General features: G+C 35.4%; 8 protein-coding genes, 3 long non-coding RNA genes and 1 pseudogene across 14 annotated transcripts in view; 4 read left to right on the top strand and 8 right to left on the bottom strand.

Annotated features, from left to right (window-relative positions):
- Positions 1–1,142, top strand: part of LOC113718811 (uncharacterized) — a 3,219-nt gene extending 2,077 nt beyond the window's left edge. For both annotated transcript variants that reach the window (XR_003454636.2, XR_003454637.2), the window contains exon 3: positions 745–1,142. This is a non-coding gene — a long non-coding RNA (uncharacterized lncRNA). The remainder of the gene's footprint in view (positions 1–744) is intronic.
- Positions 1,143–1,325: 183 nt separating this feature from the next.
- LOC140021002 (uncharacterized) lies at positions 1,326–3,627 on the bottom strand. The gene is made up of 5 exons (XM_072071688.1): positions 3,489–3,627; positions 3,286–3,418; positions 3,024–3,181; positions 2,810–2,930; positions 1,326–2,159 (listed from the first exon to the last, which is right to left on the bottom strand). Exons 2-5 carry the CDS (start codon positions 3,301–3,303, stop codon positions 1,611–1,613), a joined length of 846 nt encoding a protein of 281 aa, XP_071927789.1. The 5' UTR covers positions 3,304–3,418; positions 3,489–3,627; the 3' UTR covers positions 1,326–1,610.
- Positions 3,628–3,875: 248 nt separating this feature from the next.
- Positions 3,876–6,943, bottom strand: LOC140021003 (replication protein A 70 kDa DNA-binding subunit B-like). Its single transcript, XM_072071689.1, has 4 exons — positions 6,453–6,943; positions 4,416–4,571; positions 4,053–4,323; positions 3,876–3,961 (listed from the first exon to the last, which is right to left on the bottom strand). Exons 2-3 carry the CDS (start codon positions 4,563–4,565, stop codon positions 4,084–4,086), a joined length of 390 nt encoding a protein of 129 aa, XP_071927790.1. The 5' UTR covers positions 4,566–4,571; positions 6,453–6,943; the 3' UTR covers positions 3,876–3,961; positions 4,053–4,083.
- Positions 6,944–7,200: 257 nt separating this feature from the next.
- On the bottom strand, positions 7,201–8,952 carry LOC140021755 (uncharacterized). Its single transcript, XR_011825727.1, has 2 exons — positions 8,674–8,952; positions 7,201–7,486 (listed from the first exon to the last, which is right to left on the bottom strand). It is a non-coding gene; the product is annotated as an uncharacterized lncRNA (long non-coding RNA).
- Positions 8,953–33,779: 24,827 nt separating this feature from the next.
- On the bottom strand, positions 33,780–63,134 carry LOC113718858 (L-arabinokinase-like). Of its 2 annotated transcripts, XM_027243780.2 has the most exons (29): positions 62,604–63,134; positions 61,010–61,117; positions 60,828–60,896; positions 60,627–60,710; positions 60,033–60,109; positions 59,864–59,930; positions 58,701–58,758; positions 58,511–58,578; positions 58,366–58,428; positions 56,713–56,766; positions 56,515–56,617; positions 56,317–56,426; positions 54,903–55,022; positions 53,211–53,267; positions 46,777–46,949; positions 46,513–46,681; positions 45,333–45,416; positions 44,574–44,699; positions 43,862–43,992; positions 43,701–43,782; positions 41,821–41,908; positions 40,425–40,468; positions 40,225–40,320; positions 40,057–40,133; positions 38,296–38,493; positions 36,754–36,919; positions 35,200–35,271; positions 34,556–34,759; positions 33,780–34,128 (listed from the first exon to the last, which is right to left on the bottom strand). In XM_027243780.2, the coding sequence occupies exons 1-29, from the start codon at positions 62,691–62,693 to the stop codon at positions 34,006–34,008; spliced, it is 2,961 nt and encodes a 986-aa protein (XP_027099581.2). In that variant the 5' UTR covers positions 62,694–63,134; the 3' UTR covers positions 33,780–34,005. The 2 variants fall into 2 exon arrangements, with proteins under 2 accessions (XP_027099581.2, XP_071928894.1); XM_072072793.1 differs by lacking the exons at positions 60,828–60,896; positions 61,010–61,117; positions 62,604–63,134 and having other exon boundaries at positions 60,614–60,647.
- A 7,887-nt stretch (positions 63,135–71,021) lies between these two features.
- On the bottom strand, positions 71,022–73,012 carry LOC113718351 (L-type lectin-domain containing receptor kinase IX.1-like; annotated as a pseudogene).
- A 2,103-nt stretch (positions 73,013–75,115) lies between these two features.
- On the top strand, positions 75,116–83,375 carry LOC113718988 (rab escort protein 1-like). The gene is made up of 11 exons (XM_027243943.2): positions 75,116–75,322; positions 75,516–75,666; positions 79,179–80,010; positions 80,389–80,514; positions 81,085–81,184; positions 81,547–81,585; positions 81,698–81,941; positions 82,018–82,093; positions 82,374–82,575; positions 82,779–82,859; positions 83,005–83,375. The coding sequence occupies exons 3-11, from the start codon at positions 79,199–79,201 to the stop codon at positions 83,101–83,103; spliced, it is 1,779 nt and encodes a 592-aa protein (XP_027099744.1). The 5' UTR covers positions 75,116–75,322; positions 75,516–75,666; positions 79,179–79,198; the 3' UTR covers positions 83,104–83,375.
- Positions 83,376–93,239: 9,864 nt separating this feature from the next.
- On the top strand, positions 93,240–94,481 carry LOC140021445 (ras-related protein Rab5-like). The gene is made up of 3 exons (XM_072072228.1): positions 93,240–93,460; positions 93,893–93,986; positions 94,218–94,481. Exons 1-3 carry the CDS (start codon positions 93,404–93,406, stop codon positions 94,370–94,372), a joined length of 306 nt encoding a protein of 101 aa, XP_071928329.1. The 5' UTR covers positions 93,240–93,403; the 3' UTR covers positions 94,373–94,481.
- A 13,774-nt stretch (positions 94,482–108,255) lies between these two features.
- LOC113718989 (uncharacterized) lies at positions 108,256–112,864 on the bottom strand. Its single transcript, XM_072072086.1, is given in 10 exon segments — positions 108,256–108,626; positions 108,747–108,881; positions 109,189–109,688; positions 109,810–110,050; positions 110,173–110,434; positions 110,537–110,861; positions 110,948–111,680; positions 111,683–111,924; positions 112,016–112,558; positions 112,682–112,864. Coding segments are annotated over 8 exon segments (2,667 nt in total). The 3' UTR covers positions 108,256–108,626; positions 108,747–108,881; positions 109,189–109,550.
- Positions 112,865–114,414: 1,550 nt separating this feature from the next.
- Positions 114,415–116,372, top strand: LOC113738869 (uncharacterized). The gene is made up of 2 exons (XR_011825181.1): positions 114,415–115,427; positions 115,857–116,372. It is a non-coding gene; the product is annotated as an uncharacterized lncRNA (long non-coding RNA).
- A 3,883-nt stretch (positions 116,373–120,255) lies between these two features.
- LOC140021322 (zinc finger BED domain-containing protein RICESLEEPER 2-like) lies at positions 120,256–122,852 on the bottom strand. Its single transcript, XM_072072085.1, has 3 exons — positions 120,779–122,852; positions 120,406–120,505; positions 120,256–120,316 (listed from the first exon to the last, which is right to left on the bottom strand). The coding sequence occupies exons 1-3, from the start codon at positions 122,850–122,852 to the stop codon at positions 120,256–120,258; spliced, it is 2,235 nt and encodes a 744-aa protein (XP_071928186.1).
- Positions 122,853–125,135: 2,283 nt separating this feature from the next.
- Positions 125,136–129,385, bottom strand: LOC113738890 (zinc finger CCCH domain-containing protein 17-like). Of its 2 annotated transcripts, XM_072072222.1 has the most exons (4): positions 129,205–129,385; positions 128,850–129,082; positions 127,552–127,662; positions 125,136–127,387 (listed from the first exon to the last, which is right to left on the bottom strand). In XM_072072222.1, the coding sequence occupies exons 2-4, from the start codon at positions 129,066–129,068 to the stop codon at positions 125,453–125,455; spliced, it is 2,265 nt and encodes a 754-aa protein (XP_071928323.1). In that variant the 5' UTR covers positions 129,069–129,082; positions 129,205–129,385; the 3' UTR covers positions 125,136–125,452. The 2 variants fall into 2 exon arrangements, with proteins under 2 accessions (XP_071928323.1, XP_071928322.1); XM_072072221.1 differs by having other exon boundaries at positions 128,850–129,385.
- Between the last annotated feature and the right edge of the window lie 14,794 nt (positions 129,386–144,179).

Genomic DNA, 144,179 nt, shown 5'->3' with positions numbered 1-144,179 from the left:
GAGTGTCAAGTGTATGCCTACTTGAACCCTAAAGTCTTGATTCATGCTTGATTCACCTGATTTCATGCTTAGCTTAACTGATTTTGACAAAATGGAGTCGAGTGTGTACTTGATCGCACTCGTTCTCATTTGAAACGAATGACTCATGCTTAACATGATTTGCTTGGTTTACATGACTTGAAGTGTCTGCTTAAACCTATCAAATGCTTGAATACATGAAATGGTATGCTATGATTGCATACGTCGATGGAGTGAATCTCCTCGACATTTACATGACAAATGGGGGACGCCCAAACTCATAGGCCGACCTTGGAACTCGAGCCGGCATGGGCTTGGTCGGGAACCTCGATGAGCCATGAGACTCAAATGATAAGCTTGATCTATTGAGAGATCTCGCTTGGCATACTCGTATAGTATCGCCTTATAAATGTAGTGCGGGCCCGAAGTGGTGTATGGTGGACGGATGGGAAGTAAGTGGTGAACTACGGATATGAAAATATCAATCCGGTTGACGGAGAGTCATCACGGAAAGATATATAAACGGTGTCGGCAAATGTGGAACTTAGCTCCTGAGAGCTTCTATATCCTTGAATTGTTTCTGGTTACAGTTTATTGGTGTTATTAATTACTTGCAAGATAATACCTGAATTGTTATTGGGCTTGTTATCTGAACTATGTGGTTGCATGTGTGTTCTTGGCCTCACGAGCGTTTTGCTCACCCTGTAGATTTGTTTTCCTTAACAGGTTTGAACTCGGAGGTAAAATGGAGAAGCCCTCTTGATGTACTTTTGTTTAGGGCTTGTTATTACTTTTGGTTATGCCTTTGGTTTTGGAATTGTACTTTTGGTATGGAAATGTGACCCTGAGAACTGTCACAGTTGGTATCAGAGCCATATGCCGACAGTTGGGATCTTAAGTCCTTCGTCTGGAAAAGCCCCGAGCCTCTCGTTCGTGAAGAGTCACGAAGCGAAACTCTCCGTAAGGGATGCCCGCGTGCGGGTGGCAAGCTGATAGGTACCCCGTGATGTGACCCTTTGGACAAAATGTAATCTGTATTCTGACGTGTGGTTTGGAGAATGGATGACTATTATTAAGTTTGAATACTTCCGCATTTAGTGTATCTAAATTATTGGCTTGTATTGTGTGGTCCGGCTATAAGTTGAATGGAATTGCTTGAGTCCTGGCGAGAGCTAGGCAGGCGTTCCGCGGATACCCTTTGGTTCGCCTTAGGGAGAAGTGGGGGCGTCACACAAGGCACAGCCTTAGCCCTCGTAAAAATACTGATCATTGGAAAAGAATATATAACAATTCTAGTTGCAAATAGGTACATAATATCATAATTACCATTCATAGATAGCTGTCAACAATTTCAGTAGCAGTTGCACACATTCCAGTACAATTAAGTCCCAAGTAGAGATACATAATGCATGCTCATAGTTACATAATATCATATATTATGATTCATTAACTTCTAGTCATAGCGAGAATGTTAATGGATTCTAATATGATGGCAAAAGATAGCATGCTAAAAGTTCAGTAGCATCCATGATGAACAAAAGGATGAACAACAAAAGGATGAACAAAAGAGGACATGAAGCTGTGTGACTGCTTCATTTTGCAGATTCACGTTGCTTCTTGAGAGGGCTCATATGAGCAGATTTTGAAGATGCAGGCTTCTTGTCTTCAGAACCATTTTTTCCAGCAATTGAGGGAACAGCTTCAATGGTTGTCTTCTCAGCAGAAGGTGGAGTTTCAAAAGTTAAGCTTCTTTTTGCAGCAATGTTTGAAGAGCCTGGCTTATCTGCATTATCAGACTTGCGCCCAATTGAATCTAGGATCATTTTTGTTGTTGGGCTGAAGAATTGCCCTTCAGTGGCGAGTTGGTCAGTGAAAGTGGAGCGAGCAGTTAAGTCAACATGTTCAATGGTGCTGGTCGGCTTCTCAGTTATGGTTGGAGCAGTTGGAATAGGCTCTTCCACAGGATTAGAGACAACTGTGCGCGTGATTGCCAGGTTAGCCAATTCTTCAGTAGTGTATATTTTGACAATGCTATACTTGTCATCTTTCTGCCTTTGATAATCCGAGTCAAAATGGCGGACAAAGCATAGGACTTCACGGTTATCAATTGCAGATGCAATTTCAGAAAAAACCTCAACACCCTATATTTTGCAAATAAACAAAAAAACAAGCTCAATACCCTGTATTTTCAGAAATTTTATAGACTGCCAGAAAATGTAAACATGATGCAATTTCAGAAGAAAGCTTAATAGTAACATAGATTGAAGGCGACATGAGCTGGGAACTTCCAGCGACTTTCCTTTAACATTCCAGCCCAAATTTCCAACTTTTCACAAGTTTTCAGCCAAACATCTTGTAACACTTGAGATAAACATATTGCATGCATTTGCTAACATTATTTTCCAAAGAAACATTGATAACAAGCTGCAGCTTCAGCTTTCTCTGTCGGTTCCTACTATTTTTTTTTCTTTCCAACAGCTAATGAGTTATTTAAACAGAATTTTCCTCAACTAAAACTCATTTTTCTTTGCTAAAATTCAACATGCTACTTAAGAATTCAGTTATACCAGATAATTAAAAGATTGTTGCAATCTTAATGCTGGCTAAAAGAAACTTTTAGCTAGTTCCAGTTAGGAATTTTGTTTGTTGACTGCGATTGAGTCCTTTCCTCGGAAAGAATAGCAAAATAACTAGAGGGACATTACAAGATTTGCAGGCCAATCAATGCAACCACAGACAAAAGAAAATAGAGATATTGCATGTCAATGGTATGAGTTTTTCAGCATCTTACATGTTCATCAGCTTCACTTAGTTGTACTGCTGTGAATGGTATGAGTTTTTCAGCATCTGTACCAAACACTACTGCATATATTGAACTTGTTCCATCATCAATGATAATTCCAATACGGCATCTGGTATATGATAGCAGTGAATAATGGTTAAACAATGAAATAAAATAGAATTATTGTTAAGAGCACAATTGTAAAATTGAATGCCTTGTTTACCTGGCTTCAACGACACTTTCTTCTCTGCAAGATGGACATCTGATGATCCATTCCAAATTAGCATCTACAGCCTTTTGACAGTTACTACATGCAGCATACCAGAAAGATCGCTGCTCAACTGCCAAAGAAGTATTTCCTCGTATCCAGGCAGTCTTGACCTATAGTTTATATTGTATTAGATGCAAAGTTAAGTAATTCATTTTTCACTAATGTAAAAGGTAAGAAAATAGTATAAGTCAGTTGGTGATATGACCGTATTTACATTTTTCAGCATGCTCATAGCGTTCTCAATACTAATGATATCATTATTTTTGGGCGGAGGCAGCAATTTGGTTGAGTCTTTGTAACTGCCCTCCCCAATTAGTTGTGCAATTTGCTGCCGATTCTGATCATACCTGTGAACATAAATATGACATGTTATATTTTCCAGTTCTTATGTATAATTATAAAACATGATATGCTTACCATTGCCTTAATACAGTAGCTTGAAAAGTTGGTGATTCACCAGCAGACAACTTGCAAGCCTTGTTGTTAGAGATAGATCTAACAAAATAGTATTTACTTAGCTCATTAAAGTTGAAATATGGTAGGCAAAGGAGTAATAATTTATTGAGCAATGGGAGCTGTAACTTACAGTTAAAAGTAATTACTTTGACTCTCATAGCTATGATGATGTTGTTGTTTGCGATAGTGTTTGCCAGCTGTGCTCCTTCATTTGCTTCAAATTCGTTCCACAGAGTAAGGAGCATTGGCCTTTTTCTAAAAAAGCAATAAATATGATAAAAATTAAAAAATGTAATAAATTTATTTAGTAAATTGAAAGTATATTCTTTTGTTCCAGTTGGCTTACTCTTGATTAATAACAACCAAGTCTCTAGTCGTTGAATCAAGACCCTGTTCCCTTGAAGGAAAAGCATGCACGACAATACCCTGGATATCTATTATTGAAAAGAATATTTCAATCTAAAGATAAGCTGAAGATAACATGAGGAATACATTGAGATTATCTAAGATAAAGCATGAACTTACTTTGCAAATTTTCTGTGTCAGCAAATTTGAATCAGTTTGCAAATGCTGTGAGCTCAAAGTGACATGGAATAACCGGCAGAACCTGCTCCACATACTCCTCAACCAACGTTCTGTTATGGATTACCCAAGAATATGGGTAGTCACTGACCTTATACCTCGATTCTGCTTTTCGAAGAGCTGCACTGGAGATATAGTATATGCTAAATGGCATCAGTATGCCAGCAAAAAAACGGATATCACTGCCATAGATGACTGCTGAAACCTTTGTTCCCTGTTGCATCATAAAGAAGAATAGATATAAATTTGCAAAATAGTCAAAGACATATACAAAAATTAAAGGAATATCTTTATTTTTTTGGTTACCTCAGAATCTGTAAGGAGGAAACGGCGGTAGTTCACAGGCCTTGCTCCTCGACTCAATTGTACATGTCCTCTCTCAACAACCTGAGCCAATACTGTCCATCCTTTTACTCCCTCAACAACCTCATTCACTGGAAGGTAGCGTCTTGCCATGCTTATCTATAAATGGTACAAACAGATGAGTTTTAATTTTAAATATAGACTACAATTATGATAGGATTAATTAAAAATTGAAGAAATAGCAGAAGAATGTTCATTTACTTGATAGCTAATTGAGAAGCTTCAAGAACTTCTCTACATACAATATTTTTTGTCTGATTTATTCTAGATTTATCAAAAAATGGAGGCTTAATGAGTAACTTGACTTGTGAAGCTGTTCTTGCAAGTGATAACGCCACATAAAGCTGGCCATGAGAGAACACAGGTTCTCTTAAATAAATACCTACAAAATCTAATGTTTGTCCTTGAGGTTTGTTAATTGTCATTGCAAAGCACAAACAGATTGGAAACTGAGTTCTCCTATATGGGACAGGGTATTGCTCATCAGTGGCAGGTTCTAATGGAATTCTATGGATGAAAACATCTTTCCAGCAAAATCACCTACAACTATTTGAGCATGAATAACATTTCGGCTCAAATTCCTGCATATTAATCTTGTCCCATTACAAAGGCCTTCAGTGGGATCTAAATTTCTAAGCAAGATTATTGGTGCATTAACCTTCAAGATCAGCCTATGAGGTGGAAGTCCACTTGGGAAAAGAGAATTCAAAAAATCCTCATACTGTCCCTGATGATTTGGATTTAAAGTTTCATCAAAACTAAGATATTCGACATTTTATAAGCATAGACAAAAAAAAAAAAAAGAAGCAAAATCAGTATAAGAAAAGGAAGAATAAAGATTCACAATGAAAAAAAAAATTGAAGAATTATAGTAGCAGTGCTAGACACCATTTTCATAACTCCATAAAAATTATTGTTTAGTTATGATCTAGAAGTATAAAAATATGTTTTCAAGTAAAGTAAGTACATTGTGAGAAGAAAATCAACCAAATTAATAAATAATGGTCTTATAACTCTCATTATTGATCCGTTTACTATTCTGTTAAGTTTTATTGCTAGTGAAAACATAGTCAAATGATCTGAGCCTAAAACATTGTCTAGATAAGCTATTTACTAATATTGTTATATAATGGTGAAAACTAGAAAAAAAAAAAAAACTTGATCCTATAAGGTTATGAAGACATGTCTATCTATGGTAGAAGTGATAGCTTGCAGATTTAGAGACTCTGAGGTCAGGGCATTTATGAACCATTAACATATTCTTAGTGACAATTTTAGTCTTTATTGTTGATAGGAAGTCTACATGGCCATGGTCTCCTATATCCCTGTATATGGCTGAAGTTGCAGCTGTTTCCTAGGTTGCTATAATACATGGCTTCTACATGGATGTTTATTTAATTAATAAGCAGACTGATAAATCTGTTTTTTAAGGAGAGGCCAAAGAAAAAGTGGAATGGAAAATAATTAAGTATACAGGTTCTTCATGGATCATAATCTTAAGTGACTGTAGTTTTTGCAGTAGTATTTTTTATTCATGATATATGTAATTTTTGCACCATAACCTACCAAAATTTGATTTACAAGAAATTTCTTGAAAGGGAACGTAAAATTTGCCAACAAAAATATTGAAAAAGCAACATCTTTTTTTTTCAGAAAAAAATAAAAGTATCAATTCCAATGTCTTAAATGAAGTCAAGAGGTTGATATCAATGGCAAGAAGTGAAGTTTATCTAAACGAAATCGATAATCAAGATATCTAAGCTTCTAAATTGGCCGAAAATGAAAACTCAAAAAGCTAATTGAACAGCTAACCCAAACACAACTGCAAAAGGAACAAAAAAGAATGCAAGCAATGCAAATTAAATAGGAAAAAGAAAAGAAGAAAAAACCTGATCAAGTGAAGTATTTGATTGAATTACTGATCGAATTACAGGAGCAAAAAAAACCGTTTGAAGTATTACAAATGAAAAGGACCCTTACCAAAGTTAGAGGCGGAAGAAGCTCCCTTCCAAACGCAAGGTCTTTAGAGAAAGAAATACACCCTTTATATGGGCACTTCCCTTTCTTTTCCTTTTCAAAACCTAAAAACCTAAATTACTACTCACTTAATGTCTATCACATCAAATCCCTGAAAATATGATTTAGAATTACGGAGTTCATGGGAAAATTGGATGGCTGCGAAACCAATTCTAGTACAAATGAAAGAAATCAAACGGCTGGGCACTTTTGTGGGGAAAAATCCCTGAATTTTGGGGAAAAAGAAGACACCTAATCTCTGAGGGATTTCAGGCCTTCCATGCTGCCAAGTACAATAAGCATGTGAAGGAGCCATCTCTGCTACACGAAGGGAAGAGTGCTTTGCTGGTACTCTCACCCGAAGAAGAAGAAAAGAAAAAATGCTGGTTTCTTGTCTGAAGTGTTCGTCTGAAGTGTTTGAAATGAAATGGGCCGGTTGTCTAAAGTGTTCGGCTGAAGTGTCTGAAATGAAATGGAAATGGGTCTCGTTGGTTCTATTCATAGTTATTAAAACCAACCCGGACATCAACCCGGCAAGAGGACCGGGTTGACGGGTCAGTGGTTCAACCGGTGGGTCACCGGTTGAACCGTTGGGTCACAATATATAATAAAAAATATATATAATTTAATTAAATAAACATGTAAATTATAATATAAGTACAGAAATTCTTAAATCTCAACAAGTTATAACCTGTTCATAGTTCATAATTCATTTCACACACATAAATATAAGTATCAAACCATGAAACATAAGTCATAAACGACAAATTCAATACAACCAAACATAAAGTCATGAACATAAACAACACCACAATTATCACTTGAGTAGTTCACTCCATCTATTATTCATGCCCATGGTTCCCAACTTCTGCCAAATTCAGTACCACTAAGTTCATTTACATCACAGCCCACATTAAGAACATTTCTTTCCACATTCTCTTCATTATTGGTCTCATCTTCATCTCCAGTGTCCAAATCATCCAAATTTAGAGTTTCATCTACATAAGTACAAAAATCAATGAATCATTCACTAAATTTGGATAATATTTAGCCAAAAACGAAATTTGGTCCAAATTTGGTCCAATATGATTTCTTGAAATTTTTAGCAATGATATCGTGCCTTCTACCAGCAAGTCATTATATGTATCAAAAAAGGAACTGGAGAAACCAAAGAATATATTGGTTCATTAAATCTTAATGCAATAAAATTCATCCCAAAATCACAAATTTATGTACACACGCATATAATGAAATGATAAGATTTCTTTAGCGGTAGGAAGAAACAATTGCTAATTAATTTTTTGACCATCAAGAACTGGAAAACCATCATAGTCCCAAACTCCTCAAAATCAAGCAATCCATTCGAGTTTGTATCTAACTGATTCAAACATGTTAGAAATGATTGTAATTGACACACATGGAAGCTTTGATGCGTTCCACCTTCAGTGGTGATTACACAGGGAAGCTGTGTAATATAATTTGAGAATAACTTGATAATTAGTTGATAATAACTTGATATCTCGAACATATAATTTGAGAATCTTAAAATCAAACCTAGTTCTTGCAAGTTTTAAACTTTTTTTAGACCAATTCTTAGTTCATTAACAATTTAAAGTTTCTCTTAAACTTAAGAAGAAAACAAAAGAAAGAAAACAAAAAATTTTCATGGTAGATTCATTTATGTACTAACATTTTGTCAACTTGGCATTGCCGCATGATGCTAATTGTTTGGTATAGGTTTGGTAAGGTCTCCACATATCTCACTGGTTATTGTAATATATCAACTCTTTTGGGTTTACCATTTAGTCCACAAAGACAAGCCTGACTCCCGTACGTGGCACTTTCACCTTTGTCAAATACACGAATGATTAAAACCAGCCAACTCCTCAATGAAAGAACTTCATCCTACTGCAATTTGTTTTCTTCCCGATTCAGCTCGAATGGATAGTCAAATTAATGCTATTAGGGGACCCAATGATAGATCTAGATAAGATTAACATATATACTTACTCATAATTCTGCAATTTCAAGTCAAAAAAATAGAGGGACAGTACTAGTATTCTGCATTTTTTTTTAAGACAGTGCTTGTCTTAACTAAAAAAGTATATAAAATTCTTCACAGTACTAGCAACAAAGCTTCAAGTTCAAGCATTTAGACTCTCAGAGCAAGGCTTCATTGGCTTACCTGGCTTCGGTGGCTTAACGGCAACAAAGCTTCAAGCCTTCAATGGCAGCGGCAGCTTCGTGGAAGAATTCTGGAGTTCCACTTCGAAGCTTGAACTTCGAACTTCTAATTGCTTGCTTCAGACTCTCAGAGCAACTAGCAAAGCAAAGGAAAGAAAAATTAAGCTGCCGACAAAACAATGGCCGAATCCCTAAATGTTGAAGAAGTTCTCAATTGGTTCTCACTTCTTAGAGAAACAAAGAAGAAAAAATCCCTAAACGCCTAAATCCCTAATGACGGCCGAATGCCCGAGCCCCTTTTCAATTTTTCTGATTTTCTCTTTCAATTGGCTAGAAATGTAGCGAAAAGACGATAATGCCCATGTAGTGTGATTGGTCAAAATAAAAAAAATTGGGTAAAATGGTAAATTCAAAAAATTTGCCAAAACCCACCGGGTTTATCAATAACCGCCGGTTCTAGCGGGTCCATGGTTAAACCGTCCGGGTCGAGCGGGTTCCAGCGGGTTCTTTGCAACTCCGATCTAATTAGTAACCCGGCCCGGTTTTATGACCGGGTCACCGGTTTGACCGGTTCGACCGCCGGGCCGGGCTGGGTTTAATAACTATGGTTCTATTACATCCGTTGCTTTCTTATATGCTTTGTTCCATTGTTGCCCTCAATAAAAAAAATCTATGTTCGGCTGAAATGTCTGAAATGAAATGGAAATGGGTCCCATTGGTTCTATTACATCCGTTGCTTTCTTATATGCTTTGTTTCATTGTTGCCCTCAATAAAAAAAAATCCAGCCAAGTGTCAAACAAGTAGCAAGCCACTTGTCAAAAAGAGAGATGCTATAGTGACCACCACTCTCTTTTTATTATACTTGAGGGATGATTAGTAGTTATAGTTGGTTATATAATTTGACTTCATTTAAGTTTTGTTATGAAACAATTTAAAGTATGGATGTCCCTTTGTATTCCCAAGAGAATTAATTCATGATTTATGGCTATATTATGTATAGAAGTTACAATCCATAAATCTACTCATGTAGTGGAGAAACCATTTCATAAGTTTCTTCATATTCTTGTAATAGTGGGTGTTTAATAGGATTGATGTTCCTTTAATCTTATAGTACCTATATATAGAGGTACATTAACATCCTTTAGGAGGACTTTTGGTATTGGTTGGAATATAAGAATATCATTTTCCCTTTCTCTATTTCTTTCTCTAATATCTCTATTCATACTATAGTAGTTTATTAGTTTTACAACACGTTATCAGCACGAGTCTCTACTTTTGAGTAAAAGGTGAAAACGGAGGCTCTACCTTGAACAAAAGTGAAACAGGAGATTTTACCAAAATTCTGCCTGCATTTCTTCAAGTAGCTTCTAAGGTAAATTTCTGACCCACAAATTTATTTCAATTTTTTATGGTTAATATTTGAATTATCGCAAAATACAAGTACCTACTATTGAGCAACCACTAAACACAAACATATATTGTTTGACATCTTTGAGGTAATATTTCTCCTTTTAATTCTACTTATTTATCTTTATAATTATTTGTAATAAATACTTATATTCTGATGCATTGAGTTTTAGAGATGCTATTATAGAAAATCAATTATGTTTGAGGATTCACTTGTCCTTTGAAATACTTAAAGAAAAAAATTCGACCACCTGAAGATAGTCGTTCTTTAACGAAAATATTTGGCCACTAGAAGATGGTCATTATTTCAAAAGTCGGGTATGATAAATTTACCTGTGGCTACAAGAACATAATTATGCAATTTTCAGAATTACTTCTCAGTTGAAATTGTGTCAAGAAAATTTTACTCATAAGATATATTGAAAATTTTACTCAGAATGATATTCTCTACAATTGATTTCTCGAATATGCTCATGTAGTAGCAATATTAAGAGAAATTTTGAGAAGTATTTTGTACTTATTGCATGCTAATTCTAGTCCATTCCCAGAAGTGAATGCGACTAAATTTCAATTTATTAGTTATGGTTATTGCCATGACTATGATTTTGGTAAATATATATTTTACCATGACAAGAAAAAAAAAGTTACTATTTAAAGTGGGATAATAATGATAAGGACAAGAAAATAAGAATCCTGCAGATAAATGTCCCGAAGTACATTTAACGAATCAAAATTATAATATCATCTTCACATGGCCAATTTCTTTAAACACCCTGAAGGTGTATGATGATTGATTTAATTAACTTTTCTTCCTGAAAAAGAAACGGATGTTAAACATTTGGGATCAAAGGATTATGGTGATGATATTTGTCCCATAAGAATTATTATGGTGACAATGATATGTGTCTCGCTAATAAATGCTATTATATACACTATTTTCCAACAAAAGAGACAAACACAATCAGTGGTAGTGCTTAAGTGATTGAAAACTCCAGAAGAGCCACTGTTATATTTCTCCCCGTAGGAGAAAAGTTTATGATAAATAAAAAACTACTTTTTATCATGTTTCGAAAAATTTAGTGAATTTGAATATCCATCGAAATGGATATCAAATTGAGACAATAATAGAGATCATGTTTAGAAATCAAGTGAGATAAAGGTTAATTATATCATAATAATCATTCGAGAGAGAAATGGTTATCGATATAGTTGTTTTCATTCTCATTTTGATTTATAATCATCAATTACAGTAAACCAGAAGTTTACTGATCCCAATAGATATATGATTTGGTAAAAGTGAAAATATATAAGAGTCGACAAGTATTTATACATATTCTCTTTATATTATATATGGCTCCGAAAGAAATTTAAAATTTATGTTGGGTATGAATCACCTTTCACGATTAACTATTGTAAAATATTGATGGGTGATCTATTGAATGATTTATTTATTCTGATGAGTTACAATTCCCGACATTAGGGGGAGGATATATTAAAGGAGATAGGACAAATCATATTTCACCAAAATTCTTTTTTACTCATGATTTGCAAAAGAATGGTGAAATTGATGTGCAACAAATCCGATCAGATAATAATTTGGTGGATTTATTTACCAAAGCATTGCTAACTGCAACATTTGAGAAATTGGTGAAGAGTATTGGAATGCGACGATTAAAAGATCTCAAATGATGCTTGCATCAGGGAAAAAATTAATACACAGGAATAGTGTACTCTTTTTCCTTCACTAGGATTTTTGTCCCGATGAATTTTTCTCTAGTAAGGTTTTAACGAGGCATATTCTTTGTGTAATGGACATCTAAGGGGGAGTGTTATGAAACAATATAAAGTGTGGATGTCCCTTTGTATTTCCAAGAGGATTAATTCATGATTTATGGTTATATTATGTATAGAAATTACAATCCATAAATCTACTCATGTAGTGGAGAAACCGTTTCATAAGTTTCTTCATATTCTTGTAATAGTGGGTGTTTAATAGGATTGATATTCCTTTAATCTTATAGTACCTATATATAGAGGTACATTGACATCCTTTAGGAGGACTTTTGGTATTGGTTGGAATATAAGAATATCATTTTCCCTTTCTCTACTTCTTTCTCTAATATCTCTATTCATACTATAGTAGTTTATTAGTTTTACAACAAGTTTGTATTTGTCAAGTTTTTGAAGACATCAATTTGAAAGATGTTTGTTTAAATCCTACTATTCTTGGATTTGTGAATCATTTGATTTTATAGTATATATACTCTATATAAAAGTACCATGAGTTTTGGTACTTTAGAGTGTAAATGTAAGAATTGTAGAAATCTTAGTTTTTGATACTTCAATTATGTCCTTCTTAATTTGTGGTTAAAGTTTCATATAATCTTATAGTGGGCTAAAGATTCATTATGAATTTTTTATGATCAAAATTCATTATATCATATATACTGGCTCAGAAGAAAATAATGGTTAATTATTATAATAAAATATCGTTAAAATAAGATTAGTTTTTTTAAAGTTATTTTAAAATTAGAAAGGGTTAATTGCACTTTGCACCTATAAACTATTTCCAAATTGAGCACTACACCCTAAACTTCTAATTTTTGCAATTCACTACCTTTAACTTTTAATTTTTTGTAATATAGTACAATCCACCTAATTTTGATAGATAAAAAGACTGTTTCACACCTTACTCTTGTTTTGTCCTACAAATACCCTTTCTTAACCTTGCAAAAAGTAATATGGTAACAAACGAAGGCTTTCAATCATAAGAAAAAGAAAGAAAAATAAAAGGGTTTTTTTCCTTAAAAAGTTTAGTCATTCAAAGAAGCTTCCAAAACTCCCATTGACTCTCAACCTATTGGATGAAAAAAAAAAAAACAACAACAGCAATGCCTACTGTCCCCATAACCCCATCCACCATCCCAGAGAAGAGCAGTAAGCCATCCTAGCATGCCCTAGCCCCTTCTCCCACTGAAGAAGTAGCAACAGCATCACCTATTTCCCTCTCTTGAATTCAACAACAAAGACCGTGATGATAGGGATAACCTGAACTCAAGATCCATTGGGATGAGCTTGAATCGAAATTTGTTGTGGAAGAGAGTTCAAATTAAGATATGGTGTTGACTAAAAAAGGTACTTTCTTCTTCTATATAGGAGACGTCGATACCCATGGATTTAAGAACTTTTGGTGGTTGTGATGGGGCTCTTGATGGTAGTGAGATTTTGGCTTGGGATATTTCTCTATCCCTCTTTCTCTCTCTCTCTATTTTTTTTTGTTTGATGAGAGTGTGGCTGTTTGACGATAGGCTTCTCATGAGATGAATTGTCTCATATTTGATGAATTTTTAGGTAAGAGTGGTAGAGGTTTAAAAAGTTGTGGTGGCGGTGGTGTGACTGGGTCATGAGACTTAGACATGGGATATTTATGGACTTATTGTCTTTCTTGTCTAATGAGTTTTCAGGGATTGATTCAATGGATATTTGTGGACTTATTTTCTTTCTTGTCCAATGAGTTTTGAGGAACTGATTCGGTGGTTTGTTTGATGAGTTCTTGAGGTTCTAATTTATTGATGAGTTTCAAGAGACTATGGTGCTGGTATGGCTTTTAGGGATGGAAAAAATTGGATATAGGCTTTTTTAATTATTTTTTATTTGATTGATTTTAGGAATTTAGGTTCTAGGAATTTGAGAATTTTTTGTCTCCAAAAAACTTGTCATAGGTAGGGTATTTTTGGAAGCTCAACGAGAAATTAAGGGTAAACTAGTCGCATCACTCTTTTTGTGATTATCTTTAGTTTGATTTTTAAATTTTGCCAAAAGTTAGAAGTTTGAGGTAGTTCAAAGTTTATGATGTAAAGTCTGATTCTTGAATAGTTGGTGGGTGCAAACTGCAATTAACCCAAATAGAAATAATTTTTAAACACATAATATAATCCAAATAGGATTCAGTATGGATAAAACCCAAGTGACTCATAATCCGTTAATTCTGTTCAATTAGGTATGCCATATAGGAGTGAGAAATATTGTGATTAAAATAGTTACTTTCATATATATATATATATATATATACATACACGAGTAGGAGTGGATTGTGCTATGCACAACCAATGCCCATTGAGATGTACTCATTGCTGCCAAGAAGTCTAGAAATTTTAGTTGTAGGATAAAGCAGTAAACGTTTATATAAAGAAGTATAATGCAAACAAGAGTTCATCAAATAGCATGAAAAGGAGAAGGTCAACTTTTTTTTGCTTTAATGTTATAAAATAATTCATTTTAAAAGCAATAAATGGTAAGGAAACCATTATATTGAATTATGGTTGAAAGTTAAGCAAAGATATCAATTTTTTTTTAAAAGTGAAAAATCTTAAATAAACAAAAATCATAAAAAGTTGTTTGTTTCCTTTTTAAATATTTATTTGAGATATGATTTATACCTTTTGATTTTTTTTCCTACATTATAAAAATATAAATTTAAAAGTTTTATCATAATTGAGCCCTTTGAAATTTAGAAAATATTTTTTTCTTTTATATTGCCCTTTGTAATTAAGATGATTTTATCAAAGATAATCATCATATGCAGATGTAGACGGTAGAAGAAATATACTAACAAAAATTTGATTAAATAAGAATGTAATTGATATACTAACACTTTGTCAACAAATTAACACGCCACCACCCACACACTAACGTAATTAATTTCCTGCATTTATTGAGTTGTAGGCTGAAATTTGCGTCTCTAAAGAAAAGAGTAACAAATATACATTGAGAAATGAAGAAAAACTTGTCATCCCCTTTTTGTTGCAATGTTAGAACTAAGCAATTTACTTGGGAAAGAGCATATAAGTACGTAGGTTTTCCTTTAATCCTCCTCTTCAAAAAGTTTCAGTTATGCTTATGAGGCTGATAAAAGAGAAATTCGTGATGTAAATTTGATTAAGTAAAAAAAAGTTTTTTTGACCGTAATTAATCTAAGTGCAATATACTATTTATTCTAGCATAGAACATATGAATTAATCAACTAATACTCTTGCAGGAGTTATCATTCAACTAAATAAAAGGGCAAAATTTTGGGTGGAAGCTTGGAGTAATGCATTCGCATAATACAAGCAACACAAAAGTGTAAATAGGAACAATAAGTCCTGCCAAGTCTGGACACCAAAAATACAGTAGAGCAACATAGCTAGTGCAGTCAACATGTAAGTAGATAGAAACTATAGTACTTATGTAGGCATCAGGACTCAAGAATCAGCTATCTTGAACTATGAAACAAAACATCATTGTACTTAATACAGGCTTCTTATGAGTAGCAAAAGTTAGGTAGTTATAGACAAAACAAAATTTGTCTACAAGCTTCATGGTAGGCAGTATTTTTGGTTTCTGTCAAGTGCGCTGAAGAGGTGTGACTTCTTCTTCATTGAAGCTTGTAATTATAACGTGATCGGTGCCCTTGATTGTTTTTTCGTAAGGACTTGATGTTTTGATGTAACAAAGTAGTTTTCTACCTTGGATAGCTTGAGTAATCTGATGTAGTAGATTCATGTTCTATTCATGGAAAATAGTAAGTATTTTGTAGCTAAAAATTTTAGTAATGAATGTGGCTTTAGATAAATATTGTGCCTTATTGTCAATTTGTTGCAAGTGACTAGCATTGATGTACATCAGTGTTTTAGCTGCTTCTCCCAATGAAACAGTGTGTATCTTAGTAGTTGAATCAGTTATGATGAGGGAGATACAGGTTCTATATGATCAAGTTGCTTTGTTAGTTATGAAAGTGATAAATATTTTGTGTTTATAAGATGTATGCAAGTATCAAGTGTATCAATGTGGTAACAACATTTGTTACTTGCCTAGGAATAGGGTTAATTTCCACGTCACATGATTGGCATTTCATTCCCCATGTGTCTATGAAATCATTAGGTTGAAGACATAGAGGGCAGGCTGAATACCAAAATGGTCCTTCTATGCAGTTAATTTCAGCTCTACCTTTAATCCAGGCTATTGGTTTCTGCTGCTATTAATACAAGAAATGTTTAGGTGATTGTGGTGTAGAAATTGTAAGTGTCAAATGGACACTTTGGGCTATTAAAGGTTTAACATTCTTGTTAGATGAAGGACTGTCTGGACTTGTGTGATCTCACTGTCCTGCACTGGAGGAGAATAGCTTTTGGAGTTGCAAAGGTTCTTTCATGAATGAGCTAGGCTAAATATGACAGATTGTTGTGGAACCTGTGACAGTGTGGGTATAAGTAGCAGAAGCTATAGTGTGAAATTGTTAATGAAATATAATAGTAAGGCTTTATAGTTACCAATGATTGAGTTCCATTGATTCTCGAACATCAGGTGCTACCATTATGATAGATGTTGGTTGCATCGCCAATGGCAGATCTGGATATAGTATAGGAGGAAGAGGAGAATTTCATTGTCAAGTTAAACAATGCATGCAAAAGTTTGGAAATTAATAGAACTTACAGTTTTATGTAATCACTTTAAGCCTCAATGCAAGGACAACAGGTGGCTCTTCTCTTGCTGTGATAGAAGCACCTTCATGAGTTTGGAAATTGTTGTAAAGTGTTATGAGTAGTGGTCTTCTTCTGAAAAGGAGAAAATTTTGTGGTTAGGAGATGATTATTATAGTTCAAGTAAACTATAAATGTTTTTATATTGCTGATAATATAATCCCTGGCTAGAATTGTCTGTCTCTGAACTCAAACCTCTCTTGCTGGTAAAGCATGGATCATTGTGCCAAATAAATCTAAAGTAATTTTTTGTTAAATGTGTAATGTTAATATAAAAAATAGTACTAAATAAAAAAGATGCATGAAAGATTAGAATACTTATTTATCTATCAGTGTGTGCATGGACATACAGGTTGGAGATGTTGTCCAAAGGCAAATATGGTGAAATAGTTGGAGTTTCCAGTTCATTGATTGGTTGTATAAGAGTTGTAGATGTCAAGATCCATTAGAATGGATATTGTTCTGTTGAGCATGGTCGCTGATTGAACCGAACTGTTGCATTGGATATATAGTATTTTCTGAATGGAACCAATAAGCCATTAACAAGTGGAATGTCATTGTCAAATATGATCGCTTGAACTGCGATTCCCTGAAGAATTTGAAGTTTATTAGCATATTTCTAACAAAACTGAATCTCTATGTAAATGATGTAAAGTTTAAACACATGCCATGTAATATGATATGTCTACTTATGAATTTGAGAGCAAGAATTGACGGTATCCTCTGACTCTTGGAAATTTGTTGGTGATGCGAACAAGAGTTGCTTCAATTACTTGTATAATTGTAGTCCAATTGGCAGAATAAGGTTTGATTTCAATTAAGTTGCAAGTTTCCATTGCCATTGTTTCCTGCTAAGATATTAGCATGAATGCAGAAGAAGAATAGAAAAACTGGTTGTGTTTAAAACTGTGGAAGAAGAATAGAAGAATTTGTTGTTTTTATAAGTTGCAAGTTATAAAATTGCAAAAGAATGGAAGGAAAAAGACATGTATAGCTTGAGAGTGAATGTAGACCTGGCTGTTCTTTTCACGGATTGAGTGTGAATATTTGTGACTAATAAGTGCTCATTTGTAGATAGGAAAGTCTTGGGTATATGTAAGGACAAATATAGATGGCACAAGGTTAGTGTATTAGGCAAAAACTGAATGAGTGATATGCAATACTAACCTTTCAAGTCACGTAAAAAGATATAGGAGCTAGCTTGTTAGTCATATGATTATGTGACAAAATTCACTGTGGTATAAGTTATGTCATCTGTTGTATCTCAGAGTCAGTGAATGGTATTCCATTTGTAATGATTCTTTAGAAGTATAATTGTCCTTCGAAGATCTTTAGTTCAAATTTTTTGCGTAAGTTGACATGTATGCAGTAAGATTAAGTAGACTTGAATAATGACTTGTTTTATTTTTTCGATTTGATCAGACAAATGAGTTTGCTTTCTGCATAAGTTTGCAGAATCTACAGATTTGTCAGAAAATATTTATCTATCACGTTTATCTATGTAGTTTAAATGTTCAGTTTATGTAATTTATGCAGTTTATAGTGAAGACTATGCTTAATGCGTTAGCATTTGGATAATTGATGAAATATAAAATTCTGAAGTAGGCTTCAATTTTTATAGGTTCTAATAGATTCACATTGCCACTCTATAATGTCCTTTTCCCAAATGATACAAAAGATATATTATGAGCCGTTAAGTTTGTCAAGTAAAGATAATGGATCATAATATGTGAACAAAAGAAAGAGTTTAGACAATGTGACAAAGGGAGAGCCTAACAAAAGATTGTTTCTGGTTTAGACATGGTGACTACTCAGATTCAATGATGTTCTTTAGCTTCTTTGATGGACTTGGTTCTGCATTTTTCTCTGAAGAGTTGCTTTCTGGTAACAAAATAGAAGAATGCACATCAGGATAGGTTTGTGGAAGTTCTGCTGATATTTCATGTGCAGAGAGAGTTAAAGTGGCTGTGGTTTCTTCCTCAAAGGACAGGCTTCTTTTTGTTGAAGTCTTCAGGCTTGACTTGTCATGTACAGCAGAAGCGAGTGCAATAATTTCTTCAAGTACTTGACAAGTCATTTGTTCAAGAGAAAACCAAATTAGCACTAATATTTGTTCAAGCAAAATGAAAATGACGTTATAAATATTAAACTTCAAAGTGGAGAATAGACATGAAGAAGTATATGCAGTTAAGAGCGAGAAAAGGATTAAACCAATAGGCAATGAATAAAACTTAAAACATAGTAGTTAGAATAAACAGAACTAATAGGTATAGAATAAGTGATCTTTGAAGAGAATCATATGAACAATGTATGCTATAGAAAGAAATGAATGATTGACTATAATATTTCAAATTTTGTTTTTGGAATTTATGGAAAAGGAATTATGAAAATTGAACCAGTAAATGCATTCATCATAACGATAAAGATGGAGTTCAAATTTTTTATTCTGTTTGCTTGGTTTGACTTAAAGCAAAAACAGATATTGCAGAGACAAAATTGGTCATGTAGTCTATGTAGTTTTACAATTTAGGTCTTTCTAAACTTACACTTTGGTGTGCATCTTGACGTTAAACAGTAGTATAAGGAATCAGCTTTTCAGCATCAGGAGTATTGATAGTGCAGTTCATGCTTCCAATCTGGTAAGTCAGCTTAATTCCAATACGGCACTTGAAGTATTCTGCAGTTAGTTTAATAGCAAAGTTTGAAAATGAAAACATAAAATAATCTACTATATTGTAATTTTTATTGATATTGTGTCACCTTAGTTCAACATGAGTGGATTCATTGCATGATGGACAGGTTATAATCTATTCTGTTAGAGCATTGACATTCTTATGACAATTCATGTAAGTTATGAGCCAACACTTTGCCTGTCCAAGAATGTAACTTGTAACAGTTCGCATCCAAGCAATTTTTTGCTATGGAAAAATATTCAGTGTTATAAATTTTGAAGGATTTTAACAAAATTAACAACATCAGTTTAACAAACGTCAATATGCTCATCGTTGTAACTGATAAATGTGTGTCTGTATGTGTATGAATGGAACTTACGGTATCAAATGAAGCTAGTACATTACGTATCTCTTTAATGTCTTCCTCTTTTAAAGAAGAAAGTGAGGTGGAAGGATCTTTGTATGTTTTTGCCTCGAGTAGTTGTTTCAATTCTTGTTTATGATCAAGAAACCTAAACAAAAGAAAGTCAAATGTAGAGAGCTATATGACAGTAGTTAAGGCTTAAATTTTTTTTTCTATGAAACAAAAAGAACTAAGTTAATGAGGTATGATGCTATGTAAATTTGAAATAATTGTTTTATATAAAAAATTTTGTTCACCATTGATTAAGCTGCATTTCTGGAGGCAAAGGAGGATTGTAAAGGGAACAAGACGATAACTAAGAGGTTAAGGAAAGAGCTGAAGAAAAAAGCACAGAGTTAAAAGGTAATATATGTATGACAATAATTGCTAAACTGTAATTATGTATGAAAAATGAATGTTTACAATTAAAGGTTGTCATTTTAACCCTCATTGCTATGATCAGTCGTGCTGAACCAATGTTGTTCACAATCTTTGTGCCATCATCTTTTTCAAATTCATTCCAAAGAGTAAGTAGCATCAACTTTTTCCTTCAAAAAAAAGCAAATTAAGTTATAGTAAAGTATTTATGAATTTTCTGAAGTTATATTTAAGCTAGCAATAACAGTAATTTACTCTTCATTGACAATCACAAAATCTCTTGTTGTGTTGTTGCTCTGTTGTTTCTGAGGAAAAGCATGTATAACAACTGCCTTCACATCTGAATTAACCAACAAAAATAATAAGTTGACAATACTTTTGTTGAACATAGAAACAGTGTTATTATAACTGATAAGGTAAGAATTTTGAATTTGTATTGATCACTTACTTTGTAGATTTTCTGTGTCTACATATTTATGCAGATCATCAAACTGAGTGAGTTCAAATAAACATGGCAATGTTGGTGGAATTGGTTCTTCATAAGGTTCAATCAAAGTGTCATTGTTAATAGACATGAAAATAGATAATCATCAATTCTGAAGTTGACAGAAGTGTCCATCAGTGAAGCTTTTGAAACATAATATCTCCTGAATGGTCAAAACATATGGTAGAATTGTCTGATGCAAGCATTGTAAAGGACAACAGATACTTAAGTCCCCTATTTCATGATATATAGCATGCATTGTTATCTAATAATTAAACTAACCAAAAACAGGTAGATATTATATATTATGTTATATCTGAGAGTCGGTCAACAAGAATCAACGAAACTTCTTGTAGGGTGCAATGCGTGCCACATGTACATTTCCTCTTTCAACAACCTGAACAAGAATAGTCCATGGTCAGTTTGTTTATTGACATTGAGTATCTCAAACAAACGTCTGCTCATCTTGTCATGAAGTAATAACAACAGAACAAAGTCAGGGCATATATGAATCTTCATTTGAGATTTATAGATTTTATAAAAGAAAAAATGCAGCAAGTAAAGATGGATATTTACTTTGAGATAAATAACAAGATTGGTCCAATATTTCTCTATAAATTATTTTTTTTTTTTTGCAATCAATATCATGCAAGCTAAAATATTCTGGTTTAATCAAAACTCGCATAGCATTGGATGTTTTTGCATGGGACAAAGCAATATATAATTGTCCATCCGAGAATACAAGTTTCTTCAAATACACACCAACAAAATCAAGTGTTTACCTTTGAGATTTGTTGATAGTCATAGCAAAATAAATGGAATAGGAAACTAAATCCTCTTATAGGGAATAGGGTATTACTCATCATTTGAAGGTTGCAAAGGAATCCTATATATGAAGACTTCTTTGCCAGCAAGTGACCAACTACTATTTATGCATGAATCACATTTTTAGTCAAAGATTTGCAGATTAGTCTTATTCCATTGCATAGCCTTTCGGTTGGATCAAGATTTCGTAACAAACTTATCGGTGCATTTGGCTTAAGCACAAGCCTGTAAGGAGGTAAACCACTTGGAGTTAATGTGTTAAGGAAATCAACATATTCAACCTGATGATTTGGGTCAACTATTTGATCAAAACTGATGTATTCAATGCTTTCTCTTGGAAACTTTTCAATCATCAGATCATTGATTTCATCAACAAAGTGATTTTTTGTTGTGAGTATTACTCTGTTCAAAAATAAAGCTACATTTTCTAATATACTGTTAATTTTAGAATAGACAGCATCTATTAGTCTTTGAAGTGCATCAGCTTCATTGGTGTACTTAATCAAAATTGAAGATGGTATAACAACTGAATCACCACTATGTGTTTGTTTCAAACCATCTCCTATTTTCAATAGAAATTGCGTAAATAATGGATCTAGTTTTGCTCTCATATTTTCATTTAACTATAACTTTTGCAACTGTGGCCACAAGAGAGAATTAATCAAGCAAGCATTAACTATTTCAGCCTTAGTTCTAGTACGAAGAATCGGTAACATTTGCTTGAAATCTCCTCCAAAAATCACTATCTTTCCTCCAAGAATTTTGCTTGAATTGATGATGTCTTTAAGTGAATCATCCAATGCTTCAATAGCTGCTCGTTTATATAGTGGAGTTTCATCCCAAATGATCAACTTTGATTCTCTTATCAAAGTTACTAGAGAGCTTTGCTTACTGACACGACAAGTTGCTTTATCAGAAATATCTATTGGGATTTTGAATCATGAGTAAGCTGTTCGTCCTCCAGGAAGAATCAAAGCAGCTATGACAAATGTTGCAGTGGTGAGTGCAATATGACCATTTTCACCTTATATTTGCCAATAATACACGATATAAAAAAGTTTTTTCGATATCTCCTGGACCATCGATGAAGAAAGCACCACATTTGTTGCTGTAAACTCTTTCGAAGATGACATTAAATGCATCTTTTTGCTTCTGATTCAACAAAATACAAGCATCCACATCAGCTGCTGCAACAACTATGTTTCTTTCTACATTTAACTCTTTTGTTTGACTTTCCATATCATCCATTGAAAAATCATGGGGGCATAAGTTGAATGAAGAGATGTTTTTCCCCATAGATTGTAAGAAGCCATTTATTTGATCAAGTACCTTTGTCCTAACTTGGCTTGCTATTGAGGTTTTACATCTAAGAAAATCTTCAGATATAAGGTCTTCAAATTTAGTCCATAATGTTGGTGGATCATTGGGGCATAAATAAACCAGCAGGGTTGCAAACAATCTCCTCATTTCATAGGGCATATGAAAGTGAGAAGCTTCTTGCAAACAAAGTTCCTAGCTATTATCATGTTCCAATAATCCCCTCAATAGTGCTGCTTCACGGAAAGTCTACACTTGAACTCCATCAAAAGTTCTGAGATCTGCAAATGAGGTTGGATATCTGACTTTTGTCAACAACAGTCTCAGATAGTATCTTTCACCTTCACCGGGATGTGCAGCAACTAGTCTACCTATAGAATCTCTCTGTTCATGAATTTTTCACATTCTTTTGCTTGGTTTCCAAACAAAATATTCTGGAAATTACACGTAGGTGCAATTTGGATCCTGAGCTTCCTTGTTTATTCTATTCATGCAAAAGAATTAAGTTAACATTGTTCTTCTCAATCAAGTATTATTGAGAATATTATGCAAGTCAATATTCTTCTTGAAACTCATTGGTTGCTGGTTTTCCAGATGCAACTGGAAGTGGATAACGGCTAGCTTTATTTCGTTAGTTAGAAATCTATAGATTCTCCAAGTAGCCTTTAGAGGAGATATCCATCTTGCTGGTTCTGTCATGTCCCTTACAAATGTACTTGTATATATATTTGACTGCCTTTACTGTTGAGCATATCTCAACATTGATACGGGAGTCAATTTTTGCAAGTAGATATGGTTTATGAGGGACAACCCAGCGATTATCAAGCCATACATTCCTCACTTTAACCTTAATGCCATTATCTCTTCGTCCATACTTAGGATATGCATCAGCTGTTTGAATAGTTGTGTCGCAAAACTCTTTTGGGTAAGAGTTTTTACAGATTCCATTTTTTTCATGCAAGCATTTTGTGGATTTGTTGAACCATAAGGACGATGAAGCATATGTCTAACTACCATTTTATAGAGATATGGAAATTTTTGCTTGTCAGGTATCTCAGCACAAACTATCTTGTCATATTCATCTGCAGTATATAGCTTGTACTTAGATTTGAGAATCAAAAGGAAATGCGCATGAGGCATACCTTACTTTCGATACTCAATTACATATGTATAAGCAGCAATCTCACCAAAAATGTGTTTTTTAAAAAGTTCATCTTTCAACTTTTCTAGCTTAGCATGAAAAACTTTCGAAATTAAATCTGGCCAATTCTGTGTTTCATCTGTGGGAATCAAATGCTCCATTATTTCTGGCCAATTAGGATTACAGATCATTGTCAAAAATAGATCCGACTTTCCAAATTTTTCCACCAAAGTCATCGCGTCCATGTATCTGTGACGCATATTTCTAGGACCTCCTATGAAACTTGCAGACGGGATCCTCTGTCCAATTTTCTATGTCCAATTTCCTGTCTAACACAAAACTACGTAGTTCCACTTATTCTTGTGGCTGACGTGGCACATAAAAATAAATGCCTGTTTGGCTCCATTATACTTTTGGATCTCTCTTCTTTTTTGGATTTTCTTTATTTACATATCTTTATTACAATTCCCAAAACCCTATTACTACCATAACAATTCCCAACACTGATCCATAACAATACCCTATTACTACCTATTGAGCAACGCTATTAGGTGAGCATGAGGATGTTATGACATCAATCAAATGACCCAAGTGCTTCTCATAGAAGATGTCGATGATAGACTCTCTCCGCAACATCATAAAAAATGCTCAAACAAGATAAACAATTCAAAGACAACGCAATCAAATCACAGCACCTTCTACTTCCCCCGGTTTAGTAGTGATCACAAAAATCACTGTATGTGAAAAGGAAATATATAATTCCATAAAACCAAAAATAAAAAAATAAAAAAATAAAAAAACTGGCTAAGCATATAATCTTCTAGGCATTGACATCGGAAACAACAATCATCGTGAACCAAATTGCAGCACATATATTTGTTTACCACCGCAATCCGTATGCCTTACAAAATGTGTGTATGTGGATGGGGTGGTGTTTTTTTTCTCTGGGAAAGGGGGGGTAAGAAAAGAAAACAGCTATTACATCTTAAAATAGCAGAGGTCTCCATGATGTTTAAAGGTATTCAATTTTTATCCATCACAAGGTTTTTCATTCAATTAGCAACTTTGTCAACCAAGCCAATGAAATATGTCAGTTTTTAACCATATTTCCCCAAGAGATGGATTATAAATTAAATGAACACTGTATCAATGAAGACATAATTCTACTTAAAAAACAAAAAGAGGAATCAATTTACCAGAATAAAAAATAGATTGCAAAAGGTACAAGAAACACTTTTTCTATCTGAAAATGTTAAAACACAATTTGTTTTCCTTCAAAGAAAGCGAGAAGGACAATTTGTTTTCCTTCACCAATTTTTTAGATTATTCTTTCCGTTAGGCCCAGCTGCAAATTTTGCTTTGTACTTCCAAGGATTTGATTGTCTCTCTGTATGTCCCAAATTTTGCTATGTCTTTCCGTTAGGCTAGTGGTTTGCTTTGGAGGAATTCACGGTGAATGGTTACAATTTGACAGGGCTGTTGCTTGGTGCTTGAGCCAAACAGACATTTATTTTTATGTGCCACGTCAGTCACAAGAATAAGTGAAACTACGTAGTTTTGTGTTGGATAGGAAATTGGACACAGAAAATTGGACAGAGGATCCTGTCTGTGAAACTTGGCGGCAATACAACTCGCTGGCCAATATTTGACTCTTGAGTTTCTCCAGTAGCCATTGCATCCATTATGTCATTCAAAAATTCTTTCTTGATTTCTTCCTAATGTGACCTGAAAATGTCATGTCTTTGTTTCTCAATCTTCACATAGCCATCAACGACATATTGCTGGAATAATCTACAAAAATGCAGAATCAGAGATTTAGATGAATCTCTGATCTAAAGTTTATACGCGTAATATTCCCTTAATGAAACAAATACTGGATCCTCTTCCAATCTATGCATTGCTGTAAGGTGACTCCATGTAACCCTTTAAAATGACTAAAAATTCTATACTTCTAATACTACATAAACTAAATTTTAGTTTTGACTGATCAATTTCTTCATTGTAAAGTAGTTCATCAGCACTTAATGCACTTGCTAGTGCAATAATTTTAGCTGACTCTTTTTTCCTTCTTTCTTTTGTGTTTCTTCCTTTTAGTCCTTTCTTTGGAATTCCTTGATGCCAACCAAGTTCTCCAAATGGAAACATTAAAAGGTACTGTAATAGATCATTGCAGCCGTAATAATATTCAATATTAGGTGGAGAGCCACTACAAGTATACACTTGTATGTTACGACGGCTATTCTCACCATTTTCTTCTCCTTCTACCCATAATGCTGCAACTTGTGATTCTATTGGTTTGTTGTATACCTTTTGATCTAGACCAGGAAGTGTACGTAGCATTATTTTGTAGCCGTCTAAGTTAGGAATGTGACATAGACTCCTAAAGAATCGAGCATATGGATTATGCTGGAGAATAGTGATTAATTTCTTTATCACACTTTCAGACAATCAAGGCTAGGCAGAAGACGATTAGATACCTCATTCTCAATATTATGAAAGTATAGCTACATGTTTGTGCCTGAACCATTACTTGGTATCAAATCATTTAAAATATGATACACTTGTCCTTGAATCCTAAACGTATAGACTCCATTGTTTCGTCTACACATATCCTTATCACACTTAATACCAAAAGTTGTAAATCCAAATTGATTGTTGTAAGTCCTAATGAGCTCCCTAAATGCTTTTGCTTCTTGTGAAGATGAAGTCAGTAACTCTCTTAGAATATTAGGAAGTCTGTTTTGTGCCAATATAATATCACCATTAGGACAGCAAAAGTTTGTTGTTTCTGAGAAAAACTTTTAGCATCACAATGTGGACAATCTTTCTGCTTTGGCAAAATGTCAGGAGTATCAGCTATTAAATCCAACAATTCTCTTCTTTTCCTAGCAGTCCTTCCTAACAGAAACAGAAAATAATAGCTGAAACAACCAATAATTTAAATGCCTATTAATAGTATCGAATTTAAACCAATAAGAAAGGTCAAAGCTAACCTGGATGTTTTCTTTTATTTTGGCCAGGAATTCTTTGATTAGCCGATTCTTCAACAAGTTCACTATTGACTACTAAAAGTCAAATGTAGAAGTTCAGATTTTGCTATCATGAGAATCTATGGAAACGGAAGGACAATTTTCTTGAGAGTAGAAAGTACTACCTAGATGTCTATCTAGAAGGATAGAAGTACTGCTACTTAAAGCAGCTGGTTGGATTATAAGTGTATCTCTACTGAAATTTGTAGTAGAGCCAGAATGAATAGATTGTGTATGTACAAGACTATACTCTCTAGTAATTGTACCAGCTAGCAGAGCAGATTGTCTATATTTTTGTGATGAACAACAACTTAAGCTTAGCTATTTTTTTTGTTTCCTGAACTGCATATTATTTTAGTGACTTTTTCTTGATTTCCACCTCAAATAAGGTTTCTGCCTATAGGTTTTTTTCTCTAGATAAGAAAACACATATTCAATAGGCAATGAACTCGATTGTTCTGGTCTGCAAACAGAACTACTGTTCATCATGTCCTTAGCAGCATGCTGATGATTGCTAAGATAGCTAACATCAGTTGTTCTTACACAATAACCACATGAATGTGGTTCAATAACCTTACAGGTTTGATCCATCAATTGTGGAATCAAAGAATCAAAAGCAGAAGATATTGCTTGATGATAAATTAACTTATCAGATATATTAGCTTTATAGATAGACTTTCTGTTTCTTTATATGTTGAAAGTTCAGGCAACAAAAGCTTATGCGAAGATGATCAATGAAAGTATATAACAGACAAAACATACAAGAATGACTGAATATCTTTAATAAAGAAACAAAAATGCAAGCAAAAAGAGAAAAAGATAAACTAACAATAAAGGAAACTAATAGAAATATAGCTTCGATACTGCAACAAAGTGGCTAGCAACTTTACTGTAGTTTTAACGATTTGCAATGTCAGATTAAGTTTCACTAATATCATATGTTGGTGAAATAAGTAGTGATAGAGACAATGAGTAAAATACTAAAGAGACAAAATGAAAGCTGCATGACAAATATAATAGATAGCAGGAAGAAGAAACTAAGCTACACGATAATATGGTAAAAGTTACAAAAGGCAAGCGTTAAACATTCATGCAAAAAGAAACATATTACATGTTAGGAAATTTAATGCAGATAAAAACTCACCAAAATCAGGATTGTGACTACCCTTCGCCGAATCAAGTACAAATTTGGAGTCCACTTGGAAAACAATAGGCCCTACAATCTACAAAATGAACATAATTACCAGTTCAATTTATGTCCTATAGTTCAGGAATTACAAATGAGAAGATCAAACCAAAAGGAAAAAGATTAACCTTTGTCCCTTACTATTTAAAACTTGCACCATCTAGATAGTCGCTGGCAAGTCCCTTACAATTCAAAACTTGCACCATCTAGATAGTGGCGACTGATCTCAAGTACTTAATAGCGATGCGAAGTTGAGAGAAATTTAATTCTGTTGTGATACTTAAACTTGATACACTAAGGAATACAAATTTGAAAACAACATGGTATCAGAGTCATTTAGTTTCTCTGTTTATTATTACTTTCTTTTTTAGCAAGGTTCTCAATTTTTTCCTACAAGCAGATGTTGTTAAATGTTTCTTCACTTTTTTTTTGTGTAGCTTATCCAACTTCTCTAGTTGATGCCTAAAAATGGTTCCCAAGAATTAAATTCTTCATGAAGTATTTGCACTTGATCCTCCATGGACAAAACCATCCAATGTCTGCGACAGTTTAGTGGCTCCCAAGGATTACCAAGAAACTATAATAACTGTGGAGTAATTTGTCAATGTCAATGACTCAAAAACTAAGTAAAGCCCACTTTCCACCTTCTTATTCTAACCTTGTTTAGCATCATTCATTATATGATTATATCAAATAATCAAATAAAAAAACCACCCAAAGTTGAACTAACCTGTCTTTCACTGCATTATATCAAGCAAAAAGACCGCCAAAAGATGAAAGGAAAATGAATATAACATTAGATAATCATCTAATAACTATTTTAGTTGAGATCAAGACTAAATTTTATGACTATGAAATCTTCCTTCGGACTTAACAAATAGAACAAACCGGTTGTATAGGTTTATAGCCGCATAGAACATATTTTGCTCAAGTGATTTTTATGTGGTCTCATATATTGTAAAATTTTAAAGACATTGCTAATGTCATCTTCTCCAAACAATCCTTTTCCCCAAACCTATTAACCAACAAAAAGAAAGGGGGAAAAAAGGAAGAGCAGGAGTCACCTAGACAAATTCCTATAGATTATATTCATATTGAGCCACATTGCATGATAGAGGCATCACTTTAGTACCAAGTTACCTTGTAAGTATGCATTAGATATTCTAGTGTATCAGCTATACAAAAATTTTCTTCTGGAAACCTCATTTGTTTCCCCTTGATTTTGAAACCTTAGTACAAACTATAGTTAGTAAACTGAAATAGGTTAGTCATTAATTTCACAGCATCGAAGAATCTTATTTGTGTAGTCGATTAGTACAAATCAAATGATCAAGACTACGATAATAGCATCAAGTAATCAAGACTACTATAATAGCATCAAGTGATCAAGACTACTATAATAGCATCAAGTGATCAAGACTACTATAATAGCTGGATTAATTTTCAATGAAGTGATATTCTGAAACCAGCCTAGCTGGTCCAATGAGTTGTCTGTGTAGTCGATTAGTACAATTCAAGTGATCAAGACTACTATAATTGCTGGATTATTTTTTAATGAAGTCATATTCTGAAATTCGTCCAACTAACTTGTCTGTGTCATGGTAGAGGAGATTTGGGTATGAAACTTAAAATTAGTGTTGATTTAGTTAAAATTTTAAAAAGCAATTCATCTAAATATATATTAAGAAAACATTAATATAAAGACATGGCCAAGAAGGCCATTAGGACATCTCGACAAGAACTTTTAAATAAAGAAGGCCACTTTGTTTATTTTGAAACCGTTGCCACCATTTATGAATAAGAAAATAACATCACGAGCATACCATATTTTAAGGTTTGGACTCAAAAGTAGGGGTGAGCATCGAATTCGAAATCGGTAATTCGGTAGCTTGAAATTGGTAATTTTCAGTAAATGGTTCTGGGAAAATTCGACCTAATTCGCATTCGAAATAGAAATTACCGAATTCGAATTCAATCCGATTTCAATTCGAAAAATGGACATTTACCGATTTAAACGAATTTCAGAAAACAATTTTTTGGACCATTTTTTATCAGCAAATAGCAATACTATTACACTAACTGAGCCACAAACAATGAAACAAACATGAACTAATGATGAGTACTGATATTTCACAATTTATAACACACATAATAGTTGGATCACTGATCCACAAATTACAAACTGATGAAACTAAAATTCACACTCCATAGTCCATAAAAGTATTAACTCGTCGAAATTAACTTGTCCACAAATAAAATTCATGAAACAACACTCCAAAATCATAAATCAATCTAGAAATCATAACTCAACAGAGATAAAAGTCTAAATAAACTTGTCCAGAAATGATAAATTGCAATCCACAATCCAGAAAGCCAATTGTCCAAAAATTGCAACTTGCAAGAAGAGTTGGTTCAACTCTCAAAATACAAACTTCAGCATTTGTGACCTCTCAAAGGTCAATTATAGTTGGCTCAACTCCAGTCTTCAGCAACTCTGCAAGAACAAACAAAATTTATCAAGTATCGTAAAGGCAATTATTAGAAACAAATAAATACTTCAAAATCTGCAATAAAAATTTTGATAGCTTGCCAGATTCGAAGGCTTCAAGCTCTTCCAGATTTTCTTCTACATTTAATTCTGTCTTGGAGGACCGAAACCAATCTTGAGCACATATTAAACCTTGGACAATTCTAGGAGTCAAAGAACTCCTAAATGTATCAAGAACACGACCCCCGGTACTAAAAGTAGATTCAGAGGCCACGGTAGAAATTGGGACTGCTAACACATCACAAGCAACTTTGGAAAGGATTGGGAATCTATGGCTATTGGCCTTCCACCATAACAAGATATCAAATCTCTCATCATCTTGCTCACACTCCTCATTTAAATATTTCTCTAATTCAGATTTTGCATCCCTACCCCCAAGTTCCATTTTTCTCTTCTTAAATGCCAATTTGTACCTATCAATGATTGTTTTAGAGGCATAACCATGAAATGTAGTTCTACTCCTTTCAGAATCACTTGAAAGTGAAGAAGCATGAGACACAAAATGTGAAGCAGGTGTGTTGAGCATATTATATTCATTAAACAGCTCAAACATTGCATCTTTTGCAAGACCAGCTAGTATTGTACCATCGGACTTACCATACATTTGGCAAACCACAAATTCAAGGTATTCAAGTTTAGTTCGAGGATCAAGAATGGAGGAAATAAAAATCAGCATATTTATCTTTTCGATCTTTCCCCAATACTTATCATAGTTTTCCTTCATTGATCTTGCCATTGAACTCAATTCATCATTATCACTTGCTATCATTTCAATTAAAATGCCATGGATGTGACTAATATCAGTGAAAAAATTATTTGAAGTCATATATTTGGAACCGGAAACCTTCACAGTTAGCTGATAAAAGTTTTCCAAAAAAATTACCAAGAATCTAGCTTTTGTCCAATCAAATTTTGTTGGCAGATTTTCTAACTCTTGAAGCATATAAGGATCCTGCTCCTCAAACCTCTCAAAAGCTCACTCAAACCTTTGACCTGTATCTAGCATTAGATATGTAGAATTCCACCTAGTAGAGACGTCTAAACTGAGCAATCTTTTGCATTCAATTTTTTCAATTTCAACACACTCCTTGAATATTTTCAATCTAGAAGGTGACTGTCTAACATATCTAACTGCTACCCTGATACAATCAACTGAATCCCCAAGTTTTTTGATGCCATCATTAACAATTAGATTCACTATGTCAGCTACACACCTCACATGAGTCCATTTCCCCCCTAACAATCATTGGAACTTGCATTGTCAACTGTAACAGTTAGGATATCATCAACTCCCCATTCTAGTAGACACTTTTCGATGGCATTACCAATTTCATTTCCCTTGTGACTAGCAATAGGACAGAAATTTAGTATCTTTTTATTCAGTTTCCAATCATTATCTATGAAATGGGCAATGAGACACATATAGTTTATCCTTTGAATGGATGTCCAGGAATCTGTGGTTAGACAAATTCTGCAACTGTTATTCTTCAAGAGATGTTTCAACTTAATTTTTTCATCTAAATACAGCTGATAGCAATCTCTAGAAATAGTCCATCTCGAAGGAATTCTAAATGATGGACAAGCAGTCCGCATCATATATTGAAAACCTCTTCCATCTAAATGTTTAAATGGAAACTCATCAACAATTACCATATAAGCTATGCTTTTTCTAATGGCTTCCGCATCAAATTTCCAACTTATAAGTGCTCCTTTAACCTGTCCCTCTAAGGTTTCAGTTTCACCCAAACACAAAGTAGCCTGTCCAATTTGCTTATTTTTAGGATTTAGAGGACATTTAGCTACATGAGTATTAAGAAGAGTCGTACCACTACTTCTGGAATCCGCAGTTATGTTCTTCTCACAGTACTTGCAAATTGCATGACGAACTCCATTCACATGCTTTACATGAAAGTGATCCCAAGCTTTGGACCTCTTCTTGTACTCTCTTCTTTCTTGACAAAACCAGATTCTTCACTACTTTGTGTAGTAGGACTAGGAGGAAGAGTTCCAGATGATCCTTCTTGTTCCAGCTCTTCACGACTTGGATTACTCTTACCATTAGTAGACATAGTTTTTTTTTTGTAAATCTTAGCAAGTAAATTGTACAATTTAGTGCAACAATAAATTATCAATAAATATGAATTCACTTAGAAAATGAAATACGAGTTTAGCACTAATCAAGTAATCAACTTAGTCAAAAGCATAATAATGACAAGCAATTATTTCCAGCCCTGCCACTTGGACACAATCATGACAAACAATCATTTTGCTTGTTTGTATAGAAGTAAAAACCACTTCTTTAAGCATCCGAAGTTCTGAATATATTTATTTTATATTAAACTTTATTTGAAATTTCGAATTTGAAAACAATATTATTTTACCATTTTACCGAAGTAAATTCGAATTCGGTAAATTCAAAAACCCCAAAACCGTTTTCGACCCTAATTCGATTCTTACTAATTCGATATCATCGATTTATCAATCGAATTCCCGAATTACCGATTTCAAATTACCAAATTCAAATCGATTTCGGTCGGTATTTCGGTAATTACCGTAATTGCTCACCCCTACTCAAAAGCATATAACAATATACAAATGTTTACTATATTGACATATAGGCAATTTGTCCACTTTGAAATATAAAGTGTTGTGAGAATTGTTTTATACAATAGGTAATGCATGTATACGTACCACCTTATAGATTTTACAAACCAACAGGTAATGGGACCTGCAATACAAAAGGATTGCATATTTTACAAATAATTTAGGATACTCTAGAGACCAACAAAAAGTGTATAAATTCAAGATATAGTTTTAGGTAAGCTCCACATAACTCATGAAAAGTCCCTAGTGAATCATCAGGGTGATTATTTCACTCCTTGCCTTTAGAGTTTGTAATATTGTCATTCTTGATGTAATGATATGGATTTCCTTTATACGTAGTGCAAGATCCAAGCATACTGCTGTCATTCTTCAATGCCTGTCAAGTGCAATTTAGACTCTGACTGGTGCTGCCCTTGACCATTGGCAGGAAAATGCAGAAGAACACTCTCTTGATAGGCAAGCAAATATATATATAGTCCTCCATGAGCCCTGCTTGGATTTACTCGATTTCACTGATAATCACTAGCTTACTTGCAGAGTTGTAACTGTTCAAAACAACACATGTCAGGGCAAGGCTTTGATGCTTCAAACTGCAGTACAAGGACATCATGATTTAAATAAAATAAATGTTACATCAACTGGACATAGTAAAGGTACACCACATTTTTGTCTAATTAAGAAATGTCATAATTATATTTCCCAGCAATGGCACATTGGCCACTTTAGCTAGTTGCACCCTAATGTCATCCAACATATAATATTTTCTGTCCTGTTGGGTATTTGCCTCATCAGTCTTTATATTTTCCCTCAGTATACATCAATTTTTGTTGGAAGTATTGCGGCGACGAATTCTCAAGTGTCCAAATTTCCCTGCCCCTGGTGATGAGCCTTCAAAAATTATTGGCAGATATCCCGTGGCACTCTTGTATTTCTGCTGAATCTGCAAACAAATCACAAGCAGAAAATCCTATTAATATCATGTGGCATACAAGCATCTTCAGCATAACAGTTCATACACGAGAAAGAAAGGGCATATTCATAGAGTTACCATTCCTGTCAAGCAGTACTCCATCCCAAGAAAGTAGACTTAGCATATAAGACCTCACCATTCTTAGAAGGATGCATAAGAAAAGGGAGAACTGGGGGAAAAAAGGAACATATTGCTATATTAAACAGCCATGAAATTACCCAGTCCCTCGCCACTATGTAATGCTGAATATGATTTGAAGAACATATCGCTGTTTACTTTAGTGGACATGAAACCAAACCTTTTCCATTCTTTGGAATTGGGAAGCAAAATGTAGTTGGAAATTCAAGGATGCATTCAATCTTTATTCAGTTAAAAAATAAACTGGTAGTGAGGGTACCTCAAAAATCTGTTCACTACTTCGTATGCAATTCCTCCCAACGACGCAAACTGTTCCACCAGATCCACCTCCAGTAATTTTTGCACCATATAGAGTTCCTTCAACAGATTTTGACATTTTACTGTGCTGCATTTCTTGCACTAACTGAACAAGCCTATCTGTCCCATCTGAGCCAAGTTCACAGGCGCTGTAACTGAAGTGGCACTGCAAAACAAATTAATACACAATTAAGAACATATTCCTAATTTTGTACTTGAAATGATTCGCCAAATAAGAAGGGTTCCTTTCAACTTGAAATTCCAAAGAAACATTTGACTACAAGTTGCTGGAATATTGATGACACATACCAAGGTAACTGAATTGCCACTAAGAGGTGAATCAAAATAAATTTTTGTTAAAATCGCTCCCCGGTGAGAACAATTTGTGGTAAGATTTTGGCTACAATTGAAAAGCTTACAAATCTTCCTCAGGTTGGTTAAAGTTATGGATGATGAGTTACTTTTTTGTCAGTGTGAAGGCTGAGTCACTACACTGTAATTCAGAAGAATCTGTCATATTATAGCCTCTAACCAAAGCAAATTGCAATGGGGAAAAAAGTCACTTCATTTGACAAGTAGAATTTGCATATATGTGAAACAAAATACCTGATACATGAGTTCGCCAAGAGCTGTGAGTTGATCATCTGAAGTTGCAGATGTTAATAGAGCTTTAAAAGCCTGCATATCAAGTTACCTAAGTAATTGATGCATTCAAAATATTGTAACTTATGTATTGGTATACTTGCATACAAAGTGCTAATCTCAACCAAGGTGATAGCAGTTACAATTATATTCGATTGTTTCAGCCAAAATCAATTGTATCGTACTAGCAAGGATAAACTAACTAGCCCATCTCTAGTCAAAAGTCATTTTGGACTGAAAAAATTCTTTACACCTTGTATGGTTCACAAAAATGCCTGTTATGAAACACATTCTATAGTTACTAAAATTGCACAAAAGATGCTGCAAACACTGCTGGAGCAAAATAGTTCCTTGCTTTTGTCATCAGTCAAGTTTTATAGCAATCACTCTTGAATGTATAATACTCAAGTTTGATGCACGATATAGTAAGCCCATAAACTTATAGAAATCAAATCTACATTGAATTTATTATTATTATTTTTTTGTAAGTGGGAGGTCTCAAACCTAGGACCTCTCACTTACACTCCCTTCCCCCGTACCACCCAAGTGCCCAACCCATCCATCCCCCCCCCCAAATATTAAAATATAATTATAAACTGAAATCGTGTAGCTTAAAGACAATTATTAGCATGATTCAGAACATATAGGGATAAAGCATTGGTAATAATCAACATATTGAAATATAGACTGTATGCGTACAGACTAAAGCACTCTCGGACGGTCAGACCAAGTACAGTAAGTAACATTCTATTGATTCCTTCCAATAAGGGCTAAATGACATCGAATTGGTTTGGAAGAAAACAAACAAAGGCAGGAAACACTTCAGAAAATCCAAATACTTTGTTATAAAGATTGCCCAACAGTTTAACTCTCATAAAACATCTTCATTGGTTTGCTTGAACAGTCAAGGACGAAATACATACATTCACAAATGAAATGCAGTCAAATCCCTTTTGACTTTCTAAGCTAATATTCTTGCTTTTCTGATACCAAATAAAATTACTGGGTGCCAGTTCCAACCAATTTGTTTCAAATCTATATTGCTTAATGAGGATAAGCATGTTTTAGTAAATGCCGGTAATCTTTTTTTGGTTATTTCATATAATATACATGGATGGAGCTGCCATGGACCTAACTGAGGTCCACAATTTATGCTGCAGCATTCTTAGACTTAGTGTCTTTATCCTGCTTTTCTTCTGACTACAACATAGTCTCAAAGCATTTAGAAATCCTTAGATCCCAGACAGGAAAGTGCTTTGTCATCCTCTTTTCCTATATGCTCTTATTTTGCTGTTGATTTCTCACTGAGATTCTCCTTACAGGAAAAAAAATATCTAGCATAGAAAACTTTTTGTACATATTTTGTTTAGTGCTTTTCTTGTAGCCTCACGCTGTTGCTCTTATATTGGTATGTTCTGGTATAAAGGTTTTGAAGCAATCTGAAAGCCAAATTCAATGTATATATAGTTTCTAAGTCCATGGAGCAGAACAAGAGTATTTCTAAACTAGAACACTAACCTTCACACGGAAGTTTTCATAAATAGGATGTCTTGCTGCTGCTCTAAGTCCATAATTGCGTTTCATATCTATTACTGTGACCGGATCATTATGGTCGGCATATTTCTCCACAAATGTCTCACCAAGCAAGGTTTCCGGCAGTACCTTTGAGTAAAGAGCTTCATATCTGAAGAAGCAGAAAGAACAGTAAAGATCACAAAAAACTAATAGAAGCAAACGATAAAAAACCGGAAGCAAAATTAGGCAGAGATAAAAATCATTACTTCCACAACTGGCCCATTTTTTGTAGGTATGGCAAACCCAAAAACAGGAATAAACCATTCCTGAATTCATTTGGCCTTTCACATTATTCAGGTGTTCGCTTGACAAAAATATTGTTTGTTTTAGCCCAAAGAAATATATGAAAAAAAAAAGTTAAAGACTGGAAGGCCACCTATCAAGACGGAATAAAAAGAACCTCCAAATCTCCTCCTTTCATAAATTGATCACCCCACTCAACCATCCTTCACCTAATTCCAGTGCTTGTCTGGTGAATGGAGGTGGCCCTGGAGTTTTAGAATGCCTTCAGTCAATGATTTACACAGAAGGAGATGCTGAGGAATTGTTTGATTTATGTTTCTCTTAGAAGAAAAGTCCAAAAATTGAGGGTGCGACCTTTTGTACTTTTTCTCGGTTCAAGTTGGTTTGAAGTTTGAGTCAACTTTTTAAGTTTGTCAAGATTATAAATATTAATGGTCAACAATTTTCAAGTTAGTCGAAAATTTGGTGGAGGTGGAGGCAATTTCCTTGATCATCAGAATCGACAATTTTGACATTCAAAATGGAATCCATTGGAAACAGACACCAGGGACACATGACTTGACCAGTGAGGTTACTAAGGTCGCTAGACAGCTGGAGTTTGTATATCAGGAAGACACACTAGGATGTAAGGACAACTAGCAGGGCCCGTTTGGGTGTTTTGGGGGGGGGGGGGGGTTGTGGGAGAGAGAGAGAGAGAGGGTTAATGCCTCTGGCTATACATTCCAAAATAAAGCCATACAATATGAAAATTAGCCCATAATTATGGACAACTAAGGGGAGTTTCATACGCATCCTGATTTTACTTTCAACGTGAACATGACAAGGGCCCTTAGGTGACGGAAGTGAGTTCATTTTCCTCTACTCAGGCACCATTACAACGACCTTTACATGTGGGTTTTACGTTCCTTCTGATGGCAAAGATCACTGTCGTCTTAAGTCCAGTTTTAAGCCTGCTTCGGTACCACATTAAACTCTGCAGTCCTAGAGCAGGCCAATTTATGTTTTATACAATACCTAGTTGCGTTGCTCAAATACAAGGCCTTCTCCCCACATTCAAAAACCTCTCCTTTCATCAAAGGAAAAGAAAGCAATGTAAAGGGGGGGGGGGGGACGGTTGGGGGCGAGAGAGAGAGAGTTTTAAATTGGATAAAGCATTAAATTTGAAACAAGGGTGTAAAGATGCAGCAATGATACTCATATTCTTGAATCATCTGTAGATGTGGAAACAGGTCGATATTTCACCTGTGTGGTGAGAGGTTGCACAGATAATCTAGCAAAGCCTCAGATTCAAGTAGCTCGACACCATCTTCTTCGACATCCTCAGGGGTCATCCCATTAGCAGACAGTGACTGTGACAGCAATGTTGATGCAATATACTTAATGATCCTCCGCCCCATGAAGGCCCCAACTCTAACAGATCCATAGTCTGTGCCTCCAACACTGCAAAAACAGCCAGCTTACTCTTTATTTTGCTTTCCAGTTTTTGTTTCCAGTCTTCTTATTTATACTTGAAATGCAGATACGCACATGGGGGGAGAGAGAGAGAGAGTTTAAAATTCAAATTATTCACACTACAAAAAACTTTCAGTTAGACAAAAAATCTACTGATATTATAAGGAATAGACAAAATGACCTCAATGATGCACAACATACCTGACATGAACCACCTGAGTACCATAGCCCATAAAATTACAGAAATAGTTTAAGGTACCACAATCCTGGTGAATGCTTCAAGTTAACCAAGGACTTCATACAACAATTACAAGATTATAATTTACCATTATCAATTCATCAGATATACCCATATTTGTGCATGAGAGAATAAGTTCGACTAGTAAAGAACCTTGTACTGCATTGGTTCAGGTTACAACTGCAAGCATTTTGGAACATATGCTAAAACTTGGGAGTAAGCATTTGTACAAGCAGTTGAGGCTCCACGAAGTTACAACTAATTGCAATTCCAGGTCATTACATTTTAGGTAAGAACTGGCCAACAACTGCAACCATAGGGCATAAGTGCTGCCATGTGGAACATGATTCAGTTGTAGAACCTTATATGAAAACACCTTTAAAATCCTACACAACCCAGTGGTGGTCCCTCTTTGACTGATTATTTGGATAATTAAGAGGAAACTAGAGGTATGACAGGGGGACATGATAATTCCCACTTTCTCCAAAATCAGCCTCACAAGTCTTGTTTGAATGGTTTATACAACTCGTATACTATAAGTGACTTGGACACCGAGCATTAAGAATTCAACCAGTATTCATTTAGGCCATTATAGTTTCAAGTAATTTAGTTGTTATCCTTTCACACTTCTTTTGAAATTAGTTACTTCAGTCAGTTCAGGGAAAGTCATAACCAAGAAATTAATATTGCAAAATGGATTACATTTGCTTCCGAATTTGCAAAGTGGTCTAATCTCTGCTTAAAGTTCAAGTCTGACCAAGTTAAATGTCTCATAATTGCAGTATATGCAATCAAAGAAATGGAGTTTGAACTTATGCAGCCTGCAAAATGTTTCGAACTTCAGATATTTCAATTCAAATCCTATGGTTCTCAAAAATTGAGCATCTTTCATGTCAAAACAGCTGCTGTAACAAACCAAATTTCCCTTTCGACAGATACCCTGCTTCATGTGTTCCATAGTGTGAACGGTTGAGAAGCAGCTAAAGAATTCAGAAATCTCTTAAATAAGAGCCATGCAACATGCAGAAATGAAAAGAGGGGCTATACTTGCTGGGCTAAAGAGCACTAGCTTTTTCATATAATTATCATCAAGGATCCTTTTTCGTATAAATGACAATGCATGGCAGTACAGGCAAAGGAGCTGTCTGCACCTGCTCATAGCTCAAACATGGAAATGTAATATAAATTTTGAGAGGGAAATTTTCCAAAACTTGGTCTTTAAATAATTCCCAAAAACCCAATCATTCAAGAGAGTGTATAACTATTCACAACTGCAAAGAAATCAAGTAAATATACCATGAAGATTGTATTACCTGTGCCGTATTCCTGAATCAATTCCCCAGAATCTTATATGACTAGGTATATCCACAAGACCCAATACCTCGGCAGGCTGCATGAATTAACAACCATAAACTTGAGAAAAGTTTTGCTTTAACAATTATTCAGAGTACTTGTGTTGCCCAAACAACAATGAAAAATACCTGGCAAACCATTGCAAGAAGTTTGGTAGATTCACCACATGCAGAAGTCATCTGGTCCATCACACCACATGGAGCTCCAACCACATGATTCTCTACCTGTGAGAATATGTAAAAGAAAAATGTAAGAAAGTACAACCAATTGATAAAACACTTAAAGTAAGAAGAATTATATCCATGAAAAGGTCACGCCACCATCCAACCTTTTGGCAGAGTAAAGCAAGCTCTCTTGGGGGTATTTTCAGTCCTGCAAAACATAGATCACAATAACTAAAGCAAAGCATGTATGCACAAGGAACAACGCTTTCCAGGTGACTGACTAGAGGGAAACTGATTAGAATTTACTTTTCCAGTTCAATTAAATTCGAGATCATCATCCAGATATGATCTATTCAGCTTAGACAATACACTAAACGCTTAGGTTTTAGCTTTTACTCAAGTAAACAAATAATCTCGTAAAAGCAAAACACTTACGGCTGTAAACTCCAGTATGAATCAGAGAATTTAGAGCTCTCTGTAACATAAATCCCATCATGCAATAATAGCTTCAGAGAAATAATTTAAAATAAATTCCATCATGCAATAATGCTTAATTATCCACCATAGCCAAGCAACCACAGTTTTTAAGGACATTTTGATAACAATTTTTTTAGTTTTTTTCTCTCATAAAATGGTAGCAACGAAAAAGATGATCCTGTTCCTTTTTCCCTCTCTCCCACTTATCGCTTTTCTTCCACTCAATCCCCTATGAAAACTTCTCAGTTTCACCCACGAGCTCCCTCCTTCCCCTTTATTCCATTTCCCATCCCCACAGAACTCACCTGCCATCCTCCTTCCAGTTCCCTCATCCCCAAATTGCACCTCCAGACCCCTCCTCTGCGACTGGTTCCCCTTTGTCCCCCAGAAATCAGGGGCTACACCTTAATTCTTCACCATTCACACCACCCCCTAACTGGTGCAATCGCTGTAATGTGCTTCCTGCACTAGTTTGATAGTAAATTATCATGCAAAAACTTGCAAATCCAGTTGCAGGAAAAAAAATCCAGAGAATGATGCTGGTAAAAATATCTTCGCCTAAAAGGATGTTTACACTACAAAAACCTTGCCGGTTTCACACATGATTTTGTATTTTAGCTTCTGAAATCAGAATCTGGATCAAATATCTAGCATTCTATTTTTTTCTTCTTTTTGATAAGAAAGGATCAAGATTCCAGCCTGTTTTTACAAAAGGGAAAAAGATTAAAAAAGTACAAATGGAAATAAAAACCCAGTAGGGCATCTTCAAACCTGACATCTCTTATTAATTTTAAAGCCACAATAAATACATAGAATTTAAGAAGGTAATTGCAGCATGAATTCTCTTAGTACAATGTTAGCTTCATCCTATCTGAAGAAATCAAGGATCATTATCCAGGTTAAAATTACAATATTAAGAATAGGTGTAATACACATACATTTTTCTTAAAGCATTAACAAACTATGAAACACCACTAAATATGCTACATCTGAATATGTTCCATTTTAGAAAATGACAAACTAGTATCAGAGCACCATAATACAGCAAAGGGTAGAATATGAGAAGTAAAAGAACATAGTTACCATGAACAGCAGCTATTGCAGACATGCTGGCAACTTCAATAGCTGCAGAAGAAGAGACACCTTTGCCTTCTGGGACAGCAGAAGAAACCTACAAGTGACCAAGAGAGAAGAATTGCATCACATATTTAAAGAAGCCAGAGTCTCAATAAAATGGACATTGTTTTTTCAGTCTCTCTTTGTCAGAGGAAAAGGAGGTGCACAGGAAAATTGCTTGAAGTTGTGCCTGGCTAAATTAATAGTTTACATGTCAACTACATCAAGGAATGTTAAAGCATTATGTATTTGGCCAAGGAGCATGACAGAAATATGGATGCAAAATGTAGATTAAACTTAGTCGAAGTTCAAAAAGTAGATTAAACTTAGTAGAAGTTCATTTGTAGGTTTTCTATCTATGAGTACTTGTGCATGTGCCATTTTGAAGTTTCACCACCTGATGCCGAAACATGTAATAGTGAGGCGAGCAACAAGTTAAGAAATAGTATCCAACATAAACGTTAACAAAGAAAGAAAATTCAACTGACCAACAGTTAAATGAGTCAGCAAGTTGAAGGACCTGTTTACCTAAGGGGTTTCGACACTCCACAATCGATATCAAAAGTGTTATACCACGTTATTCAGAAACTAGGAGAGGAAATGAATCAGTAGATATATTTCATACCATCCGTGGGTTTTTCAACACTGTGCCATCATTTGGTTATCAAATTTATTTCAAATCTGAAATCTTAAGTTCACAGAAAAAATTATCATACTAATACTAGTAATAATAGACTTCTAAAAACTAAAAACACAACAAATCCTAACCAGTATCCTCCTACTGCCTCTCTTCAACCTTCTCGACTCTAATCCTCTCTTTCTCTCTCCCTCTCCCCCCACCGCACCTCCCTGCCCCCTCAAGCCCACCCTCTGCACCACCTATTGATCACCTCAATCTAAACTGCCTCATTAGATTTTGCTTTCAATCAATGAGAAAACAAGAATGCAGTTGAATCTACATCATACGCCATGCTCTGGTCAACATATCATTCCTTTTATCAGATACTTTTGGACTGAATAAAACCAGGAAATAGGTAGAAAACATTTAGAAGAATGTGTTACTATAGATGGCTCACGGCAAAGGAGTTAGTTTTTGGAAATTTTGACAGCATAAATGGGTTCTGAGGTCAAAAAGGAATCCATTTCTATATTGTCATGCAAAATTTTGACAGCATAAATGGGCTCTGAGGTCAAAAAGGAAAACTGTTTGTGTGTATGTTGTCATTCGGAATTGCCACAAAATTTCGCAGTCTAGTGAGTCAATGGAATTTGATGGCAGCTATGGTTCCTAATGAAGGCTTTAACTACTGAAGGAATGAGGTAAAGGAAACAGGAAAAAGAACCACAAAGTTAATTAGTTTAAAATCCACCCCTCAGAAGACTAAGCCAAAAAAATGCAAATGCTAGCCATCCTAAATTTTAACCAAACACCATATGATTCAATTTATGATTGCCCTTCCAAATCTGCAGCAGATGGCCTAAAAGCATCAAAATTGGCAGAAATTTAGCTTCAGTTAGATGATTCTACAAGACGAATCACACCAGGAGCCAACAAAACAGGTTAGCAACCAGATTTCACAAAGAACTAAGAGTTTCTCAAGCAATAGAGAATTGAGCTTCGCATCCCAAAGTAACTAGGCAGTGTTCTAGTTAAGTTTTACTCCACAGATAAGGCCAAACACATAGCTAATCATTTCTATTAATGCATAAAAAGCCAAACCTAATTGTGTCTGAACTATTAGTCCAAAAAAATATTTGATAAGGTGAAGTGATAATGCAGTATGCAGTATGCAGTGTGTTGTACAGTTACATCATAATACACTTTCAATTAAATAAATAGGAGGTACCAGCATGCTAATACTGTTCTCAAAGCGTATGCCTAATTCTTTCATCAAAACCAGAATTGTCCCTGCAACAAATGCAGCCCATCTACGAGAGGAATCATGTTAGCTAGCGTCATACAAGTTACGCACAAAACAAATGAATGGAGCACAAAGGAACTCTGAACCTCTGGGACGGATCTTGAGCAAAGTAGTTTCTCGCCTTCTCATATGACATTGGTTGTTCTCCATCCCAAAAATCTGACAAATCCATGTCAAAGGTAGGGCCACGATTACTTAACTCCGACCCAAAGGACACCTGTTAAGCCCAATGTATGCAGAAAATAGAGATTGTAAATGGAAGTAGCTAGATGAACACAAATCCAGCAAAATAATTTCACCACAGGGTTTTTCCTATTGAATTCTTTTGACTTTGTACAAGCATTTTCAATCCATCTTGAGTCAGAACATTGAACTTGACATAAATAAAACACAAAGAAAATTGAATCCCCAATATAAGTCTATAGTAGAAAATGCTGGACTTGTAATGAAATGCCTAAAACTTCCTCAATCAAAGAGAGGTCACAGAACTTGAGTATTAAAGCATATACATTTACCATATTGCCTGCATAGTAGGTTTTAGGATCATCAATTAGAGAAGATTTACCCAATGCAAGTATGAAGACCATGGATAATGTTGCAATATAATGTTTTTATCTGTTTTTTTTTTTTTTTGGGTAACAAAATCCTTAAGAAAATAGAACAGCAATAGACAACAAAATCTTAAGAGTCTATTTCCTCTAGACCATCTTACTTGATCCCTAATGACAAGCAGTAGCATTCAGACATATATAGTAATTTACAATCCTATGGATTTCCAAATGAATGCAGGTTACATACAATTTGTAGCACAGGGGTTGGTCCATCTCCTTTTGCAAGTTTTCGAGCCTGAGCATGCTTCCACAGCCTTTCTTTACCAGGATGAATCTTTTGGATGGCAACATGGCAAGCTTCTCTAATTGGCATCTGGGAGATATTCTCAAGATGATTAGACTTGCAATGAACCCAAAAAAAAAGGCAGGACAGAGAAATACCACAAGAATATGCACAGATAAATTAAGTACTAGAATCTCATAAATAAAAAGAAAAAAAGAGTTCAGAATTCTAAACACAAAATGTGAATTCCCCTACAGAAAAAAATTCCAGTGATAATAAGAGTATTTATGTAAGATGAAGATAAAACAGAGAGTTATACTAAACAAAAAATTCAAAAAAAGTGTGGTGATAGGCTTCCACCTTGAAACTTCATAAGACACATACAGCTAACTAAGAGCTCTGCCAAGAGACTGACTAGCAGGAGTAAATAAACAACGCCTTTTTAAGTTGAAAGGCTTTTAATCTGCTTCCTTAGAAGAAGCTGTACTTAGTAACTAATCTAAAAGGGACCTCTCTAATAAAAAATCCAAATACAGTTCTGTAGTGAAGGGATCATATGCAGAACTCAAATCAGCCAATGCTCAACTCATTAATTTAGGCGTATTAGCAGTAGGTTTAAATCTGATACTGAGATGAAGCACCTTATAGAAGCAAAGAATCTAAGGATGCAGAAAGAAATTGCATTTATAAATAAAAATGAGGGAGTAGGGGCATTTCACTTACTTGCAATACAAGGCTTCCTGAGTAGTCAGCAATTCCACCCATGACATCCAATCTTCCTGGTGCTCTCGTCACGAAAATGTCTTCCTATATAAATAACAAGAGCTTATAAAGAACCGAGCAGTTTCAACAAGGACTTTCATCCAAGGTGATAGAGGCAAATCCAAGGAGGATAACACGCAAACAACATTGAGAAAGTTACTAAGTTTATTTAAATGTAAATTTTGTACATTCTTACTCAAAAAAGGACAAGAGTTTAAAAATCCATACGGAGAAAACTATACAACAAGTCAACAACATGGTTCCGTTCAGTATATTGAATACTACAAAAGGTTTCTGCTAAAGAATTCTCTATGTATGACTAAAAGATCAAAATTCCGACGAATTCACTGTAACAGCTGATCATTCATTGTAGAAACAACATAATATGCAATTTGAGCAACAATGTAACTGAATGGCTAATTTCATTTTTTTCACCCAACAAGTATCAAGACACATTAAAAATCAACCAATTAAAAACAAAGCATTCAACTTTAAAAAGAGATAAACAAAGATAACATTTGACCATAATGTGACAATTTTTGTGAATCATTTAATCATGCTTAATTGCACTGTCCAAAAAATTTTTAAATTAACACAGAGACCTGCATCCTGGTTTCTGAAATTATATTGACCTTCTTTCAGGAGTATATCCTGTTAGCAAGATCGCCACTAAATTTGTACGAGTGTGATTTTCAATTCACCTTCAAGAGAAATGTGGAGACAGATAACTAAATGAAACATAGAAGCACAAAAGTATCAACTTGAAAAAACTAATAGGCAGGTAAAAGTGATATAGGACATAAGAGAGGAGGGCATGTGCAACTACACCAAACCCAGGATACCTTTATGTGCTTATAACTCAAACTGCATAAAACCCAGTGTTGCAGTTTCAAAGATAATGAGGTTTCTAGTGTAGTTGATATTAGGTTGGATAGGAATACACCCCGTCAGGATTATGAAGCTATTCAAAAGAAACAATCAATGCTCCAAATTGGCCTTAGTCACAGTAAAGTTTGCAAAGGATTTGCTGTCAGTAATATTCGAAAAATAGTAACTTTTCATTGCTGACATTTAATCCACTTAGTTGTGGCAATTCTGCTCATTTGTTATTAGACGGTAGGATGCTGAAAGTGCAGATTACCTCCCAATCAAAGAGGGCAGTAGCAGCTATGCGTTCCCTTATCTCGCGTTTCCCCGTATTCTTTACAGTATCATACGCAGCATCTAGCTTAGCTAAACTCTTGAGGAAACTCACAGTATCTGGCAGACCCAGAAGGTCCCCATGAAGAACTTCAAAGTCTTCCTGGTATCTAAGGTAATGACAAACAAATTTTCATACAAGCAGCAATCAGAGGCTGTAAATGGCAAAGACCAAAAAGGAGAAGAAAGAGTGCACAAAACTTACGAGTCCATGAGGAAGCTATCATCACGCATTTCAGCAGTTGGTGATCCTGTACGCAGACCAAGTTCAGTTTCTGCATTTGCATACCAGTCTGGAATCCAAAGATCTCTTCCAGGCATTCTTTGTAATTGATACCCAAGAACAATGGCATCTCGCAATCTCCTAGAGCCACTAAGCTAAATAAAAGAAAAGAAAAAATTCACCAACAGATCAGTAGCAGGATATGCCTATGCAAGTGGATGGTAATACATCATATCAAATTTCTCTCAGAAATATATAAGTTTGTCTATTTCTATTCAAGAATTTATTGTCTAGTATTCATTTTGTGATTATCTTACTGCAGTCCATCACAGCTTTTCCAGCATAACCCATAAATTATCCTTCAAACTCATTGGAAATAAATCAAGCAGCAGTTGAAAACCAATTTTATTCAAATAATTATTACATTTCAAAACAAATAACTGTAGTAGTTTGTAAGTCTTAAAAATGATATCACCATCTAAAGAAGATGGGGCTAAGAAATTATATATACATATATATATATATATATAGCAAATGTTGCCAATTCTGAGAAAATATTATGTGCATGGAAAAAAAAATAAAAAAGCTGCTCACCCAATGCAGCTTCTAAAAATAACTAGGTGTGAAATAGTCAGAATTTTTATAGAGGAAGAAAGTGCAAAAAATTGACCGACTTGAACGTTTCTGAAATTAGATGGAGTTTAAACAAAAAATGAGCATTTCTAAAAGGACTAGGAAACTAAACCAGTTAAAACACTCCAGGAATAAGGTGGAATGATGGAATTTGAACGGAATTTTGTTGAACTCTTAATTGTCCTTATGAAGTAAAAGACTGTTAAAAACTTTCTACCATGCAAAGCTAGCATAATTAGAAGCTCTTACCAATCTCATTCTTAGTAAACCTAGTACCGCACCTTCCTTCTTCAATCCTCCCTTCTAAGAAAGTCAAGTTCTCATATGTCCTTTGGAGAGAATTAGATGAATCGACATTCATGAGAACAGTTATAAGGTTTTCTCACTTTCTAATTTGGTGTTTTTATTCCTGATGAAGAGAATGTTATTCAGCATTCTTAATATACCTTCATATCACCATCTTCTGTTAGAAATTCATGGGAAAAGAGTAAGGACCTGCATTGAGATCCAATACCTTGCATTTTTGGTCTCTTCCATTTTAATGTCCTGTTCCCTGTATGAAATCCTTATGCTAAAAAACTCTTCCAGTCAAATATTTTATACACTGACAAAGATAGTTGATTCCACACTTCAACCCTATATATAACATGGTGGATCCACATTCCACTTTTCAAACTGTTATGTGTACTCATTATTCGAGCCTAGTCAAGTAAAAGATCCAATTTGGGCTGCAGGGCACTGTCTTATGGTAATGAATAGCTCCAATATAAGCTGACCATATGGTTATTCCAATCCTATATTTAGTGAATATAATCTACTTAATTGAAAGCCATGAGCCGCCAACCCTCCCCACAGGCAACCCCCAACAACACAGAATGGAAAGAAGCAAGGAGAAAAGAAGCACCCAATAAGGTATTACAATTCCTCAACAACTACAAAAGAAGAAAACTTCCCAAATTTCTTAAAAGTCAAGCTAAAAGAGGCATATCTGTACATAGTTGACATCAATTACTGTTATTCTCAAAGTTAAGCTGTTAGATAAACAAGGTGGTAAGTAGACCACTCATCAATGTAAGAAAAGGACCACCATGAGAGGAACATGGCACATACACAGGGCCATAAAAATAAAAAAAAACCACTGTAATAGTTTAAGCCTTTAAACTTGACATTTTCATTTACAGGAGTGTTGCAACTATATATTGAAGTGTAAACATTTCCATGAGAGAATCTCTGATCTGTTCATTCGTTGGCATTAGAGGGACCACAAAAATATAACACATGGAAACTCCAGATTTCACCGTATATGTCCATTAAGCTACTCTGAAATGCTTAGTAACATTTAAATAGAAGTCTGTAAACATGGCACATACACAGGGAGGCCCAAAAAAAAACCACTGCAATAGTTTAAGCCATTAAACTTGACATTTTGATTTCCAGGAATGTTGCAACTATATATTTAAGGGTAAACATTTCCATGAGAGAATCTCTGATCTGTTCATTCTTTGGCATTAAAGGGACCACAAAATTATAACACATGGAAACTCCAGATTTCACCATATTTTTCCGTTAAGCTACTCTGAAATGCTTAGTAACGTTTAAATAGAAGTGTCTATATACCATGAAAAAACCAACGTGAATGAAATTTCACTTCCAAAAACAAATACAAAGTTGACTGAGTTATCATCCAAATAACAAACTCAAATGTCACTGGAAAAGGAAAGCAAGCCATAATGCAGGAGTGAACAGTGTTAGGAGAATATAAGTATTCTTGCATATAATAAATTAGTAAGGATTTTCTTGTAAATAGTTTGTTGGATTTTTACTCCTATAAATACTAGTTGGTCACTCATAATACGGTGACTAGATGTTTTTCTCCCAAAATACCTGTTCTCATGGTATCAGAGCTAAAGCCCTAGGGTTAGGGTTAAACATCTAGCAAGAGTCTTGTTCACGCGATATTGTTCATCGCATACTGTTCACACGACTGTTCAAAAAGACTGCTCACGGATACTGTTCATCGAGTACTGTTAAAATACTGTTCACACATTACTGTTCACGAGACACTGTTCATAGTGGCTGTTCACGCGCGCTGTTTATCTCGAGTTTTGACCTTTTTTTGGTTTGAAGTGTTATTTGCTATGGCTGAAAGTTTTGCTCATGCAGTTACCATTGACCAAGTTGAATCAAGTTCTTCAGCACATGGGTCCCAGAAGACTTTTACTATATCCGAGGAAGATTATGTTAAATTCCTACAGTACCAAGCTACAAATCATGCATCTCTTCCCTTTGCTTCTTTAGCACAAAAAAGTAATGACTCATGGATTATTGACTCCGAGCCTACTGATCATATGTCAGGTACCTCTAAAAATTTTGATAATTTTCAAGAGTCTACTTCCTTTCCTCATGTTACTTTAGTTGATGGATCTACCACTAAAGTTAAAGGACTAGGCACTGTAGAAGTTAACCCACCTCTTCCGCTGTCTTCTGTTCTTTACGTACCCAATTTGCCATTTAATCTAATGTCTGTTAGTAAGCTCACTAAATCTCTACAGTGTTCAGTTACTTTTTCTCTTGATTTTGTTGTCATTCAGAGAGGACGATTAGTGGAGGGCATGAGCATAATGGTCTTTATTTTCTCAACTTCAATGGTCCGATTGCATGACCTACTACTGTTTCTCCTCTTGAAATTCACTGTCGTTTGGGTCATCCGTCTTTACAAAATTTGAAAATGTTGGTTCCTACTTTGAGTCAGTTGTCTTCGTTAGAATGTGAGTCTTGTCAGTTAGGAAAGCATCATCGTGTTTCTTTTGCTCCTAGAGTCAATAAACGGATTTCTGAACCCTTTATGCTAGTTCATTCTGATGTTTGGGATCCTAGTTGAGTCGCTTGAAAGTTAGGTTTTAAATATTTTATAATCTTTGTTGATGATTTTTCAAGAGTTACATGACTTTATTTAATGAAAGATCGTTCAGAACTATATTCCATTTTTTGTGCATTTGTTACAGAAATAAAGAATCAATTTGGTGTGCCTGTACGTATACTTCGCAGTGATAATGTGAAAGAATATTTTTCCACTCCTTTTAATACCTTTATGACTAAGTCCAGTATTATTCATCAGTCCTCTTGTCCTCACACTCCACAATAGAATGGAGTTGCTGAAAAAAAAATTAGACATTTAATCGAGCTTGCTCGGACACTTTTGTTGCACATAAATGTGCCCAAACAATTTTGGAGTGATGCAGTTCTAACTGCATGTTATTTAATTAATCGCATGCCATCTAATATTCTTGGAGGCCAATTACCTCACTCCGTTCTTTTTCCTCATGAATCTGTGTTCAAATTACCTCCTCGTATTTTGGATGTGTGTGTTTTGTTCATCAACTTGCTCCCAAGGTGGATAAATTAGATCCTCGTGCTATTAAGTGTGTTTTCTTAGGATATGCACGAGCGCAAAAAGGGTATAGATGTTACAGTCCAGTTTTAAATCGATTTTTTACTTGTGCTGATGTTACTTTCTTTGAATCCGCTCCATATTTTATGAAACACGGTATGCCTTGTGAGTTAGACCAATGTCCCTCTTTTTCCTCTCCTGTTTTACCAGTCCCTTCCTCTTTATTACCTGAGTTATCTAGTCCAGGAGATTCTATAGCTCGATTATCTCGTCCTAATCTTCAAGTTTATTCTCGGCGTTCCATGGTTGAGCAAGTTCCTGATATGCCACGCACTTCACCAATTAACTCTTAATCTTCAAATCCAGGTATGACGCCCTCCTCTGAATTAGATCTTCCTATTACTTTACGCAAAGGTAAGAGGCATTATACTTCTCATCCTATTTTAAATTTTGTTTCTTATTCTCGTCTCTCTATGTTATATTTTTCTTTTGTTGCTTCCCTTGATTCTGTCTTCATTCCTAAGTCTATTACTCATGCTCTTAATCATCCTGGTTGGAGATTAACTATGCAAGAAGAGATGTCTGCTTTGGAATAAAATGGTACTTGGGATCTTGTCCCTCTTCCTTCTGGTAAGCCTGTTGTTGGTTGTAAATGGGTGTACACTATAAAAGTGCAGCCTAATGATTCTATTGATAGATTGAAGGCTCGTCTGGTAGCTAGGGGGTTTACTCAGGTATATGAAATAGACTACTTAGAAACATTTTCTTCTGTTGCAAAGATTACCTCGGTTCGTCTTCTAATCTCTTTGGCAGCAACTTATAATTAGCCATTGTATCAGTTGGATGTGAAAAATGCATTTCTACTTGGAGATTTGGAAAAAGAGGTATATATGGAACAACCTCCTGGCTTTGTTGTTCAGGGAGAGAATTCGCGGTTGGTTTGTCGTTTGAAAAAATCCTTATATGGATTAAAACAGTCTCTGAGGGCTTGGTTCAGCCAGTTTAGTAGTGCTGTCATGCAATTCGATCTGACAAGATGTGGAGTAGATCACTCTGTATTTTATCGGCATTCTAATGCTGGTAAAATCTTATTAGTTGTTTATGTGGATGATATTGTGATTACAGGTGATGATATTGTGATTACAGGTGATGATGTTGTGAGGATCCAGAAAGTTAAATCCAATCCGCAGGCAAACTTTCAGACAAAAGATTTGGGTCATCTACAGTATTTTCTAAGTATTGAAGTAGTTCGGTCTAAATATGGGATTTATTTATGTCAAAGGAAATATGTACTCGATATGCTGAGTGAAGTTGGGATGTTAGATTGCCGACCTGTGGATACTCCTATTGATCTTAATGTGAAATTAGTAGGAGATCAAGGTATATTACTAGATGATCCTAAGCAATATCGAAGACTTGTGAGTAAATTCAATTATCTCACTGTAACGAGACCTGATATTTCATTTGCAGCGTGTTGTAAGTCAATTTCTTGATACCCCTCGTACTAGTTATTGGCATGCTGTTATACGGATTCTCAGGTATCTTAAGAGTGCTCTTGGAAAAGGATTGCTGTATCAAAATCATGGACACACTGATGTTGAAGAATATAGTGATGCAGATTGGGCTGGTTCTGCTTCAGATCGAAAATCGACCATAGGATATTGTGTGTTTGTTGGTGGTAATTTAGTGTCGTGGAAGAGTAAGAAGCAAACAGTTGTCTCCAGATCAAGTACAGAATCTGAATACCGTGCTATGGCTCACACTGTGTGTGAGTTGGTTTGGTTAAAGAGCATGTTACTTGAAATTGGGTTTGAGCATAAACAACCTATGAATTTAGTGTGTGATAATCAGACAGCTGTTCATATTGCGTCTAATCCAGTATTTCATCAAAGGACAAAACATATTGAAGTTGATTGTCATTTCATTCGAGAGAAATTGCTTGACGGAATTATCAAGACATCTCATGTACCGTCTGTAGATCAATTGGTTGATTTGTTTATCAAGAATTTAGGGGGTTCTAGCGTGAAATACATTTGTAACAAGTTGGGTGCTTATGATATATATGCTCCAACTTGAGGAGGAGTGTTAGGAGAATATAAGTATTCTTGTAGATAATAAATTAGTAAGAGTATTCTTGTAAATAGTTTATTAGATTTTACTCCTATAACTACTAGTTGGTTACTCATAATACGGTGACTAATGTTTTCCCTCCAAGATACCTGTTCTCAAACAACACAAGAGGCACCTCAACAGAAAAGAATTTTCGAGGCAAAACAATAGACAAGGGTCATGGTTGGACCAAGTTCTCTAATGTACAGTCATAACTACCCCGAATACATACAAAACCATGAATTAAAAAGTTAGAAAACAGAAGAAACATATCTTAGTTTACCTTATTTGATATATAGCTTTTCCCAGAAGCTGTATCCTGCAAAATACGTGCTGCAACCTGAAATCATGCATTAGAAGTATTGTAAGGTTTGACATTATTACACAGAAAAGGGGTAAATCATGATAGTAGCCTAAATAGTTTTTAAGAGCAGCAGGGTTATTATGCCTTTCCATAGAAACCCAGATGCAGCTTAAATTGTTAATAATGTACATAAACATCTCATCAAAGTGGACAAATGGTTCAAAGTCAAAATTGTAGAAGGGCAGTAGCATGTTATGATGTGGTCATTATCTAATTTTTTCTGTATGGTTTTCTTGCAGTTCTACCAATGAACAGATTATATTACCAATTTCTAATAGCTGCCAGGTAAAGTGCATTGCATCCAGCTAAGTGAGTAATACCCAATCAAGGAAAAGTATTTGGGGAACACAAAGTAAAAAAAATTGCAAAGACTTTCAAGAGAACCTCTCTTTACAGGTTTAAAATGTAAGCATCATGTTTTATATGTAGACGGTAAGACTTTGTACCATTTCATCGTGTTTCAAGGGGAATATACTTGCAATATTTTGACAATTCCAGTAAATCAGGCAAATAACTTTACTTGATAACTTGCATAGAATAATCTTAAAAGCTTAGTCAACCATATTTACATTTTGCTCTCTTAATTCTTAATAAACAGCCACTTCTAAAAAATTCTTCATAAGGAGCCTCTGTTGCAGTACTTATTCTAGCTCAAACATGAATGAGGCCCCTTGTTTATTCCTAATGGCAAACAGCAATCCAACATCAGACAGCATCACCACCACAAAAAAAGTGTGTCAGTCTTGTATGAGGTCACGATGCAGTAGCTTGGCTTTCGTAATCATGGAGGTTCTGATGAATGTGGAGTAAGGCCTCACCACCTTTGTTCAGATATGACCAAGATTCTATTGTTGAAATTTTCTAGACTCAGAATAGTCAGTTAACTACTTTTTGAGCAGAAAGATTGTCAGTGCCAGATGTATTTCTGGTGTCTAACTGCGATGAAAAGTACATTTTAGAAGTTTTGATGTTTTTTCCTAAGTTTTCTGTCATATTGTTCAGATAAATGCTGCTAGCTAATGTCTCTAAAGCACAGTTCAGTTTGATAGCAAGAACAATAAAGATATAAGTCCTACTCAAAGCAGAAGCAATAAGACCCCAAGCTAATATTGTTTGTATAAGTATGCATCTCCGTGTGTGACAGCACAATTTGCAATTAGCCCCTTAATTCTCAATTTCTTGATGGCACCAGTGGCACCAAAGAGCTTATATTCAAAGCATGATCCCTGATTAGTAAATTTAAGCTCATTCCCACCAACTTAACATGTACTTTGATGTTATGCAGCAAATAAGGAACACGAGCACATAGACTTGTTCTTTGATGACAAAGGGATGAAATATGACAAAACCAAGATACTCTTATTTGTTATGTCAACTTAACATCTTTTCTCATAATTGTAACATCTTCTGAAATATAAAGCCAGACATCTATCTCACAATCTCATCGGGAACTACTTTTGCCAAACTTAATTTAAACTCAATGTCAAAGTTCTACCATAACTTCACAATGCAGTAAACACAATAACCTTTTCAAAGAATCAATAGTTTCAGGTTCTGCTTTCTGCTATTTCTATCATCAAGTTCACCATCAAAGAAAGAAGAGGGTGATACCTCACCACCATTGCTGCCTCCCTCATAGCATGGGCGCAAGGTCAGTGCACGTTCAAGATATGGTCTCCAATGACCAGTCAGTAAATCCCTTCTTATCATCTCAACACCACCTTGATATTGCTTAAAACAGGAAAATTACCCTATCACTCATAAGGAATAAAACCAGAGAAAGAAGTTTCTTAATGTAGTTCAGTTAAAGCGAGTTCTGCAATTTTTAACATGTTATGAAGCATCCAGCAGTTCTTACAGTTCTTAGTAGCAAATATGATCATATATTTATGCTAAATTTTATAATGCCAAGTAGAACAATTAATCTTTTGGAAAAACATGATTCAGGAGTTGAACTTAACAATTCTCCAAAGTCCTGAGCAAGGAGAGCATTGCAAAGAGATTCTGATGTTGAGCAGATTAGAGGTGTGAGAGACGAGATTCAATAGCCATGGCTTGAAATTACAGGTAACAATGGGGATTGATGTCACGAGGGTTAGGAGGTTAAGGGATTCACATCTGTCTGCCATCTGGCTTTGCTTCATATAAGAGTACCAAGTTTGGGTAGATGTTTGGTGCAAAAATGAATCTTAGCTTCAAATATGAATTTCCATGCCTTTCCTTCACTCTTGTTAACGGACAGTGATGTAGCTGTTTAGCTGAAGAAGCCATTTATAGGACTACATGGAATTAATGTTTCATGGAGAATATGCAGGGCTGGAAATGAAGCCTAAATTGTGACATTTTCAGAGTGCACACATAGTAATTGCAACCTGTTCCCCAGTTTACTCATAAAAGGTGCATTCATTAGGCAATGTTCTGTAGTAATTGAAACAAAGGTAGTGTCCATATATGAATTTAGTAAGTTAATAACTTCTAGACATCCCAAAGTAGAAAGAATGACAATATCAATCGGAACAGAGAGTACCATGAAGAAGTTTTGCAGGATAAAGGCACAATTAGACAGCAAACAAAGAGCAATGGGAACTCAACGTCAAATCATAATATAACTTATAATAAGTGGAGAAGAATTTTCTTGAGAAGACTTCTCTCATGAGGTGGGTTTTTTGGTTTGTTCTGCAGCCTGGGTAGCTAGTCTCCACCTCATACAGAGACGTGAACTTTTCCTATTCAAAACAATCATAAGTGATGTTCCTTTTTTTTTTTTTGGACAGAGAGCTACAAGATTAATCCTATTAAAAACATCAAGACCAAAACTTTTTTGCACTCTTTTTTTCTTTTTTTGAGCATGTAGTGCTCCACCTCAAACAAAAACAAGGGTTCAGTATCAGGAAATAACACTTTCTGGACTTCTTCTGGGGGAAGTGATACAACACCTCTCCTCCAAACCTATACCTCTTAATTCTACTTTAACAAAAAAATTTAAAAAAAAAAAAAAACATAACTGGAGTTACAGTAATGATACCTCGAGCATGTTTCTCAAGAAGGGTTCTTCATTGAAGTAGTCCCTACGTACAAAGACAAAGGGCAACTTGTATGCCAATGCCTCACTGACTGTCCCATATCCAATTTTGCCTAAAAGAATAGAGTAGGTAAGGCTACTATAACTTTTTTTTTATTTCTCAAATATAAACTTCAACACAACTATCCTTTACCAACTGACCAAGCATGCAATCAGATGCTGCAATGAGATCAGGGGTATAGACATCTTTTGCGAGCTTTATGAAGTTGGGAGGAAGATCCTGACTATTGGAAGCACCACAAACCTGGATGCAATGAAGTGGATTTTTACCCTATCAATTGTACAACATTGGCACTTTCTGTTGGTGAACAAAATTCAGTCGCTATTTAAACCAGATACCAGACAGAGCCAACCAGAAGGCAAGTACTCCTCCTTTAGCTTCCAACCTGCTGGCTGAAAGAAATTAGGACATGTAAAGTGACATGTTCAACTAGACCTCATATATTCACAAGACGTAAAATATGCACAAGACCAAGGTTAAACTTATTACCAGAGAAAAAGTTCCATGCGTAATGTATAAACTAACAGAAGGAAAAAAGTTTCAAATATTTACTGAATTCCAATGTATGAAGATATCGAAAGCAAAATTAGAGTTATAATGCCTTGGAGATATTTCCACCTATTTCAGGAGGACAGGTATTGTCTCTGTAATCCTAACAAAAGTAACTCAGAATGGGTTGGTTTGAGCAAAATTATCTGGCTACAACCTAAAGTAGTGCAACCTGCCTATTATTTTCTCTTGCTTGTCACCAAAAGATAATATTATTTGATGCTTGCCAAAATAAGCGGTCTGAAAGCTACCCATGCCAAGTGTTTCACGTCTATCCATTCAGTACTTCAAAAATGAAACCAAAAGCTGAAATTCCTCCAACTAAGGAAGTTTTACTAGAATCTACAGGAAGAATGCTTCATCTCTATCACCACCAAAACATTAATTTTACACCCATTTATGGACACATCAATTAATATAAATCGGTTTTATTTCATCATATCTGCTTAGTATGTTACTCAAAAATGAGCATACAGATCACACCTTGACACTAGCATCCATAGCCTTTGGCCATGTCACAGTACTCTATTATTAGAAAATTAAAGAATTTGACACCTGGAAACACACCCATAACTGACATCCATCCCCAACCCATGTAACAAAGGCTGCCATCATTATAAACTGTATCCAAGCTTCATGAATGACTGTTAGGTTAAAAAACAAACAAAATAAAAAAAGCCCATTTGTATTGTTAGCTTTCACAGAAAAAATGTTTGAAATATTCGCTTGACACATTTCCCAATCATGTTTTTAACTCACATACATCACATCGCTACAGTATACTTTATTAGAAAAACTCTAAAAAAATTACAATCCAAACAGGACCTAAAATGACCGCGGTAATGGGAACACCATAGCCCTCTTTGCAAAATGAGATCCAAATGCCACCAAACTCACCCACTCCTCGATATGCATCAGTGTAAATTGAAGTGTCAAGAAACTTATATATCTAAAGAAGAAACCAAATCATCAAACAGAGCAAGATAAGCATCTTGGACAAATAATTGAAATAAGTTCCCTTTTGAAACATCAAAACTAGATCAAAATGCAGAAAATTATTTAGAACCAGGTCAAGCCCTTCTTTGAATACTTGTATGAGTCACTTGACTTATACTAATAAAGCTACTGCTTTAAGTACTGTTAAGAAGTACAACTGACACTCCTGTTACGTGACTAATTGACACTCAACTCTACTGAATTGAGGACCTCTCACTAAAGAGGTTTGAAACATCAAAGATAGAGTCCTTAAACAGGCTCTTAAACCTTAAAAATAACAGCCACACGCTACATGGATTACAAATCTAATCTCAACAAATTTGACTAAGCAAAGAATAACCAAAATCTAAGAAGATACTGGAGCCTAAGAACAAAATAAAAATGTGAACTTTCTAATAGACTAATCAAAGACAATTTTCCATAAGCATGAATTAGTCAACATATACCTGCCCACCAAAGTTGAGGATAACAACCTTCACATCTTCACCAATTCCAAGTTCTTCCCTGACCTGGATTATTAAAACTGTGGAACAATTCATACAAGCATGCTGAGGATAATAACGATCACCGCACATGAAACCCTACACAAACCTGCTTGCGAGACTTGTGTAACCTTCTCACCACCAAAGGTACATCAATCACATCACGGTATGCTGGCACTGCAATGTTGCATGTCCATTTTCAGAGTTAAGGAAAACGAAGCTATCAGATTTTCCATCCTTTTTATATACTTGAAGAAGAGAATGAAAAAAAAAATAAGAATATAAAAAAATTAACATACTTGGGCAGTACCCTGGGAGGCGAATAAGGAACTCACAATGAGAGTAATCTTCTGCAATCTGTGTGAAGTCAAAGAGAAAATGAAGTTAGATTTGAAAAATGTGACAAAGAAAAATACTTAGAAGAGGGGGATCTGGCCACAGTACTAAAGAAGCACCAAGGGAAAAATGAACAAATATTACAACAAGCACAAGGATAGATTCTTTAGATGAGTAATAGACATCATGATGTAAAGAGTATTGTAGACGTTCACATTATCCAGCATCATGCAAATAACTTGTGGCAAACTTCAAATATTTGTCCTCTTATACATCCAGAAATGAAGCACATTCAAATTCAATGTCACTGATAAATGCACTACATGATCCACCTCCTGAGTCTAGAGTTTCAACACTTCATTATCTATTCAACGAAGAATGGTTGATATCACTATAATAGTTAAAAACTGAAGAAATAAAACTTTTATGGCATTTACACCTTTGTATTTATTGATGTGTGTTTCTGATAAGTTCATCTATCTTCAAAACTCAGATGGTGCTGCATGACATCCTGATAAATTTACTTGCACTTTGTTTTCTATAATTCCAGTTACCATCTCAATAACCATGTAACACATATGCAAACTTTCAGAATTAACATTTCAGTCAAAAAGGCTTAGTTAAATACATCATGTTTACATGTAGGCAAAGGCTACAAATCATATGGAAAAATAACCGAATACAGAATCACAAGAGGTAAACAGTATAGCACTATCATTGAACATGAGCAACATTACAAGTGGAGAATCAAAAGAATTGCATAGTGCCACTTTTTCTTGCCTGATTGTCATAGAAAAGTTGCCAAATATTTGAAATCTGAGATCATCAATTACCATATTCTCTAACATAGACTTTTTCCATGATCTTACATAGATTTAATATGCAAGACCTCAATTATTTTGTAATCCCTGACTCTTTTTTTTTTAAGTAGGAGGTCTTGAACCCATGAGCTCCTAGTTACAATTCCTCCCCCCCTTACCACTCAACCCAACCCTCCCCCAATAATCCCTGACTAAAGCAAACAGTAACCAGTGTACCATTCTAGTACATTCTTTTTTCCTTTTTTTGGCGCCCGGCGCCGGGGTGGGGGGGGGGGGGGGAGTACTAATTAGTTTAAGATCAGCACCTGCCAAACGATTGACCTATGATGAATCCCGGCAGCCATGACATACTCAGCATAGATGAAGTCCCAGCTGCAGAAAGAAATTAAGCGTGTTAGCATAGCCTAGCTAAAATGAAATAAGATCCAAAAGTAAATGAGTAGAGATTAAAATACACTTTTAATGACACATTACCTGAAGTTTGTAACGCAAACAGAACGGATGCCTGCATTAGCTGCTGCTCGACAAGCAACTGGTACGACATCTGAGACCTATTTCAACATGCACATACCATTTAGCTTAACCAGCTTCTACCGCATCAAAGGACATGTGTGCACTTAAAATTCCAGTTAGAAAGAGATCAAAGAACTTAATTTATCTTGTTCGTGAATTGCAGAGGAATGAAAAACAAATTCAGGGAAAAAAGAAAACCATTTTTCAATTCATCTTTCCATCAGCACTAAGTACACACCTTCTGGACTAAACAAGTTTGCAAATCATTATCATAAAAACAAGTACAATAGTGAAAATGATTTGCAAGTTTGCCCTTTTCTATATTGAACTTCAAATTTTAAGCAGAACTAGTAAACCAAATTCTTCTACCTATTTTGAAACATATGTACATTTCTTGTCTAATAACCTTTCACTATTAATTCTCTCTCTTCTGAAGTCTCAAAAACTGATCAAAAAATTATGTAAGAGAGATATAAAGATAAAATCAGTAGAGTTTCACATTGCCAATAAACATCTACTTGTAATTTATGAAGAAGAATTACTTGAAGTGTTTACCACTAAGTCTGCCTTTATCGAGTTCAGCCACTCCACCTCCGTTTCCAAGATAGAATCACGAGGCACAACAGCAGTCTCTGAGTACTATACCAATCAACAAATACACATAATTAGGCTCACAAGATACTCTGCCTAGCTAAAACATGAAACAAATAACTGTACAAATCTGACATTATCCTTGCATGTCATAATCTGCCATACCTTTTCCAGTGAAGCTAGCCGATCCACTGTCAAAGCATCTGCCTGAACTGCTCCACAATCTAACAAAACCTGGTAATTGCGGACATTGAATAACATTCAAAGCCATAACACGACCTAACAAGCGAAGTAACAGTTGAACTCCAGCTCAAAAAAGTAACACTTATTTTCTAATTAAGAAGGACCTTGCGGAGAAACAGTCGAGGGGACTGTATTTCAGTGGTAAAAACAAAATCAGGTGCACCAGTGACCACATGAACATCATGCCCTGCATTAATCAGATGCCGCACAACCTATACCAATGTATATAGTGCAAATTAACAAACCATATGTGAATCACAATAAATGAAGTATTTCTCTACAGTTTTATCCCAAAGAAAAGGGGGAAGCAGGGATTTCTATGACAGCGTATCCAGCAAAGTACCATATATTCCGTCGCTTCATGATTGTTCGTCCAGTTGTTACCACCAATTAGACAGGGTCATTCAATTATTTCTTTGTAGCAAGCAGGTATATGTGTATGCGTAGACAATTAACAGATCAACGACCATAAGCAAGTTCTAGTCCATTGAGGATAATAACTCAGTACAGCTATTGACATTAGATTATCAGACAATGTCAACGTGTATGCCCACTCTTTTACCATTCTTTGATTTTTGGCAGGAGGTAAATTTCTGACTTCTGACACTAGGGAGCAGGCATCCAACAACTGAGCTACTAGCCCAATGGCATGTAACTATATTTTCCCCTTCCTCCAAACATTCACAACTGGAAGTGCTCATTGTTCACAATTTGAATTCTCAACTAAAACAGTCAGGAGACATGCATATGTTTGACTGCATTTCACAAAAATTTCTAAGAATCTCCCCCAACCACCAAAATAATTACTCATAGGAAAATTTTCTAAAAATGGCACACTTCAGAATACTATGGTGCAATTTTTGTTTATTTATCCCTCAGAGCATAAGTTCCATGTGTAAATACATTTCATACAAAACATCGTATATTTGATATATGCACAGTACATTTTGACGGTTGATGCCCTTAAAAACAAATAGGTCTCCTCACACAAAAAATAATAAATAAATCAATAAATGTAAACAAATTTTGCCCTCTTTATAGCTAATGCTTTGAAGCACTCCCAAACTTCCATTTCTGAAAGTTGCAATCAGAACCATTTTCACTTTCCAAAAAGTGCTCCAAATACTCTTAAAAAATGCTATCCAAATCTATCCCTCTGTTTTTTCATTTCACTTTGACAACTCTCCCGATATTAGTAACAATTTCACAGTGTTAAACAATCTATTCCGAATTTTTCTTTTTAGGCTTATTATTCAGACTTTCCAGCTTATGAATGTCTCACCATTAAGTGTAAATCCAATTCCAAACCACAGGGCTACCAGCCCCAATGAAACAGAGCTTAAATTTCCCCTTCTTCCCAAAATTCTCAACTAGAAGTTGGTCCAAGAAATCAAAAAAATTCAGACTTTGCAGATTAAATCCTCAGATATATGTCACCAAAAAAAACTTCAAAAACATATCAATAAAATTTTCATTCCCCTACACATTTATCCGAAAGATGCCACAGCACAAGTCATACACAATCAACTCCAAAAACAAAAATCCAAAGGGAGCACCATCAGAAATTTATCTAAATTCAATCCCACACAGTACCAATTTCTTCAAAATCAATACTTCACCACAAAAAAAAATAAAGCAAAAAAAAAAAAAAAACCAATCTTCCACGAGAGTTGGAGGAATTCATACGAGTAGGCTTACCTCAACAACACGAGTGGCATGTCCGAACCCATGACCAGTGACATAGTAAGCAAAAACCAGAGGATGCTTCCTTCCATCTTCAACCCCCATTTTTGCTATAAAAAAAAAATTCCAAATTTTTGCTCAGATTACCAAAAAATGAGTGAACAAATTCGGGAGGGGGTTTAAATAGCAAGAAATTTCAATGGCCTTTGCCACTGCTATAGTGGGCCCCACTCTGTCTCTCTCTTTTCAATCTTGACAGCTTAGAAATGGGATACGAAAGGAAGAAAACATTAAATTGATGAACAAAAATGGTGGGATTTATATGAAAACGTGCCCTTTTTCTGGCAAAATTTGAATTTTGAAGTAGCAAGTAAGCTCAGGAGAGAGTTAATAATTAACGTCGTCATGATTCGTCCGTTACAAAATAAATAAATATAGCACTCTATGTTGACGTCGTCTACGGAAGGTCGTCAAATCGGCCTTATCCAAATTTGGGAAAATGGCTTTCCCAATGATTTTCTCCAGTGGTCCACAGCTGAGTTCCATGTCATATCATATGACCTGGCGATATCAAAAAGGAGGAGCAATTTTTTAATAGAAAGACAAATCCGCCCCTCCTTATTCAAGGAAAAGTATAAGAGTTTTTGGGCCCCACACAACTCCGACCGGATATACCTATGATAAATCCAAATGCCAAAGCAGCCAAACTGCCATCTCTATCATTAATTAATATAAATAAATATAAATGAGGATGCGCTCGGGTTAGGGCGGCGCCCTAGGCTGACCTGTGTATCTACCTTTTATCAGGCTTGTTCTTTGATTAGTCCTATAGAGTTGATCAAGAGGATAAATAGTAGTTGTTGCTGCAAGAACCAAAAATACCTTCACCAATCCATAGTTTCATGATTTTATGTTGTCATAGTTGGGGGTTGTCGGGAGAATGGTTTTGAAATTTTCAGAGCAATTGTTTTGTTTCTTTTCTTTTGAATGGAAGATTCTCAGTGGCGGTGGAATGGATCTCTGGTATTTTTTCACTTTTTTTTCTGGAAAATTTTCAAGATACAATAGTGTGGGAATCAAGAAGACGATAGCGAGAGAGGGGAATGGTGGGTTTGACTTTTAAAATCCAGAAGCCGATAATGAGAGAGGGAAATGGAAACAGTGAGAATGATGGGTCTCACAATTTATGTTTCATACAAATTCGTACAAGTCAAGTTGACTTGTAGTATAAATCAATAGAATTTCAATATAAATGAGGTTTAATTCAATGTAAATCAGGTACAAATTTGGTGTATCTTGATTTGTAGGTCAGGTACAATTAGGTATAAATTGATTATTATTATTATTATTATTTAGCGTGATTTGAGAGCAATTTGGCGTAAGTTGAAAATAGATTGTTAATTTACACCAACTTGTGTGAAATAAAACTTGTGAGGCTATCCTCGAAGGAAAAAAATAAGAAATTGTGAGGCCCCATTTTTAAAATGAATACATTGGTGAAGGCAGTGGTGACTCCGGTGAGGAAACTTTAGTGAAACCCTAGGTTCCTTAAAAAAATAATATAAAAAAAAAGAAGAAACCTAGGTTTATAAGACAGTATCGCCAACCTTAAGGTAATAGGTCCCAGGCATTACATGACACAAGTGATCAGCATAGCCGATGTGCGTACAATTTGGAACAATTACTTTTTACATGAAAGAATTTAGTATAAAATTTTCATAAACAAAAAAATAAACGTTCATCTTGTAAAATTTTTGTGAATGGAATTTTAATTAACTTGGTGCTTATAATGTTTGGATGTGATTATGGGTGAAAATTAGTTACAATTACATTAATTGGAAATATGGTTAACATGAAATCGATTGGTAAGGGTATAATTAAGTGATTGTGAGGGTAAAGTTAGAAATTTAATAAAGACAAAAAAAAGTTTACACCAAACCCAGTGTTGTTTATTTTATACTAGTGTTCAGAACACACACTACAATTAATAAAGAAATTTGTGCCAAAATTTTTTAGAATATTTAAAATTATTTTCGAGAGAATTAGTTTTACATTGTAATAATAAATATGTAGAAAATTCACTAAAATAAAATGTATAAACAAATAATTGTTTAGTAGTAATTCATAATCATAATTGATAGTTGCTAATAAAATTTAAGATTTATTAAATAAATTAAAAAATTAATAAGAAATACATATTAGTTGGAAGAATGATATGTTGGAAGTTAGAAGTGGGTAGCGTTCAATGCTCGTTTAAGAAGAATATAAAGTGATACAAAAAATTTTACACCAAACCCTCCTTCTTCTTTTGTATATAGTATAGATAGTATAGATATTATATATAGGCATGTCAATAGGTTGGCTTTTGTCCAAATCCAACTCAAACCCAATATAATTCGATAGGGTTTGGGTTTAATTTTTCAAATCCATACCCTATTTAAACCCAAATCCTATAAAACAGTCATGGTTTAGGTAGGATCTGATTTTGTATGATCTATATCCAAATTCAAACTCTAAAAACTCTATGTGTATGTACACATCAGTAAATTTATAAAATATTCTAATATTCTATGACCATTAGATCAAATATAGTAAGACTTTTAGATTAAAGGATATGTTCTTAATTTAAGAAAATACCATCTATTCCCACCTGTCATTGTAATTTGTATAAACTTTTTTAGGAAGAAGAGAAAAAGTAAAAACAAACAAATGAAAATGAAGTTTTGAAAATAAATTGAAGTAGTTGATAATAGTTCTTTCTTTGAGTTCATAATATTGTGTTCAACTTCTTGAATATTAACTTTATTATTTCAAAATAAAAATTGGATGATATTTATGTTATTTGTTAACTCTATATATTTTTAAAATATTTTTATTTTAATATGTTCAGAAAAATACCCACAAATGTCCATTGAATATCCAAACCTATGAGAGGCCCAAGTTTGAATATACCTTTTTAGACCCATAAGAGTTTTTGAATGTACATTTTTAGACCCATAAAAGTTTCTGAATGTACTTTTTAAGACCCATAAAAATTCGGGTCAGAGTTTGAATCTAACTATGGGTTTGGATCTAGATCAAAGAGATTTAATCCAAACTCGACTCATTGATGTGCTTACTTGCTACCATAACTCTAAAAGCTCAATGAAAATGGTAGTGATATTTCACTCCTCTAGGTTAAAGTTAGTTACTTTTGAAAGAAAGTTCAAAAAAACAAAACTAGAATTCTAGGTACACATGCCCAACTTTAAAGAGAGAGGTTTTTGAGCGACTTGCATTTACAACTTGCATCAAGTAAATTATTTTTGTTTACCATAGAGTAGCACAACTCTTTCCAAACCAATTTTGAGTTGCTCTAGTATAATATGTTTGCTAATATCCTCATCTATCATTTTGAACATTTGTTTGAACATAATAATTTCCTCTTTAGAGTTTAGGTAGGCTTTCAATAATAGCATACTATCAATAGGTAAGATTGGCAAGCTAGATTATCTAATTAAGATGATAACTTGAAAGCATTGTACATGTCTACCAAGGTATTAGTTGTTCCTAGATTATCCAATTAGGATGATTACTTCAAAGCATTGTACATATCCACCAAAGTATTAGCTCTTCCTAGTTTTGATTAGTTAAAAATATTTGGAGTGACTAGCCAAAATGTGACGGGCCAAAATAGCATAATTATAATCTTAACTAATTTGCAAATAGTAACTCAAGATTAATAAATAAAAGAGACAAATCAAAGTATTGTACATGTCCACCAAAGTGTTATTTGTTTTTACGAACACAGGTATACATATAACAATTAGTTCATCCACAGTCAAATTTTATATTTATAAATTCATAAATACCCCACACATGATTTTTCGCAAATATACGAGTCGAAAGCGAATATAGAGTATTAAGGGTCGATCCCATAAAGAAAATTATCAATTATCGGTGTTTTTCGAACTCCTTTATTATTTAGACTATTACAAGTATAAGAAATTAAATCTACACTATAAAAGTAATAAAAATACAATAGAAAACTCTTAGAAATATGGAATTCCTTACTATTCTTACAAATGACATTACCGGTTAAGAAAATGCTATTATCTTGGCTAGTTATGGCGCAATTTTCTAATGTATGTGAAACTTACTCTCGTAGTGATACTTGTAACTAAATCATACCTACTCTCTCTAAAATTACATGAAACAAGTCACCAAAGCCACATAGGTACACCTCTACTCTCGTGAATGTACTCCCTAGATTTATCACTTCCTTGAACTAGTATTAAATATCAATTCTCATTGTAAACTTAACACCTTAAGATTATAACAATTAATGGCCAGTTAATCATGATTAGAAAAGTAAAAGTGATAAATAACTTGTTCAAAATAATATCACCAAATAACTAAGTAAATATCACAAACAAGATATAGAAAGTTCATCCATAACTCTAGGCATAAACTTTAACTAAACATGAAAATAAGATCCAAACTTGTATTATAGTCAAACATAAACTTAAATATAAAAGAGAAAGTGATAGGAGAGAAATCAACCTTGTCACATAAGCTCTAACTCTCTATCTTTGTTCCTCAATTTTTCATCCAAATCTAACTACAAATACAAGAAGAATAAACTACACTACCTATACTATGCTACCCTAACTCATGAACCAAGAAAATTCTAGTGAAGACTACATTTTTTGTGAGTTCCTCTAACCTTCCAAAGTTGTGAAAGTATCCTCCAAGGGCTGCTATTTATAGAGGAATTCCATGCAAAAGACAAAGTGTCAAATCATGTTAAGATTCCTCTTGAAACCATAAACAAGCTAGATTTGAGTTGTAAAGCTTCTTTGGCAGCTGTCTTGGTTTCTTTCCACCAAAATTCTTGCAACAAATGGGTCAAAAAACTTGTGTGAATATAACACAAGTTGTAGAGCAAGTTGCAGCTGAAATTGGAGAATACGCGACCTCAAAAATGTGACCTTAGGTCGCGTATTGTCTACCCATGTATTGCTTCTGTAGATTTGCACTTTCTGGGTAGAATTCATACTAGCTCTGTTTTTTGTCTAATTTCAATTGATATTTTCTTACTGATGGATGCTGAACTAGCTCTTGTACAAAACATGAAAGTTTTAGCCCTTTAAGATAGTTTTCCAATCCTCAAGAATCTTCCCATTTAGAGCTCTGTGATTCGATAAATGACCAAAATATTCTTGACTAGTCAAAACTCTGTTTCAGCTTTTGACAGCGGAGTTGTACTTTTTTATTTCAAATTTTTTACTAGGAAAATGAGTAAACTGGATCGATATCTTCATACAAAATGTACATCTATCTCTTAGTTTCAAAATGATACAAGAATCACCTCAATCCAATGCTTATAATCAATATATAGCCAAAATACCATAAAGTGTCAAAACTATGAAACTTGCTTCCTTTTATTCTTAATTGCATTTCCTCTTTTGCACTTCATATTTTCTTTTTATTATTTCAAACCATCATCAATCATCCAATTATCTTATCAATTCCCTCTACTTGATATTTGAATCATTAAACCTACAAAAACATGAAATTTTTACCATTAAAATCCATAGAAATGCAATTTTTACCACTTAAACTATAAAATGCATATTTTCACTAGAATCCTAGTTAAGTAGCTACAAAAGTAGTTTAAACATATCAAAACTAACTAATAAAATACACTAAAAATACGTAAAATATACATTTTTCAGTTTTTCATTTTGGTTAGTTAAAATTATTTGGAATGACTGACCAAAATGCATAACTAGAATTGTAATTAATATGCCAATAGTAAGTCAATATTAATAAGTAAAAAAAGACTAATTATTAAGAGATATCCATCAATCTCTTGTTAACAACTTAATGGTGTACTTATCCACTAATTGAATAAGTGTTTTTGAGGGTGTCTTTAAAATATTATACTATAGTATTGTATATGAAAAACTTATCACTGTTAGTGCTGTTAAATAGAATGAACAGCTCGAAAACTCAATTCAGTTCGACTCAATAAGGCTCAATAAGCCACTAGTTGTATCTGGTGTCTTTAATCTCATGCTTTCCCGATGATTTATTGTTGTAATGTAGGCATCATCAGATGAGAGCGAGAATCGAACTATTATTGAAGCAGAATAAGCTCTCTAGGTAGGATGTCAAGGACGTACTTCAGGTATTCACTTTTGAGCTACTTTTGTAGCCAGTTTACTCATTATTTTACCTATTCCAAGATTTACTGCATGGATTTGATATGGTTGATCTGCAAGTTAGAGGGTGTGTTTCTGCATGTGAAGACTTGTACAAACTTGGATGGAACATGACAAGAGCATTGAGACTTGTCAGCTTTTGAAGTACTAGACACTGAGGAAAAAAATTCATAGAGTCCCATGTATAAGCATGAAGTTCATAGACTTGTATGCTGACGAAAAGTTTGGCAGTTATCTTATATTTGGTGCAAGTGTCTGTTATCAATAGAATTAACATCCAGATGGCGTTTGCACCCACTTGCACAATGTGGTATCTTATGTTTGTTGAAATTTTACGTTTGTTGAATAACTTTTCTTCAACAGATGATGTAAATTGTATTTTCTTTGTTCATTTGCTAAAACATTTGTTTGATATGAAATATTATCACGAAATTCTGTTTTTTCTAGTAAATTGTTGAAAATAGACTGTATTGAATACCATAAAGGGGAGGTAACGATGCGGGAAATGCCAAGGAGTGGATGTGTGTAACAGAAGGTTTAAACTTTTAGGCACTATCAGGTGTTAAGGTTCTTGGTTAGTGGCTGGTTTCAGAAACTTTGTTTTTGCATAAAAAGAAATATATTAATATCTTGTTTATGTTTCTCTAGAGTACAAAGCCCAATAATATTGGCAGGCTGCCATAGATTTGCATTAACTGTGTTTGGAAACAGGAATATCACGACAATGTTGGTGACCTGGAAGGTCCTGAAGAGAAAGAAAGGGCACAGTCAAAGATCCAGAAATTCATCTCAGCATTTTGACCATGTCCCAGGTAAATCCTGCTGAAGTATCTGAAGATGTTTCAATTGAAGAATTCTGTCAAGGCTTAGTGGTGGTGATTTTGTATTAGCACTTTGTTCTCCCATCTCGGGTCCTTGGGTGTTCTATGCAGAGTTGTCCTTTGATGTTGTAACTTGGTTGAAGCAAATAGTATTCTACTTGGAGTTATGAAAGTAAAGAAGATAAAAGATGTGATTTTCTTCTCAAATTGATCGGGAGTTTATGAAAGAAAAAAAAATGATTTTGAACACATTGTAATATGAGTTTATTGTTTAACATTTTATGGGTAAAGTTGGCATTTTGAAAAAATCTATGAAGGTTAAGTGGAACTTTACTTCCCTTTTTTTTCCCCCAATTTTTGGAAGAAAAGTTTCTTAGCCAGTCTACCCCTCCATTTTCTTCCACTTTCCATTCTTTCCTTTGCACTTAAAACTCCCAAACAAGTAAATTTTCCCTTCTTTTTTTTTGGGGGTACATTGGAGGGCTTAAAATCCCATTAGCTATTTACCAGCCTGGAGTCACAAATCCCAATCATATCCGCATACAGAAAGCTCATAATCTCTCCAAGGGGTTCTGCAAAATCTTCAGTCCTGGCCACTCCCTTAGACTTCTTTTTTAGCTAATCCATCGGCTGCCCTGTTACCTTTTCTCCATGAATGAACGAGCCTACAGAAAATATCTCCAGGAATCAGGTTTGCATACGGGCTATCTGTATTGTTTTTTCGTCTTTGCTCTTTGAATCTCAATTCCCAAACTATCAAGTATTGAAGTTACAAACAAAGAGAAACATTTTTCAAGCACAGACAAGTTTCCCTTCACTCGGTGGATGGGGCTTCACAAGTTCCATTTCCCACAAGTTTGTCCTTGGATCATCTTTTGAAATGGAATTTATGAGGCCCCCATCCGCATACGGCAGCAAGGAGCGAGGAAGTTTTTGTATACTTTGCAGGAAGGAGAAGCATCCACACATGACAGGAGCCATGTCATAGATAGCTTCACGTCAAGCCATGGTTTAACAAGTCTCAAAGCTTTGATTTCAGACCACACGCCAGCTGATTTTAAGCATCCCTCTTATTTTTGCCCTACGGAAAGAATTAGCCACTCACCACTCGATCAATACTTTTTTTGCAGATCCCACCGATCTATTTGCAATAATTCCTCCTCGACTCCAAAAAATCCACTGTTTAGTGTTGTTTTTGAATATGTGTATAATGTACAATTTAAATGCTCCACCCTTCAATTTGATGAAACTCTTAACTCTGTCGCATACCCAAATCTATGTTAACGTGGTGATACTTAAAAAAAAAAATTTTTTTTCAAAAACTTTGTAAAGTAATAAGGACCAGTTTTCGAATATTCCCGTCAACAAAGTCTGTCCATGTAAATATATTCGAGGACAATGATATGTCAAATTGTAGTAACTACAGTGTCTGATTGTGAATCTAACAATAGCTTAGGAAGTGTTAACAATAGCATTTTGGTTGGAAGCTTAAGAAGTGTTGCCTCAAAATTGAGGACTTGAATTGTTTGTTTTATGGATGGCGCCTAAGACTGCTGTTCGGATGAGCACACCACAGGCCTGATATCAACAAACACTCGACTTGTTTGAGATCAAAATCATTGTTTAACCTCCCATCCACAGCTGATGAAACTTTCCCCGATCCATACAAGTCCCAAACCCATTCCAGGAGTCCTGTTTCAGATTTTTCGTGAGTCGACATTGGATCGGTTGAAGACTTCCTTCCACTACCAATTTCTAAAGCGACCACCCCAAAGCTATATACATCGGACTCCTTGCTAGGCCTGCCAGTGCTTACAAGCTCAGGGGCTAAGTAGCCAAATGTTCCGGCCAAACCTGTCGATCGTGGTCCTAGTTCATGGTCCATAAGTCTAGCCAAGCCAAAATCTCCAAGTTTGGCACTACAACTTGAATCTAGCATTACATTGCTTGATTTGATGTCCCTGTGTATCACATATTGTCCCCACTCTTCATGAAGATACAACAAAGCAGATGCCAACCCGAGTGCTATTTTGTATCTCTGACTCCAACCAAGAACATTGTTCCTGCCAAATAGATGAGTATCTAGGCTTCCATTTGACAAGAATTCATAGACAAGCAAGAACTCACCTTCATCATGGCACCAGCCGATAAGCTGGACAAGATTTCGATGCCTCAAACTACTTATGATCTTCACTATCATGGCACCAGCCGATAAGCTGGATAAGATTTCGATGCCTCAAACTACTTATGATCTTCACTTCAGTTACGTATTGCTTTTTCCCCTGCTTAGAACTCCTTGAGAACTTCTTCACAGCCACTGCAATATTCAAATCAACTAGTTGACCTTTGTAAACCTTTCCAAATCCTCCCTCACCCAACTTTCTCTCGTTGGAGAAATTATTAGTAGCTGAAGCAAGATCTTCGTAAGAAAACTTTTTTGCTCCTGGCCCCCCTTTCTAAATCATCATTGGTAGAAGTTGTCGAGTTGGCAGCCATTTCCAAATTGGCCATAGCAGATTGTTTGTTTCTCCTTAAAGCTTCAATTACTATTAATCCACCCACAATCAAGATTGCTCCAGCTGCTGTTAAGTCTGCAACTAATCCAATTTTCTTTGCTTTACTCCCACATGTCTTTGCTATATCGAGGTTCGAGCTAAACTCCCATGATTCAAGTATATGTCTTTCAACATACGGACCTGTGGCAGCTAAAAATCCAACTGCAGCCCATTGAGGAAGAATCTCCTTCAAATTTATCTGATAAGAAATACTAGAGTCAGGACTTGATCCATAACTCCAGAAAACACTCAGATTTTCCGTAGAAAAATTGTAGATAATCCAAGCATTAGCAGGGTCTCCCCTGCGCAAGCTGGCATTCTAGGACGTGGTTATAGAGGAAGTAATTGAATTATTGTTGATACTAACATGTTCAAAAGGAGGATCCCATTCTGGATTTGCAAACGAATCAAATTCAACCGAAACTATCTGGTTGTCGGAGGAATCACTTGTGCTGGTATTAAACAATCCTAGAAATCCACAGCCCGAGTTTGGTGGGATTTGAAAATCAACAGGAGCAAGAAAGAAAGCAAGCCCCTGGCCATAAGGGGTACGATTTTGAGTGTCAATGATGGAAGGAGAAATGAGTAGTGAAGTCAGCTACTTTCCCTCAGTGTGAATCCCAGATAGGAACAGGCTCTAAATAGATAGATTGACCAACCTGATAAAGATAATCAACATTGTTGAATTCAATTTCTCCAACTGAAGCTATTGCATCTCCTCCATAGAGTATGACGCTTAAATCAGGAGTAAACCGAGTTATCTGAAAAGAAACTGCATTGGCCAAGCAAAGAACCTGGAAGTAGGGAATCAAGAAAGCAAATCTATTGAATTCAGTGGCCATCATGGACTCTACTGGTATGAGCAAAGTGCTAGACTGCTAGCTATATAGTATATACTTCCATGAATGTAATGATGATATTTTGTAAAGTGTATTATTTAGTCAAAGTCTTGGGATTCAAGTTTCAACTATCCAACATTCTGTATCTTCTCAAATGATCTTTTACCTCTGTAAGAACCGGCCAAGAAAGGGAAGCAAACTATAAAGATTGACTCGAATTTCTGATGAATGATGAGTGTTGGCTCATCATTCATCGAAAGTGATGATGTTCTCAAATGTACAATTAGAATAACTATTTCGGCTTTTGTAGTTACTTTTATCTTATCTTTTTAAGATGTCAGCAGAAAACAAAATCGGATCCCATCCCATCAGCACTCTCGCGAGTCAACGCTGTATGTATTCTGATTATGTATTGCCAATCACACACAAAATTACTTGTTCTTCCTCAAAATTCACTCCTTCGGGTGACTCCTCCAGAAGATTATAGTCACCAAATGTATAAAGCTCTGATTTTTGACATAAAGTCCATCGTGTAACAAACTAAAGATAATTAATGTGAATCTTCTAGCATAGCTGTTAGCATCCTAATCAAACAAGCATGATCGAATGTTTCGTAAGAGAGTAGAATAACATATTTAACTAATGTTTTAATATATATATATATATATGACTAATACCAGTAATGTGGAGCATTTTTATTGATCAAACACTAACTGCTCCACTTGCTGTATGGTTGATTTGAGCCTAGATAAAATTTGTTGGTATTAATATAAGAGCATAATATGGTATAGAGATGCAACCTAACAGCATTATTAGTTCCAAGCTCTAATTAATTCTTACCCAAAAAAGAAAAAAATAAAAAATAAAAGTTCCTAAAGGCTAATAGAGTGTCAATCCCATTTTTAATCATTACACTTTGGACTGGACTATGTTGCCTTCCCTAGATGCGTCATAGATGTATCCAAAAATTAGCCGGTTGAAAATTAGATGAGAATAACAAGTTTTTGAGAACGAATTATCTACATGTGATCATACCAGCACTAATATACCAGGATTTTATTAAAATATTTGAATTGAAGTTAATTTTTTTATTTTTTTGAATTGGTGATTCTTTGAAAAATTCTCGAGTTACACCCCATTCTTTGAAGGGATCAAAGAAAGAGTTATCTAAATGAGTTGTTAATTTTAGTGGGAAATATAATCATAGTTGGAATAAAACTGTGATGAGAAAATAGTGTCGACTCTTTTAAGGTCACGACCAAAAGAAAAGAGAAAAAATTTTAAAAATTATTACATGTTTATGAGCACACTTTTCAACAGCACATCTTTCTACAAAAACTCCTTTTAAAAAAAAAAACAATCCAAACAGATTTTAAGAATTCAAGAACCAGACAAAGGGCCTATTTGGCAAATAAGTTTTTGATTGAGTTTGTCTGCTATAAATTTTTTAACAACTTTAATTACAATAATCTCAAAAAACTTCTCAAAATTTTTAAACTATACATTTCAAAACATCTAAATATTTACATATTTTAAAAAATTTATCTACAATTTCTATAATAAGTTACAGTAAAATTTTATATAAACATCTAAAAAATTTATTTGACAAACGGAGCATGAGCATTTTAAGTTTCTTCACTCGGTAGAGAAATACACGTTTACTCGCTTTGATGCACGAGAAAACAATTTCTACTGTAGCTGCAGTACTCAATTAATCGATTAACATTACCCGCCAGAAATTATCAAACTCACCAACCCTGTAGCAATGTTTTGAAATCCGAACCGAACCGGCCAGTTCAACCGATCGAACCGCGAACCGGCCATGTGTCCGATCCGGTTCATAACTTGTGTTGACTTGGTCCAAAAATCGGTCAAACCCGTAAAAACTGTACAAACTGTTAAATCCAAATCGAACCGTGAACCGCAATTTTTCAATTTTTTGATAAAATTGAAGGGGTCTGTTTGGTTGGGTATAAAATATTTTCCCTTGGAAAATGTTTTCAGGGTCTGTTTGTTTGGAAGAAAAATCTTTTCCAAGAAAATATTTTCCATATTTTTGGTTGTTGGGTTGCCAATTAATTTGAAAAAATAATTTCTGACAGAAAATAAGTTACAACCACGGAAGGAAAATAACTTCACTTATTTTCCATTCTAAAAAAGCCGTCTTCTTCTTCGCAGCGACATCTCCTCAGCTCCGGCAAATAAAAGCCTCCAGTGATACCGTCGATAAAAGCCTCCGGCGACATCTCATCAGCGAACAAATCCCTTCTTCGCAGCGGCATCTCCAACTCCGGCAAAGACCCAATTTCGGAGGTAACAGATCATCTCTCTCTCTCTCTCTTTCTCTCTCTCATTTTTTTCCTTTAAAAGCTGCCAATATCAACGGCTCAAGTCATGTGTGGATGCGTTTGTGTGAGTGTGAGTTTCTGTGGTCCATTTCTCTGGTCATCGGAACTAGACTTAGCCATTGCGGCCGTTAACCATCTCCCCCTCTCTCTCTCTTCAGTCTGCTTTTTGTTTGTGAGCTGTGCCCGCCATTGTGGATGCGTTTGCTTATGCAGCCTCAGTAGCTTGTTTGACGGCCTAAGCACAATCTCATTCTCGTTCCTACAATAGCATTTCCAACAAGGGTGAAGACTCCATAAGTATTTCCAGAGGTATGATGGTCTCTTATTAGTTTTTTTCCCCTCCCTTTTCCTTTGAAAAATTGTCTAGAATTACTGGTGTAGATTCTTGAAGTTGCATTTGAATGAATTTTTGTGGGTTGCTTTTGTTTTAGTTTGTTCTTACCTGATTAGGGTTAAATCTGATTTGATTGATGCTAATGAATTAATTTGGCTGCTGAGTTTTGGGGGTTTTATGATTCTTGGAATCAGAATCCGGATAGGGTAGGGTAGGGTAGTGCTTTTCTTACAATCTGGTGAGACCGTTTGTAAAAGTTTTAGTGAATTCATTGAGTTTGTGAAGCCACGGGCTGATTCTTGCCGTAGCTGCTTGATTGAAAAGGGAATATAACCGTGGAAACACTTTTGTCTTAATATACTGAAATCTTTCCTCAAACGAAATGAAACACAAGCAGGGCAGCTTCCCAAGTCATGAGATTCCAAGACACTTCTGTCTGCTGTGTTTCTAATTTACCAACTACAGTCTCCAGTCCATCCATCCACCTCTAACCCCAGCCACAATCCACCAACCAACTTCTCTGTCCCTGTGTTACCTGTTTTATTTTTATGTATGTACGTTGCTAGCAGTTCATAGGCATGATCCCATAAATCAGATTTTGAAAGAAAATGGATTTTGCTATTTCAACAGGCATGATCCTATGGTGTTTTTAGCTCTGCATTGCTTGGATGCAGAGAATTTTTGCAATTCCGTTGAGCATTTCAATAATATAATTGTCTGCCCTTTTGATTTGGTTGACTGATTGCATCATAGCTGCTTGTCATAGGTTTCTAAGGAAGTTTTAACCTTCTTAAGACAAAACTTTGAAAGTTTATGAGAATTCGCCAAAGTCATTTTCAGCACAATATTAATTAGCAGTATTCTGTGTCACAAGCAAACAAGGATTATGTGCCCCTACAGTGTTAAACTTTCACTCATTTCCACTTTATAGCTAAGTTTATCAGAATCTGTCCAACTAAGTAACAAAACCTGGTTAATGGATGGATAAGTATCGAACTAAGTCTAGCTTAGCCTTAAGTTCCAACTAAGTAACAAAACCTGGTTAATGGATGGATGGATGTATATTACAATAAGTTCCAGGTCTGTTTCCTCTTTTATACTCTTATTTTTCTTGGGCTCGCCCACATTTAAGAAGAACATTAACTGCTATTGGTATAACCTGCATCACTCTGCAATTGAGACCCCTGCATCACTCTAGCTTTTTCTGGTACAGTACTAATAGTCTACTACTAATAGTCTAGTGCTACGTGAATTAAATGTTTATTACCCAAACAAGTAATCTTATTGGCGTCATGGTTTTGGGCGGCAGTTGGATTTCTGTTGCGAATTTCTGTTCAAGTAATCGTACTCCTTCTTTAATTCCATGATGATTTGAAGTCAACATCCGTGAACTTTTTCCACTTGTGACCATGAAACTTTCTATCTAAAATGGTACAAATCCTTACTCGATCCATCACTGTAATAAAGAAACAAGTATGCAAAATTTATGAAGACTTGCAGCTTTATCATTGTGGAATTTACCGAAATTATCTAAACCTAGCCTTCAATCTTCACTCTTCGGTCTTCCTGCTTCCTAAAATTGCCGTCTCTAATTCCTTCTCCCCTTAATGGCTTAATCCTAATCCTTCTCCAAAGTCCAAAGTCCAAAGTCCAATCTTGATCCATAGCAATCAGCAAAAAGGAAGCATGAAGTTTTTCTACTCACCGCATCGATTCTAAGCCAAAAAACTCTGGAATTCAAGCTATTACCGGGTTCGTTTATCTTTTTCCCTTTTTTTTAATCTTTCTTTGTTGATTGCTGGGTTTTAGGAACCGTCCCCTCGGCCCTTTGTGGTTGCTGTTTTTGGGAAAAAGATTGAATTTTGATGCTTGCAGTTTCATGTTTTGCCTTGCTATAGGAAGATCAGAGGCAATATGTGAATTTCTGGATTGATATTCTGTGAATTTTTGTGGGTTTTGATTATTAGTTATAATTCTTGCACTGCAGTTATGAGTTTTGTAGTTGTAGATTGGTCCAGTTGCAGTTGGTAGATCTGATTCTGTAATAGCTGATTGAACTGTACTGTTATCTTCTTTTGGTTACTAGTTCAGTTGGAACTTTTGTTGGAAGGGAATTGTAGTAGTGTCATAATTGAAGAAGAATGATGATGCCGTAAAATCCTATTTCATTTTAAGTTGTTGCTTGAAAGATAAGATAGTGTGAATAAATTTTTGTATATGTTTGTAATTTTCCTGCTCCAGAGTTGCACAGCTGATTGGTAAATTTTTTGTTGCTTCATTTTGGTTCGAAATTAGCAGGACTATGAAGAAACTGAAAGAATCTATCTTCTTTTTTCACTATGAATTGGTTTACGATACTTCCTGATATTCGGTAATGAAATTTGCATGCGTACGTTCAATGTCTTGGGGGAGCCTCTAATTATACAATTTGTTTGTTGGGCATATGATCTTTATTGACTTGTCATTGCAGCAGCAGCCTAAATGATTAGATTATATTTTTGCTATTCCTCCATTTCATAGACTAACTTGGTAAAGTAAAAAAAAGTTGAAAAACAAAAGATCTGGTTTGTCCTCAAATTAGATAAGGTATTTTTTTTGGTTTGTCCTCAAATTAGATAAGCTCATCAGTCTGTTTGTCCTGTAATTTTTGTTTTGTTTTGTTTTTTTACTCGTTAGTTGCCTTTGTTGCCTGGCTCGAAGATTGTAGCAAAGGTGAATCAATAGGTTAATCTATTATCTTACTATGGAGACTGCTAGCCAAGAGAAAGTGCGAGTTTCTGCACAAAATGTTTTTGAATAGGCTTTTGTGAATGAAAGTAAAAAAAAAAACCTCATATGCACATGAACTCCAGTAGACGTATGTTTCCTGAAATTCCACAATGATAAAGCTGCAAGTCTTCATAAATTTTGCATACTTGTTTCTTTATTACAGTGATGGATCGAGTAAGGATTTGTACCATTTTAGATAGAAAGTTTCATGGTCACAAGTGGAAAAAGTTCACGGATGTTGACTTCAAATCATCATGGAATTAAAGAAGGACGAATAGTCTTAAGCATCATTGATTCTACTAAAATTATTGCAATGCATCAAATCATTTTAAATTTACAATTGATCCACTATAATGTGTCCCGAATCACTAGTAGCACTAATGTTTCATAGCCGTGCATCACTAGGTGTATATTTTAGTTTTGGCAATTATTACAAAACTAGGATTATCTTTTGTTAAGGTGCCATTGGATGTCTTCTTGTTATTTGAGAAATTTGATACAAAATTTCCCATCCTCCTTGGCTATGTATTAATTTATTTGTTGAATATTCATAATTAGCTATGTATTAATTATGTGCATAGGTGTGTGTGTATATGTGTGTGTATATATATATATTTATTTATTGAACCGGGATTGAATCGGTCCGACCGATTGAACATCGACCCTTTCACTTCACCGGTTCAATTGACGGTCCGAGTTTTAAAACATTGCCCCGTAGGCGAAAGAGCGGGTGAGTTGATGACATACATGGCGGCTGAGGAGGATGAAGGGCCGCCCCGAATCGAACCCACCAGTTTTGATCTAATTGTGGTGGGCACCGGACTTCCGGAGTCCATCATCGCCGCCGCTGCAGCTTCAGCCGGAAAGACCGTACTTCAAATCAATCCTGACCCTTACTACCATAGCCCCTTTGCTTCCCTTTCACCCAAAGACCTCATCTCTTTCCTCCATCTCCATTCTGCTACCACTTCTGATCATGATTATACTGATTTTCGTACAGTCGATTCACCAACCGACCAAACAACCGACTCCTCATTCAACATTCTGCCCCTCAGCACTCGCCCTCTCTACTCTTCCGTGGAGGTCCACGTGTACTCCCCTGAAAAAGTTTTGGATGATTCACTGCAAAAAGAATTTAACCTTGATTTAGCGGGGCCTAGGGTTCTATTCTGCGCGGATCCCATGGTGGATTTGATTGTGGATGTGGATGTTCAGAACTGCATGAGTTTCATGAGCGTGGACACCAGCTATTGTATTTATGATGAATGCCAAAAAGGCAAAGGTGGGGGGCTTTTGTGGAATAGTGTGCCGGGTTCACGTAACGCCATATTCAGAGATAGAAGCTTGAGCTTGAAGGAGAAGAATCAGTTAATGAGGTTCTTCAAGCTGCTTCAGGCCCATTATCATTCCAATTCTAAATCTAGTACCACGACTAGTAACGAGGAGGACGACGAAAATAATAGTAGCATGAAAATCACCCCAGAGGATTTAGAGACTCCATTTGTGGAGTTTTTGACTTGCAAAATTCGCTTGTCTCCCAAGCTAACATCGTAAGTAGATAACCATTATTTCTTCCATTTACCCATGATTTCTCTGTTTCTGAACTTATATGAATTTTTACTGTGTTGGGTTTATTTTTTAACTTCTCTTTTGTGGTTTGATATAGAATGGGACGGTTTTACCTTCTCTTCTTTCCGATTGGCTTCTTATTGACTTAAATTTTAGCCTAATACTATGAGTGAATACTGCCTGAATTATGACTCTGTTTACTATACCCGAAGTGAAAGTAAATTCTCAAATTCTGACATGTTTTGATCAACTAGTGTAATACTTGTAACTTCTCTTTTCTTAAGGATGCATTTACTTGGAGTTTAGTTGCATTTCAGCATATTTTTGACTTTTGATATATTTTTTGCCTGTCTGTCTAGGATCATTTTATATGCGATTACGATGGCAGATTATGAACAGGACAATGTGGAAGCTTGCAAAAAGGACATTGTCAAGACAAAAGTGGGGATTGATCGTTTAATGCTTTATCATAAATCCGTCGGCAGGTTTTCGTCTTCTATCATGTTTGTTTCATTTGAGAACCACATCCAATGGTGTTATGTACAGATTCATCGATTCTTAAGTTTGTGTGAGGTAGAGAGATTGGGAATTATCAGCATTAATTTGATTCTCAACAGCGAGTAAAACACGCAGACAACATTTTGCAGTTAAGGGGAGTAAATGTTCTTACGCTCAGGATTATTTTAATTATGTCCTGTGCTACTCTGTATGTTGTCCAGTCCAAAATGATCACAACTCCCCAGGTTTAATATTTTTTTTATGATCTCTTAAAACTCTTGCTTGTCTTATTAGAGCCCATCTGGGATTCATTAGTTGTATGATTTGTGTCATTGATTTTATAACCTGCATCATAGTCAATTTGGCTATAATGCCACCATTGTTGTGTTTATAGATTACTGGGTTGAAGCAAAGGTGTTTCTCCTTGTACTTCGTTGTACTTCGTTGTAGTTCTTTGTTCATTTTTCTTGTAAAGAAGTAAAGATATGAATACATTCAGTTCTTTTTCCAGTTTTGAAATTTCATGCTCAAGGGCATTACTCTATCAACTTTTATAGGTTCCGTGGTGCAACTGGTGCTATGCTATATCCTATTTATGGACAAGGAGAACTGGCACATTTCTTTTGCCGTCGTGCTGCTATCATGGGTGGCATTTCGGTGAGTATTTAATCATAAAGCATATGGTCTAACATTTGGACAACTCAAACGTTTATTTATTCTGGGCTGCTCATTTTATTCATCATGGGGCATTGACAATTACTAGTTACATTAAGCTTTTGGACTTGGGTTTTAATTAGCTGCCATTGTCAAGGTAGAAAAGGGGTGGAAGAAACATTAAAAGGAGCAACATCTCTCTCTAAAATAAGCTGTGGGTGTCACTGCTGCTTTATTCCTACTCTCTTTTTCCTTGACCTGACTGCTGATGAGTGATGGGTTGATGTATGAGTCATGCCACTGATTCTCTTGTTCTTTTTGTTGAGTCATAAGCATTCCTTAATTTTACTAATTTCTTCATGCAGATTACTCAAATGCCTGTGGTTGGTCTGCTTGTTGACAAGGTTTGGTTGAATTTTTTTTGCTTTCTTTTTTATGCCATTCCTCTTCTACACCCAGCATAGCTGCTGATGAGAAATCTATGAGTTTGTATGTATCACTTTGCACATTTTGCAGGATGTTGGGAATTATAAGGGCGTTAAGCTGGTTACGGGACAAGAATTATTCAGCCATCATCTTATCCTTGCCCCCACATTTGTGATCCCACCAGGGTTGACTACTCCCTCAGTTTCTCCACAAGATGTTTATTATGATTTTGTCCAACAAGATGCCAGAGAGAAGGTGGTCAGGGGAATTTGCATCACAGATAATTCCTTTAAACCGGATGTAGCAAATTGTCTGGTGTTCTATACCCCTAAATGTAAGTTCCGAATACAACATAATTCTTTTCTTGTATTTGATTTAGACTACTTTATTAGCTGACTTTCACTCTCTAGCTTTATGCCCTGACCAGATGACATCAGTCCGCATCTTCCAATTGAGCAGTAATGTGCGGGCTTGTCCCTCTGGCATGTAAGTTACCTGTCAAAAGATAACGTGGAATGCCAGTACATTTTGGTAGATTCTATGTGCTAGGAAAGAATTTGTGCCAGACATGCTTATTTTTGTGATTCAAAGATAAGAGACGATGAAATACTTTTCAATTAACTCTTTCTTAGTTGCTAAAGATGTGAGCCATTCTGAACAATATTTTAGTGCAATTTATAAATCACAGTAATCATGCTTTTTGAACTTGAAATTCCTTATGTGGAGATGAACGTGCCATCCTCTGATGTTTTCCCTTCTTGTGCAGGTTCGTCGTCTATCTATCAACTATATGTGGTGATGTTGTTCAAGGGAAGAGATCAATAAATGCAGCAAAAGAAGCTTTGTTTTCAACTTCTGTTTCTGGTAACTCGGAGGATAATTCTAGGGATCCTCTGAGGGAGAATACAGTTGTGAAAGTGAAACCGACTTTACTTTGGAGCACTCTGTACATACAAGAGCTAATTATGGTTTGTTTTTGTGCTTTCTGTTTTTCTTTTGCTATCTTACCCCTTTTCTTATAAACTAGATTCTCACCATGTTTACAATTAGTTTGCATGTATTTTCTGCATTTCATCCTCCCATTTTTACCCTTCGGATAAGCTAGTATTGGTTTGAAATGTGCATTCGTTTTTTTTTTTGGCTAATGGCTCCGAAATCTTGGTACTTGTAGGGTGGATTTGATTGTGTTAGTTCAACCCCTATGCCTGATGGGAATCTGCAATATAGCCATGTTGTAGATGCAGCATTAAAGGTAAATGATGCTGCAATTAGTTTCAGAACGAGATCTGTTTAATCTTTTTTTTATTCTTCTGTCCTGGAACTTGGAGATTTGATTTGGATCTGTAGCATAGTAACATATGTATACTGAGGGAAGGCCCTTCTGCTATTTGTGGCAGCTGTTTCAGAAGATGTATCCAGATGATGAATTCTTCCCGAAGAAAATGCCATGGTGGAATGAGGTCGTAGAGAATGGTGCATGCTTGTCTGAGGGTTAAAACTCCTGACATCTTTAAGCTGAAAGTGCTGGGATTTTGAATAATTCTCTGTTTCTGTCATATAGGATATAGATGCTAGTATGCTGCTACTAAGTTAAGGGGCGGTTTTGATAAATTTTGTGCTTCATGCATATTTTGCTAGAAACCAATTGAGACACATCGTTGAAACTGCGAAGAAATCTTGTGATAGTATGAATATGAGTGGCAGGTATACTTGGGGAGAAATCCTTCTGTATCAACTTTTATTCATCACAAGCTTTTTTTTTTTTAAATGGGGTCCGTAAACAAACGGAATCAAATGTGTTAATCAGTCCGGACTGAGATTAGATCAGCCAGCAATACATCCTTTACAAAAAAGGAAAAAAAAAGGGGAAAAAAGGGTGGAGTATCAGTCCGCTCGTCCAAATTTGCTACTTCTATAGCCTTTTTGAGCAAGTATGTGAGGCTAGGAATAATCAATGTCTTTAAATTCGGGCCTAAGAGTGAACCAAAAAAATTTTCAGTTTGCCTGGTTCAATTTCGATTCAAATGTATAATAATTTTTTATTTATTTTAGCATTAAAAATTTTGAATAAAATTAAAATATTTATTTTAGATAATAAAAATTGGTTGAACCTCAAAATTTTTATTGGTTCAACCGTTTTTTGGCCAAATTTGACGAATTCAATTGATTTTTTGGATTATTCATTGAATTGGATTGGAGGCATGATCCGATTTTCAAAACACTGGAATAATAGGAGATTATCAATATGTATTGCATCATTGGAAATAGAGAAAAATAAAAAAAAATCTTTATTTTTTTATATTTTATTTGACTTATATGCGTAAGATAAAAATAATAAATTCGTCTTTTTTGCCTAATTTGAAAAATTCAATCTGCTTTCTGATAGAGACTTCTTAATTAAAAATAGATTTTGCGAAGTGCTAGGTTGGTTATTAGAGGCCGATTTTTTGAATTCTAACCCTAAAAAATCAACGAGTCACACACTAAGCATAGCAATTTTATCAAATAATCAATCGAATTTTTATTTGACTAGTTTTGAGAAAAGGAATGAAGAGGTTTAAATTTAGCTTTCTAAATTAGATAAAAGGAAAAGAAAAGTCAAAGTTTATTTATTATTCCTCGTCTATAAATATTTAAATTTTTATGCCTAATACATCATAAATAGTTCGAACTGTATAGGAACAATAATCAATTTTAGCTCGGATGTTTTGTAAAGGAACCTTACCCCTTCTAATCCATTCGACGAGTGCAATTTCTAATCTCCGATTTTCTTTACTTTTCTTTCCTCTGGGCAATCTCGTGTGGAATTTTTCATTGCAATTAATTTGAATAGGATGATAACGTGCCTACAAAGAAGAAGAACATATAAACTTACTCCCGCATGGGACGCGCAATTTCACGGCAAACTTCAAACAAGGTTTCGCATCTGAGAAAGATGAAGAAAATTTTTTGTTAGGACCGGGCCAGGAATAGACAAACTCAAGTTAGCACAAAGTAGGCGGTATAACCGACCATATAATAGATAGGCGGTAGATACCAGCCATATAATAATTAGGCGGTAAAACCGACCATATAAAGACGGATAACAAAGCAAATAAAAGACACAAAAGATTTACGTGGTTCGGTCAAATTGACCTACGTCCACGGGCGAGGGAGGAGCAATATTTCTACTATGAAGAAGAAATACAAAAGACCGTAGGAAAGTGGTTCCTAGGCCAATAGGCACTTACAAAAGAGTTTAGAAAATATTCCTAAACTCAAAATAAGAGAGCCTAAAATATTTGACTAAATGGGCTAAATGACTCAAGAAGCTAATAGCCCATATAACTCTCTTAAGTGGTGCACCTTAAACCTTCATACGCTTCCCTATTTATAGGAAAACAACGGAAGGCTTTCCTTGGCTGCCATCGATGTGGGATGGAAATGTTTGCCACACAAGTCAAGCCGCAATGCTTGACAATTCAACAAATCTCCACCTTGGCAAAATTTGGAATCCCACCATCGACAATAGTAAAACTGCTCCACCTTTTCCACATAAGCCCCAATGGGCTTAAATCACCAACAATGAACACCAACCAAATTCAAGCACTGCTTGAACTTGTAAACTGGAAGAGGTTTCGTAAACATGTCAGCTGGATTGTCCTTGGTATTGATTTTCTGAATAAGGACTTTTCCCTCAGCAATGATATCCCGAATGAAGTGATACTTCACATCAATGTGTTTCGTCCTCTCATGATACATCTGATCTTTAGTCAAGTGTATGGCACTTTGACTATCACAGTGAATATCAATAACACCTTGATATAGACTTAGCTCGCTAAATAAACTCTTCAACCACAAGGTTTCTTTGATTGCCTCGGTCACAGCCATATATTCTGCTTCAGTAGTAGACAAAGCTACGACAGGTTGTAGAGTAGCTTTCCAACTAACAGCACAACCGCCAATGCAAAATACATAGCCTGAAAGTGATCTTCTCCTGTCAAGATCCCCAGCGTAGTCTGAGTCTACAAAACCAACCAAAGTGTTATTATTTCTTCCAAACTCCAAACATGCATTTGAAGTACCTCGCAAGTATCTGAGAATCCACTTCACAGCTTGCCAATGTGCTTTACCAGGACAAGACATATATCTGCTAACAACACTGACTGCTTGTGCAATATCTGGACGAGTACAAACCATTGCATACATAATACTGCCGACTGCACTGGAATAAGGAACCTGTGCCATATAATCTTCATCTTCATCTGATTTTGGTGATTGAGCAGCAGATAGCCGAAAATGGCTAGCAAGAGGAGTAGATACTGGTTTAGCATCTTTCATGCCAAAACGCTCCAAAACTTTCTCAAGGTAATTTTTCTGGGTCAAGAACAACTTCCCTACTCCTCGATCTCGCTTGATATCCATGCCAAGAATTTTCTTAGCTGCTCCCAAATCTTTCATTTCAAATTCACTATTTAACTGCAGTTTCAAAGTGTGAATTTCTGACAAATTCTTGGCAGCAATGAGCATATCATCAACATAAAGCAGCAAATAAATGAAAGAACCATCATTTAACTTCCGGAAGTAAACACAACTATCATACATGCTCCTCAAATAACCATGACCCAACATAAAGGAATCAAACCTTTTATACCATTGTCTTGGAGACTGCTTCAATCCATATAAGGATTTCTTCAATAAGCAAATATGGTCTTCCTTACCTTCAATTTCAAAACCCTGGGGTTGTTTCATATAAATTTGTTCTTCAAGTTCGCCATGTAAGAAAGCTGTCTTAACATCAAGCTGCTCTAACTCCAAATCATACATGGCAACTAAAGCAAGTAAAACACGAATAGAGCTATGTTTAACAACAGGTGAAAACACATCATTAAAATCAACACCTTGTACCTGACTATAGCCCTTTGCAACTAATCGTGCTTTATATCTTGCATCTTCAACCCCTGGAATACCTTCCTTCTTCTTGAAGACCCACTTGCAACCGACAATTTTCTTAGCTGACGGCGGCTTTACAAGAACCCAAGTTTCATTACGATGAAGAGATTCAATTTCTTCATTCATCGCAATCAACCACTTTGCAGAATCATCACAAGAAACTGCTTCTGAATAGGTGGAAGGCTCACCAACTGCATCAGTTTCTTCTGCAATAGACAAAGCATATGCAACTAAATTTGCATATCTTTGTGGTGGTCGAATGTCTCTCCTTTGTCTATCTCTGGCTATGGAATATTCCTCTTCTTCTGAACTATCTTCCACAGTAGACTCAGGTGCATCTACTGGCATTTGTTGAATAGAAGATTTGGTCTGAGAAGGACCAGAACTGCCAATATCAAGCTCCACCTGCTTCTGTGTACTATCAGTAGTACAAGGACTGGAAGACTCCTTCTTGGAAGATAACATAGACAATTCATCAAAAGTAACATCTCTACTGATCACAAATTTTGGAGATTTGGGATCAGGACACCATAATCTGTATCCTTTCACCCCAGAAGCATACCCAAGAAAAATGCACTTTTTAGCCCTAGGCTCCAATTTTCCATCATTCACGTGCATGTATGCTGGACACCCAAAAACTTTTAAATTGGAGTAATCAGCAGGAGTACCTGACCAAACTTCCTCAGGAGTTTTGAAATCAAGAGATGCAGAAGGAGAACGGTTGACAATATAACAGGCCATATTGATCGCCTCTGCCCAAAAGTCGTTTGTCAACCCTGCATTGGAGATCATACATCTTGCTCTCTCCAAAAGCGTTCTGTTCATACGTTCAGCCACACCATTTTGTTGAGGCGTCATCCTGACGGTGTGATGCCGAACAATTCCTTCATTCTTGCAGAATTCATTAAATTCACCTCCACAAAATTCCATGCCATTATCTGTTCTCAACCGCTTAATGTGTTTTCCTGTTTGCTTCTCAATCAAAACTTTCCATTGCTTGAAAGTTAGGAAAACATCATTTTTATGCTTAAGAAAATATACCCAAACTTTCCTTGAATAATCATCAATGAAAGTCAACATGTACTTGGCACCTCCTTTAGAAGAAGCACGAGAAGGCCCCCAGAGGTCTGAATGAATGTAGTCCAAAGTTCCTTTTGTCCTGTGAACTGCCGACAACTGGAAGCTAACTTTCTTCTGCTTTCCAAAAATGCAATGTTCACAGAGTCCCATCTTTCCAATACTTTGACTACCAAGAAGACCTCGTTTGCATAAAATAGATAAGCCCTTCTCGCTCATGTGCCCCAATCTCATGTGCCATAATTTGGTAAAATCAGAATCAGACAAAGTTGATGTAGAAACAGCAGCAGCACCTGTAACAGTAGATCCCTGCAAAATATACAAAGTACCAGATCTGTGTGCCTTCATAACAACAAGAGCTCCTCGAGTGATTTTGAGAACTCCGTCTCCACCTGAATACCTGCACCCGATAGACTCAAGAGTGCCCAAAGAGATGAGATTTTTCTTCAAATCTGGAACATGTCTAACATCTGTGAGCGTCCTCACAATACCATCGTACATTTTAATCCGGATTGTGCCTTTGCCAACAACTTTACAAACAGCGTTGTTGCCCATTAAGACAACTCCACCTTCAGTTGATTCATATGTTGAAAACCAGTCCCTATTGGGACACATATGATATGAACAACCCGAATCTAAAATCCACTCATTGTTAGACCTAAAATTATTTTCCGTTGCACAGAAAATAGTTCCATCATTCTCATCAGCTGCTATACTAGCCTCAGCGGATTCAGTATTTTTCTCAACAAATTTCCCTTTTTGCTTTTCTTTATTTTTCAATTTAAAGCAATCAGAGATAACATGGCCCTTCTTTTTACAATAATTGCACACCACATTTTTATGTCTGGATTTGGATCTACTTCTATTTTCTGTGTTTCTCTTTTCAGATCTACCCCGAACAAACAAGCCATCGGCTTGACTCCCACTAGTTTCCCCAGTAATGTCCCTATCTATCTGCTCTTTAGATTTTAATGCAGATTTAATTTCCCGATACGAAATTGTCTCCTTTCCATAAATCATAGTATCGCGAAAATGCTTAAAAGACTGGGGAAGGGAACACAAAAGTAATAGGGCTTGATCTTCATCATCAATTTTCGAATCTATATTCCCCAAATCCATAATAATGGAATCAAATTTATCAAGATGGGAGAGTATAGATGTACCTTCAGACATCCAAAGCATGTACAAACTCTGCTTCAAATATAGCCGATTTTCGACTGTCTTCTTCATATACAAGGCTTTCAATTTATCCCACATAGCCTTGGCCGAAGTCTCCGTTGCTACCTCACGCAATACCTCATCGGAGAGGTTTAAGATTATGCTGGATCTGGCCTTCTTATCCATATCGGCGAAATCCGCATCCTTGACATCTTCTGGTTTGTTCTCGATTCCGTGAATCGCTAGATCAACTCCGTTTTGAACAAGAATGGCCTCCATCTTGAGCTGCCACATTCCGAAGTTGACATTCCTGTCGAATTTCTCGACAACCGTCTTTGTTATCGTCATTGTTGCCACAAATTCTGTAACTTGAAGTTTGTCTCAAAAAACTGGCCAAACAAATATGCAAGTCTCGTGAGCGGGCCCCACAGGGTGAGCGGGCCCCACGAGATAGGCGGGCCCCACGGGATGAAAGGACCCCACAAGGTGAGCGGGCCCCACGGATAAACGGACCCCACAGGATGAGTGGGCCCCACAGGATGGACGGACCCCACCAGATGAACGGGCCCCACCAGATGAACCTGTCTTGCAAAATATAACAACCAGCTCTGATACCAGTTTGTTAGGACCGGGCCAGGAATAGACAAACTCAAGTTAGCACAAAGTAGGCGGTATAACCGACCATATAATAGATAGGCGGTAGATACCAGCCATATAATAATTAGGCGGTAAAACCGACCATATAAAGACGGATAACAAAGCAAATAAAAGACACAAAAGATTTACGTGGTTCGGTCAAATTGACCTACGTCCACGGGCGAGGGAGGAGCAATATTTCTACTATGAAGAAGAAATACAAAAGACCGTAGGAAAGTGGTTCCTAGGCCAATAGGCACTTACAAAAGAGTTTAGAAAATATTCCTAAACTCAAAATAAGAGAGCCTAAAATATTTGACTAAATGGGCTAAATGACTCAAGAAGCTAATAGCCCATATAACTCTCTTAAGTGGTGCACCTTAAACCTTCATACGCTTCCCTATTTATAGGAAAACAACGGAAGGCTTTCCTTGGCTGCCATCGATGTGGGATGGAAATGTTTGCCACACAAGTCAAGCCGCAATGCTTGACAATTCAACATTTTTTGGGTTTTGTATCACTCTTGATGAACAAAATAAAGTCTTAAGAGTACTAATCATTCAAGTATTGCCAGTTTATCCAGCCAAAAATAAAAATAAAAAAAAGATGGAAACAAAAGGTCTGGGTTTCTTTTTATGCAATTCTGCCTAAGGCATATTGTTTCTTTTATTTTCTTTGAGAAAGAGCATCCATCCGAAGTCTATGGCCTTGTTCTCAATTACTTTAGATTTTACAAGATCTAATTATAGAAACTGATTATAGACAATAATTAGAATTAGCAAAAGCTGCTCTTTGGGTGATTATAAAATTTAGCTTTTTTAGTGATTAAATAATCTATAATTATAATACAGAAGCAATCGAGAATATCACAAAAACTAATTATTCAAAATCAGAATCTATAATTAGTTAAAATAATCAATTAATAACAAGCCCTATGTTATCTAAAATATATTACCAATTGTTACTATTTAATGTTCTTTTTTTTTTCTTTTTGTGTGTATGGGTTAGGGGTGCTATCGAGTTGAGTCGAGCTCGAGTAGCACTACTCGAGCTCGACTCGAGGCAAAATAACTAAGCTCGAGCTCGAGCTCGTCAAGCTTTTAAAATTCGAGCTCGAGCTCGAGCTCGACATCAATTTATGGAACTCGAGCTCGAGTTTAATTAAATGTAATTAATTCAAATCAAGCTCAATCGAGCTCAATCAAGCTTATTCGAGCTCAATCAAGTCTAATCAAGCTCAAGTAATAAAAATTAATATTTTATATATAATTTTAAATAAAGGATATTATTGACATTTCACAATAATAAAAATTAAAATATATATTATAAAAAGCTCGATAGAACTCGTCGAACTCTCGAGTATCATATTTCCAAGATCGAGCTCGACTCGATAGCTCTAACGAGCAGCTTGAGCTCCTACTCGAGCTTGGTCAACCGAGCTTGAGCTCGAGCTGCTGACCAAGTAGCTCGCGAGCTCGAGCCGAGCTACTTGGTTCAGCTCCAGCCCTAGTATGGGTCACCATGTAAATACGCCGTTTGGATTAGCTGTTTTTGGTGTGTTTTTGAAAAATTTTACTGTAACAGAGTTTTTAGAGTATATTTTGAGATATTTTTAGAATATATTTTGGGATATTTAAAAGTAGCAGACTTTTTATAATATATTTTGGGATATTTTTTAAATATTAAAAAAATTTAGACTACTTTTTAGAGTATTTTTTAAAATTTTTTATAGTATTTGAAAATTTAGTTTTTGAAAAACTGATGAATCCAAACAGCTGTTTTACTCAACCAGAAATAATCCGTTCTATTTAAATTTTTTTTTTTGGGTCCCATAATTGGCCGTAATGAATTCTTTTCTATTCCTTCATTCTGGCATATAATTTACTTTTTCATAAATTTGATTTCTTGTAGTTTGTTTCCTCACAGCCTTATATATACTAATAATTTACTTATATATTTGTGTCTTTTAGCCAATCAAATAAATCCTGACGTATCATTTGACGATTATTATAGAATGGTGACGCTTAAATATAAGAGTTGACAATCGAACACACCCCCCATTTTCTCCTAATAGGTGGCTTTTTGCTGGAGAAATGACTGTAAACTTATATTTGTAGACTCTTATTTTTTTTAATTATTTATAGACTCTATTTATAAACATCTTAAGGGAAAAAAAAAGAAGAATTCTTTCCTTCCAAAAAATGTGTTTTATAAACATCTTAATGGGACTAACAGATTTGCCTCAGTTAGCTTGGCCTTCAAGCATATCTGTTTTCTGACACGCACACACACACACACACAATATTTCAACAACCCAACACACAGTCACATACTCCCTCGGCCTCACCCATTTTCTACGGTTTTACCTCTCACTTCCCAGTCCCAACTCCCTCAGGCCTTCTCAGTTCTCTGCTATCTCGTTTCTTCTTACTATTGCCTGAAAAATTTCAGGTACTAAATGATATCCTAAATGATATCATTTTTTTTATCCTAAATGATATCCTCCTCTCTCTTCGCTCAAACTTTGATACTAATGATATCCTACATTCATCTTTTCATCTTTTTTTTTTCGGAACGATTTTTATGTTAATGATGCTTGGAATTCTGGAAACCTCTTGTTCTCCAGCCATTTAGGTTTTTTTCCCCTTCCGGTTGAAATATGAAGCACACCAGTAAAATGATTCTATTTGATTTCAGAGACAAGAAGTTTGCTCTTATTAAGCTCCACTTCCTCTGATTTTTTTTTTTCTCCTTTGGTTTGCATTTGCAAGCAAACATATGGATGCCTGGAATTGTGATTTGCTTTGTGCCCAATTTCTTTGAAGTTGCTCTGTTCATGGTATGGAAACGCATCGGAGCTTCACACTTATAGAGATGACTGCTGGACGTGAATAATTTGATGGTTTCTGATGTTTTCGAACTGCACAAGTTTATCTCATTAAAATTTTCTGATTTGCCTATTCTTAGAAAATGGACTCTGCTGATTTTTTTTTTTTTTTAGGTTTAAATCTTGCTGTTAGAATGTCAAAGAAGAATAGTATACCCACATTAATTCTGTACGAATGCTGTTATCACCTTGTTCTAGTTTATATTATTTTTCAAGCTATAACTCTATTAATTCTGTTTTTCTTTTCAAAATCAAGCTCTCGACCAGTATAGCTCTCCATGGACACTATTGGTGCCAAGAATACCGAGTTAAAATTCGCAAGTCTATTAATGAAAAAATATCCATGATATCATTTTATTTTGGTCATGTTAATTTTTAATTTCTTTTTTGGATCCGGCAGGTTACTTTAGGGGATTTTGGAGTTGGTAAATCCAGCATTATATCACGTTTTGTGAACCAATTTGTGGACGAAGAATTCCCTGATGTTGATGTGAGCAATTTTAGGCAGTTAGTAGTTTTTTCCCGTATTTAAAAAAATAAAAAACCATTTGAAATTGGTTGATCATGTTGTACTTGTTCATTGTAATATCAGAGGGTTATGCTGGGAGATGACTCCATCCTGCGAACCCTGGAGGTGGGCGGTCAGGGCAACTATTCAGCAGTCAAAGTGAGAATATTTGACACTAATGCCCAAGAGCGTTATGGGGCCTTGCCCGACTCCTGTTGTAGAGGGGCTGCTGGATGTATCATTGTCTATGATATAACTAGCAAGGTAGGTTTGCATTTGGCTATACACACACATATATATATATATCATTGTCTATGATATACATATATATATATGTATATGTATGTGTGTATGTATGTATGTATAGTGAGTAGCTAGTAGTTAAGAAAACTTTCCTTGAATTGGTTTATCAGGTTTCATACGAAGGGGCCAAGACGTGGGTAGAGTACATGAAGCGTGCGGGTGTAACTGTAGCAAATATCCTTCGATTCAAATTTCATCTGTTTGACTCCTTTTGCTTTTTAACCCATTTTAATGCTACTACATTCTATGCTTGTAAATTTCAATAGCATCCAGATGGGATTTTGCTCTCCCTGTCATGGCACTCGCTGGTAATAAAGCGGATTTGGAGGATAAGAGACAAGTTACTACAGAGGTAAGTAAAATATTGTAGTTGCATGTTTGTATGAACTCTGTAATCTTCAATTTGATAATCACATGGTAAGAAGGCCTGAATGCGTACGGAAGATAGATACTAAAGCTGATGTTGGCTTATACAAAATGTTGCTTGGAGGATTTCTTTCTTTGTGAATGATACAATTCTTCGTTTTAAGTTTAAATCATTCAGGTAGAAGTAATTACTAAGATTCCTAAAGTCAAGAAGATATTTAAAACTCAATTGCATGTATTACCTGGATGTTTCTTGCTGTGCTTTCTGAGATCAAAACAGCGACAAAAACCTTCATTGAATTATGTCAACAAACTCAGCTCGCTCTGTTGAAATTGTTGGAAAATGTGAAAATCACAGACCATATGCAACATCTCAGAAGGGCAATTCTTCAGGTGTTCGTTATTAATGCTTTTGCAGGATGCAAAGCTTTTTGCTGATCAAAATGGTCTGATTTTCATGGAGACTTCTGCCAAGGTTGAGACCAACATCAAGGAACTTTTCTTTAAAATAGGTATACCACTTTGCTTGTTCTTCCTTCTTTTTGACATGTTTTAGTTTAGTCCACTCCAGAAGTTTTGAGTCCCTTTTATTTAATATTCAGCATCACGACTCTCTGTATGTAACGGAATTGTAGTTTCTGAAAGTAGAGAAGATCCGAATCTAATTTCTTGACATATTCTTTCTTTAACTATCCAAATAATGAAATTTGCCCGTAATTTGATTGTTAATATGTCGTGCGCAGCAACGACGCTCGCAGCTCAACCTGTTCATGCCGAGTGTGTTATAAACCTTGGAGACCCCTGTCCAGCAGCAGAACCATCAAAGTCATTGAGTAATGATCATCATCACAGCAAGCAAGCCATAAACAGGCGAACAACTGATTCCACAATTCATTAGCCATGAATTACTCTTGCTTTACTAAATACTTCTTTCAGAGCTTGAATTTACACACCTGACCTGCATTATGGTTTTACCAAAACCCCGCGCGCCCAGGAGCACCGCTTCTCCTTCACCATGGAATTAATTGATGTCTCTCTGTTTTGTTTATTTTTGGTGCATTGCCTTTATGTGAACAGAAGCATAACAATAAGAACGGCAGTTGCCGGGGACTTACGACGTAGGCAATTGCAGCATTTTTGTTGGGGTATAATCCGGGAGCTCCTTCAGTTCTTCTTCCATAGAAACAAATAGAACAGCTAGTCTCCAATCCAATACACTAAACACTAGATCAAAACTTTGGTTTTTTCATTCAAGCCCATTGGAATTAGTTATGCACCTTTAAGTCAGACAACTAGTTAATTTTACAGCTTAATCTATTCTTTTTCTTTTCAAAAAAAAAAAAAAAAGCTTCACAAATACGGAAAAGGAAAGGAAAACAAATACAGAAAAAGGGAAATACTAAACTCCTAGAACTAATTAAGTGATGAAGTTGGGTCAATTTGCCGCACGCTCTTCTTCATTCTCTTCACGTTTGGTTCTGCTTTCCATTTTTGGTCAAATTTGTTTCTAAGTTTGTAAGACAAACTTCAAAAAGTCCGCCCCTTTTTGCACCCTTGTCATTTTCTTCTTTCTTAAACTGAACTCACGCCCACACGCACACGCACACGCACACGCACTCTCCTTCTTTTGGTACGGCTTAAACTTTGTTTTCATGATAGAGGACGAAAAATGTTTCATCCTTCAGCCCTTGAATAGAAGGATTTTTTTTTTTTGTGTTCTTTTAGGAAATCGTCAATGCAGTTTGGTCTTGCATATGTAAATGCAATTATCTCCAGGTTCATGTTCATAAACTCCGTCGTTATTTTCATTCTCTCCCATTTTTTCAATAAAATATAATAATAACGAGAAATCTTTTGAGGGCACATGATGTTTGGACATTTTACATCAGATGTTTCATTTCATAGATAGGTATCGAGACAAGTCAGACAATAATGTCAAAGCTTGGAAAAGAATAGTATGCGTTTCTTTAAAGAAGTGCGTGGACGTAATTGTGTAAAATCTGTAGACATGAAAATGTTTGAGGAATCTGTTCCTCAAAAGCTTATAGAAAAGCAACCGAAGGCAATATTTTGGCATTTTAACTTTTAAAGAGTGCTGCACCCTTTTAAAGGTCTTTGTTCATTACATCAGCTACTCGACAAAGAGAAAACCAAATCCACCGGAGCCTTGACCTTTCATTCTCTCCTACTTCCGTGTGGCTTCTGTCATCATCATCATCTCTCGCTTCTTCATGATTTATGCTTAAATGAAGGAAATTAAATCAAGCAATTTTATTATTTAGTTTCCTAATCCTTTTTGTGAGAACCCGAAAATTTTTCTTAATTTTAGGCATTATTTTATTTCTTTGCACACATTTTCGGTATTTTCTTTATTATATTAATTTTCTAGATATTTTTATGAGTGAATTTAGTTTTTAAATCATTTTTCTAGTATAAGTTAGTTTCTGAGACAATAGTAGTGTATATTACACGTGGGACTCGCTAACGCATTTTGTGCAATAAATTTGGACAATTAGGGTAAGTTTGTATTAAGGGACATTATTTTACCGGGTGTTAGGAAATAATTAGAGGTTAGTTAGATTAATTAGTATTGGAAGATAAGAGGATGAGATAAACATTAGAGGTGCCACGTGTCGCGTTACTATTCGAAGGTGGACTTTGACCAAATCTTTCTTACTTTTCCAAAACTAATTTTGACCCAAAATCATCTCCATTTTCTTCCTTCTTGGCCGAGCTTCTTAAGAGGAGAGAAGAGAGAAACCTTCAACTTTTGTTTTCCATTTCTTGCTCACATCTTGAAATCCAATCACTAAAATCTCAAATTTATCTATAAAAGTGACTTGCTAAGGAAGATTAAAGGCATTGGTGGAGTGATTAGTGAAGAAAAAGCACTAAACTACCTTATCTCTTGTGGTTCTAAGGTACTTTGTCAATAAATTCCCTCTTTGTTCTTAATAATGGTAAATTAGTGGTTTTTAGTGGCTAAATATGCTATTTTGTGGAAGATTTCATGGTTTGAGGTAGAGCTAGATAAATTTCAGATTTTATTGGTGATTTTTCTGTCCTTATATGATAATTGTTGGTTGGCCATGGAATGATAGCTTGATATGGTATAAAATGGAGCTTTTATATGTTAGTTGTGGTTGTTTGCGGAAAATTTCAGTTTGTAGAGCAAAATTTTAGTTTTAGGGTTTCTATTTAGGGCTTTACTATGGTTGGTTGTTGAACTTTTGATTGGCTAAGATTGAAGGGTATTGTAACCCTAATGAGGTGTGTTGAATAGCCTATGATTTGTATATGTACTTGTGATTGTTTTAGATGAATGTAATAATGGTTGTTTGTAGGATGGAAAATGTGAAATTTAAGGGGAAATGTTGTCCAAAGTTTGAGGATATTGGGTTCCTTTGAGTTTAGATTGAGATTGGATAGAAATGAAAGGTTTTGGACTTGTTTATGTTTCTAGCACTAAATGTTATTTATTTTCCCTTCCAAGCTAGATTTGGTCTTGCATTAGTAGTTCATTGAATAGGTATATGACTCGTGTTCGAGTCTCAATTGTTGTTTCTTGCTTGTTTATAGGACGTGCCGGTGATCCGAGGCATACATCGGAAGGAAACTTGTGAACTTGTTTACTTAAACTGGTGAGTGTACCATTGCATGATTTAATGTTTAAATGGTTATTTGACCTTGAATCTTTGGACTGAATGACTGTGAACTCTGTGCATGAGACGAGAGTATACTTTATCACTCTCGTTCTCTTATCTGTGTGACTGTATATTGTATAACTGTGAATTCATTACCTATGCATGGTTTGATATCGTTTGGGACTGTGTCCGACAACTTTACTATGATATCTGAGCTCAAACCTCATTGGTTGTTAATCGGGTCGAGCCGGCAAGGGCCTGATCGATTAGATAACGAACCATGAATTTACTGTTAATCGAGTGGAGTGTTATCTCCTCGACCTTGTGGTATACTCGAGTATTGCCCTCTCTATTTCTGTGAAGTGTTCGGGGCCGGTAAGAGAAATGTTTGGTAGAAGGTATTTGGTGTAAAGTGGGATCTACGGTCTTGTTCGTTTCTTCGAACGTTAACGGAGTGTCAACGAGTTGAGATCAAGTACTGCAAATGGGGAATTGGCTCTTGAGAGCTGACTCTATCCTTTTACTTCTGGTTTCATTATGGTGTACTTTTTTGTGTTTGATGGCCATGTATAACCGAGTATGTATGTACTTGTGAATCTTGGTTGTGTGAATTGTTGGTACCTCATTGGGCGTAAGCTCACCCTCGTTATCTTTGTTTTCCTTACAGGAACTACTTTTGAAAATCATGATTTTGAGACACGAGTTGAGCTAGTTAGATATTCTTTTGTTCTTTCGTATAGCTCCTCGATAGTTGAAAATCCTAAATGTATCTCAATCCAATGATTCCTTTTGATTTGTAATCTTACCAACGTGTGTATATAAAAGTGTTTACTCATGACATATGCTGTATTTTCTTGGAAATGTACATTCTCTAGTATTAGATAAAGTTTACTTGCACTTGGTTGGATTTCGGACGAGTGCGGGAGTTGAACGAGAAAGAAGAAAAATTTGGCGGGTAACTGTTTACTGAATCTGGCCGAGTATCTGGTCAGTTCTTGGTCTGATATCTGGCCAGTTCTTGGCCTGATATCTGGCCGGATTCACAGGGAATTTTGAAAAAAAATTGAGTTGAGCTATTGTCTCCAATCCGGCCGGGTATCCGGCCAGATATCAGCCGGATTGTGACGTGTCAGTCACTGTTCCATTTCATTTTCGTTTTCGTTCTTCGTTATTCGCGGTCGTCGAAATGTTTAAGCGTCGTACTATCATTCGGAACGTTTTAGCTTGTGTGTGATTGACTTAGTAGTTCTAACGAGAGATGGGCAGGCAGTTCGCTATCCCTTAGGGTACGCCCTAGGAGAAGATGGGGCTGTCACATTTTTAGTTTCTTTTTTCAGTGCCTAGTTTTGATAAGGTATAGTTTCCGTAATTGAGTCCAAGTCCGAATAGTAATGAGTCAAGTATTAGTCTAACTCCTAGTCGGTTTTGGTTGATTACTCCCTTGGTTGGTCTATATATATAGCACTACTGCTAGCATGTTAACACTGGAGGAGGGACGGCTCCAAGAAATTGGTAAGAGCCTGATGAGAATTGTGAGAGCCGTGAGCACATGAGTGAAAGGGTCTCCGACTTGTCTTTTGTTGCTTTTGAGATTTGGTTTAATATAATTATTGAGGTTTGATTGTGAGTTTATTTCTTCTCCTCTTCCTACGTATTTTTATGTGTGCTAAAATTGCTTCCATTTTGTGTGCGCGCATATTTTTCGTGCCAATATTAAATGATCCTTTTGACCAATCATCCACTTCACCTTCACCTGTCTATTTCCTTGTGGTTTGCAAGCCTTCTCATGAAAGAGATTTTTTTCGATTAAATGGGATTGAATATGAGAAAACAAATAAGTAGTGTTTTCCTTAATTAATGGCCGTTAAGCAGTTTTCTAGCTAATGACGGGAAGAGCTGGAATCTCTTTGTGTCTTGGTAAACTAGCATGGACTGGCTATACGTATTGGCCCACCGAAGGATGATGCATTTGCAGTTTTGGAATTGGTTATGCAATGAGCTGTGTTCTTAAACTTTTAGTTATATTTCTAATAGACGAGGAATAAATCACGGTTCAATGATGAGTAACAAACCGAGTAAAGTAAAGAACATAACGAGAAAAAACATATATACCAATTGCATATCCCTTATATAAAAATTGTTATTTTAGAGTTATAATTAACATCATCCTTATGCTTAAACTAATAAAGATGATTTTTTTTATTTTATAAAGTGAAGTATGTAGTATTTCACATTGGGATAGCATTTTAGAAATTTGAAGGATATATATATATATATATATATATATATATATATATATATATATATATGTGTGTGAATTTTGTAAATGCTAGGGGTCTAATGTAATAGAACTTTACAAAATTATCAATATGAAGGGAGCAAATAAGTGTTTTTAAGAAATTGAGGAGGACCAACAACGTGTAAAAGTGAAAATTGTGAGGACCCGAAAATTTTCTTATTTTATCGAATATTACTGGTTTATTTAAATATTTATTCACCTATTTTCTCCGAATAATTTATTTCAACCATTTTAAATCCATTTGTATGGAACGATGTCTCCCCTATGTTTTAAAACATTCCGTTAGCAAATTTAATTTTTTGGAGGTTCGTTTAAGTGAGGAATAACGAGTTCACGTTCTTCGAGGCAATAATTGAATCAAGAGTGTAATATTTTTGGAGAATTAAGAATGATCAATAGTAGATTTAGAAAAGTTAATTGAGGAAGTAGAGGTGAATGAGTCCTAATTAAGTTTATACCGCCCGCGCGTCGAAAATTTTTCGAAAGACGCGCTGGTACAAATTAATTGGTGATTTGAGGAATTAATACTAGACTCGTGTGAGGGCTATGTTTTTATTTCTAAAATAGTTATTTTTATGATTAATTACCCAAGTATTAGTTAGTTATACTATCGTTACAAGAATTTCTTAGAAATTGCATTTTACCGCGCACAAGTTGGAAGTTCTCGTTTTCGCGCGCGTGTCTAATTGAGGGACTTTGGACATTTATTTTTAGACTATTAAGAGTGAATAATAATAGTGATAAAGGAAGTGCATTAGAAGTTTAGTGTACAAGTAAAACAAATCCGAGAGGAAACGGGCATGAAACGCGCGCGTACGCGCGCTAGTGAGAGTTGACTTTTGTGCCAAAAAGGCCACCAACCACAAGCTTCTCCAAGAAGCTTCACTGTCAGATTTTCACTCTCTCTCACCCTCTCAAAGCTGCCGAAATCCTCAAGCCAAGAAGGAGACCAAAACCCTTCATCATCTCACTCAAATCTTGCACCATTTCACCTCAAATTTTGCACACAACTTCCATAATACTAGATGAACAACTCTAGCTAGGTGAGGAGCTTCATCCAGCCGGTTTTTTGGAGCACCTAGTGACCGAAAATTTCTGCTTTATCATCAACCAAGAGGTGGTAACCATCTAACCTTCTAAACTTGATTTTTGTGAGTTAGATTGGATTTGGAAGCTTGTAGCTTCATGTGGGTAACTTTGGTTGGTTGAAAATCACTTGAGTGGGCTCTATCAAATCCCACAATGGACATGTTGGACTGATATGATGATTTTGGATGTTATTTATGTTGATTAAGTGCTAAACTAGTGGATATAAGTTGAAAAGTGGAAAGAAAATCAACGGAAAGCTTGCATGAGAAAGGGCCGAATCTGCTCTATTCTTGCCGAACCCTTGGTTTGATTTTTTTGTGATCAAATGACCTTGATTTTTATTTAAATATGTTGTATATGTTGTGTGAAATGTTTCCACCAAAAATCACTTGATTTGGTTGGGTAAAATTTGCATTTTCGAAACATGTTCAAACCTGGAAAACGTGTACAGAGGTACTCTGGTAGCGACCTTTAAACGACCACAACATTTTGCTCCGACATCGAAATCGAGTGCTGTTTGCGGAATTTGAAACTAGATACTTCCAGTTTTCTAACAGTATAAAATGTATTCCTTGATTCGAACTGAGTGAGCCGTACCAGTTTTTCAAATTTACATGTCCTGTTTTACTGCTATGCTAGAGAGTCAATGAAGTGCTAGGACTTGTTGCCTGAATTTGAGCTAGCTATGAACTGAATTTCAAAACACTTTCTTCTAATGAATTGTAGCCCTATGAATGTAGTTTCTAACGCCATCAACCATGCTCAATTCCAAGTTGAATTGAGTGAGTTGTGGTCGAATTACAGAATTGCGCCAGTGATAGAAAACCCTAGTTTTGGCTAGCCGAATGGCTTAGCTCGAATTGGGACTTGTTATTTTGAAACTTTTGGTGTTGATCACCTACTAAATGTGTATTAGACCTTTTTTTTCATAAATAAACCATATTTGAGATGATTTCATTGGCCAAATGTTTGAAAAAAAGAAAATGGAAGCATAAGGCAGATTTGCCTTGGAAATTCCTGAAATTTTAGTGGTCTTGTTAACTGACTTTCTATACGAATTTTTGCATGAAATTTGACAGAGGAGTAGCCCTCATATGGTAGTGTAATTCCAAGTTCATTTCGATACCCAATTAAAATCCCAAAGTTTATGTTTCAAATCTGAAAAATTGCCTAATAGTCCCCATTTTGAATCAAATTTGAGCTGCTATATCTTGGCGCTCAAAACTCCGATTCTTGTTCCGTTTGTTGTGTTTTAAACCTTGATTGTAACTACAATTGAGTTTCAAATTTGAGAGGCTAGTTCACATTTTATGAATTTTTCCGAATTTCCAAATTTCGCCAAAAACCAACCCCGAATCTGTCTTGGAAGTGCAAATCAGCAACTTTAAGCCGAAATTTGAGTGTCTTCCATTTAGAATCATAGAAAAGTGTCTTCTAAGAAATTTTAGTACTTAAGAACTAGTTTCCAATGGTACCAAGTTTTTCAATTTTGGACCTACAGAGTGTAAGATATGATTTTTCAAAGATTACTCCTTAAAACTGAAATTTTCAAACTTGACGGGAATTGAGTTTTGGAGACTCTTCCCTATCCTTCAATACTAATTGACCATTTTGGACTTGTTTTCATGAAGGAAATCAGTTTTTCTTGTGTTATTAAGCACCACTTTTGAACCTTGAATTTTGAGCAAGTAAAGCTCCATTTCATGGTATTTTTCTTAAATTGTGCAAGTGTACAATCCCTCTCTTGTTAAGAAAGGATTTATAAGTGATAGTGAGTAATAGTTAATTATTGTTTGCTCAAGCACTCAAGGAGACCTTCAAGAGGATCTCACAGGAGACGTCCAGACATCTGATTGTGCTTTACTCCTTATATTATTTGGTGAGTGTCAAGTGTATGTGAACTTATTACGTGTTTAATCGTTATTAGTGATTAAAAATTTTAAAAATGCTGAGCTGAGTGTGTACTTTATCGCACTCATTCTCATTTAAGTGAAGTGTACATGAATTACTTGAAGTGAATATTTACATGAAGTGTACTTGAATTACTTGAAGTGAATTGCTTGAAGTGACTTGTTAAGTGAATTAAGTGAAGTGTTTCAGTGATTAATTATGTTATGGTTGCATAAGTCGATTGGAGTGAATCTTCTTGACTCCTAGTGATACTAGTGGGTGACGCCCAAATCTCATCGGCCGATCTTGCGACTCGAGCCGGCATGGGATTGGTCGAGAAGTTTGGTGAGCCATGAGAAACGTGTATAAGCTCGATCTACTCGGGAGATCTTGCTTGGCATACTCGAGCAATATCGCCTATAACAAAAGAACGTGCGGGCCCGGAGCAGGGGAGTAACGGTGAACAGGGAATGAGTAAGTGAAGTTCTACATACTATAACCTATCCGATTGACGGAGTGTCAACTCGTGGAGGTTCATGATCGTGCAAGTGGAAAATAACCCCTGATGGCTCTTGTATCCTTGAATTGTTTCTGTTTACTTTTCTCGCCCGAATTGTTATTTACTTGAATATTATTGTTTTACTTGTTCAATGAGATTGTTACTTGGACAACGTGCTTGCATGTGTGCTCTTGGCCTCACGAGCAATCGCTCACCCTATATATTTGTTTTCCTTAATAGGAATGGATGTGGAGTGAAACTCGGAGAAACCCTTGGGATGTACTTTTGTATTAAGGTTTCAAATGTAATCGACTAGGCATTTTTTGACAGTTGTATATTTTAGAAAATTGATGTATTTTGCACTTGTGGTGTAAGACCGGATATTATATATGGAAGCATCCACACTTTCTTACTTTGTCTTGTCATATTAGTTATTATTGTATTAAGTTTGAACGGAAATTGTACCGAGTCCTAGCGAGAGGTGGGCAGGCGTCCCGCGGATACTCTTTGGTTCACCTTAGGGAGAAGTGGGGGCGTCACAAAAATGACTACAAAATTATACGGCACGTATTTTCTATAATTTCATACTATTTGAAGGGGAACAATTGCCTGTCCTCAAGTGCACGTGATCAAAGTAATAAGTGCATAGATTGATTGGTAATTATTCATGAAAATTAATTACTCATTAGAAATTATAAATTTCAGTCTTGCTGTCAGGAAATATTCTTTTACATCATTGAGATTTGTAAGTTAGAAAATTGATTAAATCTAAGATAACAGTATATTGGCATGGCACATTAGGTGGACCAATATATTATCGTAGGAATGATAATTAACAAAAAAATATCATAAGCTATTTATCAAATTTATATGTAATAACATGGAAGTGGATTAATATATAAAGGCATCAGATCTCCTGCCACTACTTAAGTAGATATTGAGCGGGTTGGAATTCTCTAATCAAAGCTATTTCACAAACACCGAATCCAGATATGGCAAAATCACATATACCAAAACCAGTTGGCCAGTCCAACATCTCTTATAGCAAAAGTGCAACAAGAGGGAAAAAAAAGATAATCAAGAGATAAAGTATACTTAACTACTGCACTATACTTAGCCACAAGCACATGTCAGAAGGGAAAAACTCTTATAGCAAATCCACAAAGAATAACAACATTATTGGTGGCAAAACTGAAATCCGATACAGTAGACAACACGGCAGAGGGGAAAAAACTCTTGGAGAGAGTAAACAATAAACAACAACATTATTATAACCAAAACTAAAATCCAATACAATTAAACATCTATAAAAGTGAAAAGTGGAAAATTAAAAGGCAAAGCTATCGGACATACCTGTCTCAGCAAATTTCCTGATGAATCTCTGCTCTAAGAAGTTCTACAACTATTTCCACAAATATCCCATGAAAGAAAAGGTTTAGATTTTGGCTATAAGGAATTAAACTAAAAATGCATTAACAAGAAACGACAAACTATTGAATTCCTAATAGCTAACATTTAATCAAAATCATCAAATTCCTTGTGATCTTTGAAAGCAAAATTAAAGATGGAACCAGCCTAAATTGAAACCAGACAGTATGCTTGCAAGAAGTACATTGCAATGAGTCATTTACATAGCCTTCTAATACATACGAAAGACTAAAAAACACCAACAGAATTTAAAATCGAAAAAATCAAGAAGACCCAAACGGAAGAATGCTGACAATTAAACCTTTCACCAATATTGTAAGAATGAGATAGCCATTACCAGAGCATAATTCAATCTTGATTTCAATACTCACAAACTCAACTCTTTTAATTGAATGGTAAATTAATGTAAGGGTTAAATGTGTTAACAGGAAATTACCAAAAGCTGTATGTATTTGTACCACATGCATCACTAATTTGAACCAAGCACTCATATTACTAAAACAACCCTCCATGGTTAAACATATACCAAAGACACATGTCCCACCAAGCAGTCAATTGCAGATGACAATTGTTAGTGAAGTTAGTGTTAAAACAATAGTGGATAATTTCAAAAACCTTCCTTGAGGTTTCTACAATTTCACTGAACTCTCCTGAAATTTGAAAAATTACACTACCTCCTTTGATTTGATAATTTTAGTAACAAAACCTTAAAATAATATTGACTTGGTCAAATTTTTAAATAAATACCCAAAAATGCTCTTGTTTAATGAGTTTTAATTTACTTTCCCATACAATTATAAGATTATCTAGTATAATTATAAGAAAATGTGCCAAATTTTTCATATACATACTTACTATTTGATAAATAACTATAATAATAATTTTATCACTATGATAGAATATTTTGATGGTATTTTATTATAAATTTAAATTTATAAGATAGAAAAGAAAATGTTGAAATAATTCATTTAGACTTTATAAATTTTTCAAGTAATGAGATTATTATAATTTAGTAGTGATTTTGGGTCATTTCCTTTTGATTTATTGTTAATTTTAATATCAAAAAATGGAAAACAAATATCAGCAAAAACATTGGATTGCATATAAAGTTAATTCATCAAAAAACAAAATCTTTAGTTTGATATTTGGTTACAATAAAATCTAGAAGTGATAGTGGTAGTTCTACAGTTTTATTGAAAAAAAATTAAAAAAGGAATAAAAAGAATAAAAGAATAAAAAATAATTTTAAAAGTTATTCTAAATATTAACATACCAAACAGGAAATTTTCATTAAAATATTTAAGGATAGTATTGTTATTTTAAATGACAAGAGGGGCATGTATAATTTTTAAAATCTTAAATGAGCTAAATAAAATTGTTAAAAACCTCATGGGAGGTTTTTGAAATTATCCCAAACAACAAACCAATCAAAGAATGCCAAATTAGTTTAAGTTATTCACGTGATACTTCTTGGTGAATGTAGTTTTAAGTTTTTATATAATAGTTAGACTAGCAGAATTCAGTCTTAAGTTATTCATGCCCACTTAGAATTTCAAGAACAATTCAATAAACCATTCTTTCACATAAAATCAATAAGGAGTCAAAGTAGAATACATGCCCACTTATGTATCCTACTAAATATTAGAGTAAATCTTAATCCTATCACTAAATACTAATTAGTTAACTTAACTATAACTGTAATTGGACGTAAAATTTTAATGGAAGTTGATACATTGAAGTTTTGCTTAATAATTAAATTTGAAGTTCTTATATATTTCAATGTTGTTTAAGAGTTGAAATTATGAGTTAGGACTTAGAATTATGAACCTTGTTTTTTTTCATATCATATTTGTTTGAGTTGATTGAATTTTATTGGAAAAACATATAATCGGTTCATAATTCGAATCCCCGATTATTGGCCAATGAACACCCATAAACATAAGGGCTAGATTTATTTGACTTGGCGTGAATAAAAGGCAAAAGGAAAAAAAACGATGTGCAATGGCAAGAGTAGCAATGTGCAAGAAATGTTTTGTAGGTAACAATAGCGAAATTGTAATTAGAGTTTAATTGAAATTTATCTAAAGGTTGAAATCTATTATTTGTCCGTTAAGCCTAATCTAAGAGTCATGGTTTAGACAGCACATCCACTCAACCAGATAATAAGTAAATTAATTATAAGTTAATTAAGTTAAGATTAACCCATTGGGGCTCAAAGAACTAAATAAAGGTCACATTGTTTTTTCTTTTTTTTTTTCAGTAAAGGCCACCTTTTTAAGGGCTAAACAGTTATAATATTATGAATACAATTTATTCATTAGGCTGAAATCTTTTGAGTTCATCAATCCCATTAACAAAGACCAACTTTGGATAGAGTATTATCTGAAATATTATTTAGAATAATTACTGTAATACTTTTTGTGATGTGATGTATGTGAGATAAAAAAGTGATTGGAAATATAAAAAGATAGGTTAAAAAATGTGTTTATGATGCAAGCGAAATATTATTTAAGATATTTTTCCTATCCAAACACTCCTCATTTGTTCTGAATACAGAGATGTAACAAATTCTGAAGGATTTCCTTTGTCGTAGAGAAAAGTGCATGGTCGTCTGAGGGTTAAGACTCCTGATGTCACTAAGCTGAAAATGCTGGGATTTTGAATAATTATCTGCTTTTATCATATAGCATATAGATGCTAGTATGCTGCTACTAAGTTAAGGAGCGATAACTTTTGTGCTTTGGCTCACACTTGAAATAGATCTAATTGTCAGAAATACAATGGTCTAGATTATAGCACACATCTCACTAAATGGTGTTGCACAATCTGATTCACTAGATTTTTGAAAGTCGATTCTACCAAGTTTTGACCAAGATAACGTATCAATAATCAAAGTAGAGAAGGTGTAGCGGAAAAATACTGGGATGTGATGTGTTTCGGTACGGCGCCCTTGTACTGGAACCTCGCCATGATGTGAGATTTTTCCTGTGGTAGATACTCAACTAAAACCCCTCTTAGACGTTCTTGGATCATCAATAACAGGATTTGATTCCAAGGGCCTGCAGCAAATGAAACAGAATTCTTCCTGATGAATAATTCTTCCATGGTAGAATAGAATGAGGTAGCAGAAAATGGTGCATGCTGGCAATAGTAGATTCTTTTCTTTGCAGGTGGTAAGCCTCAATGTTAGCATCCTTGACCGAAGTAATCTCTGTAGGTGCAGATCATTTCTTGGAATTCATTCATTTCGTGGATGAGAAAAACGGGGATATTCATTTCGTGGAATTCATTCTAATCTCCGAAGTGGGAATATTCTCTCTCCTTCTGGATGGATTTGCAGAACTTGACATTAGATTGGTCGGAGGTCTTTGTAGATTAATTTGTTGTGCGATTGATAAACTTTCGAGTTGTATGATCTTCTTCCCCTGATCTTTCAAATCGTTGAAGGTTAAAAATATTGAGTTCCCCCCGCGGCCCTTTTATTAAACAAGCAAGTAGGCTCGAGGAGATTAGAAAGCTAGAGAGAGGAGTATGTATATTTGTACATATAAGCTCTCTTCTAGTATTTTAGAATTTTAAAAGAGCCAAAATTGAAAGATGGTTTAATTGAATTCAGAGTTTTGAAAAAGGTAAAGAACTAAAATACAAAAATGGTTTGTAACATTAGTTATTGGAGAAACAGAACTTGAAATTTTTTTTTTAACTGAATATTGTGTCAAGGGTACAAATATGAAATTTGGGATTTATTTATTTTCATTTATGAACCATGACAAGCATTTTAAGATGAAGCAAAATAAAGTATATAATGAGGGCTCAGCACTGCTTACAGAAATGCAACATATAATCTTAGAAAAAACAGCAAACGTTATAACATAGTAGTATAATGTAAGTTTTTTTTCGTAAATATATATATATATACACACACACATATATACCATGACAAGCATAATGAGGGTTCAGCACTGCTTACAGAAGTGAAACCGAAGACACCCAATAACATTCTGGAGTTTCAAGAGGACAGCACCATCCTTTAATTTACAGCTTGTTCTCGTAAAAATTTCCCCAGCCAAGTCAAGTTTCCCTGAATTTCTTACACATGGTTTCAGGTAAATTTAATCTACTGCAAATATGGTACCTTCCTAACTCATCAATACATACTGATAAAATTCCTACCCATAAATCATTGATTTCAACTTTTGCATAGACTACGCAAGAAGAATCTTCAGTGATCTTGTCTCACTCCAATTTTCACTTCTGTGACTTCTTCCACTTCTTGTGGTGCTTCCCGTGAGTTAGCGCACTGCTGGTAAACAACACATAAATCAATATTCGGGGAGGAAAAGGCGGTAGAGAAAATCATAATGTGGTGTGGTTTGTGTTCAATCATAATGTGAAGTGACAATTTCAAGAATTAGATACTCACCTGTAACTCCTTGTAGATGGTCTTGGCTCATCCCTTAGACTGATTCGGGCAAGTTTACTTGCCAAGTGTTCACTTGGATCATCACCAGTAACAGATTTTGATTCCGATGGCCACGTAGCTGGAACTACTAAATTCCTGCAGCAAATGAAGCCTTTGTATTCAGCTCTTCTTAACTTTGGCTAGACAACCTATTAAAGTTTCTACAAGATGGTGATCCAGAGTACGCACTTAATACTGAGAATGGCGATGCAAACAGAGATTAGTGACCGAAAAAATGGGTGTGAGAGGAAAAGTTAAAAAGATAGAGAAACCAGTTTGTGACTTTATGCCAGAATCAGCTGCTCCTCTACGATAGAAATTGAGAGGCCGAAAGAATGCCATTCGAACAGAATGTACTAATGCAAAACATTAACTATGACAAGATTATAGATTGTAAGGTTACCCTTCCATCCGTTTGACTTTGCAACGATTCACAGTGTTCAGTGTGTAGCTTCCAAATATCTTGTCAAGTTGCTTTGCCAAGTTTGGTATCTCCGAGTCTGCCAAAATATCCCAAACTTTTATAACTTGCATGTCAATTGAAATGAACTTCTGGATGCCGACTGTCCACATCAGTTTCAGACCCTTCACATCATACATCTCCAACAACAGGGAAGAAGTACCATTAATCTTGACCAAGATAACGTATCAATAATCAAAGTAGAGAAGGTGTAGCGGAAAAATATTGGGATGTGATGTGTTTCGGTACGGTGCCCTTGTACTGGAACCTCGCCATGATGTGAGATTTTTCCTGTGGTAGATAACCTACTCAATTCTACTAGTGTCACTTGGAGGCTGGCGCCAGCCGCTCGGAAGCTTCACTAGAAGAGAAAGAACTTCCTTGCAGATCTCAGGATCCCGAATTCTTGCAAGTGATTTTGAAAAATCATCGCTGAAGCAAACCTATTGTATAAACCCAAGGATAGTTGAATCAGTCAGCAACACCACTTGTAAAAGGAAATTATAGCGAGCATTAAATAAAAACTACCAAAAACAGCAACAAACTAGCCCACCAAGTTATTACTTTAGTATGACAACTGAGACATACTTTCCACCTCGCTGTTTTGAACAGCACTGAGTCGGTACTGAGTAGGTTATCAAATTGGCCTAACTCAATTAAGGCAGAAGAAATTGCTTGAACCAAGATCTTGCTATCTCTAGCATTATGGAAACAACCCCGAGCCTTTGTGTCCAATACTAGTTTCTTCCAAATGGAGTGACTATTCACGAGGGTTGCACTATTTCCCAGTATCCAAAGGCAGTGCCTGTAAATCAAGCCATAAGTGCTTTTACAAACAACGTGCTTGTGCATCATCTTGCACGCATAAAATAGAGAGGACCTATAAAATTCATTTATGTTCAAGTTTCTCTTACATTAAATTCATACCTCGCTCGAGTGAGAGCCACATTAGTCCTTTGATGGTTGGAAAGGAAGCCAACTGATCCACCCCCATTACACCGCACTGTTGAAATAATTATTACATCTTCTTCCCCTCCTTGAAATCCATCGACAGAACGAACATTAACAGAGAAGTCACTGCCTGTGTCCGTACTATATTTCTGGCCAAGTTTTTCCTGAATTGCAGAAACTTGAGCTTTGTAGGGTGATATGCAGCCAACACGGAGCTTCTGCTTTGAAATGAGAGACCCTATTGAGAAAGGGACGATGAGATATCAGCTTAGCTGCATACAAGTCCAAAGAAAAAGGAGAAAAAAAAATATGATACTCTAGAGTTTGCAGGGAAGCATACTTTTATGAAGGTTAGCAATGATCTCGGCAACTACATAAACCTCCACGAGATTTTTCCTACTATGCTTGTCATCAAACTGCTCTTTACCAGGGTTGATGTCAATGAATGAGTATGATCCAAAAATGGACCCTTCCAGGAAGTGCTTCTTGTATTTTCCATCCTTCACATTGGGACCATCCATTATTAGCTTTGCATAGAACTCCCTATTTGGAAATAAGCTGATCGATGGATGCATCCTGTACTGGACATTGAGAAGGTGCTTTTGATGTCCTAACATCACTAGCCTTTCAAATAAGCTTCTTCCAAAGTTGGCCTTCTCACATATCTGCTTACGACATACCAGAAGAGTCAGAAACAGAAACACATTAAATTTCTAAAAATAGACGAGTAAAACATGTTCAATTCGACAACCTGGCTTTGAACCATTGCTGGTAGTTGTTTCTCATCTCCAATAAGTATAGCATGGCGGATACCAGGTATCTGAAGGGGTATAGCGGACTCGCATTCCTTCAACTGTGCAGCTTCATCAATGACCAATAATTCCAGCGGTGCTATTCCTTCCACATGCAACTTAGCTGAGGTTGAAGCAGTACAAAAGACCAAGAAAGATGTCTGTAAACAGAAGCTTCTAATTTGATAATCTTCAGAGAAGCTTGGAAGAGAGATTTTTTCTTGAAGATGTTTCAGGTTTTGCAGGCATCCCATTCTAGGCCTTCGCAATTCAATGAAGCGTCTTTTCCTTCTTTCTGCAGTTTCAATTCCATAGATGACTTCTCTTAGCCCTTCATTAGCAGAAGTGACCTTATGTATCAAAGATCCAAGAGCTTGTAGCATGCCAGAAACCCTTTTCATATTCTTTGCTACCTCCACTGGAATGAAAGATGTAGGCATGTGGGTGTACAAGCTTGTTATACAAAATATTAGCTGAGTCCCAATCAATTTAAATTCCTTGATAAAAAACTCATCAAATGACGGAAGAGTAACCGACTTATTGTCTGGCTCTCTTTTGTTTGTCTTGCTACCAGCAATATTTTTCTCCTCCATGTTGTGCTTCGATTTCTTAGAAGCTGCTTTGTCCTTTGATTTTTTCTTCTTGTTCTCCTTTAAAGTTTGAACAATAACTTTCTTAACAGATCATAGGCTTATTCTTTTTTTGAGCCTTGACTGTCAATCTCGTCCACTTTGCCCTGGCTGTCACTTATATTAGTATTTTCAAATAGTCCTCCTTCCACCTCACCCTCCTCATCACTGGGACGTTCTTCATCATCACTTTGATCCTTTTCCCTCTCTTTCTCCAAATACAGCTGATACTGTTGCTCAGGATCTTCAAGCAGCCGTATCATAGATTCAGTACTGACTTTCCACCCAGAAAAGTCCTGCCCCCTTTTCTAAATCATCGTTGGTAGAAGTTGTCGAGTTGGCAGCCATTTCCAAATTGGCCGTAGCAGATTGTTTGTTTCTCCTTAAAGCTTCAATTACTATTAATCTACCCACAATCAAGATTGCTCCAGCTGCTGTTAAGTCTGCAACTAATCCAATTTTCTTTGCTTTACTCCCACGCGTCTTTGCTATATCGAGGTTCGAGCTAAACTCCCATGATTCAAGTGTGTGTCTTTCAACATACGGACATGTGGCAGCTGAAAATCCAACTGCAGCCCATTGAGGAAGAATCTCCTTCAAATTTATCTGATAAGAAATACTAGAGTTAGGACTTGATCCATAACTCCAGAAAACACTCAGATTTTTCGTAGAAGAATTGTAGATAATCCAAGCATCAGCAGGGTCTTCCCTGCGCAAGCTGGCATTCCAGGACGTGGTTATAGAGGAAGTAATTGAATTATTGTTGATACCAACATGTTCAAAAGGAGGATCCCATTCTGGATTTGCATACGAATCAAATTCAATCAAAACTATTGGGTTGTCGGAGGAATCAATTGTGCTGGTATTAAACAATCCTAGAAATCCACCGCCCGAGTTTGGTGGGATTTGAAAACCAACAGGAGCAAGAAAGAAAGCAAGCCCCTAGCCATAAGGGGTACGATTTTGAGTGTCAATGATGAAGGAGAAATGAGTAGTGAAGTCAGCTACTTTCCCTGAGTGCGAATCCCAGATAGGAACAGGCTCTGAATAGATAGATTGACCAACCTGATAAAGATAATCAACATTGTTGAATTCAATTTCTCCAACTGAAGCTATTGCATCTCCTCGATAGAGTATGGCGCTTAAATCAGGAGTAAACCGAGTTATCTGAAATGAAACGGCATTGGCCAAGCAAAGAACCTGGAAGTAGGGAATCAAGAAAGCAAATCTATTGAATTCAGTGGCCATGATGGACTCTACTGTATGAGCAAAGTGCTAGACTGCTAGCTACATAGTATATACTTCCATGAATGTAATGATAATATTATATAAAGTGTATTATTTGGTCAAAGTCTTGGGATTCAAGTTTCAACTATCCAACATTCTGTATTTTCTCGGATGATCTTTTTACCTCTGTAAGAACCGGCCAAGAAAGAGAAGCAAACTATAAAGATTGACTCGAATTTCTAGAGAAGTCAAGTGATGATGTTCTCAAATGTACAATTAGAATAACTATTTCGGCTTTTTTATTTACTTTTATCTTATCTTTTTGGGATGTCAGCAGAAAACAAAATCAGATCCCATCAGCACTCTCGAGAGTCAACGAGTGTCTTGTTATTATTTACATTTTAATTTTCTAATAATTCAACTTGGTTTGGTTTAACACAAGTGTAAATAATAACATGACACTTGGCGCAATACTATTAGTGACATTGGGTTGGCATAGAAAACATGTCACCGAGAATCCCAAGTGCGCTGCATGTATTCTGCTTATGTATTGACACTCATATATATGACTAATACGAGTAACGTGGAGTATTTTTATTGATCAAACACTAACTGCTCCACTTGCTATGTGGTTGCTTTGAGCCTAGACAAAATTTGTTGGTATTAACATAAGAACATAATATGGTATAGAGATGCAACCTAACGGCATTATTAGTTCCAAGCTCTAATTAATTCTCACCCAAAAAAGAAAAAAATAAAAAATAAAAATTTCTAAAGGCTAATAGTGTCAATCCCATTTTTAATCATTACACTTTGGACTGGACTATGTTGCCTTCCCTAGATGCGTCATGGATGTATCCAAAAATTAATCGGTTGAAAATTAGATGAGCAAACAGGTTTTTGAGAACGAATTATCTACATGTGATCATACCAGCACAAATATACCAAGATTTTATTAAAGTATTTGAATTGAAGTTAATTCTTTTTTTTTTGGAATTGGTGATTCTTTGGAAAATTCTCGAGTTACACCCCATTCTTTGAAGGGATCAAAGAAAGAGTTATCTAAATGAGTTGTTAATTTTAGTTGAAAATATAATCATAGTTGGAATGAAACTGTGATGAGAAAATAGCATCGACTCTTTTAAGGTCACAAACAAAAGAAAAGAGAAAAAATTTTAAAAATTATTACATGTTTATGAGCATACTTTTCAACAGCACATTTTTCTACAAAAACTCAAAAAAAAAAAAAAAGAACAATCCAAACGGATTTTAAGAATTCAAGAACCAGACAAAGGGTCTGTTTGGTAAACAAGTTTTTGATCGAGTTTGTCTGCTATAAATTTTTTAACAATTTTAACTACAGTAATCTTAAAAAATTTCACAAAATTTTTAAACTATACATTTCAAAATATCTAAATATTTACATGCTTTAAAAAATTTATTTATAATTTCTATAATAAATTACAGTAAAATTTTAAATAAACATCTAAAAAGTTCATTTGCCAAACGGAGCATGAGCATTTTAAGTTTCTTCACTCAGCAGAGAAGTACACGTTTACTCGCTTCGATGCACGAGAAAACCATTTCTACTGTAGCTGTAGTACTCAATTAATCGATTAACACGTTACCCGCCAAAAATTATCAAACTAACCAACTTACACATTGCTTGGGGGGTTTGGGTGTTGGGTTTATAAGTCTCCTCAGTCACTAGTTACCATGGCTTTTGAGGTGTACTGTGGACTTAGGTTTGTAAAGTCAATAGTCAGATTTCTTGAAGTTGACAAAAAAAAAATAACCAACTTACACCTGCGGCGGAAGAGCGGGTGAGTTGATGACATCCATGGCGGCTGAGGAGGATGAAGGGCCGCGCCGAATCGAACCCACCAAATTTGATCTAATTATGGTGGGCATCGGACTCCCCGAGTCCATCATCGCCGCCGCCGCAGCATCAGCCGGAAAGACCGTGCTTCAAATCAACCCTGACGCTTACTACCATAGCCCCTTCGCTTCCCTTTCACCCAAAGACCTCATCTCTTTCCTCCACCTCCATTCTGCTACTACTTCTGATCATGATTATACTGATTTTCGTACGGTCGATTCACCAGTCGACTACTCATTCAACATTCTGCCCCTCACTGCAAAAAGTTTTGGATGACTCACTGCAAAAAGAATTTAACCTTGATTTAGCTGGGCCTAGAGTTCTGTTCTGCGCGGATCCCATGGTGGTTTTGATTGTGGATGTGGATGTTCAGAACTGCATGAGTTTCATGAGCGTGGACACCAGCTATTGTATTTATGATGAATGCCAAGAAGGCAAAGGTGGCGGGTTTTTGTGGAATAGTGTGCCGGATTCACGTAACGCCATATTCAGAGGTGGAACCTTGAGCTTGAAGAAGAAGAATCAGTTGATGAGGTTCTTCAAGCTGCTTCAGGCCCATTATCATTCCAATTCTAAATCTAGTACTAAGACTAGTAACGAGGAGGAGGACGAAAATAATAGTATCAAAATCACCCCAGAGCATTTAGAGACTCCATTTGTGGAGTTTTTGACTCGGAAAATTCGCTTGTCTCCCAAACTAACATCGTAAGTAGATAACCAATTTCTTCCATTTACCATTGATTTCTCTTTTTGTGTTGCTTATTTGACTAGAAAGCTCTGAACTTATATGAATTTCTACTGTGTTACGTTTCTTTTTTACCTTCCCTTTTTTGGTTTGATATAGCACGGGACGGTTTTACCTTCACTTCTTACCGATTGGCTTCTTATTGACTTAAATTTTAGCCTGATACTATGAGTGAATACTGCCTGAATTATGACTCTGTTTACTATACCCGAAGTGAAAGTAAATTTCCAATTCTGACATGTTTTGATCAACTAGTGTAATACTTGTAACTTCTCTTTTCTTAAGGATGCATTTACTTGGAGTTTAGTTGCATTTCAGCATATTTTTGACTTTTGATATATTTTTTGCCTGTCTGTCTAAGATCATTTTATATGCGATTACGATGGCAGATTATGAACAGGACAATGTGGAAGCTTGCAAAAAGGACATTGTCAAGACAAAAGTGGGGATTGATCGTTTAATGCTTTATCATAAATCCGTCGGCAGGTTTTCGTCTTCTATCATGTTTGTTTCATTTGAGAACCACATCCAATGTTGTTATGTACATATTCATTGATTCTTAAGTTTGTATGAGGTAGAGAGCAATGACGGAGCCAAGGGGGGGCAGAGGGGGGCCATGGCCCCCCCTAAGTTTTGAGAATTTTAATTCATAATATGTAAATATGTGTGTAAAATAAAATTGGCCCCCCCTAAATTTTTTCAATTTTAGTTTATATTATGAGAGTTGATATATATATATATATATATATATATATATATATATGAATTAGTCATCTTTGAATGGAATTTCAATTTTGGCCCCCCCAAAAAAAAAATCCTGGCTCCGTCACTGGTAGAGAGATTGGGAACTATCAACATTAACTTGATTCTCAACGGCGAGTAAAACACGCAGACAACATTTTGCAGTTAAGGGGAGTAAATGTTCTTACGCTCAGGATTATTTTCATTCTGTCTTGTGCTACTCTGTATGTTGTCCAGTCCAAAATGATCACATCTCCCCAGGTTTAATATTTTTTTTATGATCTCTTAAAACTCTTGCTTTTCTTATTAGAGCCCATCTGGGATTCATCAGTTGTATGATTTGTGTCATTGATTTTATAACCTGCATCATAGTCAATTTGGCTATAATGCCACCATTGTTGTGTTTAAAAGTTTCTGGGTTTAAGCAAAGGTGCTTCTCCTTGTACTTCATTGTAGTTCTTTGTTCATTTTTCCTGTAAAGAAGTAAAGATATGAATACGTTCAGTTCTTTTTCCAGTTTTGAAATTTCATGTTCAAGGGCATTACTGTATCAACTTGTGCTAAGCAGTGGTGGTGGTAATGGCACTAGCAGCAAGCTCCCAAGCTTCCCCTTTTTCGTCTGTGGCTTTCGTCTGTCGAGGGAGAGAGCCGAGAGGGATGTGAGAGTTGGAGTGTTTTCTTTTTTTGTTTTGCTTCTCTGATGGAGTGTTTTGGGAGAGACCGAGAGTGAGAGAGTGAGGGAAAATGGAGTTGGTTTTTTTTTCTTTGCTTGTCTGATGGTCCTCTCTTGTAGGGCTGGGCGCGGGTCGGGTACCCGTCTCATTCACCATTTGGTTGATCCGAGCCATATCTTGCGGGTCTGTCATTTTCTGACCCTTACCCGCCCCGCATATCAGCCGGTACCTTATAATCGGGTACCCGTTGAGATAGGGTCGGGTCAGCGGGTACCCGCCCCGTCCCATTTATCATTTAATTTTTTTAAAAAAATAATTTATACCAATTTAATTTTATATTTTACATATTCATCTAAGATTTAATAAATTTTTTTTCTAAAAAATTGTTTTCCACCAAGAAACAAGCATGTGAAGAGAATATAAGATAAAGGAAAAAAATTAAAAGAATTCAAAATCAATAAAAGTTTGAAATAAGTAGCACAATTTTTAATATATATGTTTCACATTAATTAAATTTTTTTCTATAAAAATATAAGATCATGGCCTCTACAAATGAATCTTGTAAATAAACTATAGTCTCTCATATTTGTAATGCAATTTGTTCAATAAAATTACTTATTTAGTTCTAACTTATTATTTTATAGTGTGTGTATAAAAATAAAAAAATATATATATATATGCGGGGCGGATCGGGTACCCGTAGGTTTTTAATTATGTGACCCTAACCCGCCTCGCATCTTAGAGGGTACCCGACCCTCTTTTGACCCGATCAAATAATAAAAATCGGATATCCTATTTTTCGGATCGGATCGGATATGAAGGGTTTTCGGGTTAGCGGATAATTTTGTCCACCCCTACTCTCGTGTGTGAGAGCTGAGAGAAGTATTAATTGGTGGGGAGTTGGTTTCCTTTCTTCTCCAAGGGATGGTCTTCCCACCTGATGAAAAGAAAGAAGCATGGCCATTGAGTGTAAAAATGGGTTAAGTGTATTTGGTGGAGAAAAATGATTAGGATGATTTGATTTCTTGATTTTCTCTTTTTTTTCTTTTTGTTGCTATTTTGCTTTGTTTTGTTGTTTTTTTTTTGTCCTAAAACAAACCTGCAAAATGAGAAAAACATACATTAAAATGCAAGAAAATAAATAACTCATTAAATAGAAAAAATCGAAGAAAACATTAAAAATTGACAAAATTTTAGTGTCTACAGTATTCGAGTACATTTCAAGACTCGTCTGCTTAGTCGAGCGAGTTTGAACCTGACTCGAACTAAGCACGAGTCAAGTTCAATAGTCAAATATTCGATTCGACTCGACTCAACACAATTAATAACACTAATCACTGTAGATGTATATTGGGGTGTTTTTAAAATTTAATATTTTATTGTAGAATTTTTTAAAATTTCTTCCCTGACCTATCCCACATTAGCACCGCCACCAATCCCCTTCTCTTCTCCCTCCTTCTTAGGGATGGCAACGGGGCGAGGTTGGGGCGGGGGACCCCACCCCCCGCCCCGTTGCCTATTAATTCCCCCCGACCCCCCCTCCCACTCCCCCCACCCCGCCCCCGCCCCCGCCCCGCCCCGCTTCCCCCGCGGGGTTAATAAAATTGTTCTCGCAGGGTTAATAAAATTTTATTATAGTTAAATTTTAATAAATAATCAAGTACTAAAATATCAACACATCATCAAGTTATTATTCATTGTAATTTTACAATTGAAACTCATAAAAATAATCAAACAAAAGTTATTTGAATACAATCCAACATGATGAAATAAATACAACTAAAATAGTCAAGTTTTCACTTTTGGTACAAATACAATCACTAATTCATTATTGTGTTTGTGCTTTTTTTTGAAAAAAAAGTGTTATTCTATTAAGTGTAATTAGAAATTTAGTATAAATGTATTAGTAAATTTAGTATAACTAATTAATAAATTCTATTAGTAGACATGTCTAATTATTCATATAATTGATAATATCAATTATATTACATACACTAATATACATTATATAATACATCTAACTAATAATATCATTATCATAAATTTATAACTAATTAAATTACATATTATATATATTTATTTATATATATATATACTTTTTTTTTGCGGGTGGCGGGACAGGGGATGGGGCGGGGGTATACTCCCCCGCCCCGTTTCTAAATAGGGGGGAAAAATTCCCCCCAAACCCCGCCCCGAGAGCCCCCCGCGGGGGCAGTTGCCCGCGGGCACCCGCCCCCATGGCCATCCCTGCTCCTTCTCCTTCCTTCATCTCTTTCTTCTTCCTCTCTCCTCCTCTCTCCCTTTCATCTTCCTTCCTCTCCCTTCCTGTCTTCTCCCACCAAACCTCTCCCTTCAGCCCTACACGGTCCAACCTTTTCTTGCATCTTTCTATAAATATCAGTTTCAATCAAAATTTTAAATCCTTCAAGTATACATTGAACCCATTCGAGATCCGTTCTTTCTTTCTTTCTTTTCTTTTAGTTCATTGTTTGATTTATAATTTAAGATCATCTACATTTAGTGTTTGTTTTTTGATTTGTATTTGGTTTGATTTACCCAAATTTCCAAAACATAATTCACATTTAGAGAAGGAAGATGAATTCAAACTACGGAAAATCCAATAGCAAATCGGGCTCCTTAAATAGTTTTGACTTCAATTTGGGTCTTGGGCAGTAGGGTCCTTGATCTCTTAATGATCAAAAGAATCAAACTTCTCCATATGGCTCATATTCATCAGCTTAGGCAAATCCCATCACGATGCCGTCTTGGACTCACCAGCCTATTAACAAACCCTCATGGCAGGCGGGGAAGGAAAAGGATGGGTTTGGTAGGGGAGGAGAAGAGGAGGAGGGAGGAAGAAGAAGGGGAGAAAGGAGGAGAGAGAAAGAAGAAGGAGAGAGAGGAAGGAGACGGAGGAGAGAGGAACAGGAAGGGAAAAGAGTAGGGGTGAGCATCGAATTCGAATTCGGTAATTCGGTAGCTTGAAATCGGTAATTTTCGGTAAATGGTTATGGAAATATTCGACCTAATTCGCATTCGAATTAGAGACTACCGAATTCGAATTCAACCCGAATTCAATTCGGTAAACCAAAAAAATACTGAATTACCGAATTCCAGAAAACTGCTTCTTCGGCCCATTTTTCATCAGCAAATAGCAATGCTATTGAACTGAGCCACAACTTACAAATTGTTCGAATGTAACTGATCACAAATCACTCCAGAAATTCGAAATCAAAACAACACACAATTCACATTGATCATTAAAATTCAGAAATCATAAACAAATCCACAAACAAATTACACTGATCCACAAACAAATCACAAATGACAAACAAATCCAGACATCACAAATCAGAAATCACAAGTCCAGAAATCACACTGTTGCCCTGGTGCTACAAATCAGAAATTCCACTGATCCACAATCATAAATCAATCTAGAAATCATAATGAAACAAAAATAAAAGTCTAAATTAACTTGTCCAAAAATCACAATCCACAATCCACAATCTAGAAAGCCACAAACTGCAATCCACAATCCAGAAACTGCAATCCAGAAACTGCAACTTCAGCCACAAGAAGAGTTGCAATACAGAAACTCCAATCCACAATCCAGAATCCAGAAACTGCAATCCACAATCCAGAGTCCAGAAAGCCACAAGAAGAGTTGCAATACAGAAAGCCAATTACGCTGAAACTGCAACTTGCAACAAGAGTTGGTTCAACCCTCAAAATGCAAACTTCAGCATTTGTGACCTCTCAAAGGTCAATTATAGTTGGTTCAGCTCCAGTCTTCAGCAACTCTGCAAGAACAAATAAAATTCATGAAGTATCATAAAGGCAATTATTAGAAAGAAAGAAATACTTCAAATTCTGCAATAAAAATTTTGATAGCTTACCAGATTCGAAGGCTTCAAGCTCTTCCAGATTTTCTTCTACATTTAATTCTGTCTTGGAGGACCGAAGCCAATCTTGAGTACATATTAAACCTTGCACAATTCTAGGAGTCAAAGAACTCCTAAATGTATCAAGAACACGACCTCCGGTACTAAAAGCAGATTCGGAGGCCACGGTAGAAATTGGGACTGCTAACACATCACGAGCAACTTTGGAAAGGATTGGGAATCTAAGGCTATTGGCCTTCCACCATAACAAGATATCAAATCTCTCATCATCTTCCTCACAATCCTCATTCAAATACTTCTCTAATTCAGATTTTGCATCCCTACCCCCAAGTTCCATTTTTCTCTTCTTAAACTCCAACTTGTACCTATCAGTGATTGTTTTAGAGGCATTCCCATGTCCATGAAATGTAATTTTACTCGTTGGAGAATCACTTGAAAGTGAAGAAGCATGAGAGGCAGGTGTGTTGAGCATCTTGTATTCATTAAACAGCTCAAACATTGCATCTTTTGCAAGGCCAGCTATTGTTGTACCATCGGACTCACCATACATTTGACAAACCACAAATTCAAGGTATTCAAGTTTAGTTCGAGGATCAAGAATGGAGGAAATAAAAATCAGCATATTCATCTTTTCAATCTTTCCCCAATACTTATCATATTTCTCCTTCATTGATCTTGCCATTGAACTCAATTCATCATTATCACTTGCTGTCATTTCAATTAAAATGCCATGAATGTGACTAATATCAGTGAAAAAATTATTTGAAGTCACATATTTGGAACCAGAAACCTTCACAGTTAGCTGATAAAAGTTTTCCAAAAAAATCACCAAGAATCTAGCGTTTGTCCAATCAGATTTTGTTGGCAGATTTTCTAACTCTTGAAGCATATAAGGATCCTGCTCCTCAAACCTCTCAAAAGCTCGCTCAAACCTTTGAGCTGTGTCTAGCATTAGATATGTAGAATTCCACCTAGTAGGTACATCTAAACAGAGCAATCTTTTGCATTCAATTTTTTCAATTTCAACACACTCCTTGAATTTTTTCAATCTAGAAGGTGACTGTCTAACATATCTAACTGCTGCCCTGATACAATCAACTGATTCCCCAAGTTTTTTGATGCCATCATTAACAATTAGATTCACTATGTGAGCTACACACCTCACATGAGTCCATTTCCCCCCTAACACAGCTTTTCCCCAATTTTGAAGCTTTCCTCGTAAATACTGGACAGCTACATCATTGGAACTTGCATTGTCAACTGTGACAGTTAGGATATCATCAACTCCCCATTCTAGTAGACACTTTTCTATGGCCTTACCAACTTCAGTTCCCTTGTGACTAGCAATAGGACAGAAATTTAGGATCTTTTTGTTCAGTTTCCAATCATTATCTATGAAATGGGCAGTGAGGCACATATAGTTTATCCTTTGAATGGATGTCCAAGAATTTGTGGTTAAACAAATTCTGCCACTGTTATTCTTCAAGAGTTGTTTCAACTTAGTTTTTTCATCTAAATACAGCTGATAGCAATCTCTAGAAATAGTCCATCTCGAAGGAATTTTAAATGATGGACAAGCAGTCCGCATCATATATTGAAAGCCTCTACCTTCTACATGTTTAAATGGCAACTCATCAACAATTACCATATAAGCTAAGCTTTTTCTAATGGCTTCCGCATCAAATTTCCAACTTATGAGTGCCCCTTTAACCTCTCCCGCTAAGGTTTCAGTTTCACCCAAACACAAAGTAGCCTGGCCAGTGTGCTTATTTTTAGGATTTAGAGGACATTTAGCTACATGAGTATTAAGGGGAGTCGTACCATGACTTTTGGGATCCGCAGCTATGTCCTTGTCACAGTACTTGCAAATTGCATGACGAACTCCATTCACATGCTTTACATGAAAATGATCCCAAGCTTTGGACCTCTTCTTGTACTCTCCTCTTTTCTTGGCAAAACCAGATTCTTCGCAGCTTTGTGTAGTAGGACTAGGAGGAAGAGTTCCAGATGATCCTTCTTGTTCCAGCTCATTGCAACTTGGATTACTCTCACCATCAGTAGTAGACATAGCTTCAGTGTGCCAGCACTTGAAACCTTTGACCAGAACAAGGACACAGCACAAAGATTTCACAAGTCAGAAAAGGTATATAATACTTTTTTCTCACTGACCTCAGTAGGTCTAATTTCATATCCAATCCAAGATATTTTGAGAAAATTTGCTCATAGCTTCTAAAGAATAATACGACCCTGAAATCTATTATTCACATATTCAAAGTGGAAAAGTAGGAATAATCTCTAAAAGTATACTAATCCATCAAAATTTATGTGTTCATCTCAAACCTATTAGATAAATATGTAATACTACATGATTCTGAACCATCATTGGTTTCATGCATCAGATGAGTTCAGTAAGCTAAAACCAGAACAAAGTTTTAGACATTAATCAACATACTCAACCAGAACTGCACAACGACCATAGCTCAGAACTACTTTGTGAAATTGCAACTTCCAGACCAGTTTTTTTTTCCGAAGCATATTACATTACATCTGATTATGAGAGAAGAATCACCATTGAAAGAGGGGAAAATCTAATTTTACAGTGGGACTATAAAGAGCATCAAAATTGGCAGAGACCTATTTGGGGCCTTACTGTCGAATCCATAGATAGGCTGCATACAATCAGAATAATTTGATAGAACAAAAGATAAAACAGCCAGGAAAAAGCCATAAAAAATCAGTTCAATAGAACAAAAGGAACAGCCAGGAAGAATAATTTGATACAAAGGTAAATTTACACGCAGAATTCATTTGTTAGTTTCCATTTTAATAGAGAAAAAAATAGCAAAATGGACAAAACAGGCCGAGCCCCAAAAGAAATGTGTGAGAAAGAGAGAGAGGAAGAGGAGACAAACCCTAAATCTTGGAACGAATGCTAAGGAGACTGGAGACTGGAGACTGGAGGAGGCTGGAGGAGTGAGTATGGAGACTGGAGAGAACCGGCTGGAGGAGGCTTCTGTAGTTGGGGAGAGGAAAGGAGAATCTGTCAAACTGAGAAAGTATCTTCAGTTGAGGAGAGAAGAAACTCAGAAACAGGCAAACAGCTTGGCTTAGACTTCAGTGGGCGACGGCGCAAAGGAACGAGAGGAAGAGGAGAGCAGAAATAGTGAAATTAGAACGAATGCTAATTTAGGGTACTGAAAGTCTGAAATTGGAACATCCGACAAAAGCTTGAGGTATAATATTATTCGGAATTTCGAATTTGAAAACGGTAATATTTTACCGTTTTACCGAATTAAATTCGAATTCGGTAAATCCGAATTCAAAAACCCCAAAACCAAATTCGACCCTAATTCGATTCTTACTAATTCGATACCACCGATTTACCGACCTAATTACCGAATTACCGAATTCGAATTACCAAATTGAAATCGATTTCGGTCGGTAATTCGGTAATTACCGTAATTGCTCACCCCTAGAAAAGAGGGTTTGGTGGCGATAGAGGAAAAAGGAGGGAAATGGTACTGGTGGTGATGGGTGGTAGTGTGTGATGGTAATAGATTGAAGAAAATGAGAGAGTTAGATTTTTTTTTTTTTAATGTTTTTGTAAGTTGAATTTGAGATTGTATGGTAAGTGTTTTTGGGCATATTTTTAAAATATTACACTGCAGTATTGTATATAAAAAACTTATCATTGTAAATGTATATCGAGGTGCTTTCAAAATTTAATATTTTATTGGAATATTTTTTAAAATTTTAAAAAATTTCTTCCCCAACCTAGCCCACACCACCACACTTCAGAAGAAGTGAACTTCAAAATCATCCCTGCTTTTGGTGGAATCACATGTAATCAAAGTATTGACATAAAGCTAAGCACCACGAAAATGCTAATATTTTTGTTCATTCTCCGTCTTCTTCCATCTCCAATTTCAGAGTCATAAGTTAGAGAGATATATTATTAAGGAGGAGAACTTACAGCATCAAAGATGGAGGTATTTTACGTTAAGGCAAAGATAGCAAGGGGCTAGATAAAAAATTATACAACCAGAGTAATTTCTTGGGATAAAGCATGCAGCTTGATTGCTTTCCCTTGGTTGAGCTTAAGCTAAGCATTGGAGCTCTGTTCCACTAGCAAGCAGCAATCCTGAATCAGATGGTTTTTCTGGATGCAGCAATTCTGAGTATTTTCTTTTCATCATCTTGAACTCAACCAATATTTCCTTTTTAGTTTTCCATACAGTATTCCGAATTGTTAAACTGAAATCAGATGAGTTTTGGCTGATTTAGCAAAAGCAGAGTTCTGTAACCGCAGAGAGAATGATATCAAGAAAGTGCGAAAGTTCACACAAACAAGTCATCAAAACTTTTTCTTATTAAACCATCTAATGTTACAGTCATGAACCTCTATTGTTATAATAAAACTAAGGATGCTGAAGACCACAAGCAGGATGAAAATTTTCCATCCAGTCAATAGCTTAAATACACAGAGCTTCTGATCGGTACAAAGGGGCAAAAAACCTTAATTACTCTACTTCTAAACACAAAATCAGTAGAGCAGCTAAATTTGCCAATTGTTTTCAGAGCCAATCTAAACAAGCTCATCAAGCTTTGCACTATTAAATGAACCAACAGCAGCAAGAGAGTACCGAAAAATCTCCCGTTGCTTTGGTGCTAGTACATTACACCCATCTTTTTGGCAAAGTCGTCATCATCACCATCATCACCACCATCCTCATCATCCAGATATTCTTCTTCAGCATCTCCATTTTCTCCTTCATCTACGTTATAATTGTCCCCATCCCCCTGCTCATAATCAAAGTCTTCATCACCATGATCATATGCTTCAGGCTCTCGGACCTTGGTAGCATCATCAACAATCAGTCCTTCTTCAACTTCTCCTCCATTTTTACCATGGGACAGCGACTGACTGTCACCTGATTGGGCACCTTCTGAGACACTCTTGACACCAGATGCCAATTTGTATTCTTCATTCTCTTTATGAGGGAGGCTGGAGTCATTCTTAGATGGAGAGAAATGAACTACCTGTTTTGAGCTTTCATCTGCTTTTCTTTGACTGTTGTCTTCAGCATATTGAGAAGTCATGCCACTTCCAGATACCACTGAATCACTTTTTCTTTTTCGCTTCAAAATCTCTTCTAGGGGCTTTGGCCCTTCAAATGAGAGATCCTCTCCAGCTTGCTGTTGATAGTCAATCTTTGAGTACTTCCTTTTTCCCATTGATTGCTGATCACTTCCATCAGCACTTTTGCTACTTTTCAGCTCCGCCAGACTTTTTGGAGCAGCAAAATCAATATTGTTGTCACTTATCATGTCTGTTCTCATGCGCAGACCTCTATTGTTTCTTCCATCATTATTGAAATCCTCTTGTACTTTTCCCTTTATCCTGTCTCGAAGCCGAGAAGGAACCTGTGATCCCCCTGGAGATAATCCACTGCGCTCCCTTCTCCTTTCTGTCTCCTTATCAGACCGCAGATCACTTACATCAGTTGGTGAAGATGACGCCCCAGGAATCTTTATTCTTCCTCGGAGGCGACTGCTAAGAGAGCTATCCCGTCTGTCACGATCTTGGCGCAGGTCCCTTCTAGAGCCCTGGTGACCTTGCTCATCAGGTCTTTCATGGGGATAGTCATGATTAATGACTGACCTTAAGCCATTGACTCTTCTATGCTTTGACAAATGATGTCTCAAATCCGATTCATCAATTTGATCTGGGCTATCAGCCATACTATATCGCCTCTGTTCTGGATAAGCTAAAACCCCAGACATCCTTTCTGACGAGGATCTACGCTGCTCCCAGCCATACTGGCCCTGAAGCTGCTCATATGAATCATAACCACGTGAATCACGATATATATCTCGGTCAGCATCTAATAATGAACCATAATCACCAGAGCGACCATCATAATATTCATTCATTTCCTCGTGATCCCTTGATCTTCCAAAATGATCTTCAGTATGGTAATAATCAGAATCTCCTAGCTCATTATCCACCAGAACATCAAAACCAGGGGAAGGCTCCCTTGACGGCTCTTCTAAATCCTTACTATTCAACGTAGTAGTATGATCGTTTACTTGCAAAGGCTGCTGCTGCTGCACATGAGTGGTCCAGCTGACTCGGTTTCCATTGTTAGCAGTATCCACAGGCCTATATCCCCGAAGCTCATTGTCAACACCTGATGGTGGTAAACGCTTGCTGTTATTAGTTTCCTTCTTTGCAGGAGCAGACTCAACTTTAAGTATTGGTTTTGCCTGAGTAGTCAACTCAGCAGACTTCAGGCCACTTGTTTGAGTAATTTTCTTATCCTGAGTGCCCTTCTCCAGACTGCCAAAAGTCTTCTTAAATACTGGAGGTTCTGAAGCAGGGATAGCTTCTTGACTCTGCTTGTTGTTGGCTGAATTGGGTGCGTGCAAGAATGGACACCAATCACCTTTCAAACAAATCCCTTTCTGAAAAAATACACAAGGCACTCCTTGTTTACCGGATGCATAAGAGACAGATGCTGCTGGTGTTGTAGCTGGCTGACTAGCAGGTACAGAAGTTACCACAGGATTTGGCATCTGTGTTCCCAGTAATCCATCAAGAGGCTGAAGACGAAGCATTATTAGTACCAGACTGATACAAAGTTCACACTAGTCACAATATTTATACATAACAAATAAGCCGAAAAAGAAATGAACAATAAAGTTGTCTTTTGAAGGCACCTTGTAAACAACACCCAGTTATATAGTCAAAAAGAGCAGAAACTTACAGGATGCCGGAAGCCACACTTTGGATTCAAGCAATTCCCATGTAACCAATACCAGCAATCCCTTGGGTTAACCCTAGCAATGTCACTATGGCGGTACTCGCATTCACTTCCCTGTCAACAACAGATGCACAAACAGTCATCAATTTACTCAGAAATATCGTAAGAAATGAAATGCAATTCATCAGAAGGACGGAAACTTGTCCAAGTCCTTGAATATTCAACCACTCTTTATTCCACACAACCATCAAGCACCAAGAACACTATAAGAAAATAAAAAATTGTTTAAACTTTTAATAATCTACCTAAATGAGAACTTGCCCCCAAAGAACGCCTCAAGAAGAAACACATGAGAACCTTAGTAATAGACATGTAAAACGTCCTTTTGAGTTCTTGTCCCAGAAAACCAGATCCTCAGTTAAACTTAACTTCAGGAAAAAACAACTATACCAAAAACAGAAAGGTCAAATAGGCAAAAATGTACTTTTCCACGTCTCATCATGTAAGATCAATTAAGTCAATTCAAACTATCAGTTACGTCTTACGTGCAAGAAAGAAGAGTAACAGAAAAACAATCAACGACCACCTAGTAACGACAATCAGAAGAATAACAGTGGCCACGAAAAAACAGATACAAACGTGTGTTTCGCCAAATGACAGCTGCCACCTAAAGAAGAAAATGTACACAAAAACAAGACAATCATAAGAATAACAGAAGCCACGAAAGAACAGACACACTTTCGCCAAATGACAGATACACACTTTTCGCCAAACGACAGCTGCCACCTGTATCACATTCTCGAGATTCAATTCCTAACCATTGATTAACCAGGAATTCCAGGATATTTGCATATAAACACATAAAGACGCAATCTTTTTGCTTGAAGTAACTGAAACTACATCAGCATCAATCACCAATCAGGAAAATCACAGAATTCCCTTCAGTATCCAACATTTACAATGCACACCAGCTTTTACATGCCCGCAAGAAAAACCCACAGAAAGTAAAACCCCTGCAACAACGCCACAGAATACTCCACACATTCACATTAATTTGCAGAAATGTGAACAGGAGATTCCAATATCCCAAATCTTGAAATTGAAAAGGTATTTCAATATTGACAAGGGTTTCTTTTAAGTGTTAGTCATTAGCCTAATAGTAACAAGATCCACAGATAAATAACCCAATTCAAACCCCAACTCCACAAAACAACTCAATTACAAAGATCCACGTACAATTAAACAGAAAAAAAATAAACAAATCAAATAATTTAAATTCCAAAAAAAAAACGAAATCAGACCTTTTTGCAAGTTAACGGAGAAGCGAGAAAGTAAACGCAATCGGTATTTCTTTTTAAAGCTTCTTCTTCAGCTAACGCCACTCCTCCTCCTCCAGATGACGTTGCAGCCACAGTTGTCGTTGCTACCACCCCTCCTGCTCCCGCCGCCCCCGCCGGTGCCAAAGAAGATGAAGCAGCAGGGGGCTGTGACTGTAGGGACGGCGGCAAAGTACCCACCATGGCGGCGTCGATGGCTGCGGCGCAGTAAAAAAAGAAAAGGAAAAAGAAACTCTTCGCTGCTTTTCCTCTTTAAAAACCCAATTAATTAAAATAAAATTCCAAAACCAAAAAAGAAAAATGATTCCAATTTCTTTACCGAGAGAAAGGAAGCGATCGGATCTAGGGTTTTTAGCAGCGCCGCATAAAAGAAATTGGATGGGGAGAAAGAGAAGATTTTTGGGGTTTTTTTTTTTTTTCCACAGAGAGAGAGAGAGAGAGAGCTAAAGAGAGAGAGAGAGGGAGAGAGAGAAGAGAGTCCGTGAAAGAGAAGGCGTTTTATTTATTTTATTACTTATGTTTATTTTATTTTTTTGGATAATTTTAGTAGGATATGCAGGGGACAGAAATTTCCTTTTTATTTTTCCTTCGAGGAACTGCTGTTGTTGCGGAGTGTACTACTACACCGTTGTATGGCTTTTAAGAGATAATTGCAGAAACCTCCCCATAGGTTCTTGATAGTATCACTCGGCATTTATGAACTTTGAAAAAATCAACCTGAGCTCCCTATAATTTTAAACTTTTTGTAGCAGTGTCAATCCATGTTGATGAACGAGATTAAATTTGATTTGGTGGTGAGATAGAACATAATTTCGTTCCATTATTTTCTTTTCTTGTGCTTCTTTTGTTGTCATAGCAAACTTATATAATCCTTTAACTTTTCAAAAAATTCGCTAATACAATTCATTGATGAAAATAATTAATAAGTTGTTATGAGGTTTATGATCCCAATAATAGGTTTCATGCCAAATTAAAAATTCTGAAAGATTTAAAATGAAGAGAATAACTTATTAATAAGATTCTAAACTTATTAATTAAATTCTAAAAGATTTAATTAATCAGTACTTCAAATAAGTTTCAAATATGATTTTAAGCGTTTTGCATTTGTTTAGTTTTTCATGCTATCGATATGAATAAATAATTCAAATTTAGAAGTTTATTTGTACCTTAAAAACACTTTTTGCATGTGCTCTTTGCTAATATACTTTGTCGTACTAAAAAAATAGGAATTGATGATTCATTCAATATATGAAATATGGGAGGTACTGTAGAGTATTTGTACAGATAAAAAATAAGTCTCCACAATCAAATATGAAAAGTAGCCTTTACTTATAAAAGTTGTCATGTAGATCTTTAGACCACAAGATCTTTAGACATAAAAAAAAGGACTTATCTTCTATATCCAAAATGAGGTTTTTTTTTTCTTTTTTGTCTTATATTTTGAAATAGATTAATAATGATTGAAAAAAGTTAAAATAAGAAAAATTATTAATATATTTCAAAGTTTAGGAGTATCAAGTGATATTATAAAAAATCTCAGGGAGGTTCCTGAAATTTTTTCCTTAATTATATCTTTTTTTTTTATATAGTAGCATTCATTTTTGGGTAATTACACTTTATCACCCTACATGAATCACATCAACAAGATTATAGTTATTTATGTGAGAAAAAGAGATATCATTTTCTTTTTAATTGAAATACCCATACCCCTACATTACCTCTTTTATCTTTATTAGCATCTATTTTTGGATAATTACACTTTATCACCCTACATTACTCACATCAATAGAATTATAGTTATTTATGTGAGAGAAAAATATGTCATTTTCTTTTTAACTAAAATACCCCTAGGTAATAATATATAATCTTTGTGTTGAAGATATTGAAGTGTTGCTATTCATAAAAAGAAATTATTTTATTCTACATCTAGAATTGGAAGATGAGCAAAAGATGGTAGTATAGGTGTTAAATGACTTATCCAAAAAAAAAAAATTCAAACGAGTGAAAACCCAGTTTTACTAATTTTGGTTTAAATGGGATTTTGATTGAGTCTTTTCCTACTGAGTTCTGATATTAACTCAGACTAAAGCATTAGCCGCTTCGCAATTCAAACAGTGACCGGTCTAGTTCGAATTTAATTACACATAATCCAAGAACAATGGTTGGTCTCCATTCTTTTTTTCTTCGGGATCCCTTTCGTTATCTTTTCTTTCCCTATAATTTTTTTGGTTTTTCTATTATTTTTTATTTAATATTTTGTAGAGAAAGATGGTTGTTGTTATTGCCTTGTATTGTTCTTAGACTGCTCTCACTGCTCTCTTTTTCTCCATGCTCAATTCCTGATAATTTTAGATGAATCTCTTATATCTCTAACTCCTATTCCTCTTTTCTTTATTTTTTTGTCTAAATCAAAACCTCAAATTGTCCCTTACTATATGTCGTAATTTTACCATACCTTACTCATTTGTTACCTTATTTCTTCTCTCTTTCCCTGCAATATATCTCCATTTGTTAATCCACTCATCACTCCTAGTTGCCCTTCTTTTAATTTTTTTAGACAAATTTATTTTACAATAATAATTTTCTATGGTTATGGTAGGGTTTATTAATTTTTAAACTATAGTTGTAAGATTTCCCATCCTATTAGGTACTTTGGTTCATTAATTTGATTAAGTTAACAAGTTATACAAAAATTTGTTTGCTATAAAAAATGTAGCTCATCATTCTTTTATGACTCTTGAAATAAGGACATGCCATCTTGGAACCTACTCATTAAGTCGATAAGACATGTCTAAAACATCTTGATATTGCCAACATATGTAATTTCAACTTGAGAGGTTGTCGGTAAAGTTACCATTCGCTGAATGTACTCAATCTTACCTGACTTGATATGTTTCACTTGTATATTTTATAATGTCCCTGCAATAGAAATGAAAATTGTCCATGTCAATTATTTTGTCTTGCCTACATATAATTAGTTTATTCAACTAATATTTATGTCTTACCTACAATAGGGTCAATCTTTCTAACCAAGTTAGTGATTCTTTTTATCCTCGAAGAATAAAGAAATGGGCAATTGATGATTTTAACAAAAAGCTACTATGGTTGGAAAGCAATAGATAAGAAGGTAAGTACATTTTACAGCTGGTATTTGTCAATTTTAAAGTGGCTAAAAAAGATTATGAGTTCTCAATATACATTACTTATTCTACTTCCTAATCTATTTTGTTGCATATGATGGTGTTTCGTTGTCTTTTAACAAAAAGAGAAATAAAAAAGGTACCATGTTTTGTATTTACATAATATATCTCTTTATATTGATTGATGCCATTAAAATTTTTAGTGTATGCATTATGTTTGCTGATTTAGAAGTGTTATAAATGCATATTTATTGGTTCTATTGTGGTTAAATATATGTTTTTAAGAAGAGTTGGGAAAAAACTCTAGGTTATAACTTCAAGTTAATCGATACCGATAGCCAGACTAGAATCAAACAAAGCAAATAGTTGCAGTGTGATCCTCACCATTTTGTAGGATGCTATATATACTATCAAACAAGGATAGGTATTTCAAATTTTGATAGGAGATTTTGGGTTTATAATTAGATTAAATTTTGTTTACAATTAAAATTACGGTTCTATAATAACATGCTAGTCGAATGGGTTATTCATCTAAATACTACATTTTCATGAGAAATAAAAAATATATTGATGATTTTAACAACGTTTCAAAAGTATAGAATTTGATCTTTAAATCAATTACTAGAATTTGACTTCATAAATAGCACTTCCATTATGTACATATTTTCTTCTTCCCTCCGCTTTTCTTATTGTCAAGAAAACTTATGTTTAAAAGAAACAAAATAGATCCAAGATGACAAGAAAGAGATAGGACTAGGAAACAACAAATTACAAACCCAAAAATTATTCTTCTCTCAATACGCTGGTCATTCTATATCTATGTCCCTGCCATAACTACAGATCATTTTTCAATTCTAAGAAAAAAAATTACTCTATGAGGCTATTATCATAGGGGAAAAAAATTACCCTTTGAGGCTAAGGGGAAAAAAATTTCCCCTGAAGCCTAGCAAAGCAGCCCAAAAAGTTCGTGAAATAAAACTGAAATTAATTAAAAAAGGTCCCATAGGGAAAAGCCAAAGCTGACGAAGAAAAAGAGATAAGGATGGGAAAAGAAAGATGGATAAAATTGCAATTTGTTACAGAAGGAAGGAAAAGAGTAAAGATTGGAGTTTGCTAAAAGAAGAGGTGTGATGATAAATTATGGTGAACAAAATAAGAAATAAACTTGTTGGCCTCAATAACTGAAGTGGACTAATATAAAATCTAAGTACATCTTCAGTTTCAATTAAAGGTCATTGCTACAATCCATTTTGTCCTCTTAAAAAATGGATATGATGGATTTTATATACATTCATTTAGGAGGTAAGACCCAAAAAAGTGAAAAATCTTTTGAGGAAAAAACTTGTAATAGACCCAAGAAAGCATCTTACAACATAGGAAGTTTAAATGGGTCTCTAGTTCTTAGAAGCACCATCTAACAAAATAAAAGGGAGAGTTGCTCTATGAACAGTGCTTTTTTGTCAAGCGGTTATCTTGCAATTATTATTGGATGTTCATCAATTGCCTATTTTATTTTATTTGCAGCTGGTATATTTCTGGTGCATTTATCAGACATGTTGACTCTGATACCCAACTTCTAGGATACTATTATTGTTTAGTTTCAAAGAGAATATTACGGTTTCTTTATTTTATTGTTTTGATTTACAGACTAGAAATCCTCGGCGGTTTGGTTGTTAGGACTGATTTGGGACCTTCTGGATATGGTGATTGATTTGCTCTGCACCTACCTCATTAGGATTGAAGGATTGAACAACTCAAGTTGTCTATTTCAAAGGAACTATTTAACTTCCTTGACATGACTTTGGTTGTTGGAATCTGGGTACAGATGACTCAGAGGTTTGATGACAACTTACGTCTCTTGTCCGAAATCAAAGGCTTTTTGCATTGTTAACGAAGGGAGTTCGCACTATTTCTTCCTTTCTGCTTGAGCCAACTTAGTGGTTTTGACACCTGTAAATATCTCATGTCCCCCCCTTAATGTTAGGATCTTCGAATTGAGACCTGTATCTTCTAATGCATCCAAAGGCATTTCCTCTTCATATTTTTAAGTAACTTTTTTTGCTCATGTATTTCTTGTTTTTTGCTGACAATACTTTGTTTAAAGTTGTACTGATTATTGGTCTTGTTCCAGGGGGTTCCCCTTCATCCCAACCTTTTTAGTTGTGGTTGCTCTAAGAGGTATGATTGAGTCCCGACGAGAGTTAGGCAGGCGGTTCGCCGAACCCTTTGATTCGCCTTAGGGTAAGGTGGGGCCGTCACATTGACCGAATTGATAATTGGTGATGTAAAGAGTGAAACCTATGAAACTTGGTTTTTTGTGGTTCATTATTTGCTTTTGAAATGTTCTGTAAATGCAAAATTACCTAGGAAAGAATTGACTTTTATTGTTGGCTCTAGTGACTTTAAAAATGACCTTTCATTATTGTGACATGAAATAAAATTGTTAAATGTTCTGTAAATGCACAATTATTGAGGAAACAATTAATAAATTATTGTTGGCTTGACATGAAATAAAATTGTTAAGTGTTTGTATGCACAAATTTCGTTGCTTAAAATAAAAGACAAGAAAACTTGCGCAAATATCAAATTTATTAAATCAAATAATAAGTGGGTTATAATCTCTGAAAGTTCTTGAATCGAAAAAATTAATCCCTTGATTCTTTTCTTCGAATGGCTTTAATTGAAGGGTCGAAAAGGCTTGTTCTCCAATCAAAAGAGTATTTCCTATAACTTTGACGTAGAAAAATGAATGATTTGATGATGGCGTCAAATAATAGGAAATTTAAATCTTCAACACTGATAGCAAGAGGATTTGTTCGACTTGATTTGGACTTGGATTTGAGAGAGAAAGCTCTTGAGAGAATTTGACAGAGTTTCTCCGAAGTTTAGGAATTTTTCTTCTATCTTTTGCCTTGAGGGAAGATCTCTATTTATAGTCAAAATATGTAGGCTAAGTTTTCATGAAAAATCCTTCAGAACCTTCTTGTATTTTTGGGTAACTTGTAACTTAAGAAACCCATTTAACTTGGGTTTAAATAGTGGGCAAACCCAAATAATCCATTGTGAATTAATAAATCAATTAATTCACTTCAATTTAAATGGATATTACAGATTTAATTTCATTTAATAGCCCATATAATATCGGCCTAATTTGCCAGTCCAAAATATAATGGACTTCTATAATTTAATTTAATTTAATCAAGATCAATTTAATTTAAATAAATCTCGACTAAATAAATTAAATAAAATTTCTTTGTCTACAAATATCCCCACTTCAAGGTTCAGTTGAGAACTTGCTTGCCAAGGGTTGAAACTGGAACTTGAAGTATTTACCGTTTTGTTCCTAGACAGCATTCCAGTAGAAATTTCTTGTCAGATCAATTTGATGGATCAATTTTGAAGCCCATAATCAATTGAGTAAAAGAAACAAGATTTGTGATCTGCTATGACAAGATTATGGCCTCAAGTTTTTTTTTTTTGGAGCCGCCAATACTGGCTTTTGAATGAGAAAATATTTGGCAATTTCTATTCTTTCAATAACCAGCAAGAGATAAGCTTGGAACGTGGAGGAACCAGTTTGAAGATTCCTATATTTCCTAGCCTTTTCTCCACTGCTTCATGAATGCAATTAGAAAGCCAATCAATAAGGAAACTTGTAATTCTCTTAGGAACATTATTTTATTCAGAGAAGTAACCTTCCTATGAGTCCCTTAGCTCCCAAGTGTAAACGTATAAGAATTGTCCAAGTACAATGTCTTCATGGTCATGATGTCTTGCATGGAAAGCCACAAATATTTGGAACATTCTCAACTTAGGCAATCGCCAACCAAATATGTTAACTTTCACCACCTTGCATGAGGTTTTCAAACCAGGAAACAAAATCGATGGCTACCGAATCCTATTCACAAGCAAATTGGAATTGGTTTCTTAAACTTGATTTAAAGAATTACACTTGCCGAAACTTGTAACTTCCAAATTTTGCTTTCACTTTGCTGGCTAATAAGACCTCTATGAAAGAAGCAAATCATGTCTTCAATTATTCTTATTAGAGCTTGTCAAATCCGTCGTTCAATTAATTGGGATGAGAACTTGAGTTTTTTTCATTGTCCGATTGCACCGAAATTTGCAAGTCCGCCCCCTTGTTTTCTTTGATCTAGATTGCATCTCACATTAACACTTCAAAACTTGCAGGTACAATTAATATTTCCCACATAATGCAATTGCGGCTTAATTCAGGACAACCAAGATTACTCAAGTGAGCCATATTGTCTTTGCCTTTCCTCTTTTTTTTTCTATAAAGTAAAATTTATGGTTGAAATTTTTTTTTTTAAGTTCCAGTTGACGTTGACATCCCTGGTTTGAAGTAAATTGATGCTCCAATTGTGTCCACAATTTTAAAACCCTAGCTCTTGGAATTTAAAACGCCAAGGTAATCTATATATTCCATAGCTCTTACTTATTGTCAATGCCAAACCCTTTTTTTTGCTGCGTGACATGAAGGGAAGATCCCTTGCCACAACAAATATGGTGGACATTTAATTTGAAGAAGGCACAACCATAAACTCCCACGAGAACCATATTATGCTTGAGGAGTACATGAAGAAGGTGCGACCAAGATTTGAAGAAGGCGCAACCGCAAACTCCCATGAGAGCCATATTATGGCTTGAGGAGTACATGAAGGAGATGCAACCAAGATTTGAAAAAGGTGCAACCGCAAACTCCTGCGAGAGCCATATTATGGTTTGAGAAGTACATGAAGGAGGCGCAAATGTCCACCTTAATAAGAGCTTGCCAAAGCTCTAGAAACCCCTTTATTTATCCTATGCTAACGATTTAGTACTCCACTTACTGTCTTTGATCACGCCATTATGACTATTTTTTTTTATTGCAGGTTAGTCTTGACGAAATGGCAATATTCAAGAAAGTTACAATTTCGAATGAAAGATACCTCCTTATCGCCAACAGTCATGACGATCCTATTGACAAAGGAACGAAATTGTTGGTGCATCCCCCTATACAATGAACTTACTCTGGCGAGTGGCCTTCTGACAAGTATTCCGATTTAAAGGATTGGTCATCAAAATCTTCTTAAAATGATGGCGTGAAAATTCATTTCTTGAAGTCCCTTATTCATAACAAGGAGCCAAGGACAACTCCTTTTCACACCCTTGGGAGGCGAATTATAGATGAAAATGCACATTGAGGTGCTTCCTTGAGACTTAGTGGTGAATTTGGTTATATCAAGAATTATTGGGAGTGGTTGGAGGATATTCTCGGAAGGAGCAAACAAGTGCTTCGGGAAAATCACTTGTTTGACGCCTTATATGCTTCACTTTTTACATACGACAGAAATCCTCATGTATTTAGGGTGTTTTGCGAGGCATGGTGCCTAGATACCAATACCTTACATACATTCATTAGAGAATTGTCTCTCTTACTTGGGATCTGTGCAAGTTAGGAGGGCTCCTAATTATCAGAGGCATTTATGAAGAGGTGGTTCCACGTCTAAAAGAGCTAAGTGGAGTTAATGACAAGAAATTAAGGCATATTTCACAAAGTTGTGAGTATTTGTTTGCGGCCCTTCGCCATCTTCAACATGAAGAAATCAATAGACGTGAAATTTCAGCTACCCAATGGATTAACTTCTGGTTTAAAGGCAAAACCAGGTATTCAAAATCAAAGCAGAGAAGGATAAAAAAGGCATCTCGTGCTCACGTGACCCAAAATCCGGATGGAGAGATTGGACAACCACGTAAATTTTTAAGTCAAGACAATGTCGTATTTGATGCTATCAGAGTCAAATCTCACTTGAGAGAAGAGACTTATCTAGCAACATTTTTATCTTGTTGGCTCTGCGTCTTTGCTTTACCAAACGGGGACCTTCATTATATTAGGTCATATATTTTCAAAATGGCTAGTATAATTGCTGCCGATCGTAAGATTTGCCTTGCTGTTCCTATCTTGCGAAATATCTACCGCGAACTCAATAAAATTTCAAATTCATCTACCCCAGGGTATGTGCGTGCGACTTTTTCGGTGCACTACGTATATGCTTGGCTAGCGAGTTATTTCTCTACCCATTATTCAATTCCGAATATCATGTTTGAACCATCAATGACCAATTATTTTGAATAGGGTGGCGCACGATATTTTGACGAGAACAATGCTCGTAACCTCATTTATCAAGGAGACAAAGTAACTCGGGGATCAACTTCTCTTGTAAATAATCAAAATAAACTTTTTGTTGATGACGGCAAGTTAGCGAATCCAGAACTAAGTTATTTCGTAAGCGCCTACTCAAATTACCTAGTCTTGCATGTTGAAGGGGATTTTCTTGTTGAGTCATATAGTCCATACATGTTTGCAAGATAATTCAGGTTTTGTCAGGACACCCTGTAGAAACTTGGAGCAGATGTCCGTTCAACAAGTTATGACTTAAGTCAAATATTTTGGCGCACTGCTATTCGCAATAAGACAGGGTCAAACGTGCTTGTTCCTAATTACCCCTTGATTGCTAACAAGCATACATCTTCAAACTTTCAAACATGGTGGTCTACGGTGCATGATGGCTATCTCATCAAAAGTCGTAATGCTTTGATTAAGAGCATTCAATCGGATTCGGAGCAAAAGAAATCTAAGGGAAAGAAACTTGCAACCCTGAATAATTCTTCCAAAATTGGCAATAATCTTGAGAAGAAAAAGAAATTCACCAAGGTTGTAGGGAGTGAAGAGAAAGTTTTGAAAAACTTAAGTGACAAGATTGCTATTCCTGAAAACCTAACTCCTAATGAAGAATTTTCGAAGGGTACTTTATTTCATCTTCCTTCAATGATTGTGAATGTTATGGATCATGATTCTTGCAATTCCTATGAGAAGAAGAGGAATGATCCTTTTGATGAGGAGGATGAGCAATCCACTAGTACGGATCAGCACTGGAAGCGCAAGATATCCAAGGTAATGATTCTCTCTTTGAATGATATTACTTTAGATCCTAAAGAATTCTTTAAGGACATTTCGGATATATCTGTACCTGATATAAGCCATGCTAATATTGTAAGAACTTTCCTTGCCTTCTTTAATTTGATATTTGAAATTTACCTGTTAATTTATATTCATGATATGTCTTCTAACGTTTTTCTTGTAGTTGGATGATCAAGATTTGATTTTTATTAATGATGAAGAACCAAGCCAAACATCAATTGAAAGACCCACTGCGTTTGAACTTTTTGACAAAATAAGTGGTCAGTTCTACCCAACAAATGGATATTAGTGAGAACTCCAAAAAGGTGATAGAGGATGAAAATGCGATCCAGCAAATTATGCCACAGAAGGAAGAACATATGACTCCACCGAAAAAAAAGAAACTCAAGGTTTTTGATCAATTATTGTGGTCAAGGGTACCTCAAGTATCTTACTTTTGCCCCCAAACTATGATGTCAACATGTCGTCGAGATACCATTCAAATGCTGTGGAATAACTTGAGGGTGATGATATCTCAAATAGATCTGGAGCGCATGCCTGCTCTTGAAATGAAAGCAAACGAAATCATAGAGGAAATGCAAAGTTTCAATGCCACAGATGTCTCGAATTTGCAAGGTCTTTTAAAAGCTTTCTTTGCAGATGCAATTCGTCATGTCGCAATGAAGTCTTTTCTTTCAAATAAAATTTCAGTTGATTTATATAATAAGTTACTTTCTATAGCCACCCAGCATCTTAGAGACGCTCAGAGTAAGGAGAAACAACAAGCAAAAAAGATCTCAACGCACATGATAAAACTTAAGGAGATTGACTGCGAGAAAATAGAGTTAAGGAAGCGACTTGAATTCTTAGATACTTACAGGAAGGAGATGCTTTCACTGTTACGAGAAGAGTAAGATGAGCTAAGCCGAGTGCAAGGCACGATGGTCGATTTACGAAATGAAGTTCGAAAAATTGAGAATTCCTCGTCCCTACTTGCTGAGGTGAGCCAAACTTTGGAGAAGATGCAAACATTACTTGAAAGCAACCCAAAAGAGCTGTCGTCATTTGAATGCAGCTATGAGTATAAACATTTCATAATGAAACTTGATCTGTTTTTTTTTTTCTTCATGACATTCTTGTAGAAGTCTATTATTTTCTTCTTCTTCTTTCAATAGCCACCATTTTAGACTATCAACTGCAATATAAACAATTTCATTTTTACATAATTTTGATCACACTTGAAAAGATAATTATCCAAATAATTTTAATAATTTGAACAACACACTTTCAAGTGTATGCCGATAAATATTTTGAACTGTCCTAAAGAAAAATGTTCTTTTTTTTTTTTGCAATAAAAAAATCATCATGGCAAAGACTTTAGTTTTATAGGATTGTAACTAAATTTAGAAGTTACTTTCTAAATTGTTTACGTATCCCAAAAGTGAATCAAATCACACGTAATTCCTACTACTCACAGTTTAAATTCTAGCGAATCAGGAGTATCTATTTATTTACCACTTTAGATTTTGTGGAGTGTTTCAACAGTTTAATCACGTGCTACACTATTGGTGGTTATTATCCACAGTTTTAACTATGTTGGTTAGGAGTAACATGCAGTTTAGACTCATGCATTACGAAATATTCTATTTTTTTTATGGCATGTATAACTTCATGAATTTCCCATTTATAGGACCAACTTTTATGCCATCTTTGTCCAACTGTTTATACGCGTCATTTATGTAGACTTCTCGAACAACATATGACCCATCCCATTTGGAGATAAATTTGTCTTTAGTACCATGAATCATAACTATTGACATTCGAACGGCAAGTACCATGTCCCTAACTTGAAAGGAGCGATGCCGAACTTTTTTATTAAAAACTCTAGAAAGACGAGTTTGACGAGATTTTATTGGATTTCCAGTCTCTTTTCATTTAAAATATTTAATTGTTCAAGGTGCAGGCGAACATTTTCTTCCTCTGTGAGCCCTTCTTAGACAGCAATTCTCAAAGAAGAAATTTGTTACTCAAGGGATAGGACAACTTCTACACCATAGACTAACGCATATGGCGTGGTTTGCATTGGAGTTTGATATGTGGTGCGATAAATTCAAAAAATTTTGCTTATTCTTTCGTGCCAATCATTCTTTGATTTAACAACTACTTTTTCAACAAATTACACAAAATTTTATTGAATGCCTCCGTGAGGCCATTGGTGGGGGCATTATATATGGAGGACTTGCATTGTTTGAGTTTAAATTTCTCACATAACTTATCAATTAAGTTATTAGAGAAGGATTTTCATCAGTGATAACGTACCAGGGAACTCCATAACGGTAAATAATATTCATATGAATAAAATTCTCCACATCTTCTTTTCTAACTTATTTGAGCAGTATGGTTTCAACCCATTTAGAAAAGTAGTTGGTCGCAACCAATATATATAAATATTAATCGGACGATTTTGGTAACGACCCCACAACATCAAAATCTCAAGCATCAAAAGGCTAAAAAATAACGATCGGGTGTAGTGGTTCGGGTGGTTAATAAATATAATTTGCATGAAATTAACAAACTTGACATCTTTGAACATATTCTATGCAATCTTTGACTATAGTAGCCCATCCTTTTAATCCAAAAATGTAACTTGGGATCGGATTGATGAGATCCACACATTTTGAAATGCATTTCGTACATTACTCGATATGTTTCGTCTTCACTCAGACAGCCAAAAAATACACCTTCAAATGATTTTCGATATAGCGTATCCTTGTACAAGATAAAACAAGGGGCATGATGACGCTCTCCTATGTTATTTCTCAGGTAATTTTGGTACTTCAGATAATGAACGAGGGATTGTCTTCAATTTTCTTTGTCAATTTCATATGTTGAGACTACATGAGCGTCGATTCCTTCAATATCTTCATCATCAAATAGTGGTGAAACTACTCCCTTTTGGCATACGCGAACTTGTATCACATGATTCGACATGATAAGTGAAAAGACAAGCACAACTAATGCGTCAGTTTGCTTATTTTCTTTTCTTGGAACATACTTAATACTTGCACCCCCAAACCGTCTCATAAGTCACGTTGCATATTTATGATACGAAATTAACTCTGACTTTTTGATTTCATAACTTTTCAAGAGTTGGTTAATCACTAATTGAGAGTCACCATAGATTTGAAGTTTCAACTGTTTTATGTCGACAGCTATTTCAAATCTAAGTATGAGAGTTTGGTACTTAACGACATTGTTTGAACAATATTGGTTTAGAGTAAAAGAGTATAGCAAAATCTCTCGATCAGGAGTTATGAATACAATACCCGCTCCAACTTTATGACGATGAGCAGCACCATCAAAATACATTTTTTATGGTGGGCGAATCTCAATAAGGAGTACATCCTTATCTGGTAGGTCATCACTTAACTCCCATTCAGCAGGTATTAGGTGATTAGCAAGAAAATCTGTTAGAACTTGTCATTTCAAAACTTTTTGAAGCACATAAATAATTTTAAATTGTTATAGTTGAAGATAACAACTAACTAGATAATCGGATAGTACTGGTCTGCTCATCACCTATTTTATGAGATTCGCCTTGGACATGAGCTTCACACTATTTGTTTGAAAATAGTGTTTTAACTTTTGTATTGCAAAAATAAGAGTTAACCACAACTTTTCAATCGGTGAATAGTTTAGTTCGTTAGGAGTCATTATTCTGCTTAAATAGTAAAGGGCAACATCTTTTTCTTCATTATTTTCTTGAGCAAGCAATACCCCTACTGACCGTTCTTGGACATCAATATAAAGGAGTAATGGCTTTTCATGAACAGGTGCAGGCAACACAGGTGCTTTCATAAGATAAGACTTAATGCTATTGAATGCATTATTGCATGTTTTATCCCACTGAAACGGCACACCTTTCTTCATAATGCGACTAAATATTTGATACTTTTTTGCCAAATTTGAAATAAACCTTCGCAGATACGTTAATTACCCTTGAAGGCTTTTTAATTCATGAATATTACGAGATTCAGGTATCTTTAATATAGCATCAATTTTGGCCCTGTCAATTTTAATACCTCGATAATGAATCATAAAATCAAGAAATTTTTATGATGTGACTCTAAATGCATATTTAAGGGGATTTATTTTGAATTGATATCTTCTTAACTGATTAAAAACTTGTCTCAAATCCCGCAAGTGATTACTTCTTTCTTTTGATTTAACAACAAAATCATCCACGTAACATTCGATAATTTCATGAAGCATGTCGTCAAAGATATTTTGTATTGCTCTTTCATATGTAGTTTCGGCATTTTTAAGATCAAAAGGCAATATTTTATAACAACAAATACCTTTAGAATTGCGAAATAAAGTGACCTCTTCATCCTCAGGTACTATTCGAATTTGATTGTAACCAAAAGAGCCATCCATAAATGACAAAATCTAATGCCTAGTAGTTGCATAAATTATGAGTTTGGTGATAAGTAAAGAAAATTCATTCTTGGGACAAACATTGTTAAGATCTCTAAAATCAATGCAAATATGAATTTGCCCATTTTTCTTTCGTGCAGGCACAATACTCGAAATTCATGTAGGATATTTAATTTCATGAATAAATCCAGTTTCAATAAGTGTATTAAGCTCAACTTCGATCAAGAAAATCAAATCTGATTTAAATCGTCATTGTGCTTGTTTTACAGGTCGAACTCCTTTTTTGACAGTAAAACGGTGGACAATCACTTTTGGATCTACACCTAGCATTTCTTTATAAATCTAGACAAAAATATCTCGATAATTTTGCAAAAAGTCAACATATGCCTTCTCTTCGTCAGAATTTAATAAATCACTTATATATATTGGACGCGGGTCCTCTGAAGTACTAAGATTGATTTTTTTTAGATTATCTACAGTGATTTTAACACCTTTTTTCAATTTAGATGGAGCTTCTTCAGCATCTTCTTCCTCTCCAGGGGAGTCACCGTCAATTATAGTTATATGATTGCATGAAGCAACGCTCTGTTCATCATTTTCTTTTGGTCTCGTGTACACCACGGTATGCTCCCTGACGTTCAGCTCAGTTCCACACTTTATTACAAGGTTTGCGCATCTTCTCATTCTCGAAGGAATGATGCTATCAAATTTATGAGGACGATCAGAAGGCTCTTCAAAATTTTTTAATGACTTTGC

Source organism: Coffea arabica, chromosome 11e, assembly GCF_036785885.1.
Source record: "Coffea arabica cultivar ET-39 chromosome 11e, Coffea Arabica ET-39 HiFi, whole genome shotgun sequence".
In the NCBI taxonomy this organism is placed as follows: domain Eukaryota; kingdom Viridiplantae; phylum Streptophyta; class Magnoliopsida; order Gentianales; family Rubiaceae; genus Coffea; species Coffea arabica.
Note: the sequence above shows the minus strand (reverse complement) of the source record. Positions and strands in the feature narration are given on the sequence as shown.

Coding starts and splice junctions, on each gene's coding strand:
- LOC140021002 (XM_072071688.1), bottom strand. Junction 2,931..3,023: donor GAAAGTGTCGTTGAAGCCAG/GTAAACAAGGCA, acceptor ATCATATACCAG/ATGCCGTATTGGAATTATCA. Junction 2,160..2,809: donor TAAGTGAAGCTGATGAACAT/GTAAGATGCTGA, acceptor TGCAAAATATAG/GGTGTTGAGGTTTTTTCTGA.
- LOC140021003 (XM_072071689.1), bottom strand. CDS start 4,565: ATGGCAAGACGCTACCTTCCAGTGAATGAGGTTGTTGAGGGAGTAAAA. Junction 4,324..4,415: donor TCCTCCTTACAGATTCTGAG/GTAACCAAAAAA, acceptor ATGATGCAACAG/GGAACAAAGGTTTCAGCAGT.
- LOC113718858 (XM_027243780.2), bottom strand. CDS start 62,693: ATGGGGGTTGAAGATGGAAGGAAGCATCCTCTGGTTTTTGCTTACTAT. Junction 43,993..44,573: donor CAACCCCTGTGCTACAAATT/GTATGTAACCTG, acceptor TGGGCTTAACAG/GTGTCCTTTGGGTCGGAGTT. Junction 34,129..34,555: donor GTAGTGAACAGATTTTTGAG/GTACCCTCACTA, acceptor ATTTGTTTGCAG/ATTCAGCAGAAATACAAGAG.
- LOC113718988 (XM_027243943.2), top strand. CDS start 79,199: ATGACATACATGGCGGCTGAGGAGGATGAAGGGCCGCCCCGAATCGAA. Junction 80,011..80,388: donor TTGTCTCCCAAGCTAACATC/GTAAGTAGATAA, acceptor CTGTCTGTCTAG/GATCATTTTATATGCGATTA. Junction 80,515..81,084: donor TATCATAAATCCGTCGGCAG/GTTTTCGTCTTC, acceptor CAACTTTTATAG/GTTCCGTGGTGCAACTGGTG.
- LOC140021445 (XM_072072228.1), top strand. CDS start 93,404: ATGGCACTCGCTGGTAATAAAGCGGATTTGGAGGATAAGAGACAAGTT. Junction 93,461..93,892: donor AGAGACAAGTTACTACAGAG/GTAAGTAAAATA, acceptor ATGCTTTTGCAG/GATGCAAAGCTTTTTGCTGA. Junction 93,987..94,217: donor GGAACTTTTCTTTAAAATAG/GTATACCACTTT, acceptor TGTCGTGCGCAG/CAACGACGCTCGCAGCTCAA.
- LOC140021322 (XM_072072085.1), bottom strand. CDS start 122,852: ATGTCTACTACTGATGGTGAGAGTAATCCAAGTTGCAATGAGCTGGAA. Junction 120,506..120,778: donor GCTTGAAGCCTTCGAATCTG/GTAAGCTATCAA, acceptor TGTGGATTGCAG/TTTCTGGATTCTGGATTGTG. Junction 120,317..120,405: donor TTTCTGGATTGTGGATTGCA/GTTTGTGGCTTT, acceptor TATGATTTCTAG/ATTGATTTATGATTGTGGAT.
- LOC113738890 (XM_072072221.1), bottom strand. CDS start 129,068: ATGGTGGGTACTTTGCCGCCGTCCCTACAGTCACAGCCCCCTGCTGCT. Junction 127,663..128,849: donor CTCCGTTAACTTGCAAAAAG/GTCTGATTTCGT, acceptor TGTTGTTGACAG/GGAAGTGAATGCGAGTACCG. Junction 127,388..127,551: donor AGTGTGGCTTCCGGCATCCT/GTAAGTTTCTGC, acceptor CTTCGTCTTCAG/CCTCTTGATGGATTACTGGG.